The sequence below is a fragment of the Adiantum capillus-veneris genome, chromosome 29, assembly GCF_014529385.1.
Source record: "Adiantum capillus-veneris isolate H3 chromosome 29, ASM1452938v2, whole genome shotgun sequence".
Classification (NCBI taxonomy): Eukaryota; Viridiplantae; Streptophyta; class Polypodiopsida; order Polypodiales; family Pteridaceae; genus Adiantum; species Adiantum capillus-veneris.
In genome coordinates, this window is record NC_140959.1 from 122,621,817 (window position 1) to 122,765,995 (window position 144,179).

General features: G+C 45.2%; 1 protein-coding gene across 2 annotated transcripts; it reads left to right on the plus strand.

Moving 5' to 3' along the window:
- Positions 1 to 8,029: 8,029 nt before the first annotated feature.
- Positions 8,030 to 110,177, plus strand: FOLT1 (folate transporter 1). 2 transcript variants are annotated; one of them, XM_086505935.1, is made up of 11 exons: positions 8,030 to 8,208; positions 31,762 to 31,838; positions 31,932 to 32,008; positions 32,132 to 32,225; positions 75,929 to 76,025; positions 76,805 to 76,878; positions 108,625 to 108,732; positions 108,806 to 108,877; positions 108,970 to 108,990; positions 109,785 to 109,852; positions 109,933 to 110,177. In XM_086505935.1, the coding sequence occupies exons 1-11, from the start codon at positions 8,109 to 8,111 to the stop codon at positions 110,045 to 110,047; spliced, it is 903 nt and encodes a 300-aa protein (XP_086362061.1). In that variant the 5' UTR covers positions 8,030 to 8,108; the 3' UTR covers positions 110,048 to 110,177. The 2 variants fall into 2 exon arrangements, with proteins under 2 accessions (XP_086362061.1, XP_086362062.1); XM_086505936.1 differs by lacking the exon at positions 31,762 to 31,838 and having other exon boundaries at positions 8,038 to 8,208.
- The last annotated feature ends 34,002 nt before the right edge of the window (positions 110,178 to 144,179 follow it).

Sequence of the window (144,179 nt, forward strand, 5' to 3'; positions counted from 1 at the left end):
GGCGTGGCCAGAGTGTAGATCCGTCAACACCTCAGTGTGGAGGTCATATGTCCAATGATCATTAATGAACAATCCTTCTAGAGTCGACGTGTTAACGATTTCTTGTGAGGTAGAAGCAATGTTGCTCCCCGTGGTTTTACTTGTCAGCAACGGTACTCTAGAGGGAACTTTTGAAGGAGGTAGCTCAACAGGGCCTTCTTGGTAAGAAGTTGGCAGGATATCCACATGGACACTCTTTGGGGGTGTGGGGTCCACGTGCGATGTGAAAGGAGAGTCCACTTCCCCACCCCCTTCGTGTGCTTCATTTGCATCAGGTTCCGAGCAAGTAGCTCTACCTAATGTTTCCATGAAACGGCTAAACATACTAGTACTAGGTTGTGGAGCTTCGGGAGGTGCATGGCCTTCTCTCTCAGTATTTTGGGTAGGGTATGCTTCCATGATTTCTGAGTCGGAGGAGGAATCACTAGCGGCTATTTTAGGGTCTTGGGTGGTGCTACCTTGTGTCCCCGCTGAGGGTCTAGAGCCTATCGTGGATGGGTAATAGGTGTTCGTATGAACAGAGGCACCCTCAATATACTCGTGTTCTAGCACCCGCCCAGAGCGTAAGTGCATGTGCTTTTGATACCCTAAGGTGTCAAAAAGCTGCTCTAGGAGGCCTTGTGACTAGTTTTTTGCGTGTTTTTTGTTTGTTTTTTTGCTAGATTTTTTAGAGCGTGTCGTGGAATGGGCCGTGTGATAGCTCGAAACGAGCGTATCGCTAGGAGGGACGCGCTGTGCTTTACAACCCACCGTTTGGTTCTATTTTGCTCCAGAAAAGCCCGAAACAGTCTTTTCCTAGCTGGGGAACTAGGCTCCAAATAGCAAGTCTAAGGGTGCAAGTGGGAAGAGAAGGGAGGAGAGTGGAGGACTTGTCCCACATGCTCTCATTCCCTCTTGAGGGAGTAGGGTATATATATAAGAGTGAGTCTAGCATATAAGGCCTGGGCCTGGGCTTGGGCAAATGATCCCGATCCCGATCTAACTTTTATACAAACCAACCCGCCCGTTTTTATAACTCACGTTTTTTATTTTCGAAAATCTAACCTCCCCCTAGCTCACGTAACTTTTATACAAACCAACCCGTCCGTTTTTATAACTCACGTTTTTTATTTTCGAAAATCTAACCTCCCCCTCGCTCACGTTTTTATTTTTCGATTTTTTTTTTCAAAAACAAATTTTTTTTTCTTTTTTTTTTGAGATATTACTTGGTACGCGTTTTGGTGCGCGTTGACCTCACCTAACTATTTACTGTCCCACCTACCTACTGACCTGCTAATCAGTGGTTCACCTAATTACTAACCTGCTTAATTAACTAACTGTGCGCCTAACTGTGCACAAACCAGAAAACACAGAAAACACAGAAAATGCAGAAAATGCAAAAACGCAAGAAATGCTAACTGTGTAAGCTGAAATCTGAACTTAATAGAACTAGCAAAACAAACCTTAACAGAACACAGAAAACTTGAATGCAGACAACAATAATCAAACTTAAGCCGAGCCTTTCCTGCATAAAAAATAGCTTCAATACAATTTACAGGTCGCCATTGGAGCTTCACGCGCAGCAGCTCCCCGGCAGCGGCGCCAAAAATGTCAAGGCTAGGGACTTGCTACGCGCCGTGTGCGAGCCACAAAGGCTCCTAGCACACAGTCATACAACAGACAAGCTCACAAGGAAGAACGGTGTGTCACTCACCTTCCTGCGTAGTTGCGAATGAAGGATTCCCGCGCCGCGAAGAAGAGGGAGACGCCGCTACGCCGCGCTCAACCGCCTCGCCGCCGTCGTGCCGCCGCAAAGCTCGATCGCACACACACTCTCACACTCTCTCTCTCTCTCACACACACGCACACACACAAGGAGATGGTGAAGGAGAAGGTGGAGATGGAGCAAGAGCAGCTTCTATTGCACAATGAGAGAATGAGTAAAAATTAGGTTTAGTGGCTTTTATATAAGCTCACCCCATTCACACTTGGGTGCCCATTCTTAGCCAACTAACTCCTTGAATATTCCAGTTAGAGTGCGCCTGTCATCGGCGATCACCCTTACCCTGTTCCTATTGGTCCGACAAGCCCGGTACCTGACTCTACCAAATACATAATACGGTTACGGTGTCCGTCGTAGGCAATAGGGTGTCCGTGAGCCACGAGGGTTAACACCAAGCTACTTGCCATCTCTTATTGGGTCCAGTATTACCTCTATGTGTTTGACATATGTTTCTTCTAGAAACTTGCCCAATGGGCTATCTTACCGATAATAGTTTCGTTTGATATGTCGTTATTATGAGTAATTTTTTGTTTGTGACCATCCAGAGTTAGAGGCTATACCTCTTTAGAAATTTTAAGTGCCGCGTATCGACTTAAGTAGTTTGGAAATTTCAAACTAGCTACTGCTACAAAAATATTGATGCTTATAAAGGATTTTCTCGGTAGCCTCTTTTTAAATTGTTCAAAGCTTGTCATTATTTTTAGCCTTTAAATACCCTAAAAATGCCTTACTTCTTGAACACCTATATTGCGTGTATTCTTAGTAACCGTTTGCAATACTTCTCTTTCATCGGCTTGGTTGCACGCTACCCTCTACATGCATATAGTGTGTTCACAAATGCGCGGCTGCAGTGCTTATGACTCGACACTTGCTATTCTTGACCGGATCTTGTGCTAAAAGAAATCCCAGTAAACAGGGTCTTTAAGGGCGACTCGATTAGGGGAATGCATGGCAAATTCTGGGTCCTTTCTGCTACGGCGGGGCATCATCATCTATAAAACCTTCACTGATTTACATCAGGTGAGTACTATACTCACTTAGCATCTTTGTTTTGTGATTACACCTTGTGCGTTCAAAACTTATAAGCTGTTGTGACTTCAACATGCCTAAAAGTATGGAGAAAATTATGGTGGAGTCGTCATCCTCTCCAAGTCTATAGGTTATTTATTTGTTTGGCACTCATGTAGCCTTTAAGAAAATTGGGCTGGACTGGTTTGGCTAAAATGAATGTGCTTAAATTGAGTAAATAGTAATCTTTGTCTGTTTAAACTTTGGCTAATTGGACAGATTTTTGATTAAATATGATGCTCTGATTCGAAGAAGTTTTTTTCGTTGAAATCTCTTAAGAAATTGAGAAAATTCACTATTGTATAAACTCTGGTTACTGAGGTGCTGCCAGGTCTCTAAAAAATTAAGAAGATTCACTGTCATAACTTTTGGTTACTGAGGTGTTGCCAGTTATTGAATAGATTCGTAGAGGATGTTGAGCATCACATACCCGAATCATGTAGTGTTTTTTATGTTGTTTAAGCTTGAATACTTTTTGCCTTCTTACATCACTTACCCGCTTGATCACCACTTGCAGTTTGTATATACTGCTGATATATGGGTACTGGATACATCTTGCCTGTTATGGTTTGGGTCACCGGCTTTAAAATAACCTAAGCCTTGCTCCTTTAAAACTTACCCTTATTTGCTCTCATTATATCAGTGCATAGGAGGATGATTGCATACCTGCATGATGCTGTGAAGAAGAATATAAAAATGAGTATCTCCAACTAGTGTGTAGATATCTATAAAGGGCTGATGGTATATTTGGTACTCTCTATGGTCTTTGACTAAGCCTGTGATGGTCTCTAGCCTTTTTTGTTCTGGTTTTGGCTGAATGCCTTTTTCCAGGGGATTAGACCTTCCCTGCTGGTCTTGGTGTGATATTATAGAAACATATTAGACATTTAACATGGGGTAATGATATTATGGATACTTTCTGGTGAGTGAGAGGATGACTTTGGAAAAATACTTCCGCTGATCTCTGGTTTTTTACTATATCTCTGGCTTTTATTGTTTGGGCCTTTTCTCGCTTGATGCTATGACCTGCCCAGCTGTGCAGGTTGTGTTTCAAAGAATGGCACTTTGGCCTGCACTATAAAAACATACTTTCTAATTTTTCCGCTCTTTTTTCCATAATGAGAAGAACAAATCTGCAATTTCTTTATAATATTGGGTAAACAGCTGATGGGATTGATTTTAATATGTACTTGGTTAGCAAGGATAAAAAAAGAAATTTGTTACTGGCTTTATGGAAGATTATGTTGGCTATGACATAGGAAGAGAATCGGCTGTTTATAATGATGGCATTTGAAAAGATTAAATTGGTTCTTAATTAATCTAGTAGTGGTATAGTGTGAAAAAATCCAAACATATGTTTCAGACTCCTCTGGTTGGTCTGTTGGTCCTGTACCTTACTGTGTCGTTCTGATGTGTGTTGGTTTGGCTTTCGCTAATATACTATAGAGGCCTTTTAGGCTTTGTGAATGAAATAAAATCAAGCTCTAACTTTGTTCATACATAACCAAGCTGTCCTTTATTTCTTCAAGAGGTGTTTTAGCCATTAAAAAACTGATATCTAGTGTAGAATTATATGTCTCAAGCTAACTTTTGCTTGCTCCTATGGGGTAAAAGTCTCCCCGATCTGGTTAAAGAATGAGTTTGGGATTTTTTTTAAAAAAATTAGTTTTTTTATAATCTCTTTAAAGCTCTTGAAACTAAGGTTAGGCATCAGAAAATTTTATAAAATAAATTTGGAACTAACTTGATATATAATAGCTTTGTGGGAATCTCACTCTCCGGGATAGATTAGCTAAAAACCAAGGACTCTTATTCTGTTTTCAAAAAAAACAAAATACATGTAGAGAACTGTTTGTTTTTTCATTGCGACATGGATAACAATTGGGATGCCCAGCATCACCTGCGTATAGTCACGTGCTAACAAATTGTTTTTTTATGGCTATGGGTGTAGGTGAGGGCTACCTTCTTTCATAAAAACATTATGTTCTATGTGGTTGACGACTTGTGGCGTATCTCTTACCTTGAAGCAGCATCACCCCAGAATTTGGGATTACTTTCTCCCATGTTGTACTTTGTTATCTTCATTACCTTGTACAAAATTTATTCTCAACTGCAAATAAATTATCATATAAATCCATTGTATTTGCCTCGAAATATTGGTCTGTGAACATGTAGTGTTCGTTTGCGTGTATGTATCAATTTAGAACTGCTACACACACACACACACACACACACACACACACACACACACACACACACACACACACACACACACACACACACACACACACACACACACAATTTAATTGTGTACTAGGTTTAGCCGGCGAGGCCTCAACTTGCCACTAGCCAAGCATGGTGAGAACTCTTTGCTATGGTATGGGAGGGCTTGAGTTTCAAGCTACAATTGCGGGCACTCTCCAACACAGTTCAATTGTCTTGTAGAGACCTCTCAAGCATCAAGCTTGTCCTGGTCAGCCCTCAACGCTAGGTGTACCACAAAACCTTACCTAATTTGCTATTCAATGGCATGTAGTAGGACCTTGTAGTTGTTGAGATCATACCCAACACTTCTTGAGGCCTTGCATAGTTGCCGATGGCCAAGTTAGTCAAGGATAGCAAGCTCACAATTCCATGCATTGCATGGGGACTCTCACTATAGAAGAAATCCATTGTGCCAACTACCACAAATACGGAGGCATCTCCTAGTATCACCTGCAATAGCCAATGAAATCCATTAAAAATTACTCAATTGTCTATTCTATTTAATCATTTTTATTTCTATTGATCTTCATAAATTGGCCTCAGGCCCTCAACTTGTTGTGGAGTTTGCCACATGATGCTCAACGGATGCCATGAGTACTTAAATGTAGTTGGCAAGATTCGAGCATTGACACATAGGCCATGCCTAGCAATGAGATAACGATGCCAACCGCCATTTGTTGTAGCGGTCACAAACCTCTTTTTTTCTTGTCACACAGTGGGCAACCGATACCACCATCATGGGATACACCAGCGTCATTACAAAAATGCTCCTGGTATTCAACACATTCATCGCTATTGGAGGGATGCTGAAGCCACCCACCTTGGTGTCCATGGCAATCGATTGCTCCACAAACAACATGGTGCCTTGTGAGAAGATGGTTGCAAAGGGGATGGCCATCACAAATATGGGTAGGATCTGCCAAAGCCGCTTCACCTCCTTCACATAGTCTCCATTCATGAGCTCTCCCACCTTCCTTATCTTGTTCATCCTTTGTTGCTGCCTTGTCCAAGCACCTGTCAAGAAACCACCATGGATTTTATTTATTTTGACATCAAGTTTTTCTTATCTTTTGAGGAGAATCCCAAATCAACTAGATACAAATTACACCAAGGTTTGTCTGGCTTACGAAAATCATGTATATGAACGACGTATAAAAATATCCATTTCATAGCTTTATAAAAAAGTCTAACTAGCTCGGTCTCCTACCCTTTGCTTGTCCGTCTGCTACAATAGCCCATCATTGACATACGCCATACTCCTTCACACCACCTAGACACCGATGTTGTCATCTTCCATGTGAAACCTCAAAGACACTACATGCCTCTTTCGTGTTGCAGCTGCGACTCTTAACAAACCCTAGTTACCCAATGCCCGTTGAGTTCTCATGCTCCCTGTAGAGCTATCTCTAAATGCTTGGGACAAGCCCCCCTGCTCCCATGAAACCTTGTCTCTTTGCCCGAAGCTTTTTTTTTACAACTCCATAGCATATATTTGGAATCCTTGAACGTACCTACCTTCTAGTGTTGTCACATACATAGCTAGAGTAGGCCTAGCGGGGGGGGGAGAGAGAGAGAGAGAGAGAGAGAGAGAGAGAGAGAGAGAGAGAGAGAGAGAGAGAGAGAGAGAGAGAGAGAGAGAGAGAGAGAGAGAGAGAGAGACCATGTCTCGTCACCTTCAACATAACAATAAAAATAAAAATAAAAATATGTATTGTAAAGCACATTCAATACAGGACACAAATCCATCCTCCTAGCACATCTTCAACAATGTGGTGTGACAGGGAGCTCTGGCATGCAGAGATCTCTAGATGGTGGTGTAATGAGTGAGAGGGTGGACAACCTGCTCAAGCCTGTAGAGGGTGGGGTTTATCATGAAGGTGGGGAGCTTCAACTAGCGGTGGCAATGGTGTTTGTGGGAATTGGGATGGTTGAACAGGAGCTTGGGGGAGGTGTGCCCTGTAGAGGCCAAGGTGGAGAGCTACCGTCTACAACTGGGTGCTCACTGCTGCTAACCGGGCAGCAAGCTGGATAGAGAGAGAGAGAGAGAGAGAGAGAGAGAGAGAGAGAGAGAGAGAGAGAGAGAGAGAGAGAGAGAGAGAGAGAGAGAGAGAGAGAGAGAGAGAGAGAGAGAGAGTGACACAGCAACCATCCCTATTGTGCTAACGATAGCGAGTGAACACTGCACATTGGCACGATGCCATTGAATAAACCCTCGTGCCATGTCTTGAGAGTGGCCCTTGCATTGAAATGACAGCCCCATGCAGGGAGTGGTACGGAGAGCTCTTGTCATGCTTTTATCATATTATGATGATATAACTCAAGATCATGAGCTCTTCTCCTAAATATATTCACTCGTCTTTTCAATGAGTATCTCTATCTCTTTCAACCAATCAAAATTTGCGTATTTTAAAAAAAATAACCTCCCCTTTTTCATTAGCAAAAAGAGGAGGCATCACTAAGGCTGGTTCAGAAGGTGCGGCGAGACAGGGAGGAGATGAGTGCACAAGCCTATGAGAGGCTGTCGGCTGGCACATGCTGTTCACAAGGTGCGATGATAGCACACCTGCAGGGTGCCACATCATGGTAGAGATGCTGTTGTTTTTCTTTCGACCCCCCCCCCCGCCAACCAACTAACTGCTCTTCTACCCTCCACGTCAGATGAAGCTACTTGTGTGGCTTCCTTTTCCTGGTTTTCGCTTTTATTGAAACTCATTATATGAATAAAATATATTATTTTCTCCTGCCACTTGTGCTGGATGTTGCCGCCTTGTGTGAACAGGAGCAAAGGGTCCTTCATGCACCTTCCACTTGGAAATGCAAGAAGAGTGAGCCTTCTTTCGTCTGAACTGGGCCTAACGGCTTTTAGCCCTTTGGGCAGGCCAAAAAGTGCTTTATACTTGGCCGACTGCGCATTGGCCAACGACTCAAAACCAAAGGAGTCGAAGAACAGCAAACTTTCAAAATAGTTTTCGCTATGAGATGGCAGGTCGAGAATGCAGTTGCGGGATCCATAGCTGGCTTCACTACCGTAGCTGTCCTTCATCCTCTCGATGTTGTCCGCACTCGCTTTCAAGGTAGACATGCAGCTGTCTCTGAGAATTTGAGAGAGAGAGAGAGAGAGAGAGAGAGAGAGAGAGAGAGAGAGAGAGAGACCTTCTGTAGAAGACCAGATTGAGGCTGACTTAGAGAGAGAGAGAGACCTTCTGTAAAAGACCAGATTGAGGCTGAAGTCAGCTAGCCTTTAGGACAAATCAAGTACAGCTGATTTGGGTATCATGCCATGAAAGCATAAATAAAAGAAAAGAACTCTTACTAGCTTTTGGGAACTTCTTTGACTCATAAGAGAGATACAATTAAACAAAATGGCATGCTTTTCCCCCTCTGTATACTGCCCATTTTGGGCCCCTTTGACTTTGGTCAGCTCGGTGGCTTTATTTTTTAATTGTAATGGGAGTGGATTGGTTCAGACATGTAGGTCTTGCGACGAACAACCTCACAAGGGTGCCAGTATAGGATCCCCTAGGATTCATGGGCCTAAGGGTTGGGGCTCTGGGCATTGTAGCCAGGGTTGTCGACATCTACAGATGCACCCTTGTGTCCGACTCGTCTATTCCCATACGGATGTTCGAACCATAGTAACCATGGAGTTTTAAAATGGGAATTGTTGAATCGAGTTTCTGAGGTTTCGGGCCATGCTTGAAAAGCCATCCGAGAGGTTTCGTAAAAAACTTAATGATAAACGTTGACATATTCACGTGGACACTAAATGATCATGCTATTGCACAATATGCTAAAGTAAGACATGAATTAGGCGTATTATGTGTCAGAGTAGGCGGCAGAAGATGCAAGGAAGAAAAAATCTGGCCTCTGATCTGATGGACACCTTGACTCCGATCTGGCTCTACTTTGATAAGATATGCAATGCCACATGAATGAACAAGGCAATTGTGGAGATGAGAGATCACTGAGGCAGGAAGAGATTGGAGAGAGAGAGAGAGAGAGAGAGAGAGAGAGAGAGAGAGAGAGAGAGAGAGAGAGAGAGAGAGAGAGAGAGAGAGAGAGAGAGAGAGAATGAAATGAAATGTTATATTAACGTCTTCAAAAGGCCAGAATGACCTATGAGACCAATCTGTTACAAAATGGTGAATTTAATACCATATCTGGGTACAAAAGAACTAGATACTACTACTAAAATCCATCCTCATCTGCACTCTGGATATCGACTCTCGAGAGAATATGGCTTGAATCCTCTGCTGTAGTTTCCGTCGATGTTGTGTAGCCCCTCTCCTCAATCGTGGCCATCCAAATCTCCGTAGCTCCAGTGCTCGGTTGATCAGAGTGCCGATAGTGGTCGAATGAGTGTGGGCCGAGCTTTGCAATGATGATGACTCCTATGGCTGTCCCATATCTAGTGAAAAGAAATCTATAATTTGTCTCTGGGACTGTCTCTCTCTATCTCTCCCCAGTAAAGTGTCTCTATATTTGTGTATCTCAAGTAGATATAGCCCAAGACATCTCTGATCCTCATAACTCATGACCCTAGAGAAAGGACCGAAACCCTCTCTGAATAAGCAGTGGAAACGGCCCCGTATCTCATAGTACACTGTGCAATGACATATGTAATGTAGCTCTGTCTTTGGCTCTAACTGGCAGAAGCGGCATATCCTGCTGTCTGCTGGTATCCCTCTAAATCTACCAGTCTCAATCTCTAGCTGATGTGAGGATGTGCGTATCTGAGCAATGGCAGACCGCAAACCATAAGACATATGTGTGTCCATGTAGCTGGGTCGAATCACAAACCCATCTCCTGTGAGGTGGAGAAGATGCTCTCTATAGAAAGCCATCTTCGTGCCCAACTCCTGTGGGGGCTCTATCCATGTCCTCTTGGTAACCAGCTGGATCAGGTCCTAACAAATGAGTCTAGTAATCTCCACCCGTGTAAGAGACATCGAAGGTGCTTGAAGAGAGTACTGGAAAGGGGGCAGCCTGTCCATGGTGAAACCATGCGTCTGAAACCATGATGTCATCTGTGCATACCAACATGAAGTGTCCCCCTGAAGAGCTAACTGTTTGGAAGACTCAAGGGCGAGTCTAGCATATTTGTCTCTAGTAGTATCCCACAAGCTGTGCACAAAGGAGACTGATCTGGTAAGCGCCTCAATCTCCATAGGAGGGGCAACTAGCTCTGCTCGAATGATAGCGTGGGGTACAAAGGCCTTGGCTCTGATCAGTCGAGAGATCATAGATACTAAGGGCCTCTCCATACGTCTCCAACTATCCTGGCCTACAGAAGGTCCCCATGTCTGCACCCCATACAACATAGCTGAGGCTACTAAGGTATCAAAGAGCCATAAGTTTGTCCGAGGTTCTTGGAATTGAACCTGCGAACACATCCTCTCCAATCCTCCCAAGGCCGCAAAAGCTCTAGTCAGTCTAGTCTCTGCTGCTCTCCCCAAAGAAAACCTCGGCCCAGTGAAGACAACCCCAAGGTAAGTGTATGCATATGTATACTCTACAATCTCTTGACCATATGTGAAAGTCGGTGCTGATCTCCTGATCCACTGTGGTGTGGTGTTAAACACCATAACCTTGGTTTTACTAAGGTTTACAGACAATTCACTATCCTCTGCAAATTTGTGTAATGCATCCAACTGTCGCTGCATACCCTTTGGTGAGTCAGAGATCAACACAATATCATCAGCATATAACAACAATGGGATCCACGTCCGTGCCAGCTGGGCACCTCTATCACCCTCTCTGTCAATGTAATCAGACACCTCATCAACATACATACCAAATAGAGTAGGAGACAATGGGCAACCGTGTTTCACCCCAATGGAGTGAACTAAATCAGATATCCCTTCCGGAGTGCGTACATGTCCCATCACTGATCTGTATAGAGCCATAATCGTCCAAATCAACACTATGGGCACCCCCATCTCCTACAATCTGTGTATCAATCGAGCTCTCGGTGCCATGTCAAATGCTTTGCGGAAATCCACAAAGTTACAATAAATCCATCTCCCATGTGACCTGCCCTCCTCAACGATGGTTCTGAGTGTCAAAATATGATAAAGAGTGGAGAAACTTCTCCTGAAATGGGCCTGGCCCTTTGAAGAATAGTACTCCTCTCCTTCCTCTGCTCTTCAATTTTGTTTCTCCATTCTCTCATTTTCTTCTCTATTGCCGACATCCTTTTCCCTGTCCGCATGAAAGAGGCTTTGTGGGCGGCTGGTGAGGGATGCGTCTTCTTACACGTGGGGGAAGCCGTTGGCACTTCTTCGACGCTTCCCGAGAGACCTAGAGAGAGAGAGAGAGAGAGAGAGAGAGAGAGAGAGAGAGAGAGAGAGAGAGAGAGAGAGAGAGAGAGAGAGAGAGAGAGAGAGAGAGAGAGAGAGAGAGATTTTTAACGTCTATGTCAGGCCGAAATCGGCCTATGAGACAAATCAAATGTACATGGTGTGTATGTCATCCGTCTATCGGAAAGACAAAGAAACAAAACTGATACAAAACTGAACTGAATGTAGGTAGTGGAGTATCTGAGGAGGGATGGAGCTCTATCTCTAGGGGTATATGCATGTCTATATGCTCAAGGTAGTACAATCATGAGAAAGCATCAAGCTCTCTAGCTCCATCCTGTACTAATGGGGGGATGTAAGATGTGGTACATGGGCGGGGCTGGTGCCAAGGCTACCCGGATGAAAGTTGTCGGGTCGGCCCTCATCTGAGCTACTCGCTCCTCAGTGGCACGGCGCTCCCGGGCTCGGATCTCCTCGATCTGTCGGTGGTGGGAGCTCGCGCCCCTGTAGCCTGTGACTCGTGGTCGTCGTCTAGCTCGGCTCACCTCCGCCTGTGGGAGTGTCACTCCCCTCTGAGTGTCTGGTGAGGGAGGGGCGGCAATCCTCTGAAAGAAGTCTGTGAGCTGCGACTGTCTCCCCTCTGTCTGTGTAGCTGTGTGTGGCTGTAGTAGTGTGTCCCGATGGCTCTATATCTCTAGTAAGAAACGTCCGAGCTGTCTCTGATCTCGAGAGTCCATGATCTCTCGGAGAGTGGGCTGTCCTCTGAATAAGGCCTCATACCTGCCTCTGATCTCAGTGTATGCTCTGCATCTACATACAAAGTGCTCCTCACTCTCCACCTCCTCTGTGCAGGCTCTGCAGACTCGCTCCTCCCTGGGAACACCAGCATGTCTCCCGATCTCAATCTCTAACCTGTGTGAAGCCACTCTCAGCTGACCAATCGCCACCCGTGAGCTATGTGGCATATATGTGTCCATATAGCGTGGTCTCTGTATGAACCCCCCAGACAATATGGTGAGAAACTGGTCTCTGTAATCTGACATCCTCGTCCCCAAGCCAGGTGACTCCCAGACTCTCCTAGTGTATAGCTGCCACAGATCTTGTCTCAATACCAAGTTCCTCTCACTGCGAGAGAGGTGAACATATGGTGAGTGGGGGTCGTACTGGAATGGTGGTAGGCTCTCCATGTCAAGACCGTGTCCCTCAAACCATGCTCTGACCTGTGAGTACCATGCTCTCTCATGCCCACTCTGTGATAGCTGTATAGCTGCCTCAAATGCTCTACGAGTAAGTCTGTCAGGAGGTAGCTCTCTCATCCTCTGGATGAAGCAGACTGTCTGGAATAGTGCCTCTACAACCATAGGTGGTGTGGCGAGCTCGGCTCTAATAATGTCATGTGGCACTGTCTTCTTGCTGCGGAGCAAGCGTGAGATCATACATACCTGTGGCCTCTCAAGCTGTGTCCACTGGTCAGCTGTCAATCCTGGTGCCCATACTGCCGCCGAGTACATCAGGGCCGGGGTGACTAAGGTGTCGAAAAGCCACCCCTTCGTGCGGGGCTCCTGAAAGTGTGCTTGGTGGCATCTCCGCTCTAGCATGGTCAGAGCTGCATATCCTCGGGTGAGCCTGTCAGCAGCAGCCTGCCTCATAGTGAAGGGTCCTGGTAGGCTGGTGAATGTGATGCCAAGGTAGACATAGGAGGTGACTACATCAACCTGTCCTCCTGCTGCTGTGAAGGTGGCAGCGCTCCTCACTGCACTGGATGTGTGAAAGATCATAACCTTGGTTTTGCCAAGGTTCACAGTCAACCCCCTGTGTGTGCTGAATTCGTCCAAGGCCTCAAGATGGCGTTGCAAGCCCTCGGGTGACTCTGAAATCAACACAATATCATCAGCATATAACATGATGGGGACCGGAGTACCTGCCAAGTCGCTCCCCTCTCCCCCTGCTCGCAGTATGTAGTCGGAGATCTCGTCGATGTAGAGCCCAAAGAGTGTCGGGGAGAGTGGGCATCCTTGCTTAACACCAATGGTGCTAGCAATGGTCTCTGAAAAACCGCCTGGGCAACGAACTCGACCCGTCACCCTCTCGTAGAGAGCATATATGGCCCAAATCATCTCTGTTGGTACCCCAATGCTGTGAAGGCGCTGGAAGAGTCTCTCGCGTGGGACTGTGTCAAAGGCCTTGCGGAAATCCACAAAGCAGCAGTAAAGCCTCTTCTTCCGCGCCTTTGCCCCATCAATGAGGCAGCGCAGAACGAAGATGTGATCAGTGGTGGAGAAAGCTTGTTTGAAACCTGCCTGGCCTGGAGCTCGTAAACCCTCGGTCTCTGCGTAGCAGTTGAGCTGTGCCTCAAGTACTGCTCCATATAGCTTGGCCATCGTGTGGCCAATCATGATAGTCCTGTAGTTCCCTGGGTCCAGGGTGTCGCCAGATTTGTGGATAGGCACTATGGTGTGCTGTGTCCACTCCTCTGGGAAGCCCTCCCCTATAGCCCGGTTGAAGACATGTGCAATCAACGGGGCTATAGTGAAGGCCGCATAAATGATGTGCTCACTCTGTAATCCAGTATCGTCAGCTGATCGTCTGTGCTGCATGCGGCGTATGGCCCTCTCTACCATCTCTGCTGTAAAGAAGGAGGAGCACGTGGGGCGTGGCTCGTGTGGCTGTGGGATAGGAGGCTGCCCTGGCACCTCATAAAGTCGCTCTGCATAATCATGCCATATCTGTGGATCCTCAATAGCTGTAGTCGGACGTGGCTCGCGCAGGGTGTGCCATGCCGTCGCGCTATCCATGCTCATGAATAGGCGGTATAGCTCAAGCTCCTGTGCCTCTTCGAATGCTCGCCGCTTTTGGCGTGTCAGCGTCTTCATATGCCGTCTGGCCTCTCTCTCTGTGATCTCTCCTAAGGCTCGCCGTGCACGGAGGCGTCGGTATAGCTCTCTCCACTCATCATCATACCAACGGTTCTGAGGCATAGTCCCGGGGGGGGGGAGTGCGTCCTGTGTGAGTGGTGTGTGGAAAAGAGCTAATAGCTGAAGTGTGGAGAACGGAAGAGATATGTGATGTGAGAACTGAGAGTGGTGTGGATGGGTGGAGGAGGCATAGGCCATGCTCGACCTCGGCCGAGTAAAGAGAGGCTAGCTCATGTGTGAAATGGATGGTGGTGTGTGGAGTGTGTGCTGTGGAGCTGTGTGGGATGGTATCTCCGGTGATGGAGAAAGAGAGGTATGTGTGGTCGGCTCCGATGGGTATGGGTGGAATGGTGAAGGATGTGATAAGGTGTGTAGCCTCCCTGGGTCCCAGAATATAGTCGACTGTACTCCCCCCTCCCTCTGTAACTCCATGTGGCATACAAGTCAGGCCCCCTGAGGTGGGCCACTGGGCCATCCTGTTATAAATAACGAGACGATGCTGGGAGCCAAGTCGAAGTAGATGTCATCCGTAGGCTGTGACTGGAGCTCTGTCTGCTGTATCTCTCATAGTAGCCTCCTCATCTAGAGTGTGTAGTGCCTCTGGGTCCTCGTGGTCATATGCCTCACACTGCTCACTGCGCGTACGAGCATTGAAGTCTCCCATAAGGAAGACTTCACCCAGTGTGGAGTACTCCATAATCTCCTCCGTGAGGCATGCGTACGGTGACTCCTGCTCAATAGGGGCGAATCTGGAGCCTGTGGGAGCAAAGTAGCAAAGGGCAATGTAGACGATCCTGTCTCGTGAGAGCTCGAGGCGAATCCACATGTAGCGGGCCTGTGGGTCCCGGGCAACAATCTGTAGTCTGCTGTGAAGCCCCTGTCTAAAGAGTATGGCCACTCCTCCTGAACCGCGAGTGGTGTGCTGGCGCATACATCCCCGATGTAGAGACTCCCACTGGAATCCATGTATCCGTGGTAACCCTCTCTCTGGGCTCTCGTGTGTCTCTGTAAGTAGAATGATGTCTCGACCTCTCATCACCTCCTCAAGTCTCTCTGGGTGTGTCCATAGGTCTCCATTGCAATTCCAAACCGTGACATGAATCTCCTCGTGTGTCCCACAGGCCGCGAGTCCCTATGCGATGGTCTTGCCATCAATGATAACCCTACCATCTCGATATACTGCCTTCTTCCCTTCTTTGCGGGCTTGGTGGACTCTAGGCATGCACGCGCGACGGTGATCTTGTTGCATCTTTGTGAGGTCATCATCAAGATAAATCGGGGGGCCTTCTAGCCCTCTCAAGATGACCCTCTTTCGGAGGAAAGAAGTTCGAGACTCCTCGGAGGCGAATTGGAGGATGAGAGCTCTCTTCTTTGGATCTTTGCCGGCTCTCCAAACTTTGGAGAAAGGGATCTCTTCTTCCTTGTATCCCACTTTCTTGCATAAAGCTTTCCCATCGCTCTCGGGTGTAGACCCTTCTTCTTCTTTGATGCCGGTCACTCGCACATTGAGACGGCGAGCTTGTCGCATCTTCTCCTCCTCGATGGTTGTGTGTACGATGAGTACCTCATCTTTTTGGGCTTCCTCTCTTGCTACCTTCTTGATATTCTTTTTGACCACTTCGACCCATCCTTCTTTGGTGGCCTCTAATTTGTCCTCAATGCTTGCGGTGAGGGCTTTGGTGATCTCCTCCTTGAGGGCTTCCTTAGCCTCCTCTTTAATCTCTCCTTCCTCGGGGGTGAGGGATGTGATGGAAGCATGAAGGAGATCGATTTGTGCCTTCATCTCTTCTTGCTCTTTCCTCCATCTCTCCCTCTCCTTCTCGTTCTCTCGTTCCCTTCTCTCCTTCTCCTCTTTGAGGTTTTGGATTTCCGCTCTGATGTCCTCCTTCTCTTCGTTCCATAGCTTGATGAAGGTGGCTTTCTCCTCCCTCCATATCTCTCTCTCCATCCACCATTCTTTCATGTCCTTCTCCAATTGTGCAAGCCTCTTGTTCGTGAGCATGAAGGTTGTCTTCATTGTCGATGTCGGTGTCTTGATGATGGGGGAAGACATGGTTGTCTTCAAAGCTACCCTCTCTTCATATTGTGAAGAAGAGGGGAGAAGGGGAAGAGAGGGAGTACGTGTGTGTATGCGTGTATGTGTGTAGTGTGTGTGTGGGTATGTATCCGTGTGTGTGTGTGTGTGTGTGAGAGAGAGAGAGAGAGAGAGAGAGAGAGAGAGAGAGAGAGAGAGAGAGATGGCTGCGTGATGGGGAGCGAGGAGGGGCTGCGTGAGGGGAAGAGAGGGAGTACGTGTGTAGCAAGGAGAGGCAGTTCAGCAGCAACAGCAGGTTGGTATAACAGCGGCAGCAACAGGCGGGTACTGGGGGTGCTGCGCAGTTGGGGTGGGCGCGCTGAGCAGTTGGGGTGACACAGCAGCGCGCAGTACAGCAGTAGTGTGCCTGGAGCAGCACAGCAGCAGGTACGCGAGAGAGAGAGAGAGAGAGAGAGAGAGAGAGAGTTAAAAAAAAAGAAACCCTAAAAAACAGCAAGAAACGCTTGTGAAACCTAAAAAAACAGCAAAGCCCAGATTTGAAACCCTAAAAAACAGTGGTGAAACCCTAAAAAACAGCAAAAAAACAGTTTCAAACCCTACAAACAGCAAAAAAACAGTGACGAAGCCCAAAAAACAGCCAAAAGGCAATTTTGAAACCCTAAAAACAGCAAAGAAGAAGTGGCGAACCCCTAAAAACAATGAGAGACCCATGAGAGAGAGAGAGAGAGAGAGAGAGAGAGAGAGAGAGAGAGAGAGAGAGAGAGAGAGTCTAAAACAACAAAAAATCTAAGAACCCTAAAAATAGCAAGAAACGCTTGTGAAACCTTAAACAACAAAACATAGATTTTAAACCCTAAAAACCAGAAAAAAAATTGGCAAAACCCTAAAAATCAGCAATAAACGGTGACGAAACCCTAGTAAATAGCAAAAAACAGTGACAAAACCCTAAAAAACAGCAAAAAATAGAGTTTCGAAACCCTATGATCAACAAAAAAAGGCTATTTCGAAACCCTGAAAACAACCAAAAGGCTATTTCAAAACCCTAAAAACAGCAAAGAAGAAGTGGTGAAACCCTAAAAACAGTGAGAGACTCATGACAGAGAGAGAGAGAGAGAGAGAGAGAGAGAGAGAGAGAGAGAGAGAGAGAGAGAGAGAGAGAGAGAGCAGTTGCCGAGATCTCTCTGCACACCTTGCACCCTCCCCTGCCTTTCCTCCACGCTCACTACTGTCGTGCTCCTGCGCCCCTCTCTTATAAACGCAACGATGCCGCCCACTGCCTTGCTCGTGGAGAGAGAGAGAGAGAGAGAGAGAGAGAGAGAGAGAGATCTGGGAAAGGCTCTCCATGTTGATAACAAATGCTCATACAAGTGACCAAGGGTGGTCCGGCATATATCTGACATGCCTCAATGGATAGACTCGAGGTACACGCACAACTGCTATTGCTATTGCTACTGCCATCTGCTCCTACGCATGAGACCACTGACTTGGCCACAACATTGGCTAGCACTGAGCACCTCAAGAAGCTTTGGGAACATAAGCAACCTGCAACTCCTCTTGGGTGGAAGGCAGCAGATCTGAATGGAGGGAGAGTGTTATGTCCCGCTCATAGGAGAGGGGATCTAGCCCAGACGCCGTCGGGATGGGCGTCCAGTGTTCGGGCGGACGTAGTTTGAATACGGCCAGTGTGGCCGGCCATTATTATAAAAGGGAGGCCAAGGCCTCATTTGCAGTTATCGACCCCCACTGGCAGAGAGCCAGTGGTTAGCCCGCGAGGCTAGGAGTGCGCGAGGTCACCTCGAGGAGGTGAGGCCGGGTGGTATGGGACGCCGGGTCTTACAGGTGCACACCAACGTCCTGAGACGTTGGCCGCAGCGCGGGGGAGCTGCCGGATGGTGGCTATGGTCGGGTGGTTCGTCTGACGCGTGTTTGTAGGCGGTTCATGTAGTCGGGAGATCCACTCCGTGTGTTCGTTTCATGGTATTAGAGCCGGCTTGGCTGCACGAGGGACCGTGTGCACACCTACAAATCGGTTCGAGTCGGGGAACCTTGAGTTCGCGTTTTTTTAGTAATCAACCGCTGAAATTGTGCGTTTTTCTTCTCATAAGCTTGTGTGCAGGTGATGAGTTGCTGATTTTTTACCGACTTGCCAATGGAAATCAGATTTTCATTTACAGTTGCTGATTTTTGACTTAGAAACAACAATTTCCATTGGTCCAATTGCTGAATTTTACTGCTTTTGCATAGGAATCAGAGAATTGATTACTTTGCATATGATATTTTTACTTGCTTTATCAAAATTTGTGTTGCAGTGAACTTCGGCAGACCATGCTCTCTCTGTCGGAGCAAAGACAGTGAGTATCTCAGCAGCGCCAAGAGAGAGTTTCTCAGTAGGCGCAGAGAGAGAGAGAGAGAGAGAGAGAGAGAGAGAGAGAGAGAGAGAGAGAGAGAGAGAGAGAGAGAGAGAGAGTTACTTCTCTTGGTTGGCTTGAAGAAAGCTTGTGCTGATGCATAACAGAAGAAACATTGGTTGATTTTCCAACGTGGGCAGCCCTGTATGCGCTGGCATCTGAGATGGGTAGTCCTTCGTGTGTTGGGCACGGGAAGGCACAAGCCTAGGGAGCGAGTTTCTCTTCTCCACACGTCTCCAGATGTCCACGCTTCGCTGGATTTTTTTTCCACGCTGCCTCAGCCCTTAGTGTCGAGTTTTTTTAAAAAAAACTCTATAGCTGCCCTTTGGTATTGTGGCCAAAGACTTATTGGGATTTTTTTAAAAACAAGTATGAAACTTGCAGTTATTAACTCACTTACAGAGAGTGAGTTTCTTTTACAGAGAATTCATTTTTCAAGCTCTCTACTTTTGTCCCGAGCCTTCCCTCTCTCAACCACTCACACTCCCGCGCTCCCGCCATCACTTGCTTGTCTTCGGACGCGTACGCCGACGCGTAGCGCTCTTCGGAATTCAACTTTTCGCGATCGAAAAGTGCAGAAAAGGTCCAGTTTCGCGTGAAACTTCCAGTTTCTCACGCACTTTGTTATGGATTCCTCCAGCTCGGATGTGCAGCGTGACGACGCGCCAGGTAATGTTCAAATTCCGTTCACGCATGCTCTATACACATGGATTACAAGTACCTTCTAGAGCTTCGATCAACGTGTTACCGCTCTGGAAAACGCGAACGTTTAGACGAACATTCGCTTGGCCTCTCTCGAAGGGGTCATACAAGGGCTTAGTTACCGGCTTTCTGCTCTAGAAAATACGGCTCAGTCGACGACTGCGTATATTTCCGAGGGCGAAATCCATCTCCAGCAATTGCGACGCGGATTGTTGCTTTTGGGCGTTCACAGGGTGGTCCGACTGCCACGATTCCTTACAAAACTACAAATTTCTCAGGGGAGGAGAAGTAATGTACAGAACTGGTCGTAAATAACTGGCTACATCAGTGGATCACGTATTTTGACCTCCATGGGGAGCATGATGAACAGAAGATTCAGACGATTCCTCTCTATTTGCACAGTAAGGCCCTTACCTGGTGGCGCGACATGACAGAGAAACCTACGACGTGGGCTTACTTCTGTGTGAAATTTAAGAGGGATTTTGCCAAAATGGATCCTTTGAAAGCTTACGCCAAATTGCAGAGTCTTTTGATGAAAGCTCTATCTTTTGATAAGTATACAACAGCTTTCAAAGAGGCGCTCACCTTCTGCAAGGTGGATTCTATGCATGCTGTGCACATGTGCCTGCTAGGTTTACATGAAGATTACCGTTGGGCCTTAATCAAGGACAAAGCCCCGACTGGCGTCGAGGATGCAGTGGCAAAGGCCAAGACGTTCCATTTGATAGATGGAGCGAATTATGAGAAGAAAAGAACTGTAGACCATCAATCCGGTGAGGGCGCTTCGAGGAAGCGACCCCGATTCCAGCATAAGTCCAAATCACCACCGAGATCTTCTCAAGAGAAGAAGAAAGCCAAAAATGCTTCAATTGTTGATGCTGTGAAGAAAGGGGCTTGCTTCGGATGTGGCCATACAGGTCACCAAATCAAGGATTGCCCCAAGAAGAAGACAAAGAAACCGCAAGGTTGTCCTTCGGTTCAGATTCACGAGATCTCAGGTAACTCTGATGTCATTCAAGTTTAAATCCATCATTTAGCGCAGAGTTCATACACTAATTGTACTTTTAGCACTAAAGTGTTTGGTAAGCACGATCTTTTCCGTTTCCCCGGGAAGATCAATGGTCACGACGTGACCATACTCCTTGATAATGGAAGCTCACACAATTTTGTGGATGCAAAATTGGTGTAGAAACTGAGCTTGCGGACGCGGGACAGTGACCATGAGTATTATGTGACGATGGCTCGTGGCGAGGATATGGATGTATGGAATTGGATGGTTCCAAATTTGTGGCTCGAGCTGGCTGACTACAAAGAGAACTTGGATTTCCACATCATGCGCCTGAAAAGAGCAGATGTTATTTTAGGAATTCCATGGTTTTATGATAAACAAGACTCATTGTATATAGACTATGTACATCACTCTCTTGTTTTTGTTAAGCAGGACATGCCTCATGTATCTGTGTCGCTTTGTAATCAGATTTCTGTAAATAATGGTTTTGCAATGCCAGTTGTTACTGATTTGGAAATGTATAAAGAAACAAAGTCTTCTGATGTTGACCTTTATCAATGTGTACCATCTACTTGGTTTGATTCATTAGTGCTTGGTACTTTTGTTACTGAATTTCGTAAAAATGTTTCATGTTCTTCTGTTGAACTTAGGGATTCCAACGAATCCAACCTTATCCGAGAAATCATGACTGATTTCAAGGATGTTTTTCTTGATGATCTACCTTCTGGCTTGCCGCCTTCTAGAGGAGTAGATCATGGCATTGAGTTGGTGGCTGATAGTCAGCCCTTCTCAAAGCAACCCTATCGGTTTAGTAAAACCGAGGAGGACGAGATTCAGCGGCAGTTGAAAGATTATCTTGACAGGGGTTTTGTTTGGCCAAGTAAATCCCCGCGGGGAGCTGCCAGTGCTACTTTCTCGAAAGAAGGATAACATTATGCGCTTTTGCGTGGATTACAAAGGGTTGAATAAGCTCATTGTTAAGAACAAGTATCCGCTCCTGCGTATGGACGATCTGATAGATCGGCTCCATGGAGTGTTGTATTTTACGAAGATAGACCTGCGATCAGGCTATCACCAAATACGGATCAAACTGGAAGATATTTCCAAGACAGGTTTCCATACGTGCTATGGTCACTATGAGTTTTTGGTCTTGCCTGTTGGTTTGATCAATGCTCTAGCTATGTTTCAGCAGATGATGAATGATCTGTTGAGACCATTTTTAGGTAGCTTCGTTGTATTTCTCAATGATATCTTGATCTACAACCGAATTTTGTCCGAGCACCTATGGCTGAAATCTTGACGGATTCTCTCTCTCCGAGGGCTATGTCGTTTCGATGGCCATTTTGGCAAGATATGGAACGAGGTCAAAGCGGGGCATGACTCGCGTACATGCTTCGATGATCCAGAGACCCAAGTGAGTCGTGGTGGAGAGACGAGATAGTGACAATATTCCATTAGAGGTGGACTATTGTTCATAAATGGAAAAGTCTGCGTGTCGGAAATCGATGAGGTTCGACAAAGGATTTTGTGCGAATGCCACGATGTTCCTAGCGCTGGGCACCCAGGCATCCAAAGAACTTTGGCTTTGGTCAAGCGATGTTTCTATTGGCCAAGAATGCGTTCTTACATAGAGAGTTATGTGAAGAGATGCACTCAATGTTAGGTCAATAAGGCAGAGCCTTAGGAAAACTGACATGCTACATCCATTGGAAATCCCAGATGCAAAGTGGCAGAGTATTTCCATGGACTTCATCGTTGTTTGCCAAATACTAGTCGGGGCAATGAGGCTATTTGGGTTGTGGTTGGGTTGTGGTCGATAGACTCACAAAAATGGCGAAGTTTATACCAATGAAGTCGAAAGTAAAAAGCCATGAGTTGGCGGTTTTATTTGTCGATCAGCTTTATAAGCTGTATGGTCTGCCAGAGGATATCGTCAGTGATCGAGATACTAAGTTCACTGGCCGATTTTGAGCCTATGTCTCTCACAGGCAACCTGATTGGGAAAGGTATCTTCCACAATTAGAGTTTGCCTATAATAGTAGCAAGCATTCTGCTACTGGATTTAGCCCGTTCATGTTGATGTATGGAATTCCCAATTGCTGTTGGCTTAGAGAAAGTCAAGGAACGCCAAGCTCGTGATTTCCTGTATGACATGCAAGAAATGCTCGAATTGGCTAAGGATAGTATAAGAACGGCTCGTGATTGAGTCACTACTTATGCTAATCAAAAGAGATCTCCAAGGACTCTAGATGTGGACAATGGGTCTATCTGAAGATACCCAAGGATTCCAAGACTATGCGAACGGGAAAGCATTATAAGCTTTCAGCTAGATATTGTGGTCCATTCTTGATCACAAAGAAAATTGGCCAGGTTGCCTATAAACTGGCTCTTCCTTCGGATGTTAGTGTATATCCAGTGTTTCATGTCAGCCGCCTTAAAGTAAAATTGGGTGAAGCCGGCATTGTTGTGCCTATCGAGGAAATTGTATGGCAAGATATGCAAACTGAGTATATTCCTCGAGAATCAGAGGCAATTTTAGATCATCGTACCCGTCATTCCCGCCAAAAGGCTTATGACGAGTACTTAATCAAATGGAAGGGTCAATCTGAAAGGTTTGCTACTTGGGAACCAGTTAGAGCTTGAAGGCTCAGTATCCCCACTTCATTGATGAGGACATCAATGGTTCTTAAGGGGGGAAGTATGTTATGCTTCGCTCACAAGAGAGGGGATCTAGCCCAGACGTCGTCGGGATGGGCGTCCAGTGTGTGGGCGGATGTAGTGTGAACACGGCCAGTGTGGCCGGCCATTATTATAAAGGGAGGCCAAGGCCTCATTTGCAGTTATCGACCCCCACTGGCAGAGAGCCAGCGGTTAGCCTGCGAGGCTAGGAGTGCGCGAGGTCACCTCGAGGAGGTGAGGCCGGGTGGTATGGGACGCCGGGTCTTACAAGTGCACACCTACGTCCTCGGGTGTTGGCCCTAGCACGGGGGAGCTACCCGATGGTGGCTATGGTCGGGTGGTTCGTCTGACGCGTGTCTGTAGGCGGTCCGTGTAGCCGGGAGATCCACTCCCTGTGTTCGTTTCAGAGAGAGACGGGCCTCAAGGCTATAACAAGAACATGGCTGCCCTCTAGGGAATCTTGGATCACTCCTCTCCATGCCCTCCACAAGCTTCCTTGAAGAAAAACGCTTGGAGTGAAGTTATCTATACTGACCATCAGAAGGTGTGGGAAGGATCACTGCCGGTGGAGATTTGCAACATTTCCTAGGTTTCCCAAAAACGCTAGAGAGGTTGTCACAAACTGCTGACCTATCAAGTCACTAAAGAGCAGAGCCAACCTTCAGATCACGGCCGAGGGCCCTAAACCCTAAGAAGAACAAGCAACAACAGAAGAAGAAGTCCTACCAACTTATGGGACCCCGTTCGATGGGGCCCAAGTGACATAAAGGAATTAAAATAAACCTGGACCCTCACACACACAACGTAGAATGTGATGACGTGGTAGCTGTACGGAAAACCTTGATTTTCTGCTGATTGATGACGTGGCAGACTATACGGATTTCCACGTTTTACGCTGACTACTGACGTGGCAGTTGTACAGATTTTCGTGATGTACGCTAGCAGCTTTTGGGCATTACTTTTGGACTAGATGCTTTTGGGTTTGAAGGTTTTTCATATAAACTGCTTTTGGGCCTAGGGCCTTTAAATATGAGGCCATGGGCTCATAATCTGGCATGCTTCCTCGAGAAGGTGCAGAGCCTGGAGTACCGTCGGCACCACGTGCCAATAGAGAAGAACAGACTGAACAGACTTTTAGCACTTCAATAACAACTGAACTGAGAGAGAGAGAGAGACGACCCGCGACACGGAGTGGTGGAATTCCACCCCAGAGAGTATTGACCCCAAACCTTGGCGCCCCTTTCGGTGTTTCTTTATATTGCATCAACATAGTACAAGCCAGTACTCCAGATTCTGCACCTTCTCCAGGAAGCATGCCAGAGAATGAGCCCTAACCTCATATTTAAAGGCCCTAGGCCCCAAAAGCAGTTTAATGTAAAAAGCCTTCAAACTCAAAAGCATTTGGTCCAAAAGCAAAGCCAAAAAGCTGCCAGCGCAATTTATGGAAATCCGTACAGCTTGGAGAATCCCATGAGCACGAAGCTGCCGTTGCACTTCACTTTGGAGGGATGGATTGCCCATGGCTTGTTGAAGCCTAGAAACAAGATAGTTAACAAGCATCGGGGCATCATTAGTAGCTTTCTCATTAGCAAAATCAAAGTTATCAACATTAATTTCACTCTCTTTACTATTGTCAGCCATTCTAACAACTTTTAGGTGTAAACTTTTTAGCTGTACTTTGGCACTTCAAGCCCTAGTTGCTACTCCTCTTTACCCCTTTAGAAAAAGCACTCAAGTTACTGTACCTGTCACAAACGGGAGCGCATAACAATATAAAATACATTTGGATAAATAGGATTTATCACTTATTACTGAAGCCAGAGATATAGAGAGAAATAAATAGAGAGAGAGATAGAGAGTGAGAAGATCGATACAGTACTGGGGACCAGAAGATGGGTTGGTCCCCCCCCGTAATAGTATCTTCATTACTGAGGAGAAGTCTATACAAGCACTTGAACCGAACGTATTACCACGTTCGTTCTAGAATGAGACTTGATGGTTCCCAGAAGCCTCAGCTTCCGATTCCTAGGGCAAAACCCTATTCCAAGGAACTTCCGTTCCTTATTCCAATTCCTCGAGAATCAAGGTTCTCGCCTCTGGATCTCACCTTCCAGACTCAGGTCATGGCATCCCTGCAACTCTTTTCCAACTCTCTTTCCAGAGTCCTCTTTGCAAAACAACTCTGCTTTCCCGGACACGAAGTCCTTACTTGGGAATCCCAACTTCCAGATCGCAACTTGAGAGACTACCTCTCTCCGATCCGTGGATCTACTTCCCAAACTCGGGTACGAAACCCTTGGGCTGATCCGGCTCTAGTTCCTCAGAGCGCTTTTCTCCTGCAGAGGCTCATGCCTTCCTCTGCTCCTACTCCCTCACGAAGAGGAAGTACACCTGCAATCAAATACTCAAAGATCATAACATGAAAATCGTTACCTTCAAAGTCTCGACGCTCGAAACGCAACTCCGTTCTCGAAAATCAATTCGCCGGAAGAGATCTTTACATAGAAAATCCTCTCTTCCAATCCTACACACAAAAGAGGTGTGTTCTTGGGTTCCTTCTCGTAAATCAGCCCCGTCTACGACGTTTATGGGCTGAAACAGAGAAAACAGCAACTTGTCGCGATGGAAACACGCTTCATAGGCACTTCTTCGCGAGGGAACTCGCGCACTGGGTCTTGGCGACATCTGGTACACTTGGGGCAGCCATGGGCATCACCGGCAACGTCTTCTTTACGGCTGAAATCTGCAGCAACATCTCCTCCTTGCAAAGATTGGTCCTCCCCTTTGAGTGAGGGCATGTGATGCTTTTATAGCTCCTAGCACGGGCACGAATAGCTGCTCGCGTAGAGATCGCGGCCGATTTGTTGCCTTATTTATCAGATGGCTGCCCACTTATTAAGTGGCGTATTTTAAAAATAGTCTGAACCTGCCCAAAAAATCAATAAAACCTTATAAGTTAAAAACAATACTTTCACAGCACTTCCCAGGCGTCCCTGGATGCAATCACATGCACAGTTGCAATGCAGACATAGACTTCCTCGGGGGAGAGCATTTGCTTTCCCGAAAAGCAATTCCGCTTTCTCAAAAAGCATCCGTTTTTCCTCAAAGTTTGCTCTTAACCCATCTTCATTCAAGTGCTTGCTTTTTCCTTGTGCACAATTCCAACACAGTTCGGAATTTCCTCTTGACTATGGATATCCCCTTTCCGATGCACCGTCACCCACCTTGTGACGCATCAGGAATACCCATTACCTAGTCCTTTCCTACCGAACTTACGGTACAATTTCCTTCACGATGCTCTATGTCACCCATCCTATGACGCATCAGAGATGTCCATTCCCGGATGGTCAGATACTTCTTTCCGATGCTCCCTGTCACCCATCCAATGTGACGCATCAGAAGTACCCGTTCCTGGTGGCCTTACAGATATTCCCGTTCTCAGTGCTCCCGTCATTACTTTGAATGACGTACTAGGAATACTCTGTACTCGGATGTCTCCAGTGAGAAAAACCCTCTCACTTAAAATTCCAATAATTCATTTAGAATTATTTTTCCTTGGTGTTCCAAGCGAGAAAACCCTCTCACTTATAAATCCAATAATTAATTTAGAATTATTTTTCTATAAGATAAAGCCAATTTAGCAACAGTACCCGTGGCTTGAATACCATTAATTGCAAGGAATAGAAGAGAGGGTCGTTCAACACCGAAACAACACCGGCTCCTGTCAAGCTTCTAATAGCTCAATAGTGGTTAAGCCGTAGGCAAACTCCGTAGGACCCCACTATGAAGACCATAGCTCTCGACAGTGATGCCCCGTTAACTGCACAAAGGCAGGCGCACTGCAAGGCTGAAAAATCCCTATTCTACTTACTCACATGCAATTAATAGTACCAACCATTTATAGCTAGCTTGAGGACCTCCCTTCTTGAGCAAGAAAAGAGAAACGTTGTGCTTTGATACCAATGTAACATTAATGGCCTAGTAACTTGTGTGTAGCGGAAAATAGCATGAACATAGTGAGCATTTCATTAGAATAGATTCCTAATGAGATTAACAAGAGTGCTTGGGCGGAGAGAGCAACAAGAAGCATAACACCTAGTTAGATAGCATGAACAATACTTCAAAAGAGAGAGAAATTAAGCAATTGACAACAGTTGAGGACCGGATTTGCATGGAGCCGGTCCCCCCTCCAAAAGGCTTTGTATTATGGTTTCTCCCATCAAGAGAGACATTTTACAATACAATTTCTTGTGTTCCTTCAATACTAGCTAGTGCAATGAAGATGGAAACTTCATGCACTACGCAAAACACTTATCAAACACAACATCAATTCCCTCACGGTCTCAGACCCAAGACCTCACACGCCTTCGAAGATGGTGAGAGCTAGCAGGGTATGAGAGTAGATTGAGAGGAAGGAGTATTCTTAGGAGAAAGATGTACATCTCCTCACATAATTCACTCATATCAACATAGCTTAGCTTAGTAATTAGCATGGTAGAGGAGATTAGCTAGCTTAGTAATTAGCATGGTAGAGGAGATGAGCATGCATTGAAGCTTGGCTCTTGGTTGGATTTGCATCACAAAGCCAAGAGTTGTTGGTGTAGGCCTCCCTCCTCACAAGCTTGGAGTAGGTGATAAGCTTTCCATTAAAGCTTGAGAAGGAGAGAGAGTCTTCTTTACTTCACACATCAGCTAGTGTGAGTGTGTAGGTGATAATGCCTTTGAAAAATCAGCCCCCTCTCTCTCTTTGTCGACCCCTCTTTCTATTTGCTCTTGCTAGCATCCTAGTGGACCTCCCCAGGCTTAGCCAATGGTAATTAAGCAGCATAAGTGATAGCCTTCTGACATGTGTCCCCCTTTCCCCTTTTGTGAGATCTTTAGGTAATTATTTAATTCAACTGAACTCTCATTGGACCCCTTTGCCTCCTGGCCAATAGGAATCAGGCAAGCCATTGGGCTGTTGAATGCTCATTGGTCCCCTTGGGATATTGTCCAACAGTCTTCTAGAGAGCTTAATTCTTATTGGTTCTTTTATTAAGTGTTTTTAAGTTAATTAAACTAGATTTACTCTAGCCTAATTCTCATTGGTCCACCTCCAAGGCCATCCAATAGGAATTGGGTACACCTTGTGGGCATCTGGGCTAGGGAGCTGACATGTGTCCCTCATTCCCTTTGTGTAAAGGGAGCTTGTGTGTGTGTGTGTGTGTGTGTGTGTGTGTGTGTGTGTGTGTGTGAGTCTCTCTCTCATCCCCTACTTGCAAGGCTCGCCCCCTCCTATGTAGGGATTGCCAAAGACTTTTGGGACACACACAAAGCATCCAATTCCCCCAATGTTTGACCTTTGGACACAACCTTTGAAACCTTAGCATTTTGGAAGTCTTAATGGGTTGAACCTTAGGGTCTTTTAAGCCCATTGTTGCACATGGCTCTTTTACAGATGGCCCCCCCTTTGGATCCCTATTTTCCCTCCTTTGGATCCCTACTGTGGCCGGTCTGCTAGCTTAACCAATATTCTACCTTTTTCTCCCTTGGCATATCAGTTTAACATGAGAAAATCATTTAGGATAATTAGATATTGATTATTATGACAGAGAATTACCTTGCATTGGCAGTATAATGGCCAGGTACTATTTGACCTCGAAGTCCTGCAGCAGATATCCTCGTCTACAAAACCCTCTCTATAGAGTTGCAGATTGCTTACTCCAACTGCCAAGTCCGTCTTTCTTTCTAGGAGCTAAGAGGGGGTGTTAAGAGGTATGGCATCTCTCTAGATTTGTCCCGTCAGTCCTAGTTCCTCCTAACAGGTGTTAGGGAGCGAGGGCTGTTTTGTTGCCGCGCTCGATCCAACCAGTACTCTCGAAAGACGTTTGGGAAGTAAAATGTTGTCAGCTAAAAGTAGAATCTCCTCGACTCAATTGATTCACTAGTTGCACAACTAACATCTGCAGAAGCAACTGCTGTTGACCGCTCCAAGAGAATGCATCAAAACTGAGGGTAAAGGCATAAGCTATTGGTATCCGGATTATTTCCCAACTCTCAAATGCTCCACCCTCGAGGAAAGAGTCGGAAACCTGCACCTCCAGTCACTACGAAGAACCAAAGAACTTCACCAACCACCATATAGAATGATGAATTAAAACTTGTATGTCAAGGAATTGCATTGGAAGTGAGTGAAAATTGTTACTGATCTTCGTTCTGGAACAAATCACGAGAGAGTATCAACCCATTCTTAGAGTGAATCGGGAGCATACATCCAACAGAAAGGAACACATATCCACTGCAACTAATACAGCAAGATCAAGAGACCCTGCACCCAAGCTCTGCAAGAAAAGAACAAGGAGCCTACACGGCCATGGAACCAAGCCAAAACCCTAAGCTAAACATGGCTAGACACATCCCGACATGAGAGAACTACCTCGCACAGGCCGGGCACCACCACAAAACAACCCTCACTCCCTAACACCTCTCCTTGGGAGAAACTGGGACTGACTGGACGAATCCAGAGAGATGCCATAACTCTAACATTATGTGGTAGTTCTTCATATGCAAGAAATAACTAACATTATGTTGGTGGTGCAAGAAATGCAAATGGTCCAAGAAATGTGAGTTTCAAAAGCGTGAGGTTTAAAAAATATTTCTTTAAGAACTTTTCTGGAAGAAACGGGTTTCTTGGCACTATGGTCCGAACTAGTACATTCGACATCCGATTAGACCGTTGTTTTGGGCAAAGTTTGGTCCTTCAGACAAGCATTGTCATGGGCCAAGGCCCAAGGCTCAAGGATGTGGGGCCAAAGTTCAAGCCTCATGTGCTTCAAAGATGCCATTTGGGCCTTTCAACTTTGGAAATTGGTATCCTAAGCTCTTTTCTAGACTCTCTTTCTTTCATCGTACGTGTTGTACTAGCTTTGGCTTCGTCCATTTCGTATACAAAGATCGGATTGTACTAGCATCAGACGCTCGGATGTGTCAACCTTGATAGTGGCATGTCTACATGGCACATTGAGCTCATGTGCGTGGGATAAATTGGCTCCTCTGACAGGCGTAGGGGTTTTGGTCCCTGAGATAGTGGTCCTAACTTGACTCCAAGTCAGCAAGACTTCTTTTCAATTTTGACTCCTAGTGAGAGCAAGACTCCTTTCCAGGTCTGCATTTGTTTTTCTCACTCTATAGGCATCTACGATCCCTCCATCCCTAGGTTGTTGATGTTTTTTGTATAGCCTGTCTTCAATTTTTATAAAAAAACATAATGTGGGGCATAGTTGGAATTATACTTGTCTGGTTTCCCATGCCATAGACTCTCTCTCTCTCTCTCTCTCTCTCTCTCTCTCTCTCTCTCTCTCTCTCTCTACCAGGATCAGAGATGCCTCGGATTATACTTACTGGAGATTCGCAAACACAGAGAGGACCTCTGGCACAATGAGAGAGATCCAGCGACAGTGGAAGAATATAGATTTCTTTCAGTCACAGACATAGGAGTTCGAGAAGCCCCCACAGCGTAACAACACCAGAGGCATACTGCTTGATCAGGCGATAGAGTTGGGGCGTTCCCATCGCCCACGGATGAGGGCCCTCGACGTAGATTGCGACAGAGGATCCATACCATATTGGCGCGACATAGGAGCCGTCCTGGATACTGATGTATATGTATATGATGCCTTGACTGTCAGAGAGCTCCATCGCATTGTATCAGCCCACCCTTTGTACTTCCTATTTCCTTTGTATCAGCTTTCACCCCACCCCTACCCACTATTTTCTTTTCAATTCTTTGTACTTTTTGTACCCAGACCTGGTATTAGATTCACCACATGTAACCTTTTGGTCTCATAGGTCATTTTGGCCTTTTGAATACATTAATATTACATTACATTTCATTTCTCTCTCTCTCTCTCTCTCTCTCTCTCTCTCTCTCTCTCTCTCATACACGCAGAAAAGCACGCACGCACTCATATATACATGCATTATTATATTCTTCATACATGTATACATACCTATTTGTTGCAAGTATTTTCAAATAATTGGGATGAAATACCTTGAAGAGGGGCATCATTGGATATCGTGTTAAGTCTTTCCATCTTCATTGGTGCATAGGCCCTATCTACTACACCCACCACCTGTTGGGTACCGACGACATGAGTGGGGATGCCATAGTATTTACTCAATACTATGCATGATACAGCTGATGTTATACTATCTTGTGGATAACTACCATGATTCTATACCGTGCACTTTCATTTTGAAGGTGCATCTGGGCTTATCTTGGCTTCACCTAGGTATATCATTAGATATGTGGAAGTAGAGGTTGCTAAACTTTTGTCCAATATGATAATGTGATTGGTTATGCTCTATTTATATTCCTTTAGCAATAAAATATGTTTACTTCAATTTTGGTTTCTCTATTAAAACTGTAGAATTAAGAGACTAGGGGATGTGATGTAGATCATGTTCACAATTTCATGTATTTTAATCAAATCAGACTGATTTTTATGAACGAACGCTGTTGGTATTTAATTTTAAAAAAGTTGATTTAGTTTATACTTTGCCAAGTTGCACTTCTCAATATAAATCCTTTGTTTTATCTAGTGTATGATGGGCGTGACGCTAGTGTACCCAAGTATAAAAGTACTATCAATGCCTTGTTAACGATCGCACGGTCTGAGGTAGTATTCATTGAAGTGTCGATTCTGGTTTACCAGTTTAAGAAGAAATTTAGGAGGATGTGATGTCTGATTGTATGATCCGTCACTTTCTAGGGTTTAAAAGGACTGTACGCAGGATTTTTTCCGGCTGTGCTAGGATCAAGCATATCTTGGGGAATGTACTTCTATTTGTGAGTGCCAAATCTGTATCATAATTGATGTTAACAGCTGTTTGAAACTTAAAAGGCATGTTGGATGTGCTGGTTTACTTTGTGATACTGGGATTTTTGTTATATGGCTTTGTATTTATACAGTTATAACACTGCAAAGTCTTGGAATGTGCGCTGGACAGGCAAAGAACTTGGTGCTGGACTGCACTTGATATCAGCTGCAGAAGCTGGGGCACTTGTATGAGACACATCATACTCTACATTATGTTAGAACAACTGTGGTGAGCATAGCATAGCCATTTATAGGGAGTCTGGACCTGATTGCTTTTCAGAAGTGGGTGACTTTCTTACTTCTGTGTGATAGCGTTTTGAAAGTAGGCAACTTTCTGGTTCTTCCTTGTTTTACATGCCATGAGTGCAAGTTTTCTTTTATAGTGCTAAAGCAGTATCTAATTGTGACATGCAAAGAAAGGGAGTTCGAGGACTCGGAAATTATGTTATTTGATGTAATGTGCAGCGGAAGTGATTGATGGTGAATGCTCAGGATGAGTGCTCAGTGCGTACTCAAGGTTCCTTGTACTTCATGAGAGAGTTCCTTTTACTTCATGAGAAATGTGCAAAGACTAGAGAGAAAAGAGAGAATGATATTGTGAATGAAGAGAGAGAGAGAGAGAGAGAGAGAGAGAGAGAGAGAGAGAGAGAGAGAGATTTTATTATCGTCCTCGAAGGTCAAATATGACCTATGGGACCAAAGTTACATGTGATGTAGTATGTGTATGGCTGATGAGTGACTCTCGATGCTCCAAACTTGTGGTGATGAGAGTTGCAATGGAGAGCCCACACTGTGGCTGGGAGAGGAAAATGTGTAGGTTTTAAGTCATGGCTGAAAATGTGAGAGAAGCAAGTTAGGATGTGACCAAAAGCTGAGCACTCTAGTAGTGTGTGATACTCAAATTCTCGAACTTGCATTGAGCATAATGTGCATGACTCTTCTCCATTGCCCCAACGCCCTGTCTCGCATCGAAGGGAATGGGAGCTAAGCCGAATGGCTGCGATAGTGTGTATCGCCGACAAGGGGATAGGCTCAAGCATGTAAGTGTGAGTACGGTTTCCTCTTTCAATGAAGAACATGGTTTTGCAGTTGGGGGCAATATGGGTGGTGTAATGTATGAAGCGTGACCCACCGGATTTCTCCCAAGCCGTAATACATTGGCGTTTGTAGCAGGGCTACAGTGTCACTGACACAGGACAAGCAGTTAGTTGCAGTTGGAGTGGAGTTCACACTGGACGGACTCTCGCATGGGCAGTGACACGTGGCAAGTGATACGTATGGTGGTCCAGTGGACACCATGGCCAGATCACCACCACTTCAGTTTGGAGATAGGCTTAAGTGGATTGGGATATCTGCTAGCCGTTGGTGGTCCTTTAGGAGATAGATATGTGTGGCTGGTTCTAGTCGGACGTGATCAACATCATCTACTCTGTGTGATCAGTAGTCTAGAGTCTATCATCTTGAGTTACACACAGCATGTCTGCACCATCCCGACACATCTGAGCCTCGACACCCCATTGTACCTATGGGTTTTGCCATGCCAGAGTCTGTACGGGTTTCTTTGAGTTAGTCGAGTCCCATACGTTCAGGTTTTACTGTTGATGTCTCTGTGTTGTTGCTCTATTGTTTCTTGCTTTCTGTGTTGTCATTTTGTTGGAGTGAGATGTCACGCACATTGCACTGAGGAGCACCCATTGTAGAAGCACGACACATTATCTCCGCTACAGGTGCTCTCATTTTGGCACGCCCAGTGGGACCTCAACTGAAGTCTCACTCCATCGAGAGTCGAATCGAGGCGTCTGTGTTATTTACTCGTTTTGAGTGGTCTGGTCCAGCTTCAGCTTCGTCTCGCCGTAGACCAGCTTCTTCGCCCTAGACCAGCTTCGCCCTAGGCCAGCTTGGTCTAGACCAACTTCACTCTAGACCAGCTTCGCCCTAGATCAGCTTCGCCTCGTCCAACTTGGTCTAGCTGGTTTTGAGAGAGGAAAGGGTTTATGGTTATGTTTCCCAAGAGTACAAAACTCACAAATTCTCATCTGTGAATGAGCTTTAAGATCCATGCCATGAATAAGATCAAGACGCTGAAGATCAAGGAGTTTTGAGAAATTAGCATGAACAAATTGGTGATGCCATACTTTGCAATCATGATCACCTGGAGCAATGACAACATTTGCTACAACATCATTGAGAGAGTTCAAACAAATTACCATTTCGAGGAGAAATGGCTATAGTTTGTCCATCTTTCTCAATTCGGCATTTGGTATGATCAAATCCAATAAAGAGACCAATATCAACAAGTCTAGCAACTGAAAGTAGATTACGTTGAAGATCTGGTATATATAATACTCCTCGCAAAATTCTCGACGCCCAGAGCTTGTTGGGTGGGTTGATGCTACTGCATGACACATACAAGGCTGTCTAAAGATTGACAAAGCTTACTACTGAGCCCTCTGAAGTACTACCACAGAAACGTCAACTTTCGTGCCAAGTAGAAGTCCACCAGCCCCGTTACCCCTACCCTCCTACGCAGCTCCCTCCATTCCCTCAACCAGCTCTTCACCTCCGAGGTCACCTTCCCCAATACAGTTCTCAACCATTGTGTTACAATGACCTCTTGAGCAGCAGGCTCAGGAGCAGATAGCCATGGAAGAGCTGACAAGCGTTCTGGCTGAGGTGAACATCAAGTTCCGACTTTCAAAGGTCTCTCCACAAAGGATGTCGATGACCCTGCTCGGAGATTTGTATCCCTCTGCAGGGGTCGTGGCCTCAACAGAGAAGACACCTACTTAGTACTCTTCCCATCCACCTTGGATGGCTTAACAAACAAATGGTACAGTCAGTTTGTAGAGAACCACTTTATGATTTGGGCCACATTACAACGACAGTTTTGTGAAGCTTTCAGGCCAGGGATTTCCAAGAGAAGGTTCTGGATGAGTTGGCCAACTCGATGCTCCAGCCAAATGAGACTTTTGCAGAACTCATGACCAGAACCAAGTCTCTGGTCTCTAAGCTTCCTTAGCAACCAGGTATGAGTACGGTTTCCTCTTTCAACGAAGAACATGGTTTTGCAGTTGGGGGCAATATGGGTGGTGTAATGTATGAAGCGTGACCCACCGGATTTCTCCCAAGCCGTAATACATTGGCGTTTGTAGCAGGGCTACAGTGTCACTGACACAGGACAAGCAGTTAGTTACAGTTGGGCTAGAGTTCACACTGGACAGACTCTCGCATTGGCAGTGACACGTGGCAAGTGATACGGATGGTGGTTCAGTGAACACCGTGGCCAGATCACCACCACCTCAGTTTGGAGATAGGCTTAGCTGGATTGGGATATTTGCCAGCCGTTGGTGGCCCTTTAGGAGATACGTATGTGTGGTTGGTTCTAGTCGGACGCGATCGACATCATCTACTTTGTGTGGTCAGTAGTCTAGAGTCTATCATCTTGAGTTATACACAGTTGGATCCGATCGACATCATCTACTTTGTGTGGTGAGTAGTCTAGAGTCTTATCATCTTGAGTTATACACAGCATGTCTGCACCATCCTGACACATCTGAGTCTCGATACCCCATTGTACCTATGAGTTCTTGGCTGGAGCTGAGTGTGTTGCCATGCCAGTGTCTGTACGGGTTTCTTTTAGCTAGTCGAGTCCCATATGTTCAGGTTCTACTGTTGATGTCTCTGTGTTGTTGCTCTGTTGTTTCCTGTTTTCTGTGTTCTCATCCTGTTGGAGTGAGATGTCACACACATTGCACTAAGGAGCACCCATTGTAGAGAGCACAACACGTTATCTCCGCTATAGCGTTGTAGAAAAGCTTCATTCACTTGGGAGTCAATCGAAGCATCATGTAGCAAGTGTAATGCATCCCATCTCCCAAACCACTTCTTTATGTCTTGCATCCATCCCATGCTCAAGATCGTGCTTTTATGCGTCTTTTGAACTTTTTTGCTTGCTTCCCATGCAATTTTTTATAATCTGGTGATGTCGTAGAGCCACCCGGACACTCACACAGCTGTACATATTCCTGCGATACACGCTGACTGATGACGTGGCAACGTACGGACATGCTAACGTGGCACTGTACGGACGCCCGCTTTTCGTGTTGACAGGATGACGTGGCAATAATACGGAATCCTGTAACTAACTCTGACTTGTTGACGTGGCAGAGCGTACAATTTGCGTTGACAGCTTTTTATGGCAGTTTTTAGACTAGTTGATTTTAGAACGAATTGCTTTTGATTTTAAAAGTTTTTGGGGCTCTATTTTTAACATCCCTTGTAACTCTTTATAAGGACCCTAGGGGCTCACTCTGCAGGGCATCTGGACACAGAGCAGAGTATGAGACGCGGGTCGGTTGTACTTTGCTCAAAGATTAATATAAAAATAAATACCAAAAGAGGTGCCCGTCTTTGGGGCCAATATCTCTTGGCACGAAATTACGTCGGGTCGTGTCGACTCTCTTTTGATCTATGAAGTATTTTGACGTGAATCTCTGCTGTGTCGCTGTAACAGACTTAGACACTCCAAGTCGAGAATCTACCGCGACACCACAATAAATCACTTCAAAACAGTTCATAGTTCACAATTGATTCGACACTGGCCCAACGGAGTTCCGTGCCTAGAGATGTTGGCCCCAAAGACTGGCCCCCCTGTCGATATTTCTTTTTGTATTAATCTGTTGCATAGTACAAGCGAGTGGGAGGCTCTCACTCTGAGTCTCTGCGTCTAGATGCTCTGCATGTAAGGTGCAGCGGAAGTGAATGTTGAACTTTGCTCAAGATGAGTGCTCCGAACTGTGCTCAAGGGTCCCTTTTACTTACGGAAGGGAGAGCCTTCCGTTCCTTTAGTGAGAGAGTGCAATGGACAAACAAAGTGGATGAACAATGTGAATGAAGGTGCATGAGACTGAGAGATAGAGAGAGAAGAGAATACGACACCGGGAAGTTGAAACCCTCCTCCAAAGGCCCCACTCTCGATGGCGAGAGTGGTCTACTATTGATTGCACAAACCGGTACAATGGCTGATGCAATGAGTCTAAATGTCGAGGTCGACGGTGTGGACGACGAGGACGAGTCTAAAGTTGAAAACTGAGTGCTTTGAATCGGTAACTGTTGCACCAAGACGGGGGCTGATCTGCTAACTTGATGGCTGAGAAAAATGCCGTTCCTTAGGCTGAAAAAACGTTGTTTTCTTATGGCTGAAATCGCTGGACAGCAGGCTTCAAAAACGCTGGGAGTGCTGAGGTTTAAAAACGCTGATGTTGTCCTACCAAAAACGCTGGTTCATGCTTGTAAAAACGCTGGTCTGCTAGTCGTTTAAACGTTGTTTTGCTGCTGCAGAATCACCAATGCAGGGGCTGGAAAAAACGCGAAGTGCAGGGCTGAATGACGCGGGAATCCTTTGCTGAAAACGCTAAGGGCACCAGGGTGAAAACGCTGATGGGTCTAGGCTGAAAACGCTGGTGTGTTTAGGTTAAAACGCCAGGTTCCAGGTTGGGGGAAGTCTTGCTTGAGAAGGTTCTCCAGAGGCCTGCTGCACTGAGTGCCTGTTGCTCTCCTTCTTCTTCTGCTTGATAGTGCTAGCTCTAGGTTGCTTATATATTTACTTAGTCAAATTGCCCTACCTAGTTCCCAACAAAAGTCACTTAATAAATAAGTGAAAAATGTCAAAAATAGGGAAAATAGGTTTAATGCACTAGAAAATTCCCCTGATGGATTCTGATGGTAATGCTGATGATCATGCTGTGTGCTACCGGAGGATATGCATCTAATCTAAGTGTCTGGACATGCACGTCCTGCGAACAGACTCACAAAAGTGCCAGATCACTTCCTATTCTAGACTGACTTGACTGAACTGAACCCTGGTCATGCTGTAGCTTGTCCACGGACACATAGGGTTGGATGTGTCACGTGACACTGCAGAGTGGGAGGCGTGCCCACTTATTTAAAGAGTTTACAAGGGATGCCGAAAGCAGAGCCCTAAAAGTTGAAAATCAAAAGCCTTGCCAAAGATAAAGCAAAAGCTTTTTGTCTCTCTCTCACAAGCTCTCTCTCTCTCTCTCTCTCTCTCTCTCTCTCTCTCTCTCTTTGGTCTATGCATCGATCAATTGGAACAAATGGTACTTGACTTTATGCAAGAAGAAGGCATTGAAGAGGTCACTATTTGCAATGCGGTAATCATGCTTTTGTTGTATGCGGATGATGTAGTGCTTCTAGCACACACTTTAGAAGATGCACAAAAGCTTATGGTTGTCCTTGAGAACTTTTCCTTGCATAGTGGGCCGATTGTAAATGAATCCAAAACAAAGGTTATGCTTGTGAAAACCAACCATAAGGAGAAGCCATGCATTGTGTACAACAACGAGACACTTGAAGTTGTTGAGAGCTTTAAGTACCTTGGCCTTGAGGTTCCATCCAATCACAAGTGGCATGAATGTGCTATGCGTCGTTTGGAAGCGGGAAAGAGAGCATATTATGCATTTGAGAACATGTGTAATGCGGGAAACATCAAGTGTTGGGTTCTCAAGAAGTATCTTTTTGATGCATTGGTGACACCGGTTCTTCTTTATGGAGTTGAAGTGTGGGGTGGGAGCATCTCAAAGTCTACTTGGAAAGAGTTTGAAAATGTCCAAAAGCGTTTTCTTACAAACTTTCTCCAAGTTAAGACACAAACACCATATATGCTCCTACTTCTTGAGTCGGGATCTCTTCCAATTGAGGTTATGGGCATGGAAAGGGTTGTGGAGTACATGATAAAGATGCGTCAAAACCCCTCACATCGACTTCCTACAATTGCATGGGAAGCAAGCAAAAAAGTTCAAAAGACGCATAAAAGCAAGATCTTGAGCACGGGATGGATGCAAGACATAAAGAAGTGGTTTGGGAGATGGGATGCATTACACTTGCTACATGATGCTTCAATTGACTCTCAAGTGAATGAAGCTTTTCTACAACGCCAATGTATTACGGCTTGGGAGAAATCCGGTGGGTTACGCTTCATACATTACACCACCTATATTGCCCCCAACTACAAAACCATGTTCTTCGCTGAGAGAGGAAACCGTACTCACACTTACATGCTTGAGCCTATTCCCTTGTCCGCGATACGCACTATCGCAGCAATTCGGCTTAGCTCCCATTTCCTTCGATGCGAGATAGGGCGTTGGGGCAATGGAGAAGAGTCAAATCGATTGTGCACATTATGCTCACTGCAAGTTCGAGAGTCTGAGTACCACACACTACTAGAGTGCTCAGCTTTTGATCACATCCGAACTTGCTTCTCTCACATTTTCAGCCATAACTTAGACCTACACACTTTCCTCTCCCAGCCAAAGTGTGGGCTCTCCATTGCGACTCTCATCACTACAATTTTGGAGCATCGAGAGTCACTCATCAGCCGTACACATACTACACATGTAACTTTGGTCCCATAGGTCATATTTGACCTCCGAGGACGATAATAAAATCTCTCTCTCTCTCTCTCTCTCTCTCTCTCTCTCTCTCTCTCTAATTGCATAACCAAAAGCTGATAAAAGCTACCGTAAAATCGGCATTTCCGTACAATTGCTGCCACGTGTCATCTCTGCGTTTTGCGGGCTTGTTCGTACGGTGCAGCCACGTCAATCCAACGGAATTTCCGGTTTTCTGTAGCTAGCCAGCCAGGGAGTGTATTGCATATACTTTGGCTCTGTTGCTCCCCATGTCCAGGGCTATGCTTGACACATCACCCGGGGTGTGTGTGTGTGGTTTCTCCTGACCAAATGGTTGCCACGTCATTGATTTGTGACACCCCCCCCTCTTGAAAGCATTGTAATCGCCCTCGATTACACCTACAAAACAGACAGAGGCCATAAACTGTCTTAGCAGACACTGATTGTTAGTACCGACGCACTAGGAACACACATCTAGCACATGTGCCAATCGACAGTCACATCACACGACATCACAGGACATCACTTGACATCACAGGACATCACATGACAAATCACATTGAACATTCATTCGGATCTCAGACCATGATTTATCGGCAATGTAATTAGCAATCGCATCTAGATCTGCTCAGGACCTCATAGATGCCCGATTGACTAACCCCTATTGCAACCATGTCTATCGAGATCATTCATACTAAAATGTTGCAATCATTTCGTCTATCAGTTCTTGCACTCAAACAAGTCAAGAACAAATCAGTTTCATATTTTTCTGGAATTCCATTTCATAAAGTCATACAGCAGAATACTGTCAGCTCTCAGTATCCCTGAAGCTCAAAGAGATATCAGTGACTTTAGTATTCAAAGATCGAGGCATCTGTTGACAAAGGAGCGGAGTAACTCCCCTCTTGTGCATACCCATTGCACTAGATCTCCGGCCAAGCTGAATTTGGGGTTCCATTTGGAATAGACTATGCTAAACCGAAAGCTTCAAGGTAAAGATTCACATTCCGAGGAGTATCTGCGAGGTCCTCCTCCTCTATTCGCTTCGCATCCAGTAGGTCTTGAATTTAACCAAGAATCGTCATTCGCTTTACCTTCTTTCTTTTTGTGCCAATTCGTTTTCGTCCATGTCGTGTTGTTCATCATCAGGCACATCACCTTCAAAAGACTTCAAGAGGCTCACATGAAAAACATTGTGAATCCTTCAAGTATTCTGGCAGCTTCGGTCCAAAGGAGGCATCATTTATCTTCTCGGAAAAATCTGGAAAGGTCCACACTATCTCATGCTAAGCTTTCAAATAAGCCGCTCCTTTCCCTTTTTTTCTTTCTCGGGCATGCCTTCCCAAAATGTAAGAGCACCCAATAGTTCTCCTTCGATTACAAATAACGACGAAGTCGATCTGCTGCCTGTTTTTGAGATTTCTCGAAAGCCTTCCGGACCAAGTCCCTCGTGAACTGGTCTGCTTCAAAGAAAAATCTTATCTTTCGTGCTAAGGAAGGGTAGAACCTTCGTAGCAAATTCAATAATCTCGAATGGCATCTTCCCCATTAAAGAGTTAATGGTGTTTCTGTAGGCATATTCCACCAAAGGTAAAAAACCTTTCCCATTAGTCTTCTGATCCAACGAAGAAGACTTCAACAAATACAGTACCACTGAAATAGCAATCTTTGATTGCTCGTCAGTCTGCGGGTGGAACGATGACGAGAACTGCAACCGCGTGCCTATGTTCTCCCAAATAGCCGTCCAAAACAAACTCATGAATCTGGGGTCCCTGTTGGAGACAGTCGTCTCAGGCATGCCATGTATTCTGAAGATCTGGGCAATAAACCATCGTGCCCACGCTGTGTTCTCAGGAGATGAAATCTATTGCAATACTTTCCCAGGGCCGGGTGGGTATGGGTAAAGGCTGTAACAATCCCTGTGCTTTATGCCTGTCAAACTTGACCTTTTGGCATACCAAGCAATTGCGCACAAACTCGTCCACATCCTTCTTGAGTCTTGGCCAAAAGAAGTATCTCTCTACCCCTTTCAAGGTGTTAGCAATGCCGTGGTGACCCGTAAAAGGCGGACAATGGCATTCGGTTAGAACCTTTTCCCTCAATGGTTGTGTAACGCACAACATGGTTTTCTTCATCAAGTAGCCATCCTGAATGGAATAGTCCGCTACTATCTCTTCTTTCTGTATTCAACTGAATACATCTGCAAAATTTGTAGCTGTGGCGTATTGACCGATCATATCCTCGAAGTTTCTATGATGTGTCGCGGAAATAGCCAGAAGCAACGGCTTTCGGAACAAAGTATTTGCCACCAATTTCTTCTTTCCCTGAACGTGGACAATCTGGAAGTAAATTGTGACAAGATGTTTGCCTACCGCATCTGCTTTTCTGATAGCTGCTTCTGTGACAAGAAGTAGCGTAAACTCCCATCATCTGTGAAAATTATAAAATCGGCTCCGAGTAGGTAATGTCGCCACTGAATAAGAGCATGGATAGCCGCCAAAAGCTCTTTCTCACATATCTGTACTGTCAATTCCGGCCTGAAAACAGTCGACTCTCATAGGCAATGACATTGGCCTTCTTGCTTTAAGACTGCATCCAGAGTACGACCACAAGTATCACAATATACTTCAAACGACTTCTGCAAATCAGGCAAAGTCAAAAACTGGTCCTGTAGTAAAATTCTGTTTCAATTCCTGAGAGGCAGACACTTCTCTGGATCCCCACGAGAAAAGGACTCCTTTCCATGTCGACAAATGCAAAGGAGTAAACAACCTCTGCAAACTTTCTGATGAACCGCCGGTAGGAAGAACATAAGCCCAAGAAGCTTTCAACTTCATGGACATTCTCCACATCGGGCCAATCACGGATAATCTCTATCTTGCCTGGGTCAATCTGCGCTCGTGCTGTTGAGACAATGTGTCCTGAACAGGTGTATCTCTGGGCTCGGCTCACACGGTAAGGTGGCCGGTTCGGTGGTGTGATTCCAAGTATTAGATCAATGGTATGATCCTTAGGACGAGCTGGTGGCAACTCGCCTGGCAGGCCCTCTGAAAAGCAATCGGCCTAAGTGCAGAGAAAAATCTTGGCGATCTTTGTTTAGGTCAAACCATATTCGACGTTCATTCATCGTTTAGTTCTCTCCCAAAAAAAGTGAGAAAAGAAACTGAAGTTCATCAAGTACAATATCTGAGCCCTTCTTTTGTGAAAGTCGCTTTCTCGGCCCGGTAGTCAACCACATCGTTGTTCTTGTGGTACCAAGGGATTTCGAGTAGGACGTCACAATCTCCCAAGGACATCACGTAGAAATCCTCGTGCCCTAAACAACCCTGTCATTGCAAACCAAGTTTGCCAATGATCAATGTAATGGCAACATCCCGTCCGGGTGCCACTCGAACTACCTCCGCTTGTGGCCTTAGCCTGTCGGGCGTAATTCCAAATTGAGCCGTTAATCCAAGTGAAAAGAAGTTGGCCTTGGCTCCTTCATCAAAGAAAAAGAGGGCTTCCTGATTCTTCAATTTGCCCTAAAAGCGGCAAAGTTTGTACTTTCATTCATTTGATTCGGTTCAGGCCCCACGGAATGTGGTACTAGTTCTGCTTTTTATCTGCCTTTTCTACCACGTCCCTCAGCTGCTTTGGAACTTTCTGGCGTTTCTTCATCTTGTTCATTCGGTGCCTTGTTAGGGCACTTCGCGGAGATATGCCCAGTTTCCGCGCATTCAAAACACTTCCCCTCTTTGATATAGCTGATCCTCTCTCAACGAGTGAGTTGGGGTCGTGCATCCTTTTCTTTCGTTACCGGGGTGCTCTTCTTCTTTCTACTTTCATTTCCCAGGGTCTGTTCAGTTCTTTGCGTCATGATCTTATCTGTGGGGTAGGTCAAATCGCTTGAGTAAATGGCAAAACCCCGTTTCGCATGACTTATGAGCTCCTGAATGAAAGCTGACTTTTGTTCTAAGCAGTGATCTCGAATCTCTGTAGGAAGACCCAAGGTAAACCGCTCAATCTATTCTTTGAACGAGATCTTCTTAAATGAAGAGGCTGGTAGAAAAGAGCTCTAGATTCTCTCGCAATAAGCGTCCATTGTATCCTTCTTGGTCATCAGAAGATGGTTTCAAGCAGTTCGTATGTCGCGTTCATACTCTCTAGTCAGCCAAGAAGAAATAAAAAGCCTTTTAAATTTCAGCCATTTAATTGGCGCTGTCTTGTTCAATAGAAGCGTGGACCACCAAGTGCGAGCATTTCCTTGGAGGTAAGAAGCAGCCCTTCGGATCTTGAAGTGCTCTGAGTAACACCCTCCAGAGAAAGCTATGTCAAATTGTTGTATGAAAGCCAAAGCCTTCGAAGCATCTCGATATCCAGAAAACATGTCAAATTTAATTGACTGTCCACCTGCTTTTAACTCTCGGACTTTCTTACTTTTATCTTCCAGAAAGTCATACTGGTTGGCTTTATAAAAATTCTTCTTCTTTGCGTAAAAGCTGCTGTCGTCAGAGTCCGAACTATCTGAAGACGAGTCCTCATTAGAACTGTCAACCACAGGGCAAGATTTAGGCTTCTTTGCCTTTTTCTTGCCCTTTCCGAAGCTTTGCTTTTTGCTTCGCTTTTTGCCTTTTCTGTCTTCTTCGCTCGAGTCAGAGGAGCTAGAAGAACTGTCAGAAGAAGAAGAAGAAGAAGAAGAACTGGGTACTCCTTCAAATCGAACACGCTTCCTCTGCTTTCTTGCCGATTCTAATGTAGACTGACGACCCAAATAATTTGGGAAGTCAGTTTCTTTCTTCTGCTTTTTGTCGTGCTTTTCTGCTTTGTTTTGCGCGTCAAAAAGCCGAGTAATTCGTGCATCAACCATCTCTTCTAATTCTTGCTCTGTGTACATCCTTGGAGTAGAAGGTTTCTTCAGAGCCGGTTTGAGGGGTGACTCTGTGGTCTGCCGCCACTATGCATGGACCTCGTCGAAGGAGGTCTGGCTCATAAATTTTGTAAATTTTGGGTCCTTCGCAAAATTTAGCATCATCTTTGTTGCATCGCCGATCAATCGTCGACGCTCCATCTCTTCGATCTCCGCCTGAGTAGGCCGAGGCGGGCCGTACTCCTCGCGTGAATCTTCGTTGTGATCTCCTCCCGCATCTCCGGATGCAGAGGAAGTCAGCTGATCTCTGTCTGAAGCCATAAGTGCCGCGTAAAAAGGATTGGATTTCCCAGTAGAAAAGAAATCGGCCGTGCTCTGATACCACTGTAACAGACTTGGACACTCCAAGTCGAGAATCTACCGCGACACCTCAATAAATCACTTCAAAACAATTCACAGTTCACAATTGATTCAACACTGGCCCGGCGGAGTTCCGTGCCTAGAGATGTTGGCCCCAAAGACTGGCGCCCCTTTCGGCATTTCTTTTTGTATTATTTAGTTGCAAAGTATAAGCCAGTGGGAGGCTCTCACTCTCAGTCTCTGCGTCCAGATGCTCTGCAGAGTGGGAGGCCTGCCCACTTATTTAGAGAGTTTACGAGGGATGCCAAAAGGAGAGCCCCAAAAGCTGAAAATCAAAACCCTTGCCAAAAATAAAGCAAATGCTATTTGTCTCTCTCTCTCTCTCTCTCTCTCTCTCTCTCTCTCTCTCTCTCTCTCTTTTGAGAGTAATAAAGCAAAAGCTCTTTCTTTCTCTAATTGCGTAGCCAAAAGCTGATAAAAGCTGCCGTAAAATCCGCATTCTGTACAGCTACTGCCACGTGTCATCTCTGCGTTTTGCAGGCATGTCCGTACGGTGCAACCACGTCATCATCCAACGGAATTTCCGGTTTTCTGCAGCCACCCAACCAAGGAGTGTATTGCATATGCTTTGGCTCTGCTGCTCCTCATGTCCAGGGCCATGCCTGACACATCACCCGGGGTGTGTGTGTTTGTTTCTTACTGCCCAAATGGCTGCCACGTCACTGATTTATGACAGTCGCGGTAGAATCTTGACTTGGGGTGTCCATTGTCCAAGTTTGTTACAGTGATATCAGAGCACGAGCGATTTCTCTTCTAACGGAAAATCCGATCCCTTTTCTCGCGACACTCATGGATTTTGACAAGAATCATTCGAGTTCTTTTGCAACCGTTGAGGCGGGAAGAGACCACACAGAAGATTTAAACAAATTAACAGAAGAAGAGTAGGGGCCACCCCGGCCTACAGAGTATGAACTTCAAGAGATGCAACGTCGATAGCAGGTTGACGAGTGCACAAAGCATATGATTTAGTTTGCGAAAGATCCTCAGTTTGCAAAATTTTTGTCTCAGCAATCCATCGCTGAAGTGCACACTCAGTGGCAGAAAGCCACTGAAGTTCGAACCACCAATCAAACCGGCAATCAAGAAACCTCCTTCTCCGAGGATGTTTACAGAACAAGAACTTCAAGAGGTGGTTCAGACTCAAATCAGTCAGCTTTTGGACACAAAGAATCAATCCAAAAAGAAGGGGACTGACTACCTTGGTTATTTGGGCTGTCAATCTTCTTTTGCATTTGCAAGAAAGCAGAAGAAGCGTGTACGCTTTGAAGGACTACCCAGTTCTTCTTCTTCCTCTTCTTCTGACAGATCTTGTAGCTCTTCCGACTCGAGCGAGGAGGACAGAAAGGGCAAAAGCGAAGCAAAAAGTAGAGCTGCAGAAAGAGCAACAAAAAGACAAAGAAACTCAGATTTCGACGAGTTTCTGATAGCTCTACGGAGGAGTCATCCTTAGACAATTTGGACTCGGATGACCACATGTTTTATGCGAAGAAGAAGCAGTTCTATAGAGCCAACCAATATGACTTCCTCAAAGATAAGAGCAAGAAAACGAAGGAATTTAAAGGAGGTGGACAGTCAATAAATTTTGAATCTTTCTAGATTTTGAGATGCTCCGAGGGCTTTGGCCTTCATCCAGCAGTTTGACATAACCTTCTTTGGAGAGCATTACTCAGAGCACTCCAAGATTAGGAGGGCTGCATCTTTTCTCAAAGGAAATGCTCGAACATGGTGGTCCACTCTTCTTCTGAGGAAAGAAGCTCCAGTCAAGTGGTTGAAATTCAAAAGGCTCTTTATTTCTTCTTGGCTGATTCGGGAGTATGAACGGGATGTACAAACAACTTGGAACCATCTTCGGATGACCAAGGGAGATTCTTTGGGCGCTTATTGCGAGAGGTTTTGGGACTCTTTTCTACCAACCTCTTCATTTAAGGTCACCTTTAAGGAACAGATTGACCGGTTTTGCTGCAGACTCCCTACAGAGATCCGAGATTACTGCCTTGAACAAAAGTCAAATTCTATTCAAGAATTAATGGGTCATGCGAAACGGGGTTTCTCGATACATTCGGGGAATTTGACTTACCCTACTGATGAGATCTTGACTCAGAGGACCAGATAGACCTCCATCAATGAAAGTAGAAAGAAAAAGAGTTCCCAAGAAAAGAAGGATACATGCCCCTGACTGACTCTTCGAGAAAGGGCTAACTATCTCAAAGAGGGGAAGTGTTTTGGTTGCGGGGAACAAGGGCACATCTCCGCAAAGTGCCCCAAAAAGGCACAGCAAGGACAGACTGAACTTGGCTGCTGTTGCTCGCACCACCCCCCCCCTCTCCCCCCCTTTGCCACTTGCACCCTCGCCCTCTCATCCTCGCGCTGCCCACCCTGCCCGCCGCCATCGCGCTCAGCCACGCCCGCTGCCACTCTCGCTACCCAGCCTGCCACTGCCTCCCCCCACTGCCCCTCACGCCGCTGCCCCTCACGTTGCCCCCGCCGCTGCCCTCTTCCCAGCCCACAGCCAGCTGCCCGCTGTCCATCCCCGCCCGTCCATCCCTCCCTGCTGTCCGCCCCGCACCTACACTCTGCCTTTAGCCCTCTCTCGCTCCCTTCTTGCTTGACGGGCTTCGCCAGCACCATCGACGTGCTCGGTCTAGCAGGAGTCTCCCCTTTCATCGGCGCTCCTTCGCTTCTTCTCCATAGCAGGAGACACAGATGAAGGCTCATGCTCCACTGCAGAGGGACTCCAATGAAGCCCCCTCGCCCGACCGCGCTGAGCCCACCATTCGACTTGCTCTCTGAACGACAAAGCAAGCGAGCTTAGCCGCAGAGGTAGAACGCCTGCAGGCGACTTCCGTCATCTGCAAGATTTTCGGCACCAGACCTAGCAGAGGAAAGTTGCGTGATCTTCTCCATGCCCGGCCTTCTCGTAGAGGTGGGCAAGATCTTGGACGTTTAGTTCCTCGGACGAGGCTACTATCAAATCGAGTTTGAGACCTCCGAGACGGCGTCCAAGGTCATATCCATGAGTCCCTTGACCATCTGAGCAGTTCAAGCCCACTTTTGAGAGTGGAGACACGGTTTTGATCCAGCTTCAGATGTTCTAGTAGGGGAGGCAGACTTGCCCATCTTCGTTTGCTTTCCTGGTTTGAGGAGGGAGTACCTACCACTTTTGTCTAGGATAGGCTCATCGATTGGGATTGTCCTGGAGACACCTCGCACGGCAGCCTCAGTAGCTGTCAAGGCGGCCGGCATTCCCTCGGTATGCGTTCTGGTTAGGGACACCCACACTCTCCCGAAGGTCAACTTACTTCCTCGGGTGAGTGGGGGTTGTTCCGACAGAGCGTGGAGTATTCGGGCCTCCTGAATCAGTGTTTCATTTGTCGACAGATGGGCCATCTCGCAAAGGCCTATCTACGGAGGAGACCTACACCACAAGCCCCAGCCCTCAAAGGCTGGTCAGCAGCAGTAGGCAGAGCCACATAGTACACAGGCAGAGCCACCCTGCTAGCCTGGGGCTCAAGCAGAGGAGGGCTGGCAGCAGGTTCGTGGTCGACGTTGGTAGGGACCACCGCGCCAGCCTGGCACTCAGAGTGGTCCTCAAGCTCCTGCCCAGCAGCAGTGGGTTCCCACGGGGAACCGATTTGACCTCTTCTGCAGGACGAGGTCCCTGCTCCAGCCTCCACCTCAGCCTCACCCTCGATAGCCCCCCCTCCTCCCCCCGAGTTCCCCCCTGCTTTCGTTCCCCCCCCTCCCCCTTCTCCCTCTGCCGATCCCCCTCGCCCCCTTCTCCCCTTGCTCTCCCACCTCCTCCCGCTCCAGTCCCACAGCCGTCCCAGGGGGCAGTGCCTTCTTCAGCTGCTAGGAGATCTCTTGGCAGCGCCTTTTCCAGGAGTCGTTTGGCGAGAGAGGGACAGCCTTTCTTGCGACCTCCTCTTCAGGTGCAGACGTCTCCTTTTGCAGCAGTTCCTCGTGGTCCGACGAGCTTCGACATTACACGGTTTCTCGGCGACCCCTCACCAGACCTTGAGGCAGCCTGCTTCAGAGTTCATGTACTCTTCCTTGCAACTAGGGGGATAGAGGCCTTGGACTCGGCGGTGGGCTTCTCTTTTCCCCTCTGCGGCACGGACCAGGCTGAGTGGACTTCAGACTTAGTGTTGGAGTGGCTGCAGATACAGGCCCTAGAGTTCTCTCATCACATGGGAGACCTAGGAGTTACAGGCTTGCTTCAGACTCTGTGGCCATTGGCCAAGTTTCTTGTGACACCTCCAGACGCAGCAGGATGTAGACACATTGTGGTTCACTTTTTTGTTGACACGCAAAGCCCGCCATGCTAGGTACACATACATGAGGACTCCTGGACAGAGGAGGTTGCTTGGGCTGAACACTCTTTGCAGTCACGCCTATCTCGAGGACGCTCCGATGCGGATTACTCCCCATCCAAGCCTGCCTCGAAGATAGCACGGTCATAGAAACAGGGGACCCGGGGACGTGGCCCTTTTTGGTAGGGATGGGACGGGGGGACGCGGGATGGGACGGGGGGACGCAACGGGGACGGGCCCCTCACATGGGACGCAGAGGGGACGTGGGTCCCCGGTGACACTTGCAAGCTGGACGCGGACAGGGGACCCCACACCCTTTTTTTAGGATTTTCAGAGTCGGGCCCTGTCCCCATGTGACTATGAGCACGGTTAGTTGCTGTGGCAACATCAATTATTTCTCGCTCCCCATGAGGATCATCTCATGGAATGTGTAGGGACTAGGTGGGCCCCAGTTTCAGCGTTAGAGGGGCTGACTGCGTCAAGAGCTTCAGCGATGCCTTGTGGGAGGAGTGTCACAAAACGGGAGCGTACACGAGCACTTAGAAATTTGAAAAAATATAATACTTTGCAAACATGAGAGAAGGGATAAGATCGACACAGTATTGGGGACCAGAAGATGGGCTGGTCCCCCCCCCATTAAGAGTATTCTTTATTCAGGGAGAATTCTTATACAAGCACGAGAACCCGAGGAAACCCCTCCGTTCTGTAATCTTAGACCCGAAAGGTCGTGCTTTCTTGTAAAGGGCTTGGGCACAAGGCCGCTCCTTCCCGTAAGGGACTTAGGCACGAAGCCGTACTTTCTCGTAAGGGACTTAGGCGTGAAGCCGTACTTCCCGTGAGGGGCTTTCCCGTAAGACGGGAGATTCCTGCAAAACAAACCACACAAAGCAACAATTCTCAATGCGTATCAACACCTTATACCTGTCGCTCCTTGCTCGGAAAAGCGACCTCCGTACTCAGTCGTCACACGAACACTTGCAATTTCCGTCGCCAACCTCTGTTCCAGAATCCTAGCGCTAGCTTCCTCTGCTGCTTCCGGCGTGTTAAAACTGGAACGCTGGCTACTACTTTATAGGGCCTGGCACCCGGCGGGAATAGAGTAGAAAAGCAAGACCCTGGCGCCCCCCTAGAGAGAGGAGAGAGAGAGATCGCAGATTCAGCCCCGTGTGTAGCTTTTTAGCGCTGGCTTATTTTTAAGAAGAGCCTTGCTTTATTTTATTAATAAAAGGGCTGGTCACTTAAAAGTGACCGGCCACTTTATAAAATAAAGTGTGAACCTGTTCAAACTTTAAAAACTCACTCAGTTAGTGAAAATAATGCTATACGAACACATTCCAGGCGTCCCCGGGTGCAGAACACGGCACAGATGCAATGCAGGCATAGACTCCTCGCGGGAAAGCATCTGCCCTCCGGCGACTGTTCCTGCTTTTCATAAAAAGCTTCATTGAACCCATCTTTATTCTTGTGCTTGCGTTCTTACGCGTATTTTCTTACTCAGTTCGGATTTCCTCCTTAGCCTACGGGATGCCCCCTTATTGATGCACCCGTCACCCATCATGTGACGCATCACGGGCACTCGTAACCTGGCCCTTTCCACCGAACTTACGGAAACTCCTTCGCGATGTTTACCGTCACCCATCAAATGACACATCAGAGTTTGTCCGTTCTTGATGGCAGTTCCTGTAGCTACAATCTTTTAACAGTTCTTAGTGCACATAATAAAATATCCTAAAAAGAGATTAATCATTAAAAATAAGAAAATAGTCCAATTAGCAACAAGGAGAGATTGACCTTCTTATGTTACAGGAGCATCACCTGTGTGAGAGCCAGATCAGACGTTGTGGTTAGCTTTTGCGTGGACGGTATGAGACTTTTTGGTCAGCTGCTTTTGGACTTCGAGGCATCCAGGGCGGGGTGTGTATGCCTATTGCAGATTCTTTGCAGCAGGCCAATGTGGACAGAGGGATTATTGTGCCAGGCAGGGCTCAGTGGATCACTATGCAGGTTTAGGGTTGTCTTGTGGGCTTCCTGAACATCTATGTGCCCAATGTGGCGAGTGCACGTGCAGAGTTTTGGTCTCAGATTGTTGAGTCTTTGCCGTAGGCAGAGCAATGGTGCATAGGGGGTGACTTCAACATGTTGGAGGAACCCTCAGATAGGATTAGTGGGAGCCATACTACTGTACATGGTGTTGAGTTGGCAGCTTGGGAGAGGTTTTGTATGACTCTGCGGGTTATAGATGTATGGCAGCATTCTAGTTTTGTGAGGCCCCCAGACAGCCTGGCCTTCTCTCGTTCGGCCCACAGAGTGGGACTCGTGAATCTATCTCGGATAGATTGCTTCTACACTAGTGACCACTTTTGTGACTTGGATGGGACAGTTGTCATGCTAGCAGGGACTTCCTTTTCGGACCATGCTCCAGTGATCCTTACAGTGACTGATAGACAGAGGAAGGGGAGCACGATGCTCCGCATCCCAGAGAGGGTCTTGCTAGACTCGGCGCTTAGAGAGCGAGTGGAGGCTCTTTGGACAGAGAGCTTAGACATGCAGAAGTCTCTTGCTGACAGAGTGGCCTCAGGACTTGCTTAGCTTAGTCGACTCTTTCGCCAGGAGTCTTCGGCTCGCTTGGCTATAGCGAGAGAGGAGCAGCGTCTCCGATGGGGCGTTGCTTCCTTAGAGAGGATGCAGGAGCAGCATCCAGACAATCCTTGATTCGAGGAGCAGTTACAGCAGGCTCGCCAGGAGCTCGTCAGCACAGAGGAGAGGCGCCATGAGTTTGCCTTCCATTGACAGGCATCTCAGTGGACCCAAGTGGGTGAGAGAGTGACAAGCGCTTTCTTTGAGGCAGTGGGACCTAGGCATTCGCATGCCAAGGTCAGTCAATTGAGGAGGCCCGACGAGTCAGTTGCTTCCGAGCCAGAGGACATGCGGGCAGTTGCCACTGATTTCTACCGTGATCTACTATCTGCAGAGCCTCAGTCAGAGTGTCAAGCGCTTTCTTTGAGGCAAGTGGGTGAGTCAGTGGACCCAAGTGGGTGAGAGAGTGACAAGCGCTTTCTTTGAGGCAGTGGGACCTAGGCATTCGCATGCCAAGGTCAGTCAATTGAGGAGGCCCGACGAGTCAGTTGCTTCCGAGCCAGAGGACATGCGGGCAGTTGCCACTGATTTCTACCGTGATCTACTATCTGCAGAGCCTCAGTCAGAGTGTCAGGATGCATGCAGAGCAGGTGTGGGCACAGATGCCTTTTCTTGTGACTGAGGAGATATGCCAGAGGCTTGAGCTGCCTCTTCAGTTAGAGGAGCTATACACGGCTCTTAGCGCACTCCCCCATGGTAGTTGTCCAGGTGAGGATGGCTTGACTCCTAGTTTTTTCTTGGAGTACTGGGACTTGCTTGGCTCAGATCTCTGTAGTGCTTTCCAGTACATCCTGCACACACGAGAGATGCCTGACAGCATGAGCGAGGGCCTGATCGACCTCATTCTCAAGGAGGGTGGCTCCTTGGATGAGATTCGACAGTGGCGCCCCATCACCATCCTCAACTCAGCCTACAAAATTCTTTCCAAGGCTCCGAGTTTGAGGATTCAGCCACTTTTAGAGAGCATTATACAGCATTATACGTGGGACTCAGACAGTTTTTGTCAAGAAGCGTAGTATCCTTGACAACATCTCTACTTTTTGGGAGGCTTCTGCCCTAGCGTGGCTCCGTGGTGAGGATCTGGTGATTCTTCTTCTCGATTTTGAGAAGGCCTACGATAGAGTTGACTGGGACTTTCTGGAGGGCACTCTACGCAGGATGGGCTTCTTAGATGCTTGGATTAGAGGGGTGTTAGCTTTGTACAGACGGGCACACAGTCAAGTACTTTTGTCAGGAGGTAGAGGTGATCGTTTCATGCTTACACGCTCGGTCAGACAGGGCTGTCCTCTTGCCCTCTTCCTCTTTCTGTTCTATGCTGAGGAGCAGGTTTTTGGTTTCATAGCAGGTTGGTTTACGTGACTTGGCACTTCCTATTCGGGGAGATGAGCTACTAGACGCTGAGTTTGCAGACGACCCAGCCTTGTACTTGGATGGCCAGGAGGCCAACCTTCACATGTGTGAGCAGACTCTTGAGACTTTCTGTTGTGCATCTAGCGCATTGATCAGCTGGAGAAAGACAGTGGCTTTCTCGGTTGGTACTGCTTCTATGCCCGATTGGATGCCAGGTGAGGGTTTCAGGTGGATTCCCCCAGGGACTGCAGTTCGTTACTTGGGTTGTCAAGTTGGTTTGGACTTGTCTCCCGAGCAACAGATTGCTCCCCTCCTCCTGTCTTTCAGGAGGAAGTTGCTACATTGGAGCTCCGCACGACTTTCTCTGGCATGCAGAGTTGTAGCGGCCAACCAAGTGTTGTTGGCTACTATGTGGTACATCACTTCTTGCTGGATCTTCTGGAGTTCTTGTATCAGCCAGGTAGAGAGACTGATCAGGAACTTCCTTTGGTCACGGCGTGACACTCAGATAGCCCGAGCCGGAAGTTGCATGGCAGGCCATCACTCTTCCTTGTTCTCAGAGAGGGCTAGGGATCATAGACCCAACACAGCAAAGCAGAGCCCTTCTTGGGAAGTTCATCGCGAGAGGACTTCTTCCAGGTGAGGAGTCCTGGAAGGAGTTCTTGCTTAATCGGCTTAGTGCTAGGGTGCCTCAGGCGGGAGGCCCTTGGCGACCCTCGACTAGATGGATTTTCACGGAGGTGCGCAGAGTTGGCTTGAGCAGGAGAATGGAGGACCGCTTCGCTGTGAGTTTGCTCCGATCTTGGGAGCGACTGCGGCGAGGCCTGGAGCAGCGTCAACCTACTTGCTTGGAGGAGCGCCTGAGACAGCCCCTTGTATGGAACCCCATGGTTAGCACTCAGAGAGGCCACTTGGTTGGTAGTCGGCCTCATGTTTCCTAGGGTCCCATGACAGAGGGTCCAGCACGCTCTCTATGTGATTGGTTACAGTTTTCAGGCTTGTCAGAGGAGCTCCAGGGCTTTCAGCTACTACAGGCCATGAGAGGGGTGCAGAGCATGTGTTAGGACACCTCAGAGGCAGTCCTAGCTGAGTGTCTCACACCTCTCGAGTCAGCAGCACCCGGATGGATGGGAGCCTTCACGCGACTGGAGGTTCTTATCTTAGTTCGGGCTTGCTCAGAGACTGTACTCCCTGTTTTTCGAGTTATAGGGTGAGGGACGCTTACACCGAGTTGCAGTAGAGGCCCGGCAGGTGGCCGAGTGCTGTTTTCAGAGGATCCGAGTGGTGGGCATGTGTGGGAGAACTTGTGTCATAGATCCCGACCTAGCAGCTCTTGAGTCTGGCCACTGGAGACTGTGGGCTTGGGAGAGCTGTCCACTAGCACGAGTACAGTGGGATCCTGGAGAGTGGCTCTGGAGGGACCCTTTCTCCTCTGCAAACCACCCAGGTGTCCCTTTCTTTCAGTACACTGTTCGGCTGGGACGTCACATACTGGCAGCACAGAGAGAGGCTCGTCCTGCTGCAGCACCTTGGCAGGAGGAGGGTCTCACAATTGAGTTCTTGGCAGCTTTTTGGGAGAGGTTGTGGGACTCCAGATAGACGAGACGAATCACTTTGTTCCAGTGGCTGGTTGCACACAGAGCTACAGCAGTTGGGAGATGGCTTGTACATAGTGGTCTCTCGGCCGCATGTGTAGCTTGTGACCATCTTGTGGAGAGTCAGCGTCATTGTCTTTGGGACTGTCCGTTGGCACAACAGGTGTGGCTTCGTGTTCTTCAACTGATGCCAGCTCTGTCCACTGCTCGATAGTACACTTGGGGGCGAGCTGCTTGGTCCACTCTCACGGGCCTGGCACTTCAGTTTGAGCTATCTTCCACCAGCAAGATGATAGTGATGCAAGGGGGTGGACCTACACTCTAGCCTGCCACAGAGCTTACTCCACATCAGTGGTGAAGTGAGAGAGAGGAGTGCTGGAAGCTCATCAGTGGCCTGCCAATCTGGTTCATTTGGCGAGCCCACCGCTTCCGCATCTTCGAGGCTCGCCCTGTACCACCAGTAGAGACTGTTCGCGATCTTTGGCTAGAGCTGATCCATACTCTCAGAGGACAGCTAGAGAGACTCTAGGGCAGCTCCGACCGCATGCGGGAGTGCAGAGAGGCTTTCCTTTGACTCTGGCGTCCTGGGCCTTTTTTCACCATGGTCCAGGGTGTACTCAGATGGCATTACCGTCCACCTTTGTGGCTTTTCCCTCCTCCCATTTCTTGATTTAGCTTCATTGTACATATGCTGTTTTTTCATTGGGAGAGTGTCCCCATCATGATTGTTGTAGCCCTCTCTTGTAGAGGTGGTTGTAGCCCCATGGGCAGTTTCATTAACTAAAAGAAGGATCTTTTTTTCGGAAAAAAAAATGGACAGACTGAACTTCCCTTATCACTGAAGACATGCCAGAGAGTTCTAGTGCAGCAGAGGAACATGGCAGAAAAGGCAAGATGAACGCAAGACAGGTACCAAATTGCATGGGTACTAACCCAAGCCAGATAGATGAAAGTACGGAACTTTGCCGAGCTTGGGGCAAAGCGAAAGATAAGAAGCCCTTATTTTCTTTGATGGAGGAGCCAAGACCCGTTAGGACGGGACATAGCCATTACACCTGTCATTGGCAAACTTGGTTTGCATTGTCAGGGGTATTTAGGGCACGAGGACTTTTATATCGTGCCTTTGGAAGGGTGTGACGTCCTCCTAGGAGTCCCTTGGTACCATAAGAACAACGCCGTGGTCGACTATCGAGCCAAGAAAGCAACCTTGACAAATGAAAAGAGCCGAAACAGTGTACTAGATGTAAAATTGAAGGGCGAGTCCGTCCCTATTGTATCGGCTTCGGCCATTTCCAAATTAGTAAAATCCAGTCTCTTTGTTTACTCTATCTATTTGAAAGAGTTGAATGATGAACACAGAACAAACATGTCTGAACTTGACGAAGAACGCCAAGGTTTTCTCCAAACACATGCTGATTGTTTCTCTGAAGGCCTGCCAGGCGAGTTTCCCCCATCTCGTCCTGAGGATCATACTATTGATCTGATTCCTGGAAGTACACCACCGAACCGGCCACCTTACCGTGCAGCGTCACCATGAAACGCGTTTCGACAGGTCGAGGGAGGTGAAACGTTTCGGGCCTTGAAACGTTTCACTCACCAAGTGAAACACGAGCCATTTCACTAACAACAATTTACCATAGTTTTAGTTTCAAAGTCTCTAAACTCACGTTTTGGCCTCACGTTTCACTGTGCTCTAATTTTAAATTGAAACGTTTCGTAGTGAAATGCCACGTTTCAAGGTGAAACGTTTCGCGGTTGCGCTGTTACCGTGTTAGTCGAGCCCAGAATGAAGAGATCATGAACCAAGTAAAAGAACTTCTTGAAAAGGGTATTATCCAGCCGAGTACTTCACCTTCCTGCTCTCCGGTTTTATTGGTATTAAAGAAAGATGGATCATGGAGAATGTGCATTGATTACAAAGCTCTCAATAAAATCACTATTAAAAACAGATTTCCGATTCCAAGGATCGATGATATTCTTGACCGACTTCAGGGATCCTCTTGTTTCAGTAGGATTGATTTGAAAAGCGGATATCATCAGATTAGAATCGCTCCGGGAGATGTCTATAAGACAACCTTTCGGACAAGTTTCGGTTTGTATAAATTTTTGGTGATGCCTTTTCGCCTTACGAATGCCCCAGCGACTTTCAACCGAATGAGGGATAGGATTTTCCGAGAGTATCAATCTTTTGTCGGCACTTTCTTTGATGACATTATAGTAGAACATCGACACCATCTGCTACAGGTCTTTCAGGCATTGCGTGATCACAAATTTGTTATCAATGCCAAAAAGAGTAAATTTTTCTTGCCGGAGATGCACTTTTTGGGACACATCATCTCAGCAGTAGGAGTACAGATGGACCCGGTCAAGATTGAGACTAAACGTGACTAGCCAGATTTGAAGAATGTTCATGAAGTTAGAAGCTTCTTGGGCTTGTGTTCTTACTACCTGCGGTTCGTTCGAAAGTTTGCAGAGGTAGCTTCCCCTTTGCACATATTGATTCAGAAAGGAGTCCCTTTCTCGTGGGGATCGATAAAGGTGACTGCCTTTCAGACACTTAAAGAAAAACTGACTACTGGACTAGTGTTAGACTTTGCCGGACTTGCAAAAGTCATTCCAAGTATTTTGTGATGCTTGCAATCATAGTCTGGGAGCGGTCTTAATGCAAGAAGGCCATGTGATTGTTTTCAAGGCCAGAATTGACAACACAAATTTATGAGAAAGAGCTATTGGCAGTGATCCATGCTCATACTCAGTGGCGACATCACCTACTCGGAGCCAATTTCACGGTCTCTAATGATTATCAGAGTTTACGCTACTTCTTGTCATAGAAGCAGCTTTTGGAAAAGCAGATGCGGTGGGCTAACATCTTGTCACAGTTTCACTTCCAGATTGTCCATGTTTAGGGACAGAAAAGCTTGGTGGCAGATGCATTGTCTCAGAAGCCCCTAGTCTTGGCTATTTCCGCGATTCATAGCACGGCATCGACACCACCTTGAAAGGTGTGGAGCGTTACTTCTTTTGGCCGAGACTCAAGAAGGATGTGGATGACTTTGTTCGTAGTTGTTTAGTATGCCTAAAGGTCAAGTTTGACAGGCATAAGGCACAGGGATCACTACAACCTTTATCCATTCCCACCTGCCCTTGGGAAAGTATTGCAATGGATTTCATTTTTGATCTCCCAAAGACACAGCGTGGGCATGATGCCATTTGGACTGTCATTGACAGATTTAGCAAGCAAGCTCACTTCATTGCAGTGAAGAAAACAGTCAAGCCGGATCATTTAGTGAGACTCTTCATTGCACAGATTTTTCGACTACATGGCATGCCTGCGACAATCGTCTCGGACAGAGATCCCTGATTCACGAGTTTGTTTTGGAGGGCAATTTGGGAGAACATTGGCACACGGTTGCTTTCTCGTCATCATTCCACCCGTCGATAGATGTTCAATCTGAGAGTGCAAATTCAGTTGTTATGGATTTATTGAAGTCTTCCATCTCTGATTAGAAGACTCAATGGGAATTTTTTTTGCCTTTGGTGGAACTTGCCTACAATAACACGATTCACTCTTCGACGGGGTAGGCGCCATTTGAGATCATTGAAGGTGCTCCGAAGGTTCCACCCTTCCTTAGCACTAAAGATAAGGTTTTTGAAGCCGACTAGTTTATGAGGGACTTGGACATTGCTTTTGCCAAGGTTCGGGAGGCTTTATCAAAATCTCAAGAACGACATAAGAAGGCAGTAGATCCACATTGACGAGATTTGAAATTAAAGGAAGACGATTGGGTGCTCTCATGTTTTGAGAAGGCACGCCTAAGAAAATGAAAAGGAAAGGAGCGGCTTTTTCTAAAGCTTAGCAATGAGCATGAGGTATTATGGCCCTTTCTAGATAAAAGAAAAGATAAATGATGTCTCCTTTAGATTCAAGCTGCTCGATATTTGGAAGATTCACAATGCATTCCATGTGAGTCTATTGAAGTCTTTTAAAGGCGATGTGCCAGTTGATGGGGAGCGTGATGAGCAACTCAAAGTGGAGGAAAGCGAGGAGATACTCGTTCCAGAACAGATTTTGGCACACAAGGATAGAAAGGTAAAAGGTAAAGTGATTAGGCGGTTCTTGGTTAAATTCACCTTGAAGCATTTGGTTTAGCATAGTCTACTCCGATAGAACCCCGAATTCAGCAGGGTGAATCTAGTGCAGCGGGTTTGCACAAGAGGGGAGTCACTCCGCTCCTTTGTCAACAAATTACCCTGATTTTTGAATAAGGTCACTGATGTCTCCTTTGGGTTTCAGGGATACTAATGGGCTGACCAGTATTCTGTTGTATGACGTTATGACATGGAATTCTTGAAATTGAATATGATTGATTTGTACTCTCTCATTTTATTTGTTTGATTGCAGGAACTGAAAGACGAAATGATTGCAACATTTCGGTCTCATAAATCTCTATAGACATGATTTGTCACGTGCACATCTAACCCTATGTGTACGTGGACAAGCTACTTCATGACATGGGTTCAGGAATCAGTTCAGTTCAGTCAGCCTAGTTTAGGAAGTGATCTGGCACTTTTGTGAGTCTGTTTGCAGACCGTGCATGTCCAGACACTTAGATTAGATGCATATCCTCTGGTTGCACACAACATGGTCATTAGATTTCCATAAGAACCCATCAGAAGCATTTTTACAGTGCATAGACCTATTTTCCCTATTTTTGACATTTTTCACTTATTGTTTTTAAGTGACTTTTGTTGGGAACTAGGTAGGGAAAGTTTGCTAAGTTTGTATATATAGAAACCTAGCGCTAGCACTTTTTGGCAGAAGAGGCAGCAAAAACCGCGTGTTCAACAGGCACCTTCTTAGCAGGACTCCCACAGGACACCTAGCGTTTTTGGAGCAGGACACCTAGCGTTTTCTGCATTGTAGACAAGCCCATCGTTTTTTGCATTTGCAGCAACCTGGCAACAACAGATCACAGATCAGCCCTAGCGTTAGCAGTTTGCACCAGTAGATCAATAGCGTTTTTGCAGATCAAGACAAAATCAGCCCTAGCGTTTTTGATTTGCAGATCAGCCTCGGCATTTTGTAGATCTACCGCAATGGAACCTCAAGATAGGCCAGTGTTTTCAGTTTTCAGCATCAAGACTCCGCAGTAGAACTTCCGAACCTCGCAGATCTCACCTTCCCGCAGCAGATCCTTGCCGCACGGTCAGGTCCATCGAAGTTTGCAGATTCAGCCCGGAAAACACAGATTTCAGCATTTGCGTTTTCAGCACGTCGTCGTCGCATCATCGCCACCGACATCGTCACCGACATAGAGTCAGAATTCAGCAGATAAAGATTTGCAGATTTCAGCCCTTAGCATTTTCAGATTTCAGCCCGTCTCATCGTCGTCCTCATCATCGGCAAGTCCAAAGCATTGTAGAGATTTGTGCAATCAATAGTAGACCACTCTCGCCATAGAGAGTGGGGCCTTCGGAGGAGGGTTTGACAACATGCTAGTGTCGTATTCTTCTCTCTCTATCTCTCAGTCTCAACACCTTCACTCACAGTGTTTCCCGCTTGTTTGTGATCATTTGTACTCTCTCACTAAAGGAACGGAAGGCTCTCTCTTCCGTAAGTAAAAGGAACCCTTGAGCACAGTTCGGAGCACTCATCTTGAGCAAAAGTTCAACATTCACTTCCGCTGCACCGTACATGATTGCAATAAGGATTAGTTAATCGGGCATCAGTGAGGTCCAAAATGGATCTAGATGCGATTACTAAATACGTTGCCAATGGGCATGGTCTGGGATTTGGAATTAATTTTTTTGAGATTTGTCATGTGATGTCCTGCGATGTTGAGTGATGTCCTGTAATGTGATTGCCGTTTTGTACAAGTGCTAGATGTGTCGTGTCTAGTGTGTTGGTACTAACAGTCAGTGTCTACTAAGACAGTTTATGGCCTCTGTCTGTTTTTGTAGGCGTAATCGAGGGCGATTACAATTCTTTCAAGAGGGGGGTATGTCACAAATTGGTGACGTGGCAGAGCCACCCGGACACTCACAGAACTGTACGAAATTCCGCGATACGTGCTGATTTACTGACGTGGCATTGTACGGACGCTCACTTTCCGTGTTGACAGGCTGACGTGGCAGCAATACGGAATTTCGTAACTTACGTTGACTTGCTGACGTGGCAGAGCGTACGAATTTCCGCAGATTATGCTGACAGCTTTTTATGACAGTTTTTAGACGAGTTAAGTTGCTTTTGGGGCTTTGTTTTTAACATCCCTTGTAACTCTTTATAAGGACCCTAGGGGCTCACTCTGCAGGGCATCTGGATGCAGAGTGTGAGAGCGAGGACCCGCGGGTCGGTTGTACTTTGCTCAAAGATTAATATAAGAATAAATACCGAAAGGGGCGCTAGTCTTTGGGGCCAATATCTGTTGGCACGGAACCTCTTTCCAAGTAGACTTTGAGATGCTCCCACCCCACACTTCAACTCCATAAAGAGGAACCGGTGTCACCAATGCATCAAAAAGGTACTTCTTGAGAACCCAACACTCGATGTTTCCCGCATTACACATGTTCTCAAATGCATAATATGCTCTCTTACCCGCTTCCAAATGAGGCATAGCACATTCATGCCACTTGTGATTGGACGGAACCTCAAGGCCAAGGTCCTTAAAGCTCTCAACAACCTTAAGTGTCTCATTGTTGTACACAATGCATGGCTTCTCCTTATGGTCGGTTTTCACAAGCATATTTTTTGTTTTGAATCGGCCCACTATGCAAACAAAAGTTCTCAAGGACAACCATAAGCTTTTGTGCATCTTCTAAAGTGTGTGCTAGAAGCACTACATCATCCGCATACAACAAAAGCATGATTACCGCATTGCAAATAGTGACCTCTTCAATGCCTTCTTTTGGCATAAAGTCAAGTACCACTTGTTCCAATTGATCGATGCATTGACCAAAGAGAGTTGGTGACAACGGACATCCTTGCTTAACAAACATAATTTTTCCCAAGCATAATTTTTGTTTTGAATTCATTCACAATCAGCCCACTATGCAAACAAAAGTTCTCAAGGACAACCATAAGCTTTTGTGCATCTTCTAAAGTTTGTGCTAGAAGAACTACCTCATCCGCATACAACAAAAGCATGATTACTGCATTGCAAATAGTGATCTCGTCCATACCTTCTTCTTGCATAAAGTCAAGTACCACTTGTTCCAATTGATTGATGCATTGACCAAAGAGAGTTGGTGACAACGGACATCCTTGCTTAACTCGAATAGTGCTGACAATTTTTTTTTGAAATTCCTCCTCCCATGCCAATTGACAGATCACTTTCTCATGGATTCGAGAAACTGCAAGCATAAACTCATTGGCACTTGGAGGTCTTCCATCCTTCTCCACAAATTGTTACGTGGAATCATATCAAAGGCTTTCTTAAAGTCGACTAAACAACAATACAATCGCTTGCCTTTCAACCGACTTTCCTCCATGAGAACACGAAGAGTGACAAGATGATCAATGGTGCTATGGCATCGACGAAAACCCGCTTGTCATTCTCTTCAGCCCAATCACTCAATTTCATCTCCATTATGCACCCAAATAACTTTGCCATAAGAGATCCAATCATCACACACACACACACACACACACACACACACACACACACACACACAGAGAGAGAGAGAGAGAGAGAGAGAGAGAGAGAGAGAGAGAGAGAGAGAGAGAGAGAGAGAGAAATGAAATGAAATGAAATGTTATATTAACGTCTTCAAAAGGCCAAAATGACCTATGAGACCAATCAGTTACAAAATAGTGAATCTAATACCATGTCTGGGTACAAAAGAACTAGAAAAGAACTAGAAGTGGAACAAAATACTACTACTACTACTACAATCTAAAACTACGTGGGTGTAGCAGCTGATACAATAGGTACCCGGTAAACTGGATGTAACAGTGTGTGAAACAAAGATGGAAGAAATGGTGAGGATCCATCCTCATCTGCACTCTGGATGTCGAGAGAGTATGGCTCGAATCTTCTGTTGTAGTCTCCGTCGATGCTGTGTAGCTCCTCTCCTCAGTCGCGGTCGTCTGTATCTCTGTAGCTCCAATGCTCGGTCGATGAGAGTGCCAGTAGTGGTCGAATGAGTGTGGGACGAGCTCTGCAGTGGTGGCTGCTCCTCTGGCTGTCCCATATCTAGTGAAAAGAAATCTGTAATGTGTCTCTGGGACTGCCTCTCTCTAGCTCTCCCGAGTAAAGTGTCTCTATACCTGTGTAACTCAAGTAGATATAGTCCAAGACATCTCTGATCCTCATAACTCATGACCCTAGATAGAGGACCAAAACCCTCTCTGAATAAGCAGTGGAAACGCCCCCGTATCTCATAGAACACTGTGCAATGACATATGTAGTGCAACTCTGTCTCTGGCTCTCTCTGGCATAATCGGCATATCCTGCTGTCTGCTGGTATCCCTCTGAATCTACCGGTCTCAATCTCGAGCTGATGTGAGGATGTGCGTATCTGACCAATGGCACAACGCAAACCATGAGACATATGTGTGTCCATGTAGCTGGGTCGAATCACAAACCCATCTCCTGTGAGGTGGAGAAGATGCTCTCTATAGAAAGCCATCTTTGTGCTCAACTCCTGAGGCGGCTCTATCCATGTCCTCCTGGTGTCGAGCTGGATCAGGTCCTGACGAATGAGTCTAGTGATCTCCACCCGTGTAAGAGACAGTGAGGGTGCCTGAAGAGAATACTGGAAAGGGGGCAACCTGTCCATGGTGAAGCCATGCGTCTGAAACCATGAAGTCATCTGTGCATACCAGCATGAAGTGTCCCCCTGTAGAGCTAACTGTCTGGAAGACTCAAGGGCCAATCTAGCATATCTGTCTCTAGTAGTATCCCATAGGCTGTGCACAAAGGACACTGATCTGGTAAGCGCCTCAATCTCCATGGGGGGGGCAGCTAGCTCTGCTCGAATGATCGCGTGAGGTACGGAGGCCTTGGCTCTAATCAATCGGGAGATCATAGATACCAAGGGCCTCTCCATACCTCTCCAACCATCCTGGCCTACAGAAGGTCCCCATACCTGTACCCCATACATCATAGCTGAGGCTACTAAAGTATCAAAGAGCCATAACTTTGTCCGAGGTTCCTGGAATTGAACCTGCGAACACATCCTCTCCAAGCCTCCCAAGGCCGCATAAGCTCTGGTCAGTCTAGTCTTTGCTGCTCTCCCCAAAGAAAACCTCGGCCCAGTGAAGACTATCCCAAGGTAAGTGTATGCATCTGTATACTCCACAATCTCTTGACCATACGTGAAGGTCGGTGCCGATCTCCTGATCCACTGCGGTGTGGTGTTAAACACCATGACCTTAGTTTTACCAAGGTTTACAGACAATCCACTATCCTCTGCAAAACTGTGTAATGCATCCAACTGTCGCTGCATACCCTCTGGTGAGTCAGAGATCAAGACAATATCATCAGCATATAACAACAATGGGATCCACGTCCCTGCCAGCTGGGCACCTCTATCACCCTCTCTGTTAATGTAATCAGACACCTCATCAACATACATACCAAATAGAGTAGGAGACAATGGGCAACCCTGTTTCACCCCGATAGTGGAGTGAACTAAGTCAGATATCCCCTCTGGGGTGCGTACATGTCCCATCACTGATCTGTATAAAGCCATAATCCCCCAAATCAACACTGTGGGCACCCCCATCTCCTGCAGTCTGCGCATCAGTCGAGCTCTCGGTACCATGTCAAATGCTTTGCGGAAATCCACAAAGCTACAATAAATCCGTCTCCCATGTGACCTGCCCTCCTCAATGATAGCTCTGAGTGTCAGAATATGGTCAAGAGTGGAGAAACCCCTCCTGAAACCTGCCTGTCCCTTTGCCCGTACACCCTCACCCTCTGCCCAGTTACTCAACTGCTGCTCAATAATGGATGCATACAATCGTGCCAGTGTGTGTCCAACCATAATAGTGCGGTAATTTCCAGGCTCTGTAGGATCACCTGCCTTGAATATAGGCACAATAGTAGACAACCTCCAAGTCTCAGGTAATCCCTCACACATGGCACGATTGAACAACACTGCAAGAACCTCCATCAGCATATCCCTAGCATGTATAAAGTGCTCCGCTACTAGACCGTCATGATCGTAAGCCCTCCTGGTCCTCATCCTATCAATGGCTCTCTTTACCATCTCAGTGGTAAAGAAGGTGCTCGTAGGTGGACATGGCTCTGTAGGATCTGGAAGGGGATCCTGCCCAGGAACCGTATATAACGATGTCGCATACTGGCCCCACACATCAGGAGAAGTAATCACTGGGGGAGGGGAGTGCTCATGGAAGAGTCGCCATGCCTCGCCTGAGTCTCTACTCAAGAACAACTGATACAAGTCTCGCTCCATCTGGGCCAGGTAAGCTCGTTTCTTCTTTCGCACAAGGCGCCGGAAAGCAATCCGCGACTGTCTGTAGGTGATGACTCCTAAATGAAGATCCCTCTGAAGCTGGGCTCTCATCTCTCTGCACTCCTCATCATACCAACTATTCTGGGGCATGCTCCCAGAATGTCGCCTCCGATCCGGTTGAGTGTGTGGGTATGCCTCTGATGCTGCATCATGTAGTGTCTCAGTCAATAAAGTAGTGCACTCCTCTACTGAGAGGCCTGGAGCAACTGTGCATAGACGATCCCAGATCGCCTCTGTATAAACCGAGTCAGTCTCTGGTGTAAATGTATAACGGGTGTGTGACCTGCCTCCTGATTTCTGGGCTGTACTAAACTGAAAAGATACGGACAGTGTCAAGAGAGCATGATCCACTGCTACGCCCACTGGTCTGGCTCCCACCGTGAAATCCTGAATACAAGGAATAAAGCTCGGCTGTGTCATAACATAGTCCACTGTACTGGCCCCATGTCTGTGTGGAAAGCATGTGAAGCCTGCTGCTCCAGGAAACCGCTGTAAGCCATTAAGTATGGCTAGCCCATGTGTAGTCGTCATCTCCGTGAGGTATCTCCCATACTCAGTCTGCTCTCTGTCATGTGAGCATCTGTCAAACCCCAACTCACCCACATCCAACTCTCTAAGCATCTCATCTGAGGTGTCGTAGAAGACTGTCTGAAGTTGCCCGTTCGAGCATTGAAGTCTCCTAGGAGGATGATATCACCATCCCTAGAGAGAGAGAGAGAGAGAGAGAGAGAGAGAGAGAGAGAGAGAGAGAGAGAGAGAGAGAGAGAGAGAGAGAGAGAGAGAGAGAGAGAGAGACCCTCCAAGGGTCCCCCTCTCTATCGCCAGAGAGGTATTTACTTTTAGATAGCACAAATGCTGATACAATGGTCCTAGATGCTCATGGGATCTTGCCACTGATGCTTTGATTTGAGAGGCTAAGGGTTCGAAATGCAAAACACTATGGATTCTGATTGGGATCTGCAATCTCGAGGAGGCTATGGGCTGATTTGCTATGGCCGACGTTGAGGATGGGCTGAAAAATGAAAGACGCTAGCTGATCTGAGGGCTGAATCTGAAAACACTGGCTGATCTGCTGTCTTGGGCTGAAAACTGAAAACGCTGGTACTGATGGTTGGATCTGCGATGGTACTGCGAGGTTATGGCTGAAATCTCAAAACTCTGGTGCTGGTTGATCTAGTGCAAAAACGCTAGAGGAGGTGCTGAGGTATTGCGGGTACGTGGGCTGGTACTGAGGGTAGTGACTTCTTGCTTGAGAACTGACCCGTAGGGTCACTTATATATGGGATTAAAGGTGGGTCAGGCAATGCCAATAAAATTCCCACGATTTCTAATAAAAACGTCACTTCTTAATGAGTTAATAAACTCACTTATAAGAGTGCTTCACATGCATATGAATATGTCACAAGACAGACGGGAACCACTTGCCAATAGAAAAGAACAGATTGAACAGGCTTTTAGCACTTCAATAACAACTGAATTGAAAGAGAGGGAGATGACACGCGACACGCAATGGCGAAATTCCACCCCAGAGAGTATTGGCCCCAAACCTTGGCGCCCCTTTCGGTATTTCTTTATATTGCATCATCAAAGTACAAGCGGTACTTCAGACTTTGCACCTTCTCCAGGAAGCATGAGCCCTAACCTCATATTTAAAGGCCCTAGGCCCCAAAAGCAGTTTACAGTAAAAAGCCTTTAAACACAAAAGCATCTGGTCCAAAAGCAAAGCCAAAAAGCTGCCAGCGTAAATCATGGAAATCCGTACAGCCTGCCATGTCATCAGCCAGCGCAGAAAGCGGAAATCTGTACAGCTTGCCACGTCATCATGCCAGTGCAATTTTCGAAATCTGCCACGTCATCAGTTTTTGCGTGTGTGTGTGCAGGTCCTGCTTTGTTTTAATCCTTTGTCACTTGGGGCCCCATCGAACGGGGTCCCCATAAGTCTGTAGGACTTCTTCTTTTGTTACTTGTTCTTCTTAGGGTTTAGGCCCCTCGGCCAGCATCTGCAAGTTTGCTCCATTCTTTAGGCTTTGACACGTCAGCAGTTTGTTATAGAATACCTAGACGGAGTACTAATGCAATTGTATGGGAACACTCCCTAGTGCCTACATGTAGCAGACAATGGCTATGCTCATGTGCAATCAAAGGGTATGCAACTACTCTAGAGTGTCTAGGCATGTACGTCCTACGTACAACCCCATGAGGGTGCCAAGACACTTCCTAGGTTGTCCTAAACCCTAGAAATAGGAGTTAGCTTGTCCACATGCACATAGGTGACATTTGAAACATGTTGCAAGGAATCAACTATGTGCTCGAAAAGATTGTGTCTTGAGTGTTGTGAAATTGTTCTCTCTCGTTATCTTTTCTGGCTGAACTTGCCTGGCCTTTTACACTCTTTGATAACCCATAACATAAAAGAAAAAGAAAGAGCGTACCAATATCAATGTTGCTGTAATAGACTTGGACACCCCAAGCCGAGAATTCGAGAGGAACTGAAAATGACTTACAGACTTGAACCAAATTGATTATTAATGCTTGGCAAAATACAGTGTCCGAGGGTCCTCTTCTCTCTGCAGTGCTCCCAAGACAATCTGAGGAGAAAGAGGCCCTAGCAATTCTTTTAGAGGCCCATGGCCTTCTAAAAGCAGTTACATGAAAAAAAAAAGTCCAAAATCATCTCGTCCCAATGCAACATACCTTCTAAAATGCAACACACGTGAGAGAAACTGAAAATGACTTACAGACTTGAACCAAATTGATTATTAATGCTTGGCAAAATACAATGTTCGAGGGTCCTCTTCTCTCCGTAGTGCCCAAGACAATTTGAGGGAGAAAGAGGCCCTAGCAATTCTTTTAGAGGCCGATGGCCTGCTAAAAGCTGCTAAAAGCAGTTACATGAAAAAAAACAAGTCCAAAAGCATCTGGTCTCAATTTCCTAACGCCAAAAGCTGCCAGCACAAATTGCGGAAATCCGTACAGATGCCGCGTCAGTACCCAGAGCAATCCGTGGGGATGTCCGTAGAGCGCTGCCACGTAAGCATGTCAACGTAAATAGAACCCCATGAGTTGGAACAACTTATAATATTGAATCTGTCAGTTTCACTAGGGTTGTCCAATCGGACATGCCACGTCATCCATTTGTGACATATCCCCCTCTTGAAAGAATTGTAATCACCCTCCATTACGTCTGCAAAACTGACACAAGCTAGAAACTAGTTCAGTAGACACTGACGCTAAGTACTGACGCACTAGACAACACATATCCAACAGATCCAACACTTGCACAATGACGACTGCCTTTGAAAATTCAAATCACATTCACATCACTACCCCATTGAGATCTTGGATGAGAATCATGATCTGTTGAAACATATTTGGCTCTGACGCTAAGTACTGACGCACTAGACAACACATATCCAACACTCGCACAAAGATGACTGTCTTTGAAAATTCAAAGCACATTTCCGTTGAGATCTTGGATGAGAATCATGATCTGTTGAAACATATTTGACAATCATATCCAGATCTCACTGATCTTACGCAGATGTCTTGATTGACGAAATATTGTTACTATCATGTCCATCTCATCTCTCCGGAGAACAAGACCGAAATGTTGAAGTCATTTCGTCTTTCAAATAGAACTCAAACACTACTCACATGAGAGAGCACATATAACAGATTCATTTCAAGATTTTACATTTCGAAGCACCTCTTTCATAAAGTCATACAACAGAATACTGTCAGTCCATCAGTATCCCTTAAATCACAAAAGAAGTAGTGACTTTATTCCATCTAGGTAATCTGTGTAACGGGGACGAGCACCACGTGCCAACGGAAAAGAAATGATTGAACAACTTTAAGCACTTCAAATAACAACTGAAGTAAAAGAGATAGAGAGTGCACGACACACGAGACGGGGAGTGGCGGAGTTCCACCCCAAGAGAGCATTGGTCTGAAACCTTGGCGCCCCTTTCGCTATTTCTTTATATTGCTTAAACTTAGTACAAGCGGGTACTCCACGCTCTGCACCTTCACCCGTGTCATAAAAATCTAATATTTAACAAACCCAAAATGATTTTCTCATAATAAACTGATCATTTAATGTGGGAGAATAGACGGGAACAAGGGTTAGAATATAGACATGTGCTTTTTGTCTATCTCGACATGTGGCCAATGGTAAAGGGGTCCAAATGAGAGATGATCTGTCGAACAGCAAGGTTAGCCAATGGAGCTTAAAAAACCTTAGGGTTAGCTTCATTAAAGACCTTCAAAGGTTTGTGTTAAAAGTCCTTTAACCTTAGGTAAGCTAGGGCTGAGCTTGAGGTGGGAACCCGGCCCAAGCTTGAGGTGCTTGTCGTGCTTGATGACTAAGGTGCTTGAGGTACTCGTCGTGCTTGCTGACAAAGATCCTTGAGGTGCTTCTTGTGCTTTCCGACTAGGGAGCTTGAGGTGCTTGTGGAAACATTACCCAAGCTTGAGGTGCTTTGTCATCCTTGGTGACTAAGGTGCTTGATAGTAAGGTGTTTAAAAAGTCCAATCCCATTCCTACAAAAGAGGGGGTGAGCCCTAAAGCTAGGGGGATGAGAGAGCACACACACCCCCTCACACAAGGCAAGATTGGTACAAAGAAAGCACATAGGACACTCGTCAAGCTCCTCCTCATGTTGCTCTCATGGTGTGCCTAAAGCCTATTGGTTGGCCTCCCAAGGTGTCCAATGATAAATTAGTTGATTTAATTAACTGTTTTTGCATTTATCAAGCACTCTCTCTCAAAGGGGAAAGGGGGACACTTGTCCCAAGACTACTGTGTTGCTTGTTATGCATCCTGCATGTGATTGACCAGGCTTGCAGGGGTCCAATGAGCTTCAAGCATGAGCTACAAGGGGGGGTCGACCAAAGCAAGAAGGGGGCTAGCTTGGGGGGTATCCTCTCCCACACACTCTCATGGTGTGAAGTGCAAAGTGCAAGAGCTCCATCTCGTTCTCCAAGCTAGTAGAGAAGTTGAGAGCCTACACCAACACTCTTGGCTATGGAATGCAAATACAACCAAAAGCCATGCTTCAATGCTTAAGCTTGCCATCTTCTCCATCTTCATTACTATGCTATTATGTATGCTAGCAAGAAGAGTGATGATAAGTGAGGAAGTACTTCTTTCTCCTATGGAATTTTTCTTCTTCCTCTTCCCTACCCTCATTCCTCGCTAGCTCTCTCCACCTTCGAAGGTGTTTGAGGCCTTGGGATAGTTAATGCTTTTTGCAAAGTGTATGTTATGCTTGTGATGCATGAAGCTTTCCATCTTCATTGCATCACCTAGGTCACAAGGAACACAAAGATTGTATTGTACCAAGTCTCTCTTGATGGAAGAATCTATAATACAAATGCTTATTGGAGGGGGGATCGGCTTTACATAAATCCGGTTCTCAACTATTGTCATGTTCTCTAAACTGTCTCTCTTGCAAAAGTATTGTTCATGCCAAGTTAATTAAGTACTATGTTTATGTTGCTACCATCAATTAAGTTCACCCTCTATGCTCTCAAAGTAATCTCACAAAAATGCTTTTTCTAAGTTTCCTAATTTCGCTACTCTCAAAATTCATAGGCCATTTCTATTACAACCCGGAAGTGTACCAGAGAATGAGTCCATGATAGGCTCTTAACCTCTTAAAAAGAAGCTTACATGAAAAGCTATAAACTTAAAAGCAATTGGTCCAAAAGCTGCTAGCCCAAAACAAGGGATTCTGTACACTGCCACGCCATCACTTGTCTGCGCAAAACGCGGAAATCTGTACTGCTGCCACGTTCTCATGTCAATAGCAAAATCCAGAGGTGCCGTACAGTTGCCTTGTCATCAGTCCATTAGCGCAACGATTTTCTGCGCGTGTGTGTGTGTGTGAGAGTGTGAGCTGCTTTATTTCATTATTATGTCTCTAGGCACCTGGGCCCCATCGGTTGGTGGGAACTTCTTCTTCTGCTGCTGCCCTTGCTTCTTAGGGTTTAGGCCCCTCAGCCGACGGGATGTGCAGGTTGGCGCCGTTCGTCAGTGGCTTGACACCATCAGTGTGACATCCCTCCTTCTTGAAAGAAAGTATCGTCCGCGATTACATCATATCTGCAAAACAACTCAAGTTAACTCAAAAATTTTCGAGGGTCATTCCGAGGGACAATCAATTTTCTCATTCCAGATTGGAGCTCTTGATTTTTTGGGTCGTTGGCTTCCAAGAAAAATCTCATCCAATAAGGAGTTTCATTCTAGGTTGAAGCTGTTGATATCTTGGGTCGTTGGTTTCCCAGAAAAATTTCATCATAAGGAGTATTCAGTGGTTGGCACATCACAATGCAACACAAATGCTCACGTATGCATGTTACAAAACATAGAAACATAAAGTCGCCGATGAACACTTCCCCCGCAAAAAACCATCCACGTCCGGGCCATGAGCTGCTCAACGACTTCCTCATCACTCCTCCCACATAACCTAAAAAGGTCCGATTCAGGAGAGATAGAGGCCTTTATAACCAAACAACCCCCAGACTGCTTGCATCGTTTGGAGGTTCAAGCATACAACCAAGCACTCCTTAGACATCTTGTCTGCATCGTTCAGAGCTTTCCAACATACAACGAAACGCTTCCCAGACATCTCGTCTGCATCGTTCCGAGGTTCAGACAATATCAAAACAACATTTCTGACTACTCCATCCGGGAGTAAATCACCAAGCATTGAAACCAATATTAAAATCAGAGTCAAACAGTTCAAATCGGCACCAAGACAGGTTTAAAATAGCTACCATCCATTTCAAACAAATTTCCAAACAGGATCACCAAACAAGTTCTCAAACGGATTCAAAAAACTTCTAATTCAAATTGAAAAAGCATTCTCGACATCAGTCAAGCTCGGAAGTCGACTTGCTTTCCATTCTGAAACCTGCACCAAAATCAGGTTTAAATTTCTTCCCATAATGTTGTCGCCGGCCGCAGCATGGTCCATAAACTCTTGAATAGTCGAAATAAGCCTCTACAAGCAATGTTCCTATGGCGGTGATGGTAGCCCGAAGATATAGCAATCACACTAGGTCTCCAAGGTTATCGGCTTGGGAAGAGAGACCTGATGAGAGATGTCGAGAAATTTCAAGTTGTAATTTTCCGTGGCAAGCATTTCAGGATACCCCACTTTGCCAGAAGTTGTACTTTGAAGGAAGATGCCAAAAAGCATGTAACTTTGGGCAAAAATTTTCTTGAAAGATTGTGAAGTCCTTGGAGTATGCGGCTTGGTAGCTATAGACATTCACCACTGCATGACATTGCCTCTGAGAAAAACAGCGGATCGAAAAAAATATTTGATCCTTTTCTTGCAAGTGATCTTTATGGCATATGCCTTGTAATCCGTACTGTTGCCATGTCCTCACGTCAGTAGAAAAATTTGGAGGTGCCGTACAGTTGCCACGTCATCAATCTAGTAGCGCAATGATTTTGTGTGTGTGTGAGTTACTTTATTTTATTATTATGTCCCTAGGAACTTGGGCCCCATCGGACGGGGTCCCATAAGTTGGTGGGAACTTCTTCTGCTTCTTCCTCTTCTTCTACCCTTGCTTCTTAGGGTTTCGGCCCCTCGGCCAAGATGTGCAGGTTGGCTCCGTTCTTCGGCTTGTTGTTGACCCTGCATCTCCATTCATGCATACTCTATGGGGTGAAGTGGCCAGTACTCTCCTTTTGAGTCAATAGAAGGTGGTCGCCGTCCATTGGAATCTTCCGTGTTTTCACCCGAACCCGAGTGGTCTGGTGCAATAGTTTCCTCGTGACGAGATTCGTCAACTGATCCCATGTGTGTCGCGATAAAAGGGATTGGATTCTCTATAGAAGGAAGAATCGACTCCGCTTTGATACTACTGCAATAGACTTGGACACCCCAAGCTGAGAATCTGATGCAACACACGTGAGAGAAATTGAAAACGACTTACAGATTTGAACCAAACTAAGAGAGACGACACGGCACGGTGAAGTTCCTTGCCCAGAGAGATTGGCTCCAAAGTCTGGTGCCCCTTTCGGTATTTCTTTTTATATCAATGCTTGGAAAAATACAATGTCTGAGGGTCCTCTTCTCTCCACAATGCTCCCAAGACAATTTGAGGGAGAAAGAGGCCCTGGAAATTCTTTTAAAGGCCCATGGCCTTCTAAAAGCAGTTACATGAAAAGCAATAAGTCCAAAAGCATCTGGTCCCAATTTCCTAACGCCAAAAAGTTGCCAGCAAAAATCGCAAAATCCGTACAAATGCTGTCAGCAACCATCACAATTTGGGGGTATGTTTGTATAGGGGTGCCACGTCAACATGTCAATGCAAATTGGATCCTTGCTTTATTTTAACTCCAGTTCCCTGGGCCCCATCGGACAGGACACCCATAAGTTGGAATAACTTATAATATTGAATATGTCACTTTCACGCCGGTACTCAGGTCGAACATGCCACGTCATCCGTTTGTGACATATCCCCCTCTTGAAAGAATTGTAATCGCCCTCGATTACGCCTGCAAAACCGACTTAAGCTAGAAACTAGTTCAGTAGACACTAACGCTAAGTACGGACGCACTAGACAACACATATCCAACACTTGCACAAAGACGACAATCATTGAAAATTCAAATCACATTCATATGACTACCCCCGTTGAGATCTTGGATGAGAATCATGATCTGCTGTAACGTATTTGGAAATCACCTCTAGATCTCACTGATCTCTCGTAGTTGTCTTGATTGACTAAATATTGTTACTATCATGTCCATCTCATCTCTCCGGACAACAAGACCGTAATGTTGCAGTCATTTCGTCTTTCAAATAGCACTCAAACACTACTCACATGAGAGAGCACATATAACAGATTCATTTCAGGATTTCCCATTTCGAAGTACCTCTTTTATTAAGTCATACAATAGAATACTGTCAATCCATCAGTATCCCTGAAATCACAAAGGAAGTTTGTGACTTTATTCCATCTAGGTAATCTGTGTAACGGGGACGAGCACCACGTGCCAACGGAAAAGAATAGATTGAACAACTGTAAGCACTTCAAATAACAACTGAAGTAAAAGAGATGGAGAGTGCACGATACACGAGACAGGGAGTGGCGGAGTTCCACTCCAAGAGAGCACTGGTCCCAAACCTTGGCGCCCCTTTCGCTATTTCTTTATATTGCTTAAACTTGGTACAAGCCGGTACTCCACGTTAGCAGCCAACGCAATTTGCGGGGATGTCCGTACAGTGCTGCCACGTTAGCATGTCCACGCAAATTGGGTCCTTGCTTTATTTTTATTCCTAGTGTTCCTTGGGCCCCATCGGACGGGACCCCATGAGTTGAAACAACTTATAATATTGAATCTGTCTGTTTCACTAGGGTTTGTCCAGTCGAACATGCCAGGTCGTCCGTTTGTGGCATAGCTGCTACGGTACGAGATGAGACGTTTAATACGTGGTGTACAATACGCGTACTAGACGTATTTTTGAGAATCAAAAATAAAGTACGTCAACTTTTTTAGCTATGATACTTTAATAAGAACAAATGAAGCGGTTCATGGACCTCCTCAGTGACTCTTCAATATTTAACCATAGTATACATAAACAAGCACCATGAAGCTCTAAAACACAATTGATCAACTAGAAAAAGACATACGTTTTGAGCAAAAAAACGTTAGAATAGAAACGTTATGAGACATATTGTAGGTTTCAATACGGGACGTCGTGTATTCTAAATAAAATACGCGTATTTTAGCGGCTATGGTTTGTGGCAGTTGCCAATCACAGTACAACGTTCCCCTATATAGGCACAATAATGAGGAAGGATATTGAACATCATGGTTCTTGATCAATGTTTGTCTTACAGCTTGCATGGCATGTGTCTAGAGGAGTTACACCTTCTGTAGAGTGGTGGCTCCACTGTCTTGTATCTCCTAGGAGCAGTTTAGGGAGTTAGGGCCATTGTGTGGTTGTGCCCGGTGGTAGGTAGACATACCTTGTCGGTGGTATTGTGCCCACGCGGTAGGCTGGCATGAGGCAGGACCTCTGTTCCTAGGGTTTCCAGGGTCAAAGTCTCTCTTATCTGCAGTTTCCCAACGTGTGTTTGCATATGTGGAACCTCTAGATTGGAATTAACTTAAGGCGATAGGGATCACCGACGTCACATGTAGGTTGGAGAGCTGGATCCTCACCCACGTATATCTGGCATCCTCATCACTACTCGCTACATATTAATCCTATCTTGAAGCTCCCTCTGAAATAATAGTGATCCTGCCCAAGCCTCTAAAAATTGGAGTTTGGGTGTGTGTATGTGTGTGTTTGGGGGGGCGGGGGGTGAGCAGATTATATTCTGGTCTGAGTCTCACTTCAAATCTTTTCTTTTCCCTTCTTTGTATTTGAATATGTGATTCTTATTCAAGATTTAGTATTTTGGTAGTGCTGTGCGCCCTCCAGGGGGCAAGCAGATTATGTGATTCTTATTCAAGATTTAGCATTTTGGTAGTGCTGTGCGCCCTCCTTTCTGCAACTTGATGTGTGTGGGTATGCTTCTTTCTGTGTTCCCACCTTTTGGGAGAGGCACAGCCTATTAGCCGCTTTAAAAAGTTGTCGGTAGTATACTTTCGTGTGAAAAATAGAAAGGGGCTGTGTCACATTTGGCAGCAGCATAGTATCTTCTCTATAAATGTAACTGCCAGGGTAAGAGTTGTACGGTTCAAAATTTGCTCTCTTTCTTTTTTTTCCCAGAAAAGAAGTATTTTTGTAAAGCATGAAAGACCAAAAGTCAGAGTTTTTTTTGTGACTCTGCATTTTGGCTGACCATTCAGGTGTGTCTCGCAACAAACCCATTTTGGCTAGTGAAGACACGGCTGCAACTTCAAAGTCCAGGTCATGGTGTGCATAAGCCATATGCAGGTTTTACAGGTATGCTTGCTAACCTGATAAAATTTTATGAACCTTGCATGTTTAAAGACCTTTATCCAGTATTTTGTTCTCAAAGTGGAGCTGCATCTGTCTTTGCTGACATTCTAATGATGCCCCTGAAATTTGTGGAAATTCCCAAAATACCCCTCAAATCTCAAAAATTTGCAGAATACCCATTGTCTTTGGCAAATTCCCAGAATACCCATCATCTTTGGCAAATTTTGACAAAAATTCTCAAAATGCCCCTTCTCAATCTCAGAATCAACTTGCAAGTCATTATGTTTTACAACTCATGATAGGACGATTGGCTCTCCATCCTTAAGAGGATAGAACTAGGAATTTTGATGGTATTGTGGGCTTTCAGTATGGAATAATGCATTATGTTTAGACACGAATGCCACTATTTGTGAGCTTATTGGTGAAATTTCTTTGTCCAAGACACTAACAGATAGACCTCTATGATAAAAAAAGTTAAACTCTGTGAAGATTGGAGCAATTCATTGAAAGTTGGTACAAGGATATTCTAGGAATTTTTAAAATTTGAGGGGTATTTTGGGAAATTACTACAAAATACAGGGGTATTTTGGTAATTTTTGCCTAATTGTTTCTCTGTGTTTGGCTGATCATGTGGACAATTTATGTTTTTGAATCGACAAAATGATCATTTAAATCTGCCAAGTGCAACATAATGTAGAATGCCCGGTTATGGGTTGGTTGTCTTATTCTTAAAGATAAAACGTTTTGCAAGCTAGTAATGCGCTGAAAATATGATTGAACAGATGCGATGCAGAGTATAGTAAAAGATGAGGGTTGGTGGGCACTCTACAAAGGACTCGGTCCAAGTCTCCTACTTGTGAGTGCTAAGCTCTTAGAGAACAGTAGGCGATGAAATTATGTCATGTAATTTTTTGGGTTGATCTGCTATCTATTAGTAACAAGCTCGAGGATTTCTTGCATGTGTTTGAAGTGGCCAAAGGGTTTTTTTAAAGGAGTCCATGTAGGCTACTGTTTCTCATAGGAGTCTAAAAATGTTCAAATTATAATTGATAATGCTCTCGAATTTCAGCGTCTTATAGATATTGATTTTGTGATCTTTTGAATTGTATCAAACTTCTTTGATAGGGTTTGTAAGGGAAGTTGCTTACCAAGTTTATTTATATTCAAATGGTCTAACGACAGAACATAGACATCTAAAATATCAATGGAATTTCAGCATTTTTAAATCCAAAGGGGACCTCCAGTAACTTTGCCTTTATCTAGTGGATTGATACATCCAAGCGATGCTGACCATTTTGAGAGAGATATAGTAGAACTGGTCTTGGCCATGGCTTCAAAACAACATGCAATCCCATGAAACATGTGATTATCTGGTCTGAAAGTGTTCTCACGATCCACTATGAGGGCTAGGGTAAAGGGGCCAAGGCACCTGTAGCCAAGCTCAATTTTCGGCTATGGAAAGGGGTGTAATCCTGCCATTCTAAAATGAGTACTGCTATGTTAACCACCTTTCTGCAAGAAACACTACTCTGAAAAATTGTTACACATGGTCAGGCTAAACAAGTAGGTAGCATTTGCTCAGCTGAAATGTGAGATCTAAGAATGTAGACCCAACTTCATAGAGGCAGCCGTTGCAATAACCTTAGGGAGGATAACAGGTTTATTCAACCTCAGAACTAAAGGTGCACTTCAGAACAAAGAGAATTGTAGAGCATAGAAATGTGAGAATCACAGAGCCTTACAAACAGACAGGCAGTGGATATTCCTAAGGGAACTAATTGGACAAAACGCTCAAGTTAAAAATGCTTCTTATTGCTACATTCTTTTAGCAACCCGTGGATATCCTGGACATGTTTTAACCCATGTGTTTATGTTATATTATATTGTGAATTGCAATCTTTCTTTTTACAAGTGCTCCAAAAGCATGAAAATCATTTGATATCTTTACCTCATGCACAAAAGCATCCAAAAGTCTTTTGCTCTGATTAATTGGTGCCCAAAAGCACTTCCAATCATAAAGTCAACAAAATCCTGCTGCCCACGGTTTGTGGCGCATTTTGTGGGCAGCAGTGCTCAGACCTTGGTGTCAATTTCTGTTCCGATCCTGCTTCTACTCTGTCGATTCAAGTTCGGTGATGCCACTTCACTTTGTGACACATTCTGTTACTTTGATGAGACAGTGATGTGTACCACTATCCAGATTTTTTCATTTTTTGCGTCATTCTTGTATTTTTAGTAGTACAACACTTCACGATAATGGAGACCCAGTTTTGAATCTTGTGATGTTTTGTATCTTTAAGCATTTCAGTGTGAAATTTCTTGCAGTAAATGATATGTCTTGCCAGTGTAGATGATACGTGTATGTGTCCATTGTTCATACTTCATTTTTACTGGTTGTTACGTAATTTGCTCGATAATTCAATACTAGAATTGTGTAATTGGGTTAGGTAATTTGTTGGGAAAATTGTGTGGTGTTTTGTTTTGTTGCATGCTTATTGAATAAGGATTGCAAACTTATCACGTTGCTTAAAATCTTGTATAATTTATATTCTCAACAAATAATACAAATTTTGGCGTGCCTTAAAACACGTACTCTTTAGTGTTGCGTACTTTAGGTACCTTACCGCCTTGCTGATCAGGCATTGTGAAACTCCTGTCTCAATCTACCATGATAACAAATAAGTGAGGCCCTCCAAGCCCCTAAACAGTCGATGAGACAATCCTCTTGGAGGAGCTGAAAAGATAGAAGCTGCTACTACATAGAACTGTGCAATCTTTGCAAGCACCTTGGAATATGTGTAATCCGCCTTGTCATCATGATGCACACTAAGCCTTTGCTTTTGGCCAAGAATCCTCATTAATCGGGGGGGACTGAGTGTCCACAATCAAGAATGGCAATATTTCGGCAACTTGTGCCAGCTGCTTCTCAGACTAAGAATCTTGCTAAGGCCAAAAGGTCTTTAGCAGATTTGTCACGCCAAGAAATGACGAGAAATCTCGACAGCATGTGTCTTCAAACAATCACTGTCGCACGCTATAGTCCACTCCTGCTGGCTCTCGTAGTAACATATGAGACTGACATTTTGCTACTGCAACACCTTATAAAGGTGTTGTGCTAGTGGAAATTGAAGAAATCGGGCATAAGAGATACATGAACTTGGAATCGTGTGGGCTCAGCTCCTGAGGTTGAGTCTCCAGGGTGTCGCATGTAACTGTCAGAAAAGCTCTCCCCCCTACCGCGAACATCGAAAGTGACTAATCCTGTAGGCACCGTCAAGAGGGGAGAGATCATGAGCTAGAGCCAAGGCGGTGGAGTGTCTTGTATAATAGAGGGCCTACAAAGTGCTTCACTAAAAAATCAGTGTACCAAAGGAGTAGAGTGTGCCGCATCCAAAGGGTGGGAAAAGGGGCTTTTAGGGATATTGGGGAAATTCTTTCTATTGCATCTCTTCAGTCGATAGAAACTGAGCACACATGGCTTTGTGTGCCACGTGGACATGTTTCATTGACTTCCAGAGCCAATTGTGTACCTATCCCTAGATAGGAGTGTCTAGAATTCTAGGAGGATTAGTACCGGCAATTTTGTGAGCCTGTTCGCAGGACCTTCATGCCCGGACGAGTCCATTATATTAGGTTTTGTAGTTTTGGAACCCTCTTGCATAAATGGTTTGTACAAGCGTTTTGACAGATGTTATTACACTTCGGTGGGCATCTGACATAACGAGCATGTAGGTCCAGGTTAGAGGAATGTGTCGGTCCAATCGATTCGTCAAATTGGTCACATAATAGTGAGTTATCGTTAGAGAACTCATGCTCATTTTTCCCCGACCTGTCCTGAAATTCTTGACCTAAATTCCTTATAAAAGCAGCAGTAGAACGATCATTTTGCATGAGATGAGCCAACGCTAGCACCCACTCCCAGCGTTTTTGGAGATCAGACCCAACGTTTTGCAAATCAGCCCTCTTGCGTTTTGGCTCACCCTCCCGAGCGCATTCTTGCCAGATCAGCAATTCAGCCCAGCGTTTTCAGTTTTCAGCCCGTTTCCTCGTCGGAACGCCATGGATTTGCTAACGCTCATCTCTCCGTTGTAGCCCGGTACTTCGACAGCCCATTGAGCCTCTTCTTGACCATTCCCTCTCTGCATTAAGTGCTTCCATCGCTGTTCATCATCGGCTCCATCATCATCTGCGTTATCAACCCTGCTTTGTGCGACAAATCGGCTATGTTTTTGCAGCCAACTTTCAGCCCTTGATTCCTCACATCGGGAGTGCACCCTTGGTGGCCATCAGCAACCCCTCCTCCAAATGGATCCAAAGGTGCATCAAATCAATCCCATCGAGTGCTCCCATCGTTGTTCATCATCGGCTTCATCGTCATCAAATCAATCCGCATTGAGTGTCCCATCGCTGTTCGTCATCGGCTCCATCATCATCAAATCAATCTGTATCGAGTGCTCGCATCGCTGTTCATCATCGGCTCCATCATCATCTGTGTTTTCAACCCTGCTTTGTGCGACATATCGGCTGTGTTTTTGCAACCAACTTTCAACCCTTGATTCCTCTCACTTTACGAAATCAAAAGCAAATACGACGTCGGCAATGGTGTGGGGGGCCTTTGAGAGGGTTGGTTCGGTGTCAATCTTCTCTCTCTCTCTCTCGCCCATGGGTTTGGACTCTCACTATTTTTAGGGTTTCATCACCTCGTTTTTGTTGTTTTTAGGGTTTTGTCATTGTTTTTTTGCCCGGTTTTAGGGTTTCAAATTTGGTTTTTTAGGGTTTGGCCACTGTTTTTTGCTGTTTTTTAGGGTTTCAAAACTGTATCTTTACCATTTTTTAGGGTTTCAATTATGTGTTTTGTTGTTTTTCAAAGTTTCGAAGCTGATTTTCTCTGTTTTAAAGGGTTTCACAAGCGTTTCTTGCTATTTTTTGGAGTTTCTTGTATGTTTTTGGTTGTTTTAGTCTCTCTCTCTCTCTCTCTCTCATGGTGTCCCGCCATTGGGCTACCCATTGACCCCCTTTCACATGGCCTCTCCAGTGGCTATAGCCCGCCTCCCTCTCAACATGAAGTTCTCGATTACCAAGCAGTAGATACCAACACTTGAAGTTGAAGTGAAGGAGTGGAAGAAAGAGATAGAGGCAACCTTTCTTCAAAAGATGGAGGAATGGAAAGAGGAGAAGAAAAACCTATGCGAAAGGATTGTTGGTTTCAAGCCCTCGTTCGATTGATGGTGTCAGCCCGTGGGATACTCCCTTAGAACATGCAGATAAGACTCAGTTTCCTTTTTAGTGTGCATGGCGAGTTGGCTTTATATATTGTAATTTTGTTTACACAAAAATATCATATCAAGAATAGCGTGTTGTTTTTGCTTCTGTGTCGAATCTCTCTCTCGTTTCTCTGCTCGCATAGCTCCTCGCCATGGCTGCAAGGCACCATCCACCATGGGCCTGCAACACATCACCTGGTATTAGAGCTTGGCATCAGCCTTGGCTCAACTCGACTCGCGGGAGCAGCCCCTTACAGAGGGAGGAAGCAACGCGCTGACTTGCACAGATCCGAGCATAATCACCCTCAATAGGGTCGCCCTGGCTTGCTGGTTATGACTCTTGAGCACCTCCAAATTCGGTACTCTATAGCCTGCTGCGAGCCATAAGATCCTCCTCGCTGTCGTTTGTGTGCCATTTCTGCAATACAGAGCTCGATTTTACTTTGTTTATTTCACTTTTTTGATTCCAGTGGTCATCCAATTTGGTCTTGAGGCCTTATGCAAGCAGGTATGCACACTTTCGATCCTTCCAGCAGGGTATTCACATCCTCTACTCGGTGATCGGATATCATATTAGTATTACAATGTCCTTTTTGGATCATTCTGTAAAAAATACCAAGGAAAAATTATAATGAATTTCTACCCACTTACATAGTGTGTGACTTGCCCCATGGGTATACTACACAAGAAAAACACTACAAAGTTGTTTTGAGAATCACTATTTGACTTCAAAAAGGGTCTTCAATACCATGCCTACAAAAGTGTGTGTGGATTCTAGTATGTGGTGCATAAATCATATAAAAAAAATTTTGTTGGCTGTGATTTACATGAATATGTGGTGTTTGTAAGTATATAGAGTGACACAAAGTATTGCGACAAACAAAATTCATCTGACCTAGGAAAAAAATCATTGAGACAAAAGTAGGCAAAAAACAGGGGACACTAATGTGTCCATTTAAATTGTATATAAAAAATGGTTTTTTCTTGCATATTTAAGTTTTCTCCATTGGTAGCTTTCCCAAAAAAATCCATTTGACATTGTTTGGGTCATAGAAATGACTTGTGATTTTTTTCCAAGTTTTAGGACATTATAATGTCCACAGGACATTTTAGTGTCCGAATGTCACATGCACATGTGCCATGTGGACATGTTTCATCGACTTCCAGAGCCAATTCTCTACCTATCCCTAGATAGGAGTGTCTAGAATCCGAGGAGGATTACTACCGGCAATTTTGTGAGCGTGTTCGTAGGACCTGCATGTCTGGATTAGTCCATAAGATTAGGTTTTCCAGTTTTGGAACCCTCTTACATAAATGGTTTGTATAAGTGTTTTGACAAATGTTATTACACTTCGGTGGGCATCTGACACGACGAGCATGTAGGTCTAGGTTATAGGAACGTGTCGGTTGTCACAAGACGAGCACCACGTGCCTATAGAAAAGAACAGACTGAACATACTTTTAGCATTTCAATAACAATTGAACTAAAAGAGAGAGACGACACGCGACACGGAGTGGCGGAATTCCACCCCAGAGAGTATTGGCCCCAAACCTTGGTGCCCCTTTCGGTATTTCTTTATATTGCATCAACTCAGTACAAGCCGGTACTCCAGACTCTGCACCTTCTCTAGGAAGCATGCTTGAGAATGAGCCCTTTGCACATATTTAAAGGCCCTTGGCCTATGAAAAGCAGTTTACATGAAAAGCCTTCGAACTTAAACGCTTTTGGTCCAAAAGGAATGCCAAAAAATTGCCAGCGTAATTTACGAAAATCTGTACAGCCTTCCACGTTAGCATGTCAACGCAAAACGCAGAAATCCGCACGGTCTGCCACGTCAGCACTGTCAGCGTAATTTCTAGAGCGTACATACTACTGCCAAGTCATTAGCTGCGTGCGTGCGTGTGGGTGGGTTCTGCATTATTTAAATTCTTTTATGTCACTAGGCCCCATCGGACGGGGTTCCCATGAGTTGGTAGGACTTCTTCTTCTATTACTTGTTCTTCTTAGGGTTTGAGTCCCTCGGCCAGGATCTGCAAGTTGGCTCCATTCTTCAGGGCGTTGACACGTCAGTAGTTTGTGACATCCCCCCTTCTTGAAAGAAAGTAATCGTCCGCGATTACATCATATTTGCAAAACAAATTAAGTTAGCTCAAAAATTTTCCGAGGGACGATCCGAGGGACAATCAATTTGCTCTTTTCGTTTGTTAAGGAGTTGGCTTCTCCTTTCATCCATATCGAAACTCTTGATATTTCGGCGTAGTAAAATTAGCCATCACACCCAGACCGCACCGATCTTCCACGGGTGTCTTGATGCACTAAAATTACATACCTAGGCAATCTTATCCAATTAGGAATATACAGTGGTTGGCACATCACAATGCAACACAAATGCTCACATATGCATGTTACAAGACATAGAAACATAAAGACGCCAATGAGCACTCCTCTCGCATAACCTAACAAGGTTCGGGCCGGGAGATATTCAACGACTCCCTCATCAGTCCTCACGCATAACCTAAAAAGGTCCGGGCCGGGAGGTCTTTTACAACCAAACAGCCCCCAGACCGCAGCCTGCGTCGTTTGGAGATGTTGAGAGTAACCACTGCTTAGACTTCTTAATACTCCTCCTGCATAACCATCCAGGTCCGGGCCGGAAGTAACAACAATAATATTTTTCAAGCATACAACTAAATGCTCCCCAGACATCCCGTCTGCGTCGTTTGGAGGTTCAAACAATACCAAAACAGCATTTCTCACTACTCCACCCAGGAGTAAAATCACCAATCATTGAAATCAGTATTAAAACCAGAGTCAAACATTTCAAATCGGCACCAAAACAGGTTCAAAACAGATACCATCCATTTCAAACAAATTCCAAACAGGATCACCAAACAGATTTCAAAAGCAATCTCGACATTAGTCGAGCTCGAAAAGTCGACTGACTTTCCATCCTAAAACCCGCCACGAATCTGCTAACGCTTATCTTTCCGTTGCAGCATGGTACTTCGATAGCCCATTGAGCCTCTTCTTGGCCATTCCCTCACTGCATCGAGTGCTCCCATTGCTGTTCATCATCGGCTTCATCATCATCTGCATTTTCAGCCTTGCTTTGCGCGACGAATCAGCTGCGTTTTTGGAGCCAGCTTTCTGTCAAAGTGGCAGCGGAAGATGCAATGGTACCTCGACTCCGATCTAGAACACCTGCAATGCCAAACACATGAACAACGCACACCTGTGGAGAAGAGAGATCACTGAGGTAGAGAAAGACAGGACATCTGTGTGTGAGAGAGAGAGAGAGAGAGAGAGAGAGAGAGAGAGAGAGAGAGAGAGAGAGAGAGAGAGAGAGAGAGAGAGAGAGAGCTGCATCTCACTTGTCGAACCCTAATTTTGGGTGTGCTGTACCTGCGCGAACCCTAATTTCGGGCCTTTTGTACCTGCGCGAACCCTAATCTAGGGCCTGCTGTACCTTTGCGAACCCTACCTCTTGGTCTGTTGTACCTTTTCGAAATCACTGGGCCTGCTGTACCTGCGCGAACCCTAATCTAGGGCCTGTTGTATAGCCTGTGCTGCCAATTGAAGAGGACAACATGAAGGTGGGAGCTCCACTGGTCGTGCTTGATAACAGGAGCTGGCTCAGGGATTGGTTCAGGTCATGTTGAAAGCAAGCAAAGAGGGAACCGTGTTGAATGTTGCCTCTGCTGCTGGATTGTATCCTTCCTTTGATGAACCGGCATACTCATCATCCAAAGGGTTTTAGTGTTCACGCTTGATCATCTGTGTGAGCAAGGTACTACCCACCTGCGTCACATCGTTGTGGCAGACTCTCGTTACCTTGTCCTTCTCGGAACGTTTGCTCCGCTCGCAGAAGTACCTCTTTCTTCCTTCTTTGGAGTATTCCTCGCTGAGAGCAGCTAGTCCCCCTGCCCTGTTTTCTCAGCACCTTGCAATTACTCCATCGACTCTTCTTCCTCGATGTGCCTCCCTCCTGCCCTTCAACCTCGGCCTCCATCTTTCCATTGCCCTTGTCCAAGCTACACTTTGGGTCTTGTTTTTTAGCATTTGCTTGTCTCGCCCATTCTTCATGGCGGCTATGCCGGTCTCGAGTGCTCCTCATGGGGCTCCATCACCACTTGCCTGTCGCGTGGACTGCACTGGCGACCTGTTGTCACGCATTGACTCCAAAGTACAACACTTGGCTCAGCATGCCTTAGTTGGCCGGATGATTGGCCAGTCTCCACCCCGATCTTCTATACGTGATTGGTGACAGACTGCATTGGGCACTACTCAGGGACGAATCTCGTAGCTTACACTCCTTGGCAGAGGCATATTCATGGTACGTCTTTCAGATCCCGCCACCGCCTCAGCTCTCCTGGCTCGCTCTCCGATACTCTCTGATCGCAGGATGATATACTTGATGAGGTGGTATCCCGAATTTTCCACCGAGGAGTTTGACAGTCGACACCTTATTCCCAGATTCCCTCTGACGCTCTCCTTCCCGGATATGCCTCTCGATTTTATCGATGATCATCTCCTCCAGATGATTGCTGCTCATTTTGGCACGGTAGTTCCACGATCCTGCATCTTCTCGTCTGGCCCACCTCGCATTCAGGTCTTGGTGTTTGGGGATACTTCATTACCAGATAGAGTTACTGTGGTTGTGCGCGATCGAGACTACTCTCTCCGGATGGTAGTCACTGGCCGCCCAGGACAGTGCTTACGTTGTCACGAGATGGGACACTTGGCGCGAGATTGCCCCACCCAGCCACGACATCGGCGACAGCAACAGCCGGCCCACGGCAGTCATGCTCAGCCACGTGGTCAGCTTCAACAGCCAGTTCCTCCTTCTCACCCATCTACTACTCAAGCACCTCAGCAGTCTACAGGCGCTCCTCGAGCTCCAGCCCCTCCTGCTCCTCCCTCCGCTTCAGCTCACAGTGAGGCAGCATGGCAGACAGTGGGTCGTAATCATTCCTTCCGTTCTTGTCAGCAACCAATAGCGCAGCTAGCTCCCAGTGTTACCTCTCCAGCTCCCTCTCAGGTTTCCACCACCCCCTTACCCCCTGCATCTCCTCACCATTCTTCTTCTTCGCGGCAGGACCACTTGCCTCTGTTAGCAGCTCCTCCTTCACCTGCAGTTCCTCCGCCCGCTCCTTCCCCTCTTCCCGAGGTCCCTGTTCCTATGCAGATGGATCATCCACCGCTACTTCATCTCCCTCCTCCTCCTCTTCCTCTCGCCCCTACTCTCCCCCCTCCGCCTCCTGGTCCTCCTCCTCCCTCAGCAGCTCATACATACGTCTCACGCAGTTTTCTCAGTTATTGCCCTCTTTCTTGGGACACTCATCGGGCTGAGATGTGCGGTGACTCGGAAGGACCATTGCGGGCGCATCTCTATCTTCTGCATCACAAGACAGGTTGTGTTCCCTCTTTAGTAGGCAGTCGCTCTCAGCCTACCCATTCCTTTTTCCTTCCATTCCACGTTGCTCAGGAATGGTTCGAGGATCGGGTTCTACATTTTGTGCACTCACAGACTATGTCTCAGCTTCATTTATGGTTGTCTCCTTCCGCTCCTGATGTTTTGTCTCCTCACTACCCTTCATGTATTGGTGCTATGGAGTGGAGTGATGTTTATGCTTGCTATTCATTGCCTATGGTCATTCATGTATCCTCAGATGTTGTGCTTTCTATGTCTATGCGCATTTGGGGTGTCAAAGCTGCAGCATCGGTAATGCAATGTAAACAAGCTGAGGTCCGCAGTTGGTGCAATGAGACACCATATCTTAGAGAGGGCTGGCGGGTAGCTTTCCTACCGCCTGAAGCCCACCCCTTGGATGGCCCAACTGCCTCCAAGAAGATGCGCAGTTAGTCAGATGCTATTCACACTCTTTCATGCAGTCTATGGATTTACATGTAGTTTCTTGGAATGCTAATGGTTTACAGACTTCTTGAGTAAAAGGTTCCCGTAAGCTTTTACTTCGCAGAGATTTACACTCTCATGTAGTGGGCACTGTGGATATATTGCTAGTACAGGAGCATAAGATTGCCACTCCCTTTGACAATCTCATGTCCTCGGGCGCCCGCACTTTTTGGGAGCCTTCTCTAGGCCTTCATGGACAGAGTTGCGGTCTATGTATCTCAGTGGGACCACGTTACTTGGCCTCAGTTCAGCAGCATGGCACCCTTGTCGCTGGCAGAGTAGTTTATGCTTCTATTCGGATTCAGGAATCTATCATTGGTTTTATGTCAGTCTACGCACCCACTACTCCTCGGGAGAGGGCTACATTTTGGTCCTCTTTGGCTGCTGTTCTACCTGCTGTAGACTCTTGGGTTGTTGGAGGCGACTTCAACAACATCGAGAGCGATTCTGATTGGCGAGTCACCACACCTCCAGTTTTATCATCCATCTCTCCTGATGAGCAGCCAGCTTGGGATCGATTTCTTCTAGCTATTCAAGGCGTTGACGCTTGGCATATACCCTTTTTTGGTCACCACCCTGCTACACTTCATTACTCTTGGGGGTTTTAGAGACAGCAAGGGAGATTATTAGAGCGTCTTGATCGTTTTTACATTGGCCCTTGGGCAGCAGCTCTAGGCGGATTCACTACTATATGGAGAGGGACCAGCCTCTCAGATCATTTACCCATCTCATTGTTTATCTCCTTCACTAGATCCTCTGCACAGAGGAGAGGCTGCCGCATCCCTGACAGTGTTCTCACCACTTCGGTATTGCAGTAGCAGATTCATGACTTATGGTCCACGGATGCTTCTTATTTTGGACCCCCTGGAGAGTTTCTTGCTCATTGCATTACTCAGTCTAGTATTTACTGCCGTGCTCAGACTGCTATTATTCATCGTCAGTTGAGGGTACGCGAGTCTGATCTTCACATCCCTCTTGGTTCCACTCAGCGCTTACTCGAGGAGTGGCCTCGGGATGCTTATCTTTCTGGTAGACAGACAGAGCTCACAGAGGAGATTCGTCGCGTACAGGAGGCTAGGTCTGAGTTCACTCATCATGCTTCAGTATCTCATTGGATAGCTAAAGCTGATCGAATGAATAAAGACTTCCTTGCTGCGCATAAAGAGCGCCCCCTCCTTGCACCACCCTTCGGACTTTGTGCGATGCTCAGGGGACACTACATATGCATCCTGATGTTATACTTGATATGACTGCAGATTATTTTGAGACATTGTTCATTGCTGATGTATGCACTACTGAGGTTTTACATGGACGTGAGCAGATCTGGCATCACACGCGACACCGTTGTACAGACACTATGGCAGAGATCTTGTTGGCACCCTTCACACTTGCAGAGCTCCATGCTGCTATAGAGAGTCTTGATCCATCCTCCTGTCCAGGAGAGGATGGCCTCACTAGAGCTTTCTTTTTGACATATTGGGATGTATTGCATATACCACTGCTCCGCGGTTGTCAGGACATCTTTGCATTAGGATATATGCATCCGGATCTTTGTTCAGGTCTCATATCTCTTATTCCGAAGGGGGTGACACCACTCATCTCCGACAGTGGAGACCTATTATCCTACTCCCTTCGGTTTATAAGATATTAGCGTTGATGATCAGCCATCGCTTGCGGCCGTTCTTACCCGATATTATTCATACTTCTCAGACAGGCTTTGTCATGGATCGATGCATCCTGGATGATATCTTCACTTTTTATGAGGCAGTGGAGTGGGCCAGATCATCTTCTGAGCCTCTCGCTTTTTTCATCCTTGACTTCGAGAAAGCCTACGATCGTGTTGATGGGACTTTCTCGAAGGAACATTAGCTAGGATGTGTTTCCCTTCGAGATGGATCTCAGGCATTTCCGCTCTCTTCAGGACTGCTAGCAGTGCTATTACTATTGGTGGTCGTGTCAGTCGCAGTTTTGAGGTTTCTCGCTCTATCCGCCAGGGATGTCCTCTAGCATCACATCTGTATCTGTTTGTAGGAGAGACTATTTCCGACTTTCTTCGTGCTCAGAGTCATGCATTTTGTGGCTTGACCATGCCAGTACCTACAGCTCCAGACCTTATCGATCAGGAGTTTGCTGATGATACTATGCTCATGTTACGCTATTTGCTAGCTGCTCTTTATGCCATGCGGGAGGCCCTAGAGGTTTTTTGCATTGCCAGTGGTGCACGCATTAACTGGCATAAATCCTATGGGTTACTGGTTGGCAGTGATGACATACCTATTTGGGGGGTAGTTGATGGTTTCACATGGCTGCGACCGGGTCAGACATGCAGATATCTGGGCTTTCAGGTTGGATTAGATGTTACCTTACAGCAGCAGTTTGCACCCGTGCTACAGTCTATTCGAAGGAAGCTATGCCATTGGTCTTCACGTCATTTTTCGTTGGCTGGCCGTGCATTGGTCGCCAACCAGGTCATTCTGGCTACAGTATGGTATACGGCTTCTTGTTGGATGTTACATTCTGGTGTGATGGCTCCGCTCTGCTGCGTAGTGCGGAACTTTTTATGGAGTGGCACAGACGGGACTATTGATACCCGTGCTCGAGTCCGCTGACCCACGATCATTCGTCCTAGGTCAGAGGGAGGCCTTGGCATTATTGATCCAGAGTTATAGAGCCACGCCCTTCTTACCAAGCTTATTGTTCGGGGTCTTTTTCTCGGACAAGAACCCTGGAAGATGCTTCTTCAGGTCGCTCTTTGTGTAGTGACTCCACGATTCGGCACTAGAGATGGTCATACTTGGCAGACAGGGTATCGTTTTCTCTTTACTGATGCCCCCTTGTCCACCACCTCCCTTTCCCCCTTCATCCGATCACTCGTTCAGATTTGGGTTTCCATGCGACGGGCTATCATACGCTCACCTCCCTCATGTCGTGAGGAGATTGAGCGCAAGCCTCCCATTTGGAAAGCTGTAGTTCTTGATTCTTCGGTTGATCCACCCCGTCAGCTTGGAGAGTGGACTCACATTGATTGGGCTGCCTGGGATGCTGGCCCTGCTGCCTCTATGCGGTTGTTTCATGAGACACGGATGCTAGATGCTGATTTTGTGGCAGAGCATTATGACATAGGTCGCAGGGTGGCAGACAGATTGCTTGAGATTGATACCGCCCTTCCTTCACAGTGGGATGCATTCATGAGAGGCACGGTTTAGATGCCTCCCTATTGTGGCTGGGAAGGCCTCTTTGCTCAGAGCACTCTCTTATTAGTTCGTTTAGATACCATGCTGTTCACAATTGATACTGACCAGTCTGAGGGGATTCATGCTAGATTGACATATGAGGCCACCTTTCCACACCCTATCCTTCCCAGAGCTCGATGGGAGGCCATCAGAGTAGTTGGCTCCCGCGGGAAGCGTCGTTGTGTTGACCCACGTTTCGCTACCGCTGATGCTGCACTTTGGAGGCTTTGGGTGTGGGAGGGTCATGCCCTATCTCAGCTATATTGGGACCCAGGAGAGTGGCATTGGCCTCACTCTGACCCTACATGTGCACTTGTATCCTTCTTTGAGTACACTGTCAGGATTGGACTGTTAGCATTGATGAGACAGCAGCCAGAGCAACCCACTCGTATGCGTTTCTGGTTACATTCAGGTCTCTCTCATGCCTATCTGCAACAGTTTTGGTCCGCCATCTGGGATTTACATGCGGCTCGTCGTATTTCTTTTTTCATGTGGATGATTGCGCATGCGGGACTTCCAGTTGGGACTTGGCTAGCTACTATGGATCATGATCCGTTATGTACTCGCTGTCCTTTGCGACTCCCTAAGTCACCTGCACACTGTCTTTGGTCATGCTCAGCTTCCCATGTAGTGTGGCTTGCAGTTTGCTTTCTACTTAGCAGAGCAGGTGTTCAGCATGGATTTCTTACTTGGGGATCTGTCTCATGGTTGATGCGGATGCCCGGGCCCCATCTTTTTTACGAGGGCTCAGACACAGATCCAGCCTTTATGCTTACCTCGGCTGGTTATCAGCGAGGGACTTTGGCTATGCTACCACAGATTGCTTGGCAGGGGGATTCTCAGACACGTGATGAGGTTTTTCAGTCATCACTAGTATTACACTATGGAATGTTTGGAGAGCTCGTTGTCTCCACATTCTCAGTGCGGCTCCATAGCTCCTTCAGGATACCCTCACTGCCATTTGGCTGGATATCATTCACACCCTGATTTGGCAGTGGGATTCTTCCTGAGGCGCATCTCGAGCAGCCGAGGCTCGCCGTTTTGCCTTCCTTCGGCGTTGGGCACGATCCCCACTCTTTTTCACACTTACAGGTGGACAGATTACGTGGCATTATGCCCCTCCTCGGTGGTTTCTCCTCCACTCGTCACACCGACCACCATGAGATTGTTTTAGTCGAGTTGTCATTATAGTGGCTCTCCTCCTTACATTCAGCTTGTACACCCAACGCGATAGGCTATTTTGGCATCCGTTGGGGATTATATTGTACTCAGTAATATACAGCCCTGACTTTTTCCAAAAAAGAGAGAGAGAGAGAGAGAGAGAGAGAGAGAGAGAGAGAGAGAGAGAGAGAGAGAGAGAGAGAGAGAGAGAGAGAGAGAGAGAGAAGAAGAGCATGTTAACGTCGTGGGAAACTATCCCAAGAGACCTTAAAGATCTATCCGGCGAGGAGAGTTGAACTCAAGACTTGTTATTCAAGAGCGAGATCTGGGAAAGGCTCTCCATGCTGATAACGATTTGCTTATAAAGTGAGCAAGGGTGGTCTGGCATAGAACTGACATGCCCAATGGATAGACCCGAGGATACACAACTGCGATTGCTACTGACACTGCCAACTGCTCCTGCACGCGAGACCACTGACACGGTCTTGTCATGGGCTGCCCTAGCCTCCTGTGGAACCAAGGCTCTGACAGGATCTCCTCCTTGCAGGAAGGATGATTTGAAGGGAGAAGGAACCGGATCGGGGCTGCGCTATGGTGTGGCTGCCCCAAGACAAACATGGATCTGCTCCTCATATGCCTGCACCATGATGGAGGTGCTCTGCATCTGCCAGGTCATATTGCCTCCATGCATCTGCACATAGAAGGAAAAACGCTAGGCATGCTATGGAAAACGCTAGCATGATCCCCAACTGTCCATGAGGAAAAATGCTAGGCTGATGTGGAAAACGCTAGGGCTGAACTGCCCCACCTGCCCTCCGCATCATCTAGGGCTGGCCTGTGCTCCTCACACCCGAACTTCAATCCCTGGAATCCATCCTCGTGTCCATAGCATGTCACATGCGTAACAAAAGCATGTGTCTGTCTTGAACCCCGTGCCTCGAGATGTCTAGCTCCAACTCACATGCATTAGCCCCTGGCCTAAGCATATCCATGAATGACTGAATCACGACTGAATCCTCAGTGCTCAAGACATCCATATCCGTCATCGTATCCACGAATGACAAGCCCTGCTGCGCAATTGTCTGCACAACTGGCTCAACATGCTCACTAATGGGAGCATCATGCAGCCTATCCGCAAAGGAGAGCCTCATCTCTCCGCATGGCTGCGTACTCACGAAGAGTGTGCCGTCTCGAATGTGACGTACTCGCATGGCATGAATTGTGCCAACATTGGCACCTCTTGCTATGACTACCTGTCCACGATGCAATCTGAAACAGTGCTCGTCCAACACTACCTGGCATTCCCTGTCTCGTAACTGACTTACAGAGATCAAGCTTTGTGTCAAACTTGGCACATGGCATACATCTCGCAACACATATGATGCACCACTCGGCAATGTTAGCGTGGCAATGATAGCGTGACATCTCTTGCACCGACTATGTCATGCACTGCACCATTAGTTAGACACACACGTCCAAGCATACCACTAGCATATGTGCTAAACCACTCACGACTTGACGTGACATGAAGCCTAGCACTCGCATCTAGTATCCAATGCGAAGGTAATGTGTCGTCAAAAACTGACATGAGAAAGTCAAGAGTAAACATGGAAGCAAACTTGACATCTCCGTCATGTGTAGCCTCATACGCTACCTCTGCTCCCACATCAGTGAAAGTGATAGCATCGCCCCTGTGCTGTTTCATCCGCCGAAAACGGCGCCTACGTACATGTCTTGTATGACAACAATGCCAACACACACCATTTCTATGTCTGCGAGATCATCCTCTGACTATAGGCATCTCTCTAGACTCATCTATGCTTGTCATTGAGTGCAAACCATAAATGCATAAAGCAAGAGAACAACCAAGCTCGATCCGAGATCTTTGGATGTAGCAAATCTACTCCGAAAGCACTTTAAATCACCATAATACGTATACATGTTCTTCATATCAATATGCAAGTGTATGCTTGTGTATGCGTATATATATACACACATACCAACAAACTCCCGCAATGCAAAGGACCTGTATGGAGAACTTGCAAAAGTAGATGACCTTGCTGTCTGAAGTAGATATCTCCCAAATTGTGCGGAATTTGCAAAATTTTCTTCTGCAAAGTTGTGGAGCATGCAAAAGCGGTCAGGATCCTTGAATTGATTTGAAATGCTGATTCTAACCAAGAGAAATCTAATTTGCAAAATCTGCAACCTGTTCTACACGACCTATAGGTAGTTTGAGCGACATATCTCAAAATTGGTGAGGATTCTGAGAAAACTTTCTTTTGCGAAGTCGGGCAGGAGTCGCGAGAATAGGCCTAAATGGACACCTTTTGACATACGAAAATAGATATGCTAAAATGTGCTTCCTTGCCAAGCTCCAATCTTCCTGCTTCCCGCGTGCTTCCTTGCCAAGCTCCAATGATGTTCTACAATCTTCAAGCTGTGATACCAATTGAAGTGCACGAGCGAGAGCGTGTGTGTGTGTGTGTGTGTGTGTGTGCGTGCGCGCGCAACAATGGAGAAGAGAGAAGAAGAGGAGACCCGTGTTTGCAGGGGTTAAAACTCACTATGAATGTGTGAGCCCCTTTATTATATTTTGTACATAAAAAAATAAGTGTGGTGGACTGCCGTCTGGCCTAACTGGCCACATGGGGCTTTACCCCAACACCTTGCCCGTAGTCTAGTTGTTATGTCCAAGCAAACACATACAAATGGACATTTGGATGCAGATGACAAACCTGGATGACTTGTTGACAAATTAGAGTTTTATTCATTCCTTCGTAGACGCTTATGCTTCCAATTTGTGCACCTTGTGAGGATTAAAATAAAACAGGACCCACACACATGCGTAGCAGTTAATAACGTGGCAGTTTTTGGATTTTTGCTCGCAGTGTTGACGTGGCAGATTTCCGCAAAATGTGCTGACACTGCTGACGTGGCAGTTGTATGGAATTCCGTTATTTACGCTGGCAGCTTTTTTGCATTGCTTTTGGGCCAGAAGCTTTTGAGTTTGAAGGCTTTTCATGTAAATTGCTTTTCATAGGCCAAGGGCCTTTAGATATGCGCTAAGGGCTCATTCTCTGGCATGCTTCCTGGAGAAGGTACACACTCTGGAGTACCAGCTTGTACTGAGTTGATGCAATATAAAGAAATACCAAAAGGGGCACCAAGGTTTGGGGCCAACACTCTCTAGGGTGGAATTCCGCCACTCCGTGTAGCATGTTATCTCTCTTTCAGTTCAATTGTTATTGAAGTGCTAAAAGTCTGTTCAGTCTGTTCTTTTCTATTGGCACGTGTTGCCCGTCTTGTGACACAGCCCCTTGTTTGGAACCTCATGGTTAGCATTCAGAGAGGCCACTTGGTTGGTAGTAGGCCTCATGTTTCTTGGAGTCCCATGGCAGAGGGTCGTGCACGCACTTTAGGTGACTGGCTAGAGTTCTGTCACGTGACTCATCCAACCCTATGTGTCCGTGGACAAGCTAGAGCATGACCAGGGTTCAATTTAGTCAAGTCAGTCTAGAATAGGAAGTGATCTGGCACTTTTGTGAGTCTGTTCGCAGACCGTGCATGTCCAGACACTTAGATTAGATGCATATCCTCTGGTTGCACACATCATGATCATCAGATTTCCATCAGAACCCATTAGGAAAAATTTTCCAGTGCATAAACCTATTTTCCCTATTTTTGACATTTTTCACATATTATTTTTAAGTGACTTTTGTTGGGAACTAGGTAGGGCAATTTTGCTAAGTTTGTATATATAGAAACCTAGCGGTAGCACTTTCTGGCAGAAGAGGCAGCAGGAACCTTGTGTTCATCAGGCACCTTCTCAGCAAGACCCCCCCTCGGCAGGAGACTCTGCGTTTTTAGCCAAGAACAGCCAGAGTTTTCTCCATTGCAGATCAGCCCCAGCGTTTGCATTCCAGATCAGCTCAGCGACAGCAAGACACACAGCATGGGAGTGGCGAAGAAGAGTTTTCCCCACCAGGAGGTTTTTCCGACCCTCCCCCTTCCCCATCTACGCCAAGGATTGCACTAAATCCTATGGAGGCTTTCGACAAGATGATGATGGACAGGAAGTTAGAAAGCGAAGAAAGAATAGCAGCCATAGAGCGCAAATATGAAGAAAGAATGGCAGCCATAGCGCGTGAGCACGAGCAAGCACGCTTGGAAGCCAAAGTAAGAAAAGCCAAATTGGATCGTGAGCGTGAAGAAAGACAAGATCGCGAGAACAAAGAAAGAGAAGCAGAATTTGATCGCGAGAACAAAGAAAGACAAGCAGACTTTGATCGCGGGAACAAAGCAAGAAAAGATATGAGCGACCAACACATGAAAGAGTTGTTGCGAGTTTTTTCTATTGTGCAAGCGCAATTTGAACAGAATCAGGAGAAGGAGACTCTCTCAGTCTCGTCTTCTTCAAAGCATGACACATATGATTTGGATGATAATGACAAGCATGATGAATTGCATGATAATGATTTGCATGATCAAGGTGTGATTATTCACGAGCATGATGATTTGCATGACAAAGATGTGATTGTTCACAAAGATGATGGTTTAGTTGATACTTTTTCTAGTGAAGCTAACCTCATTGCAGATTCGATCGATCACGAAGGACCGATCTTGGCTCTCGAGTTGAGGTCCAAAGAACTCCCACAGGAGTATTATGTGTTCGAATGATTAGTCAGCACGCATTGTTCGAGTGTTTCATTCATGATGCTTTCCTGTATTTTAGTCACCGTCCTTTTGTGATCCCTTTCCCTAGGCATGACATATTGTACGTTGAGCGCGATTCTCTCATGAATGAGCATGTACATATGCGGATGATTCATGAAAAGATGAAATGTTTGCATTCAAGGAATTTACATTCCATGTCTCTTCCTTGGCATGACACAATACTGGAGAGAGCACAAGAAGCATTGAGCATCAAGCTTCGGCATTTCCATTGTATTTTGCCACAGTTGATTGATTTAGATCCGAGAGTTGAGATTCGACCCCATTGTTTGCGTGTGTTTGATGAACGATTTGGCACTCGGTCACTTTGTTCATCTACATTGCATGTACAGTCTTTAGAGAAGACTAGTATTTTTCCAGTCACTTTACATGGAATAGGTATGTTCATGTTTTTGTGTTGGAAGTGGTTTCAGGAATTTTTAGCCTCGGAGATTCTTGAAGAAGGTAGACACATGACTATCGACAAAGTTGAAGCATCGAAGGATCCTCAGAAGATTTTGTCGCTTTCGATGCGGCCCAAAGAAGGAAGCGTTGCAGACCTTTATGAAGTTCAAGTATCGCACGACCCACGCATCAGAGTGGGCCGGCGAAGAGTCCTTCCCAAGATTCTTCCAGATGCTGTTAGCGATCTCTCTCGACGCCACATGCTGGTACCTCACTTTGAAAAGGAGGGGATGTCACGTGACACATCCAACCCCTTGTGTTCGTGGACAAGCTACAACATGACCAGGGTTTAGTTCAGTCAAGTCAGTCTAGAATAGGAAGTGATCTGGCACTTTTGTGAGTCTGTACGCAGACAGTGCATGCCCAAACACTCAGATTAGATGCATATCCTTTGGTTGCACACATGGTTGCACACATCATGATCATCAGATTTTCATCAAAACCCATCAGGAGCATTTTTACAGTGCATAGACCTATTTTTCCTATTTTTGACATTTTTCACTTATTATTTTTAAGTGACTTTTGTTGGGAACTAGGTAGGGCAATTTTGCTAAGTTTGTATATATAGAAACCTAGCGCTAGCACTTTCTGGCAGAAGAGGCAGCATGAACCTTGTGTTCATCAGGCACCTTCTCAGCAGGAGACTCGGCGTTTTCAGCCAAGGACAGCCAGCTTTTTCTCCATTGCAGATCAGCCCGGCGACAGCAAGACATAGTAGATCAGCCCTAGCGTTAGCAGATTCCACAGCAGCACAACAGAGTAGCCCTAGAGTGAGCAGATTTTCACCGCAAGACAATTTTCAGCCCTAGCGTAGTTTGCAGATTCAGCCCGGAAAACGCAGATTTCAACATTTGCGTTTCAGCGCGTCGTCGTCGCATCGTCGCCATTGACATCGTCACCGACATAGAGTCAACATTTAGCAGATAAAGATTTGCAGATTTCAGCCATTAGCATTTTCAGATTTCAGCCCGTCTGGTCGTCGACATCGTCGGTAATTCCAAAGCATTGTAGAGATTTGTGCAATCATAAGTAGACTACTCTCGCCATAGAGAGTGGGGCCTTCGGAGGAGGGTTTGACAACATTCTGGTGTCGTATTCTTCTCTCTCTATCTCTCAGTCTCAGTACCTTCATTCACAGTGTTCATCACTTTGTTTGTGTCCTTTGCACTCTCTCACTAAAGGAACGGAAGGCTCTCCCTTCCGTAAGTAAAAGGGACCCTTGAGCACAGTTCGGAGCACTCATCTTGAGCAAAGCTCAACATTTACTTCCGCTGCACTTTACAAGTTCTCAGGCTTGTCAGAGGAGTTTCAAAGCGTCCAGCTACAGGGCATGAGAGGGGTGCAAAGCATGTGTTAGGACATCACAGAGGTAGTACCAGCTCAGTGGCTCACACCTCTCGAGTTAGCAGCGCCCAGCTGGATGGGGGCTTTCACGAGACTGGAGGTCCTCATTGCAGTTCGGGCTTGCTTAGAGACTATACCCTGCCTGTTTTTTGAGCTATAGGGTGAGGGTCGTTTACACCGAGTTTCAGTAGAGGCCCTGCAAGTGGGAGAGTGTTGTTTTCAGAGGATCCGAGTTGTGAGCATCTGTGGGAGGACTTGTGTCATAGATTTTGACCCATCAGCTCTTGAGATTGGCCACTGGAGGCTGTGGGCTTGGGAGAGTTGTCTACTGACACAAGTACAGTGCAATCCTAGAGAGTGGTTTTGGAGAGACCCTTTCGCCTCAGCTGACCATCCAGGTGTCCCTTTCTTTCAGTACACTGTTCGATTGAGACGTAACATACTAGCAGCACGGAGAGGCTTGTCTTGCTGCAGCACCTCATTGGCAGGAGGAGGGTCTCACAGCTGAGTTCTTGTCAGCTTTTTGGGCGAGGTTGTGGGACGTAGACGATCGCGGCGAGTCACTTTGTTTCAGTGCCTGGTTGCATATAGAGCTACAAAAGTGGAGAGCTGGCTTGTACATAGTGGTCTCTCGGTAGCATGCGCAGCTTGTGACCATCCCGTGGAGAGGCAGCGCCATTCTTTGTGGGACTGTCCCATGGCATAGCACGCTTGGCTTCATGTCCTTCGGCTGATGCATACTCTTTCCACAACACGGCAGTACACTTGGGGGGCAGCTGCTTGGTTCACTCTCACGGGCGCGACACTATAGTTTGGGCTATCCTCCACGAGGAGGATGATAGTGATGCAGGGGGGTCGACCTACACTCCAGCCTTCTACAGAGCTTACTCCACAGGAGTGGTGTAGTGAGAGAGAGGAGTGTTGGGAGCTCGTTTGCGGCCTGACACTCTGGTTCATCTGAGGGGTCCGCTGCTTCAGCATGTATGAGGCTCGCCTTGTACCACCAGCAGAGATAGTTTGAGATCTTTGGCTAGAGCTGATCCTTACTCTGAGGGAACAATTCGAGAGACTCCAAGGCAGCTCCGACCGCATGCGAGAACGTAGAGGGGCTTTCCTTCGACTCTGGCGCCCTGGGTCTTTCTTCACCATGGTCCAGGGTGTGCTTAGATGGCACTACCGTCCACTTGTGTGGCTTTTTGTAGCAGGCTACAGTGTCACTTTCACAGGACACAGTACAGTTGGTCTGGTCTGATTCACATTGGACGGACTCTCTAGGCTGGGCAATGACACGTGGCAAGGATATAGACGGTGGTCTAGTGGACATCGTGGCCAGGTCACCACCACCACTCAGTTTGGGGATAGACTTAAATGGCTGACATTTATGAGCCGTTGGTGGCTCTTTATGGTTGTACATGTGAGTAGTAGCTGTGGGGTCATGATTATCATCTTCTTTATATATGATCCAGCGTCGTCGTCTAGAGTAGCGAGTCTATACACACAGCACGTCTGCACCATCTCTGCACATCTGAGCCTCGACACCCCCATTGTACTCGTGAGTTCTGGCCTGGAGCTGAGTGTGCTACCACGCCAGAGTTTGTATCGGTTCTTTAATATAGTCGAGTCCATATGTTCTGGTCTGCTGTTGTGTCTTTGTGTTGATCAACTGTTATCTATTGTTTCCTTTGTTTTCATTTTGTTTTGAGTGAGATATCACGTACATTGCACTGAGGAGCACCCACGGTAGAGAGCACGACACACTATCTGCGCTACAGGTGCTCTTATTTTTGGCACGCCCGGTGGGACCTCAACTGAAGTCTCACTCTCTGTTGAGGTACAAATCGAGGAGCTAGCTGGGTTTTACCTAGCCTCGCCTAGTTCGCCTCACCCAGTGCAGCCTGCTGGTCTGGTCCAGTTTTACCCTAGACATCTTACTCTAGCTGACTTAGTCTCTCGCCCTACTGGTTTGGTCCTCTCTCGCCCTCGTCCAACCAAGCTCTCGTCCTGGTCTAGTCCTTCCTCGTACTTGGTCCAGCCAAGTGGTCTAGTCACTTGCCCTGGTCTAGTAGAGTCTAGACTTGTGTTCAGCCAGTTAAAGGTCTTTTTGCTCAAAGCTTGGTTGGGTTTGTGGTCATTGCATGACACATACAAGGTGGTCATTAGAGCGTCAAAGCGCACTAATGAATCCTCTGAAGTACTACAACAGAAGACGTCAACCCTTGGTACCTAGTAGAAGTCCACCAACCTCATCACCCATACCTCCACATACGGCATCATCCATTCCTCCATCCGGTTCTACATCTTCCAGGTCACCTTCCCCAGTAAAGCTCTCTCCCACTTTGTTACAGCAAGCTATTGAGCAACGGGCTCCTGAGCAAGAGGCCATGGAGGCGTTGACCAGTGTTTTGGCCAAGGTAAACATCAAGTTTCCTACTTTCAAGGAACTCTCCTCAGAAGATGCAGACGACCATGCAAGGAGGTTTGTATCTCTCTGTAGAGGTCATGGTCTTAATAGAGAAGATGCTTATTTGGTACTCTTTCCATCTACCTTGGATGGCTTAGTAGACAAGTGGTACAGTCAGGTTGCAGAGAACCATTTTGCAACTTGGGCAGCTTTAAGACAACAGTTTTGTGCAGCATTCAGGCCAGATGACTTCTTGGAAAAGTTTTTGGATGAGTTGGCCAACAGGGTGCTTCAGCCAGAGGAGATTTTTGCAGAACTCATGACCAAAACCAAGTCTCTGGTTGCCAAGCTTCCTCAACAGCCAAGTGAATTTATGGTCAAGAAGTGGATAGAGAAAGCTCTTCCAAAGACGTCTCAACAGAAACTACGCGAAAGTCTTCGACCTGATGCATCTCTGGAGGAGTTTATAGCGGCCACTACCAAGATAGAAGGAGCAAGGAGGCTATTCAAGGACCCCCTTCAGGTGGAGACTGCCTCAGCGCTCATGGAAAATCTCTCTGACCTCTTGCTGTCTTTACATAGGGAGTTAGAAGCATTGAAGTTACAAAGAGCACTTCAAGAGGAGAGGTCCTTCTCTCTTAGACCGGAAAAATCTCCACAGCAAGTGGCTTTAGAACAAATCAAGCGGGAGCTAGAAGAGCTTCGGGCACAACAAGACACTAAGCCGCCAATGGTGTGGTGTTCCTCCTATCGCTCTCCAAAGCATCCACCTCAGGCTGCCTACTTCGAGCTTACTACCATTTTCTGCTAGAAACCTGGCCATGACGACAAAGAGTGCTATTATCTGAAGGGAATGCAGCAACTACAACAGAGCCTGGCCCCCAACCTTCCACAAGGGTTGACACTTGCATCCAACATGGTTTCACCCTATGGCCATCAAAACCCGATGCCACCTCTGCTGACAACACCTCCTATGCAAGGTATACACAACTTTGCATCCCCCAGCTTTTATCATGCTAATACTCCTTCAGTGCCCCAAAGCTTCTACACATCAGCATCCGTCTCCATGCAGCAAGGGCCGAGACCACCTCGCCCCTCCAATAAGCCAATTTTGTGCTACAGGTGCGGGGAGTATGGACATTATCAGAGCAAATGTCCGTTGCCAGAAGGGTCCCCTCCTTGCTGACACTGCCCTGAAGGTAAGGATCACTATAGGAAGGACTGCCCAAAACAATGCGCATCCACATCTGCAAGCACAAGCCAGAACCAACAAGAGTTTAGATTTCCAAAGATTAACCTAATCACAGTAAGCACCATTCCACAGGCCTGCCTTCCACTCTTGTAGTTGCCTCTCAAAATGGGTTGAAACAGGTGGAAGAGCCTACCTGTGTGCTCACACTGGCACAGAGAGCTGCTCTTGGTCTCAGCCTCCCCGACGGTCCAACTTTTTCATCTCCAGTCACACAAATGAGTCAAACTCCCCTAGTAGCTGACAAACCAGCAGGTAGTGCCAAGAGCCAACCTACCTCTCTTTCTCTCAAATATTGATGGTGCTTTCATGGAAGCAGTAAAGGACTTGCAGAAGCTCAAGATACCAGAGCAAGCACTGATCAAAAGATAAAAGCCTACAACAGAGACTATCTTGAAAAACACCTTTCAGCAAATGTCATTGTACGACATGCTTCGACTTGATGCAAATTTTCGAAGTGACGCCCTTTCCATTATTCAATCTCTGTATCGTGGTGCAGGGCCTAGTGGCGGGCACCTACCAGTGCAGCCGAGTCCTACATGATTTCATTTCCCACTGCTCCGCTCATTGATTACAGAAGTCCTTGTCTCACCGCGTCTATTCTAGGGCGCGACTTCTCCAGTGTCATAGTGGATGGTGGGTCGGGTATCAACTTAATGCTGAAATTCACTATGATGGCATTGGGTCTCCAGCCTACCCGGTCCGCTCCCTTTACAGTGACTTTGGTAGACCAGAGAACTGTCTACCCTGTGGGAATAGTAGCAAGGTCCCTCTGCAAGTACAAGACTTTACATTCAACCTAGATTTTGTTGTGGTTCGCCTCCCTCAGATTGAAGGCGGATTTCCGTTACTCATTGGAAGACCATGGTTTCGACACACGAAGGCATTACATGATTGGGGAACTGATTCAATGTGGATACATAGCCTGAGCTATCCAATGAAACCTATTCGCCTTGAAGGGGGAATGGATCCGGTGGTGAATGATAGTTCTCTATCAATGGAGTCAACTCCCCAACTGAACGAGCCTACTCCACCGGATGGACAAGAAGAAATCCTGTTGGACTGGTTGGAGGTTACCCACTCTATGTCTTGCTATGTGGTCTCCATTCAAGCCGTGCCAGAGACACACAGGTGAGGCCGATACTAGGGTTGATGATGACTTTCCGGATAGTCATCTCTTTAAGGTCGACACGACCCCGGAATGGTATGGAGATGTGTTACATCTGCTCTCTACTGGCCTATATCGTGAGAATGCTTCTCCCTTGCAAAAAAGAAGACTCTTGCTGATGTCTAGACCCTTCTCTTTGATTGGCGGACAGCTCTACAAATCTGGGGCAGATGGTGTGCTGCGCAGGTGCGTCTCCTCTCATGAAGTAGACCACATTCTGGAAGATGCACACAGTGGTCCTACAGGTGGCCATTACCCTGGTCACATCATCGCGCAAAAAATCTTACAGACACGCTTATGGTGGCCCCTATCTATTCAGAGATGCTATTGCTCATGTCAAGATTTGTGACGTCTGTCAGTGACGTGCGCCCAAGCCTAGCAAGCAATCCAATCGCTCTCTGCAGGTATCTATGGCGTGGTTGCCCTTTGAGCGATGGGGCTTGGACTTTGTTGGTGCAATTGCTCCACCTGCTCAACCCGGCAATCGTAAGTATCTCCTTGGAGTGACGGATTATGCAACAAAGTGGCCGAGGTCGTGGCTACCATCGATTGTACAACCGCCACTATCGCAAAATTTTTGTATGAAAATATGTTTTGTAGGTTTGGGTGCCCTCTAGAAATCACCAATGATCGAGGTACTCATTTCGTCAATGACCTGATCTTCACACTCCTCACGAACTACAAGATTTTTCATCGCAAATCTTGCTCTTACTATCTCAAAGCAAGTGGGCAAGCCGAGAGCACTAACAAAGTGCTAATTGCACTTCTCAGGAAAGCTTGTCACCTGCATCCAACTTCTTGGGCTCAAGCTATCCTCGGCACAGTCTGGGCTTATCGCACCTCCTTCAAAGCAACCACTAACCACACCCCATTCCAGCTAGCTTTCGGTCTAGAAGCACTTGCACCATATGAGTTCAACTCAGGCTCAACAAGATTGGGAAGCGTTCGCGTCACAGTGGGGACTGCTTCTGCAAACCTCTCTCGTCTCTCGAAGTTAGAAGAAAGTAGGATGTTAGCTTCACATGCTCTGCAAGCCGAGCAACTTCGTCGCAAAGCGTGGCAGCCATCTCAGAAAGCCGAAAATAAACAAGGAACACTGGTGCTACTCTATCAGGCTAAATATTTAAAAAAACCTAAGAAGTTGGTCCCAGCTTGGCAAGGGCCATTCATGGTACAAGAGATTTTGCCACAGGGGGCTGTCTAGTTAGTCAGTCTGGAAGGTGTTCCATTGCCACTGGTAAATGGATCTAGAATCAGGTGCTATCACTCGCCTTGACTCTGTAGAAATCTGGTGATATTATCCCTCCCACCATCAACCGTATGACTGTCCCCTCCTCAGCTCTCTCCGGCTTTCCATTTTTCCCTCTTCTCAAGTCTTCCTCATGACAGTTCTCATCTCAGTTGTAATCAATGTTATCTTTTAAATTCTCCTTGTTTTACTACGTGCATCCATTTTTCTCTCATCTCATTGATATAATTAAGTTTTTGGAGTTCCACTATGATCCAGCTTGTTCTTATTTGAATTCACTCATGGATTGGTTTGTCATCTTCCTGTTTTTGTCTTTGTGTCTATCTGTATCCCTATGTATCTGTATCTCTGTGTCTTTACTGCTCTGTTTCTACTGCCTTTCTGTCCTTGTGGATTTGTTCAATGTCCGAGGTTCAACTCTTGTCGGATAGATCTTTGATTTTTTTTGGTATTGTTTCTCAGACGTTAAAACCTACTCTGCTGCATCTCCCTCCCCCTCTCTCTCTTATCGTGCGCTCTCTCACGCACACACATCTATTTCTTTGCCTTTCTTGTGCGATCTCTTTTGTAACTCTCTTTCAACATGCTTCCCTCTTGATGCTCTCCTCCTTTCATTGATTCCACTTCCCCCTCTCTCTCACACACACACAAGTTTGCTCTAATTGTGCGTGTTTGCTCTAACTATTCTGATCGCCACATTCTAGTTGAAAGGAGAAGCATGTACAATTTTCCTATTGTGACAACACAATACAACTGTTCTCTCTCTCTCTCTCTCTCTCTCTCTCTCTCTCTCTCTCTCTCTCTCTCCCCCCTTCTCCTTTCTCTCTCTCGCACACTGTGCTCCCTTGCCCCCTATCCGTCCATCACCTCTTCTGAAAACCCCCTCTCTCCCGTCCCCCTGCCGCTCAACCTCGTCCCCTACCCACCCTTCTGGCTCACCCTAGACCCCCTGGACATGCTAGTCCAAGGGGACGTGGGGTTTCAGCAGCAACCTCAAGCTACCATGAAATATGGGTGGGTTCGTCCCGCTAGATTAGTACAGACGTCCATGGGATATGGAGAGTACAGTCATCGACTGTTTGGGGAAGGTGCTTCATCACGTCAGCAGTTTGACTACTACCCTCAGGGATTTCAGTAGCCTGGCACCTTTGGCTCCTTACTACATGTGTCATCCTCACAGACGGCTCCTTGTGACGGCTTTGTAGGCGCACATCGACATGGGTGTGCGAGTTGGCGGCCTCAATACACTTCAGGCCAGGTACTCCCATCCGCCGAGCAGCAGGTGGCTGCTCCTTTCGTTGAGAGCCGGTTTGTGGAGAGAACTCATAGAGTCCAGAGTTTTTCCATCGATTTGATGGCTCCACCTCTAGAGTCTGATACTTTGGGTGCAACAGTGGCCACAACTCTATCTCTTGGATGACAGATTCAGGAGCTCACCATTTTACATATGCAGTACCTAGTGGTTTTCTTTCACAATTTTTCAATATTCCTCTCACCGAGACGGTGAGCGGTTTTGTGGCTGGCAACCTGTAGTAGGCTACAACGTCACTTTCACAAGACACACAGTTAGTACAGTTGGTCTGGTCTGGTTCACACTGGACGGACTCTTTGGGCTGGGCAATGACACGTGGCAGGGATACTGATGGTGGTCATCGTGGCCAGGTCACCACCACCACTTAGTTTGGGGATAGACTTAGATGGCTGACATTTATAAGCCGTTGGTGGCTCTTTATGGTTGTACATGTGAGTAGTAGCTGTGGGGTCATGATTATCATCTTCTTCATATATGGTCCAGCGTCGTCGTCTAGAGTAACGAGTCTATACACACAACACGTCTGCACCATCCCTGCACATCTGAGCCTTGACACCCCCATTGTACCCGTGAGTTTTGGGCTGGAGCTGAGTGTGCTGCCACGCCAGATTCTGTATCGGTTCTTTGAGATAGTTGAGTTCATATGTTCTGGTCTGCTACTGTGTCTCTGTGTTGGTCAGCTGTTATCTATTGTTTCGTTTGTTTTCATTTTGTTTTGAGTGAGATGTCACACATTGCACTGAGGAGCACCCACGGTAGAGAGCTTGACACACTATCCGCGCTACACTTTTCTCTCCTCCCATCTTTAGCATATGCTATTTTTTCATTGGGAGAGTCTCCCCTTATGATTGTTGTAGCCCTCTCTAGTAGAGGTGGTTGTAGCCCTATGGGGAGTTTCATTAACTAATCGAAGGATCTTTTTCTCAGAAAGAAAAAAACTTGGGCTGAAAACATTATTGCATGTAGCTTGTTGTGAATGTTCATAATGTGTACCATGGCACACATGACATTTCTTCCCAATCATGAACGTCTTTATACGATCTCTTCACAACATCTTCTACATTAGCAATCATACATGTCGCAATTTGTGACACATGCGCGATCATTTCATTTCAATCACAAAGCCCGCAAGCTACAAAAACAACCATGATCCATGACACGTAAAACCCTACATTGGTATATTGAACAACTCAAGTTCCTACGGTTGATACTGTTTTGAAGAGTTAGGGTTTCTGTAATCTCGATCCCTCTTGCTTGGGTCCTTGTGTTCATCATCGACATCATCACCAACATATCCATTGTATCGATTCCAATAATGATCACGCTCTCTGTGATCCCTTCTATCACAATCCTTGTGGTTTCGATCCACTCTATTAGGTTCATTCGCTCTGTGAAAGGTTGTGGAACTACACAATAAAGACATCACTCTTCTTGGTTTTGGGACAGGTTTTTCTCAAATTTTAGTGGCCGCATGCTTGAACCTTGGAAACTTTATCCTTGAGGTAATTAAGGTTCTATGTAACTTTGTCATCTGTAGTGAGCCATGTTTGGAAAGTTGATGCGTCTATCTAACTATGGATTTCATGCCCAAGAAAAAGCGAGTTGTAATGGCCGAGGGTCCAATAAACCAATATGCAAGTAGGAAGCACTATAAGAAGCCCTCCGGAATGGAATTTAAGCTTGTCTCAATGCTCTATCCAATCCCCTTAGCTCCGACCGTACCACCTTTGCTTGTGCAGACCTTCGAAATGTAGGACAAAGTCCCCTAAAGCTATTAGCCCATCATCGCGCTTTTGCATGCCGAAAACGCGACGCTAGAGAGCTGTGAGAAGCGAACGCAGGCGATGAGAAAAGATGCCGTCCAAAGTCAACGCAGGCGATGAGTTCTCTTCCGTTGCATCAATTAATATTCGATGGTTGGGAAAGAGCCAAGCGGCTCAATCTCTTGGCCTTGTTTGAAATAAGCACTTTAGGTTTACTAAGTAAAGAAAGGTTATGAATCTGATAGTAACAAGATTTAGTAGATCAAGACATACGTGGTGAAACGGTCAGCGCGGTCTATATGTGATACCTTAATAGGTTACAATGATCATGATTTGTATCTGAGACCCTCGACAAAAATGTGATTGATCAGTGACTGATGTCTTTGTAGAAGTGCTGGACTGGTGGAGTCTGGTGCATGGGTACATAGAGTCAGTGTCTATTGAAGAAAGTTTCTGTCCTTTGACTGTTTTGCAAGCGTAATCGAGGGCGATTACAATTCTTTCAAGAGGGGGGAAATGTCACAAAGTGATGACATGGCGTGCCCAACTGGAAGAGAAATGGCCGGTTGGACAAGAGTAATTGGAACCCGAAAAATTGAACCGAGCAAGTGTGGCCTAGGTTCCTAAACTGAAGGGGTTAGGGTTTTTAAATAAACCTAACCCTACCTAACTTATGGAACACCTGCTGAGGGACCTAAAACCCTAAAACTCAAAAGCATGAAGGTTGACTGTAGATTTCCGCGATTTGCTTTGACATGCAACGTGACTATTGTACGGATTTTTGCAATTTATGCTGGTAGATTTTGGCAGTTATAAGAATTTTTGGCGCTAGCTTTTGAACACAGATTGTTTTGGGGTTTAGTGCTTTTGAGTGAAGTGCTTTTGGGTATCCCTGTAAGTCTGAAGAACCCAAAGGGCCACTCTTCCTATAGAGCATCCGGACGCAGAGTGTTGAAGAGAGTTGGACCCTCGGGAGTTGTACTTTGCGAAGAGCAATAATAAAGAAATACCGAAAAGGGGTGCCAGTCTTTGAGGCCAATGCATCTTGGCTCGGAACTCCGTTGTGCCGTGGTGACTCTCCTCTCTCCCTATTTAAGTTTAGTGAATTTGCAGTTTCTGTTCTTGTGTTGCTATTGATTTCTCGCTTGGAGTGTTCAAGCCTGTAACATACAGTCACAAAAAATCAACACTCTGAACTTTGTGCTGATGTATTCTCAGGGGATTGTGTGTGTGTGTTTCACAAGTGGTCATGTGTGTGTGCAAAAACTTCTTTGGTACATGGATGCTTTCATTTTGCATGCTCAACTTAAAACTCATTCACCAACAGCATCTGAAACTGACTTTGGATGGTGTGCTTTTTTGAAGGTTACTCATGGATCGCTACAATTTATGGCCTATGAAGAAGGTCGAAAGTTGGCAATCGAGCTTCGCTCTTCTCGTTGCTCAGATGGCAAGGATGGAGACGCTTGCTTGGTATGCCTTTTGTTTGGGGCAAAAAAGGAAAAACTTGACCTTGTATTATTCAATTTTAGTCTGTATTTGACAGAGGCCTATGGATTTTGCAATTTTGGGCGGGGTATCGAAGGTGTTTGCTACACTTGCCACCTATCCATATCAGGTTTGCAGTCAAATCTAATCATTCCTTAAGGCCAGGTGGGTTTCCTGATCTTATGTTTGGTGATCTGAAGTAGAAGTTTGTTGTGTGTTTAGGTGATTCGAGCTCGGATTCAGGTATTTTCCCACATTTGCCTAACGAGTGGCATACGGTTGTACAATTGTTGGCCACTTCTGGCATTCAGATCCTTTGATTATTTATATGATTGCATCCCATAATAGGTGCTCTAATGATAGTCCCAGAACAAATTAAAGACCAATTTTTTGACACAATTTCAAGACCACTAGACAGTGGTTAGGGATGCCTTGTCTTATTGAAGCTATGAGCAGCATATTAAGCGTTTGATAGGATGAGTTGGACGTCTTGTGTCCTTGACGAGCTTATAAGATACTTTCTTAAGAGTGTAATGTCAAACTTGGAGAGTCCACATATTATCAAAGGATCAAGGTTAATGATTCATTATTATAGGAGTGCGTTTGAAGCAACAGTTACATCGCATAATATTAACTCATAAGAGTATGCAGAGCTGCTTTGTATGGCTGGAAGACCATAGTTAAAAGCACCAACGCTATTTATGAGGTTTGGTTTCAATGTGCCTCGTATTGCCTAATTGAGCCTTAGATATTCCTGTGCAGCCACTTCTCATGGTTGCCCTTGGGTGCAAGACTGCACCATCCCAAGTTAGTAATTAGGGGCTCCTTCAATGCTTTACTCGAGCATCTATGCATTCATGGGTGATGCTATCATCTGAAAGGAGAAGTGGATTGAAAAGAAATTGGCTGAGCCTATAAGGGGAGTTAGAAGCCAAATTTGACCACATCAGCATGTTCAGGAGGGTAGTTTATCCTTGAAGGTGACCGTTTTCCGTGCATTTGCAAGAAAACTTGTTATCTTGTTGATGGTTTTGCAGCAAAGACCCAACATTGATGGACGGGCAAAATACTCGGGCATTGGGCGCACTTTTACAGAAATTTTGAAGTAATATCCACATAACATTTTTTTGCCGTATTAGCTTGTTGGGATTTCAAGTTATAGCTGAAGTGTGTGTTGTTGTGCAGATATGAAGGGGTGACTGGACTTTACAAAGGCATTGTTCCTAACTTTTTGAAAAATGTACCTGCCTCATCTATAACATTTTTAGTCTATGAGACAGTTTTGAAAGCACTTAAGTAGAAAGAGGTAACTTGGCTTTCCCCAATTTTGCATGGTTTCTGGGGTTGATGTCTCCCCCTTGACAAATAGAGAAGGTGGTGGCCAATATTATTCATTTGTAACATAAAGGGTAGTTTTTCTTCTTCTACAAGGTACGTCGATCACATGCGTGGTTTTACGTAAAGTTCATCTTGTGGATCCTATTTATATGCACCACCTAGGGGTCCACTTGCAATGGCTACATCCCCACTAGAAATGAAGTGAATACGGACCTTGCCCAATTCTCTTCTTCCTTTCTAGCCTGCCTTCACCGTGTGCTAGGCACATCATATGTGTATCACTTAATCCAGCATGACTTTGTCATTGTTTGCATTCATTGTTAGCTTGTAAATATCTGGCTAGTATTTCACTGCCTTTTTTGTTTCCGAAAGTTCGTTGCCTGTGTATATATCTATGCAGCTACTTTTTGTACTGCAAATCGATTATCTACTATATTTTGTGAATTTACAATAAAGTGAATCATAGCAAGGTACACAAAACACTGGTATTTACTTTGTTTTTTCTTGCCAAAAAAGAAAAAGCCCGAGTAGAAATTTCCAAGTTCAACACAAAATGGGAGTTCCCTCCTACTAAGAACTTGCATGAGGTAGGTCACCACAGTTGTTGAAAAATAAAAGGCGTTTCAAAACGTCTAAATTGTAAAGGGAAGAGTGATAGTGTAGAGATGAAAAGCCCTAAGAGATTGGAGAGTAAAGTCATTGTACTCTCTGTGCAAAGAGCATGGGTGCAATGTGTGTATCTTTTTACATCTCATTTCTCTTTTTGTTAGCTCTCTCTTCTCCTCATTTTTGGCATGCCCTAAGGGCAAAGACCATCGAGATAGCTCCTCTTTTTTCTCGGCTAAAAATACGGTTTATTTATTTTTTGGTTGTCCATGAGTGAAAGTGATGGGTTTTTGAATGGAATGCTCATGAATCGGCAAGTGGTGGGTAGGTGCAAAAGTTGCGGTGGACAGTGACTGGACATGCCAAGGGGTTTAGTGGAGGGTAGAGTTTCAAGGAAGAAATTGTCTTGCTCCTGCCGTTTCTGGTTCTGATTCTCACTTTCTTTCTCTAGGGTTTTCAACAAGGTAGTGCAGCATCAGGCTTCCTCTTGCCTCAATCTCTGTGTTTTGATGCCTTCCCAAATTTTTATCGTGGTGGTTGCTTGCACGAGGAAGTGATTGCAACAGAGCAAGAGGGAGTGAAAATTGTTGAATGCTCTAGCAGGTCACCAGTGTGTGACCAAGCCTCGTGTTTGAAGCTGGCAGTGGTGACACATGCGTACTAGCCTTCTCGCTGCTCTCCCACCACACCCTGACCATCTGCCAGCTTGCCACAGCTTTTTCACGGCAGCAGCGGTTACCCCGGTGCAGTGAAATGCATGCCACGTCTTCCTATGCGCTGGGATTGCAATCTTTAATGAGTAAGAATGATCGTAGCAGGAGTAAGAGGCACAATCTGGTGATGGCGAATGTATTAGGTTTGATACAGATGATCGTGAACGCCTGAGGCCGTGACGGTGATCAGTCTAATCACCCACACCATGCCTGTGGAGGCCTGTGGAGGCCGTTCCTGCAAGTACTCTATCAGGGATTGCAGAGATTGGGATATAGGCAATACCTTAGTAGAAAGAGTGACTGACAAAGATTATGAAGGAGAACAAGAAAGGGAGGCTAAGCAACAAATGTGCAAAGAGTGCTCCCATACTAGTAACAAGGAAGATCTCGAGACATCAATTGAGATTATAGGTAATGCGGATCTCTGTGCAATTGTTTAAGAAAAAGAAAATTAAACTTCTTTGCTTATCTAAAACATTGTCAAAACACAGGTCCGCATTCCTCTGCATGGGTTTAGTCTCTTTGGATTTTCTTGCAGGTCTGTAGGCTTAGCTTTCCCAGCCATGATGCACAGTGTCTACAGGGAACACACCGCAGCAAGTGTCAAAATGAGTGCACTAGCTATATCACCTTATATGTCAACTTGACATGGGCGCTGGATGAGGCGACAAAGCATGACACATGATTGTGCATCACGATGATCTTTAGTCCATGCGTGCACTTTCCGTCATGCTGCCTGTTGCTCAGGAGCATAGGCTTTCTGATCTATGGCATATTTGCAAGATTTATTATTTTGTGCATGTTTATGTAAAGTCAGCGTTGTCTTCTAAAAATTTTCGCTGCGAATTAATTGCACCGCTTGATGCCTTTGATGACTGGTTGACTAATGCAAATTTCATGTCTGCATTTTATTGAATGGGCCTGTGCTGATGCTTGTTATCTTGAACCCCAATTATGTAGAGGTACCAAGCTTTTAGAAACTGCATCTGCAAAGAAGGCATATCAGCTTTGCACCATTTCTAGCATTCTTCTCCATATCAGAGATACCTTTTTCCAGTTTTTGTAGGGAGCTTGAATGAGGATGGTTGATCTATAGAAAATTGGTGATGATATGGACAATACGATCCATGGCGATGTTGCTCCATGTGTCAAATACTTCATTGCTTAACTTTGTGATGGGAAAGGAATGCCTCACGATCTGCTTCCCGCTTGCTTTCCCAACCTAGCGCCAAGAGCCCTAATTCTCCTTGCACAGTGTAGCTGCCAGCTCGTCTCGGATGCCGGTCTCCTTTGTGCCTCTCTATCCTTTCTAGCCCCTCCCATGCCATTATGTTACATTACTCCTTTGCACGAAGCAAACTCTCAAGCCTCCACCTTCACCTCTGCGCTCTTGGTTCCAAGACTTCTCTCCAAAGCACCCAAAATTGCTCAAACAATGCAGTGAGGCTCCTTATAACTGAGGCTCGTGCACCCAGCCTCGGCAACACCTCCTTCAATGACCCCTTCTCTCCTTCACCACTTTGTGCGACTGCAATGCAATACACTGTTGGTTGCTAACATTTTGCTATTAGATGTGAGACACGTCACATTGAGAGGTGGCAATTGGAGGTTACTACTGCAGGAAAGAAATCTTAGCTTCAAGAATTGGAATTTATGTCATGTTATGACATTGATTCTCTATTTGGGTAGTGGCTTCACCAGAATGGTGACCAACAGCAAGAAAAATGCTACTATAGAGACAATTTTGGTTTTAGTGCAGACTCAAGTCACCACTTTCATTCTACCACGAAGCAAATTGAAGTTTTTTTTTTGGACATAGCAGAGGGCCCACAGGGGGAGGTGCTTATCACTTCCGAATATTAGCCATGAAACATGGTTGGGCAAGAGCCACGCGTACCATCAGGCAAGAGCCATGGGTAGGCATCACCATGGCCACCTACCTAATTGATGCACCACGTGCTAGGAATGACAGAGAGGACTAGTAGCAAATTGAAGTATTAGCTTTATTAGTCCAACTAGAAAATCCAAAATGTACTTTATATAAGTTAGGGGGTTGTAGTGATGGGTAAGAGTGTTCTTCGAGATGGAAGTTTTCTTGCCAGCATATTTACAATTTTTGCAATATTTCTTGATTGTAATTTTTGCTTGCTTTCTCTTTCTATTAGTAAATAATCGATGTAGAACCAGTCATGTCTGCATTTTATTGAATGGGCCTGTGCTGATGCTTGTTATCTTGAACCCCAATTATGTAGAGGTACCAAGCTTTTAGAAACTGCATCTGCAAAGAAGGCATATCAGCTTTGCACCATTTCTAGCATTCTTCTCCATATCAGAGATACCTTTTTCCAGTTTTTGTAGGGAGCTTGAATGAGGATGGTTGATCTATAGAAAATTGGTGATGATATGGACAATACGATCCATGGCGATGTTGCTCCATGTGTCAAATACTTCATTGCTTAACTTTGTGATGGGAAAGGAATGCCTCACGATCTGCTTCCCGCTTGCTTTCCCAACCTAGCGCCAAGAGCCCTAATTCTCCTTGCACAGTGTAGCTGCCAGCTCGTCTCGGATGCCGGTCTCCTTTGTGCCTCTCTATCCTTTCTAGCCCCTCCCATGCCATTATGTTACATTACTCCTTTGCACGAAGCAAACTCTCAAGCCTCCACCTTCACCTCTGCGCTCTTGGTTCCAAGACTTCTCTCCAAAGCACCCAAAATTGCTCAAACAATGCAGTGAGGCTCCTTATAACTGAGGCTCGTGCACCCAGCCTCGGCAACACCTCCTTCAATGACCCCTTCTCTCCTTCACCACTTTGTGCGACTGCAATGCAATACACTGTTGGTTGCTAACATTTTGCTATTAGATGTGAGACACGTCACATTGAGAGGTGGCAATTGGAGGTTACTACTGCAGGAAAGAAATCTTAGCTTCAAGAATTGGAATTTATGTCATGTTATGACATTGATTCTCTATTTGGGTAGTGGCTTCACCAGAATGGTGACCAACAGCAAGAAAAATGCTACTATAGAGACAATTTTGGTTTTAGTGCAGACTCAAGTCACCACTTTCATTCTACCACGAAGCAAATTGAAGTTTTTTTTTTGGACATAGCAGAGGGCCCACAGGGGGAGGTGCTTATCACTTCCGAATATTAGCCATGAAACATGGTTGGGCAAGAGCCACGCGTACCATCAGGCAAGAGCCATGGGTAGGCATCACCATGGCCACCTACCTAATTGATGCACCACGTGCTAGGAATGACAGAGAGGACTAGTAGCAAATTGAAGTATTAGCTTTATTAGTCCAACTAGAAAATCCAAAATGTACTTTATATAAGTTAGGGGGTTGTAGTGATGGGTAAGAGTGTTCTTCGAGATGGAAGTTTTCTTGCCAGCATATTTACAATTTTTGCAATATTTCTTGATTGTAATTTTTGCTTGCTTTCTCTTTCTATTAGTAAATAATCGATGTAGAACCAGTCATTGCACACTTCTCTAGTTGGGTTTGTCAAGATTTTAAGGGATTTATTACATGTCTTTTTCCCGATAAAAAATTGCAAGTGTATGGAAGTAGCTATCTTGTGTTAGTTTCATCTTTTTTTGTGGATAAAGACTTGTCTTCAGGGACTTAAATAGAAGAATAGATTGTCAATCCATCCGTCAAAACATCACATTGCCATATGGCAAGCCTCGTGATTTCATCACTTGTTTCTTGACACTATGGATATGATTAATTTATTAGGACAAATGATTTATTTGGCCATTATTTCATAGGCCTTTCATGTTTTTTAAACATTTTTTCTTGTGTATATATCATGCGACTCCTTTTTGTACTTGAAATCACTATCTACTATGTTTAGTGAGTTTACCATAAAGCAAATCATAACAATATACACAAAATGTAGCAATTCCCTTTGTTTCTCCTTGCCAAAAATAAGACACCCAAGTAGAACTTTTAAATAAAACTCAAAATGAGAGTCCGGTCCTACGAAGGACTAGCTTGATGTAGAGGAAGGACTAGCATAGATAAACGTGTAAGCTAAGAGTCGGCCTCCAATAGTATCCCCTTCACAACATAAGTGTGGGGATGGGATATTAGTTGCTCGAGGAGGGAGGGGAAAGGAGAAGAGATGAAATGAACATTTATTCTCTATATGGAGTCTATTAATAACTTATATCTACATTGTGTCAAGGGATGTTGGCCTAGTGATAAAGGTGAGGGTTTTTGAGCACGATCCTTGTGGTTCAACCCTTGAGACATGCGGGGGTGGGGGTGTGGTTGCAATCTTGTAAAACTAGCTCATGCGAAACATGATATGGCCAAAAAGAAAAACTTATATCTCCATTGACATAGATAAAGAGTTTGATGATTACATCAAATGCCAACAATATTAGTAAAATAATTGCAATTCCCATCTAATTTCAACTTAAAGTCAACTATTGATATTACAAGCACTAGAAAAGAGCTTTAAGAATTGTGACGGTCTTTAAAATAGCAGGTGTTGCATAGGCAATGCCTACAAATTGTTAGGTGTGGCATATAGGATGCCTGCAAAATGTAAAAAAGAATTTCACGGGGGGTCATTTCTGCTTCGTGAAAACACACACACACACACACACACACACACATACACTCTCTCTCAGGTTTGTTAGGTTGGTCCTCCAATGGCAAGCTTTTCTATTACACACACACACATATATATATATATATATATATATATATATATATATATATATATATATATATATATATATGTGTGTGTGTGTAATAGAAAAGCTTGCCATTGGAGGACCAACCTAACAAACCTCTCTAATCATAAGCGCCCCCCCCCCCCCCCCCCCCCCCCCCCCCCCCCCCCCCAAACACACACACACACATTCTCACTCTCTCTTTGGCGCGTGAGCAAGTAGTAGTAGTAGGCAATATTGAGCGTGAGCATGTAGCTGTGAGCGATGTATATTAGAAAGTTCTCCCCCACCCCCCCCCCCCCCCCCCCCCCCCCCCCCCCCCCCCCCCCCCCCCCACCCCTCACACACACTCCCACACACACACACACACACAAACACACAAAAGCATACACATGCACACAAACATGCATTCAATCATTCACACACACACACACACACACACACACACACACACACACACACACAGAGAGAGAGAGAGAGAGAGAGAGAGAGAGAGAGAGAGAGGCCTATGAGAGTGTTAACCCATGAACGGATGTAAACCTTATGACCTACATCATTTCGAGTCATGGTCCGGATTTGTCGATTCCAGATATAGGTAGCAGGTGATTGGGTGATCATTGATCACCGATTGTATATGAAAGGTTCACCAACTCCAACAGATAAGGTTCAATGCTGGTCGCCCAAGTGTGGATGCTCGTGTATGAAATGGTTGGCCCATATATAAGCCATCATAAAACTACAACTCTCTCATTCTCTGAAGTGCTGATGCAAGTGCTCCCACTCCTACTCTCCTTCTCCACCTGCGTGTGTGCATCCAAGTGCGTGCAAAAGACAAAAGTGTGTGTGTGTGTGTGTGTGTGTGTGCGTATGCATTGAAGTGTGTGTGAGAGACAGAGTGTGTGTGTGTGTGTGTGTGTATGTGCCAGAGCATTGATAGCGGCACCGACAATGGCAAAGTGATCGAGGTTCTTCTCTGCGGCGTGAAGATCCCTCATCCATGGTAGAACAGAGAGGAGTGACACACCTTTTGTAGTCTATTTTGCTTATCAACACTCTGGATGTGTGCTTGCAGCTTCTGTGGCTCGCACACGACACAAGGAAAATTTCCTAGCTCCGATAATTACACTTAGAGCATACATTTTTGGCACCGTTGCTGGGAAACTTGTTGTGCGGTAAGCTCTAGTTGCACTTTGTGTTGGTGTTTGAGGTTTTGTTCACTATGTACCGGAAAGGGTGGGAAGGGTGCATATATTGTTGTCGATTATGGTGTCTTCCTGCACAGATCTGGGCTTCGGGATTAATCTGTGCGTTTGTTGAGGTCAACCATAAAACACATGGAATTTTAGATCTCTTAAGTTCATTTACTGTCATTTTAATTTATTGTCACAACACACAATCGGCTTGTGATTGTTAACTCACTCGCAACACCACATAGTTAAGTCACAATTGTTGAAGCGATAAGGTTGAATCATGTTTTTTCATTAAATACAATTTGAGATTTTTCCATATGGCGAAAACTTCAAGACATCGGGGGTTCCCAAATTGGCTAAAGTCTCAAACTCTTTAATATTGTCTTGCCATGTTTTTCCATTAAAAAACAACGCAAACACAAGACCACCTGAGGGAAAGGAAAGAAATTCTTTTTGAAAAAGAAAAATTGAATTGAAAAAAAGGGCCCATTTGGTCCCAGTCTCGATCTTTGACATATGTATACTATATACAGGGTCCCTCCCCCTCCCTGGCCCATCTGCTCTTGGTCTCGCGCTTTGATATATGTTTACTATATATAGTGTCCTATCGGGCCATGTGCCAACAAATCCTTAGTTCGGTGCCTTCGGACAACGTTCTCTACACACACACACACACACACACACACACACACACACACACACACACAGAGAGAGAGAGAGAGAGAGAGAGAGAGAGAGAGAGAGAGAGAGAGAGAGAGAGAGAGAGAGAGAGCCGATGGCGGCACCTACCAACTAGTATATATAATATAGAGACTAGCATCTTCCATCGGCTTCTTCTTGATAAGAGCAAGAGTAAGGGACAATATATATATAAATATAAATATAAAAAATAAAATAAATAAATAAATAAATATATAGCTTAGTTGTGCCAAGGGTGCAGAGGGCATGTGGGATGAAGGAGAGACCTTCCGCTCTTAAAGCATTCTTTAAATTTGCAATTTTACCCACATGATTAAGTAGAAATTGCTTGTTTTGGGGGCCCCGGGCACTTTGGTTGTTCAAATGATGTGTTGTAAAGTGCACCAAGATCTCCCAAACAATACGCTCATTTTGAGCTATTGCATGTCCTAGTCCACATTGCAAGCATCAAACAAAGGAAAAAGGCAAGAAAACCGCAAACAAAACAAAGAAATAAATCACACAGAAAAAGGAAGGAAAACATTTTAGGGTGCCTGCCAACACTTATAAGACACCAAAGTCACATGTATTTACACTCTAAATCGGTGCTCAATCCTGAGAAAATGTGAGTGCTTCAATTTACAGAAACACAAACTATTTACCTACGTTAGGTTCCAGACCTTTTGTCGGAACCCATGGTAGCGTAAAAACCGACCCTTAGTGGCAAGCAACTCTTTATCCTTGTGGAGGGATACCCTACACCAAACCCTGAGAATTCAAATCAAAACATGCCTGTCTTGGTCCCACAACTCAGTGCTAGCGTGCTTAGTTGCTTAATGGAGACATTTCATAGAACCACTCATTTGGAACCCATCGCTAGTGAAGGTAGGAAGGTAGAAGTAAGGGGTGGGAAGGTAGACTCCTCGTACACATCACAAGAGTAAGGGCCAAATAAGGTTATTCCACCTACTAGAATAGCTAAGGGTCCTACCGATTTACCACCCTCGAAAGTCCTATTGCCTTATAGCAGAAGTCTTGCAGAAGCTCAAGAAGTAGAACGGTATATCCAAGTGACTAGAGACAAATAAATAGACAACTTGCACAAGCCAGAACCCCGTCGAGAAATTCAAAGAAAGGCCACAATAGCGGAGGCTGGAATTGTTGAGAAATCTGGTCACTTTGAATTGGTGGAAACAAAAAGTCTAGCAATAGGTAGTGACATTGTGTCTACTTCGAAAGACACCTCTAATGGACCAAACTTTGATGTGTTATTTCTCAAAGGCACAATAGCATATGATTTGTGATGTCATCCATAGGATTGTCCAAAATGAGAGGCATAATAGAGAGATAAATATACCTTCAACACATCTATAAAATTATTTGATACTACCAAGGCAACACACCAACACTGTCACAAATGGAGCCCCCTCTATGAATCCAATAGACCCATCATACATTGTTTCTCTTGGCGTTTCGGCACAGTTTGAGAGCACAAGAAACAACTTTACTTTTCTAAATCTAGCTCACTTTCTCTCGGAGACACTACGACTACCATGCTTACTCCATAAAGTGCATCCCTAACATCTGTGGTGAATGCTGCACCAAAACCTGCTTATCTTATGCCTAGAACAATGCCCACAATGTTGGGAGATATGGTAGCGAAAGCGTCTTCCTAATCACCAATGGTTAGTGTTGCGCTATGGTGGATGGAGCCTTAGCTTCACCATGGTGTTAGAATTAGGGTTAGGGAGATGGAGATTAGGGTTTAGGCTATGGAAATAGCAATAGCATTAGGGTGAGAGCACAGACACAATGATAGAGTCAAAGTGGAAAGATTAATTAGAAAATAGCCTCTAATATAGGATTGGTAGTTTACATCCATTGGCTAGAGAGGTTGCATCCTTTTCCTATTGGACCAAGTCATCATTCATCCATTCTAGTAGACTAGGGATCTTTGCCATGTGGTGCCACTAGCATGGGCTTACCCTAACAATCACCCCCTTAAGACAATGCTTGGTGCAAAAATACAAAGATGCAATAATCTTCATGTCATAGTGTACTCCTAGGTTCTACTAATACATCTAGGCGTAGTACATGATTCATCATGGCGGTTCTTATAACGGATTCATCATCCATGGTTCAATAGTACTCATCCTAGGCTCACAAGGTAGACCTATGGTAATACAAAATTATATTCATGTCATAAAGTATCGATTCATTATAGAAGAGAGGTTGTCGTTATCTCCTGTTGTCGTTGTCGTCATTGTTGTTTGTTTCATTTTCATGTTGTGTTCGGTGGCCCGTTTTGTCAAGGATGCAGCTTTCATGGCCAATATCATAAAGTACACATACATATCATTTACAATGCTTGTGTCTGTGCTCATAATGATGGGTGGTCTTACCACGAAGGACTCCTTCGGGCACTTTCTAGAACCCACGTGTGATGTTCTTTTGTACATGAGTGTCACATATATATCAAGGCGATCTTTGGAGAGAGAGAGAGTTCTTCCCTAGTCAAAGTGAAGCACCTCTTCACCGGGGTGAAGTTACTCTTCATAACGTTGTCGAAGTGCGCGTCTCTCCAGGGTCGATCGGGAAAGCGTCGGGCTTCTGGTTGTAGATGGAAAAGTAGTCGAGGTGTAAACCAAGTGAAACTAGTGCGGTTAGCAACGATTTAGTGTTGATAAGACAATATAGAGATGCTTAGAGAGAGTTGCAAGAGAATATCACATGTTGGAATAGAGTTAATGGCTAAAACCCAACTTAGAAAAGATATTAACACTTAATTGAGGTTGGCAATCAGAAGATGTTTCCATTAAACAGATATCTCGAACCCTTGATACAAATAGGTTACATACGCCAATGTCGGTATGCCTGTTGATTTGAAATCTCCTATTCAAATAACCCAAACCTGATAGAAGAAATTTGTAATTGCCAAACAAAACACCCACCCTGTACTGTTCCTTTGCTATTGAATCCCATGCTAGACGCTTCTTGAATGAGAATCTTGCTGATCAAATTCGCCTTTTTCCGTTGCCTTCTCCATCCGAGAGAGTATGAGAGAAATATGGAGCCAAGCTCCCGTCCATTGATTCCCCACGACCTCCTCCTTTGTTGCTTCAAGATCCCGAGAGAGAGAGAGAGAGAGAGAGAGAGAGAGAGAGAGAGAGAGAGAGAGAGAGAGAGAGAGAGAGAGAGAGAGAGAGAGAGAGAGAGAGAGAGAGAGACCTTCCCTTCTCCTCTTCTTCACACTTGCCCCTTCCTCCTCTTTTTTGACTCCTCACGCTCTCCAAACAAAACCTCCCAATGCCCAAAACAAACGCCTCTTGGGGCCTGTGCACCCTTGCTTTTTTCTATTTTTGTTGAATACCCCCCCTATTTTTGACCTCTTGACTGCATGTGAAGGTAGCCTCTTTTAGTGCCTTCCTTGAGCTTCACACCACACATGTTCAGTCCCTTAAGTGAGAGGCATCGACGGCGACGTCGGTGCCCTCTCCCTTTACTCTCAAAAGAGTTGGGTGCCGGAACGGGCCACGCAGCTTGCTACATCATCACATGTATACGCCCGACGGACGGCACTATCGCCAATGACCCACAACATCACGACCACTAGCGCCGCCCTTGACATCTGAAAACCGCCGCCAGTGATTGGCTTCCCGCTTTTATAGTCTACTTTCCTTAATGTAGGAGCCTCTTGTAACAACTTCTTCACTTTACAAATAGCCTTCAAGTGTTCTTCTTTCAAAACAAATTTTTGTTCCTTTCTGAGCAATTGGTATAACACCTCTGCAACATGTGAAAAATGGGGTAACCATACCAAGTTAAAAATGCATGCACCTAAAAATCTTTTAACTTCTATAATTGAATTGCATGTCTCTTTCATATTTTGAATACATCCACTTTCACAGGGCTGAGTCTGTTAGGAAATAAGACGTAACTAAATAGATAATTGAGTAGATTACTTAATGGAGAGAGACAGATTTACATACACGAGATTATAGAGAGAGAGAGAGAGAGAGAGAGAGAGAGAGAGAGAGAGAGAGAGAGAGAGAGAGAGAGAGAGAGAGAGAGAGAGAGAGAGTACACACGATATACGTGGTTCACCCAATGTGGGCTACGTCCACGGGAAAGCAGCCACTCAATGGCTTTAGTACTTCAAAACAAGATGTAGTTTACAAAGGGATTATACCCTTAATGGAGCTCCCGCCTTGCTTCACTCTCACCACCTCACACTCACCTTGTTGCATCAACTTCACACTATGAAATGTGTGTAGAAATGGACTCCTTTTATAGGCCAAAAAGGCTGCCCTCTCTCATGAGAGGCAGCCATGTGTAGCCGCCCTTGTGTAGATAAGTCCAAATCGGACCCTCCAATCCGCCTATGTGTGGCCGCCCTTGAGAAGACAAGTCCGCTTTTGAATTCGGCCACCGACCAACCGACGGTTGTTTTTCGACCACTTTTCGGCCGCCGTCCAGCCATAATATTCCGGCAAGGGAAAAAAAAGTGTCGGGGGCTTCCGCCCCCGAGGCCCCTAAAGTTGCCCCTGATTTTTGGCCGTGAAAATTTTGGGTTCCGGCGAGTGATTTTCCTTCACGCACGATGGCTTCTCCACATAATGGGGGCCTTACAAATGTGCGCTTTTACGACAAAAAATTACAAGGGTAAATTAGGCTCCATACTTAACAGAGTCTTCTACCAGATGGTCCACATAAGTGTCCCACAATCAAGACTTCTTTTACCCAAACATAGATTTTTGGTATGAGAGTGTAAGGTTGACCTCTTCAAGCCTTGACAATATCCTGTCACAATCAATAATATGGTTAGCCACAAACTGTCTGCACCCCCTCTTATCTTTGGATTCATATTTTTTATCCTCTTCACACCCTTTTGCCAGCACGTTGCCAATAAAAGGCATGGTAACCTGAGGAATAAATCCCGCAACACTTTATTCATCCCATTCATCATGTGAGCAACTGAATTGGCTGCACCCTATGGCAAAGTACACATTCTTACTAATCCTAAAGGAGTACACATGGTTGTCATATCCCTACTTTCCATAGCCAGTTGAAACTAATCATAGCCTGAATACAAGTCTCCATGGAATAGATGGCTCTTCCTACAAAAGCCTCTGCAAAATCATCAACCACTGGACCTATTCTCACATTTCTGATAGTTACCTTGTTTATGAGCTGCATATCCTATATGAACCTCAATGTACCATTCTTCTTGGGAACCGTAAACCACCTGTTAGAGTAAGGAGCACAAGAGGGCTCCAAAATGCCCATCTTAATCTTCTCATTCAGCAAATCAACCAACTTAGGAAGATGAGCCTTTGGAACAGAAATAGGCCATAAATTCCAAGGCAAGTGCGGAACAATAAATATCACCATGGGAGGTACAACACTAGGATCAACACAACCGATCTCACATGGTTGAAAAGCAAAAACCTTCCCATGCTTCTTTAACATTTCTCGAAAACATTATATCTCTTCTTGATTTAAAAAATCCGCATCACCAATCTTTAATTCCTGTAGAGTTTCTTCAGTAAATGAGTGCCCAATTTTACCTGGATCTCGAAAGATAGGTTATTGAGATGCTTTCTCCAAAATTGTATCACTCTCTTTTGGCAACGGAATGGCCACTGGTCTGACCTTCTTTGCCACTGTTTTGTATTTCATATTCACTTGTACCTCTTCTGCATCTAACTCTTCTTTGAATTGCAAAATAACATCATACATGTTAAGAGAGTTTACCTTAACCATATTTATCCCAACTTGATCATTTCATTGTATGACTATATCAAAATTCCCCATTGTATACAGAAACGCATATTCATAAAAAATACCTGAAATTGCTTCATCTGGGTCCAGTATTTCACATCCTTGAAGTATGTCTTGGACATTGCAAACATGTTTCCTCTCCCATTTTCACAAATCATTGAATTTTTTGTAAGATACCAAACCCTCTGAAGCCAATCCTAGAAATCCTGAAGAAAAAGTCTCTTTGTAGACATCTGCTGTCAGCGAGAACTTCTCCTTCAAAGCACCATCGTAGTCCCGCTTTACAATGACACTTGGAAAAATTCTTGAAAAATCCTGTTGTCTTTGAGTTCTTTCGTCAACCTTGGCAATGGATGATCTCGTAAGGTATCCTTCTTCTTGGCATGGTCCACACAAATAATTAGAAATTGTATTACTCTCTTACCATCACGAGTTCTGATCCTAGCATACACAGATCCATCATCCAAAACCTTGGTTTCCATCCGCACTGCCGTAATGTAAGGATTCCCTAAGATGACTGGATATGTAGAGTGATCTTGTACAAAAAAAAATTTGTTCATTGCTTACACCCCCTATGGTTATTTTAACATTAGGGCATGCACCATACAAATCCCCTGATTGTGCATTGGCAGCTCAGATACGCCACCCATGTTCCACATCAGTATGCCACTTTCCTTTCAAGAATAAGCCCTTTGACATAAGGTCTACTTCTGCATGATCTACCAATGCAACAACCAGATCTTCCGAATCACCCACCTTTACCAAAGTCTCAGTAGTAGCCCTAGCCCAATGATTTCATGTAAAATGACTACGAGGTACATCTTCTCCATACTCATCCTCATGAAATCTAACGTGCTTTACCCGTCTTGGAAGCTCATTGCTGTCTACTATGATTCCCCGTTCATTTTCACCTAATTCTTCTTCATTAACAGTGCTCAAAATAGCTTCAATCTGTTCATAAAATACTCTACACCCCCTGTGACCTGGTTGGGTCATTTTCATTCCCGTACAATATTTGGTGCTTTCTCTTCATGAGATCAATGATATTGTCATGGAATTCCCGTTTCACAATACATAGGATCTCGCCTAGGGTGAACTCCACCCTACTATTCAGAATGCGCTCCTCAAGAACGTTCCTCACATCAGTAGCATGTTTAATATCAGATCTCAGCTTATATGAAGGACCTCATGCTTTTCCTGCCTTTTTCTCCTTCTCAACCATTGAGACATTGGACGGGGTAGGAGGCACTCCTGAGCTAGACTATTTTCCCTTTGGTACCTCTGATCTCGTCGTTCTCTTTGAATTTCCTACCAAATCCTCTTCCCTCTTTCGCTTTTCTTCTACAGAAGCCTCATTGTTTTGAGATTTAGCTACGTATGTATATAATGATAGGGAATCTATAGGGTCTTCCCACCCAATAGTCTTTCTAATACAATTTCCCACTTGACACAACTATTGATAACTTTTCGTTTTTTTGTTGTTGTCATAGCATACGGCCAAAAGGCCCCATTCCTACTAAAACCTTTAACTGGTTTTTAATGTATTTTATCCTCAATCTGCACACCATAAGTCAGTGCTTCAGCTACACTCACATGGTGTTCTTGCAGCATCTCTTCCATGCTTTTCTTCATACCACCTCTTCCATATTTGGTCTTTAGAGGCAACCCTATTTCTCGCAAGTGTATCAGTCAATCCTTCCAAAAACCCACATCTTTACCCTTGGCTTACTCCTTGCACTCATTCCTGACATGACCAAGACTGTCACACCACATACAGTTTTGACTCTCACTTTATTTTTGCGCCTTGTCTCGATCGAGAAGTTGAACCTTCTCTTCAAGCTTTGCAGCTTTCAAATTAATGTTCAATTCTTGGATCCCCTTCGCAAGATCATCCATGAACGACTCCTCTAGCTTCAGAATCTTCTCCGTTATTGGCACAAGAACCTCTTCTTCCTTTTCTCCCACATCTGCATTCATCCCAACCAACTTATCCAGTCTTTTTTGCCATTTCACCACCATATTGACTGCTTCAATCAATTCCTTACAAACTGACTTCAACCCCAACTCCCCTGTGGGATCCTCGAGGAGATCCACTAAGCTTTTTTGCAATTTTAGATCTGCAGCCTGCATAAAAAGTTCTACTTTCTCCAAATTAAGAGTAGCCCATTTGGTTGCAGACAATTGGACAAATCTCTTTTCAAATTCCATTAACAATTCAAGAGCAGATAGCCCCTTATTATGCTGCTGCACCCACTTAAAAAAACTCTTCTTTGTAACGTGCTCCTTATCTTCAAGAAAATATTCATCTTTGAGAGTTTGATTAAACGTTGTCCACGTAGAACTGTAGCAGGCTACAGTGTCACTTTCACAGGACACATAGTTAGTACAGTTGGTCTGGTCTGGTTCACACTGGACGGGGACTCTCTAGGCTGATAGTGACACATGGCAGGGATACGGATGGTGGTCTAGTGGACATCATGTCCAAGTCACCACCACCACTCAAGTTTGGAGATAGACTTAGGTGGCTGACATTTATGAGCCGATGGTGGATCTTCTTCATATATGGTCCAGCGTTGTCATCTAGAGGAGCGAGTCTTTACACATAGCACATCTTCACCATCCCTGCACATCTGAGCCTTGACACCCCCCTTGTACCTGTGAGTCTGGGCTAGAGTTGAGTGTGCTGCCACGCCAGAGTGTGTATCGGTTCTTTGAGATAGTCGAGTCCTATGTTCTGGTCTACTGTTGTGTCTCTGTGTGATGAGTTGTTATCTTTTTTCCCTTTGTTTTCAGTTGTTTGAGTGAGATTGTCACACACATAGCACTGAGGATCACCCATTGTAGAGAGCACGACACACTATCTGTGCTAGAGGTGCTCTCATTTTTGGTGACCACGATGGGATCTCAATTTGCACCTCGCATTCTAGCTAAGGTGAATATTAAGTTTCCGACTTCCAAGGGTCTCTCCTCAGAGGATGCTGACGACCATGCCCGAAGGTTTTTTCCTCTCTGTAGAGGTCGTGGCCTCAACTGAGAAGATGCCTACTTAGTACTCTTCCCATCTACCTTGGATGGTTTAGCAGACAAGTGGTACAATCAATTTGCAGAGAACCACTTTGCGACTTTAACCACTTTATGATAGCACTTATGTGCAGCATTCAGGCCAGGCGACTACCAAGAAAAGGTTTTGGACGAGTTGGCCAACATGGTGCTCCAGCAAGAGGGGACTTTTGCAGAACTCATGACTAAAACCAAGTCTCTTGCTGCCAAGCTTTCTCAGCAACCAGGGGAATTTTGGTTAAGAAGTGGGTGGAGAAGGCTCTTCCCAAAACTTCCCAGCAAAAACTCTGAGAGAGTCTCCGACCTGACGCAACTTTGGAGGAGTTTATCGTGGTTGCTACTAGGATAGAGGGAGCTAGGAAGCTGTTCACCAACTCCCCTCAGGTAGAGACCACCTCAGTGTTTTTGGAAAGTCCTTCTGATCCGTTAACTTCTTTACGCAGGGAACTAGAAGCCCTAAAGTTACAGCGAGCTCTTCAAGAAGAGAAATCAATCTCCCTCAAACAGGAGAAGTCCCCACATCACGACGCTTTGGATCAAATCAAGAGAGAGCTAGAAGAGCTTAGGTCTCAATAGGAGACTAAGGCTATGGTATGGTGCAGCTTGTGTCGCTCTCTAGAACACCCTCCACAGGATTGTCCCCTTCGGGTTTACTGCCATTTCTATGAAAAATTTGGTCATGAGGGCAAGGATTGCTACTACCTCAAGGGATTGCAACAAATAAAACAAAGTCTTGGTCATACTCTTCAACAAGGGGCAGCACTGGCATCCAATATGGTTTCTCCTTGTGGCCATCCACACCACATTCCACCTTTATTGACAGCCCCTCCTATGCAAGGTATGCAAAGTACTTTTCCCTCTCAGAGCTTTCATCATAACCATGCTCCCTCATCACCTCAAAGCTTCTATGCTTCCACCTCCAACTCCATGCACCAGGAGCAAAGACCACCTTGCCCTTCGACTCGCCCATTGAATCGGCCCATTTTGTGCTACAGATGCGGGGAATATGGGCATTACCAAAGCAAATGCCCCCTGCCAGAAGGGTCCCCTCCCTGCCGTCATTGCCCTGAAACAAAGGATCACTACAATAAGGATTGCCCTAAACTTCATGCATCCACGGCCTTGAACCCAAGTCAAAGACAAAATTAGTTTACCTTTCCCAAGCTCAATGTGATAGCAGTTAGCACCGTTCCTCAGCCGCCCCCTGTTACCACGTGGTTACCCCTCAAGATAAGCTGCAGTTGGTAGAGGATCCATCGGGTGTCCTCACTCAGGCCCAGAGAGCTGCCCTAGGTCTTAGTATTTCAACACGTTCAACTCCCCCACACATTCTCCCAACAGTGGATACCCTGCCTTCAGCTACTGACAAGCCATCACCGAATGGCAAGCAAGAATCCAAATCTTTGCTCTCTAATCTTGATGAAGCTTTCTTGGAAGCTGTTTCCGATCTACAAAAGATCAAGGTACCAGAGAAACAACAAGTAGAAAAAGAGAACCTTACAACGGAGACAATATTGAAGAACACCTTCCAACAAGTGTCCCTCTATGACATGCTGCGACTAGATGCGAGTTTCAGAAGTTACACCCTTGTTGTTATTCGGTCACTTTACCCCGGAGTAGGTCCTAGTGGTGGGAACCTCCCAGTGTTACCATCAAAGTCCTATATGATATCCAATCCCGTTGCTCCACTCACTAATTATAGAAGCCCTCACCTGACAGTGTCCGTTTTGGGTCGGCAATTCTCAGGAGTGATAGTGGATGGTGGATCTAACATCAACCTGATGCCGGAGTTCACTATGCTCTAGGTCTACAACCTACTCGCCGTGATCCCTTCACAGTTATATTGGCTGACCAGCGGAAGGTCTACCCAGTGGGCATAGTGGACAATGTGCCTCTGCAGGTACAAGACTTTACTTTTAACTTGGATTTTGTTGTGGTTCGTCTTCCCCAAGTTGAGGGTGGATTTCCCTTGCTCATTGGAAGACCATGGCCACGACACACTAAAGCACTTCATGATTGGGGAAATGATGCCATGTGGATACATACTCCTGGCTCCCTGATGCAATCCATTCGCCTAGAAGGAGGCATGGATCCCCTCGTGCAACATAGTTCTTTGTCTCTAAGAACCAACCTTGAATTGGAACAGCCTACTCCACCTGACGGGTCAGACGAAGTTCTGTTGGAGTGGTTGGAGGCTACCAAATCTATGCCCTACTATGGAGTCTCTATTCTCTCTTTGCCTGAAGGTACACCCTCTTCCAATGTTTCCACGGGAACTATACCTAGTGAGCCACCTGAGCCAGCTCAAAGGTTGAAGGTCATAGAAGCTACTCCTAATGTGCCCTGTGAATTTAGTGCACCTATGAAGAATCATAGAAGCGTGAAGAAATCTCTCCGACAGGAGTTCACTCCCCCCATCATCACCCCCATTGGTGTCTGCCTCTCGGACCATAACAAAGCTCTCCTTTGTGTCTAGCAAACTCCCTTCACAAAGCTTCCTCAATACGGACACAAAAGAAACAATGTTGATTTCAAGCTTGATGAATTATCTGATCATGATATCTATATGCTGGATGGCCATCTCCCCTCATTACCCCCTCCTTGCCTCCTCGCCCTTACTCACCCCCTCTCGCCCCACCCTGCCCACCCCTAGACCCCCTATCTACCCCTCACCCCTACCCACCCCTCGCCCCTACCCACCCCTAGATCCCCTACCAACCCCTCGTCCCCCCTATCCACCCCTAGGACCCCTATCTACCCTCGTCCCCTACCCATCCCCTAGCTAGGGCTCCCCCCCCACCCCCAAGCCACCCCTCGCCCCCCTAGCCACCCCCTACCCAGGCCTTGCTCCTACCCACCCCCTCTCTAGCCCCCCCTCGCCCCTATCTATCCCTCAACCCTCCTACCCACCCCTCGCCACTACCCACCCTTTCCACTCTGCTCAGCCCCACGGCTGCTAGCTTTGGAGTTTCTGAAGCAGGTCTTTTGGTGTTTCACAGCAGACGAGCAAGATGAAGATCCTTTTAGCTATTGAAGCGGTCCGGGGCGGGCAACAAGAAGAGCAACCTCTATACACCCTTCAAGTCTCCCGTGCTGCTCAATGGGGCTGGGGCACAACACAACACAAACCAAAACAACAAACCCACAACCAAATCCCAACTACACAAGGGGCACCACCTAGTTTAAGAGCGAACTAGGACGCAAAAGAGGAGAATCGTTAGAGCAACCCACAAACAAGCAAGGAATTTACACTAACCCTAACACCAATGGAACACTCTCACACACTAAAACACGAGAGAGAGAGAGAGAGAGAGAGAGAGAGAGAGAGAGAGAGAGAGAGAGAGAGAGAGAGATGGTGCTCGGGCTGCTTTGAAGTGTATCGTTAATGATCAAGCAAACATAAATATATATATGTAAGAAAGAGAGAGAAGGGGGAAGGGGGTGCTTGTTGCACTAATGCCTTCTTACAAATCTGTCATGACCAATCAAAGTGAGATTAGTATTTGTTCAACATAGCCTGAGTAAATTACACCACAACATATCACAAGAAAAAAGCCACCCCAATCACTGTCTTAAGGCCAGGGGAGTCCTCTCCACCCTGTCGCCCTCTTACAGCATGTGGGATTTATGGCTAAATTGATAACAATACCCGGAGACAAGCTATCAAGAACTTAAATAAAACACCAAGACACTTACACATCATTATTGTCCATGACTTCACGTTGGAAGGGAGACAAGGTATCCATGCTTAGTCCAAATTCACCCTCCTTGATTCAGCAAATGTTGGGCTTACTCTGGTAGGAGAAATGATAGATTTCCTACTCTCAATTTAATGATCACTCTCTCTTACAATGGCATAGAGTTCCCTTGCTAATCACCCCTAATACAACACATACATATGCCTAATGCCAATGAGATTCCACTCAAGAGATCCTTCTCAAGAGGTTGAGCTTGGCTTCTCAAGCTATAGCATAGTGCTCTTTCTTTTCCCCCCTTTTTTGTGCTAGCTACACCCTCCTTTTATAGAAATTTTGAAGGCTAGGGTTACTCCTCTAACCATGGTTGGGTTAGATTTTCAGCAATTTATCTAATTTCTTTTGCTTAGAATTATCAAGAAGTTGGTGGGGAAAGAGAGAGGAGAGAAATGGAGGTGATAGGACTTTTCATAGTGGGTTAGTGTTAGTAGAGTTAGTATTAATTTACAAATGGAATTGGATATTTACAATGGGAGTATCCATGTAGGATACAAATAAGGAAGAAAAACTCTTAAGAGGTAAGAAAAGGTGGATTTCTTACAAGGTTGATGCTCCAAGTGTCTTGAGTAGGGCCAATTTTGACGCTTGTTGACGGTCCACTAGCTTTGACGTTACATTTTTTCTCCACTCTTGACCTTCCTTGAGAGACAAGGTAATTGAAGCTGAGTAATCAACCACCATGATGCTGTCTTTTAAGAGAAGAGGCTGAATTTTGTGGTTTTTTTGATAGATATGGGTAATTTGGAGGAGGAAAAATGAGACTAGGCGGTCAATTTTGGAATGGAATTGTGTGTGGGAGGTATGAGTTCACCATGGTTTCTCTTATTCTTCAAGGTTGAGGAGAAGGTGAGTAGGGTGCAGAGAGGAGTGGTGAGAGAGGTGGGGATGATGAGTGGAGAAGTGTGTGTGAAAGAGGAAAATGATAAAGTGGAAGAGAGAGTGTGGCTGCATAGCATGGGAAAACTGGGGTCCACTAATAAAATCATAGCTCACAGCTCGTATCTCAAAAAAATATGAAAAAATTTGGGGCAAAAGTTCAGCCCACGAGCTACAACTTTTGTTTGTATCACCTTTTCAAATTCGGAGAGCAAGTGAACTTTAAAAATTCAGCAAAACCGACCGTTTTTTTCCACTGCACAAGGTCCTTGTGGGGTCCTTCTTTGGATGATTCTTTTGAATACCTCCAAGAGTGAGCCCTCCATAGTGCATGTATGCATGCCACCTACCCTTGACCTTATTTGGTAGGTCTATAATTGAAGATATTGTTGAGATCATGATATAAGTGAATAGTACAACTAAGAAAATCAAATATTGAGGGGTCTAAAAAAATATGTACATGTCAAATATAAATAATATAAGTGGAAAAAATATAAAGGGGTCAAAATAAATCTCTCTCATTATGAGGCTACCATAAAAAGATAAATATTTTTGGTGTTCTAATTTTTTAGAAAAAAAACAAAATAGATGTAGGAAGGGAAAATCACAATAGTGAAAAAATATACACATAAATAAAACTAGTTTTTTTGGATTTTTGTTGGGGTGGAGTTACACCAAATATAAGAGAAGCTTACATGAAAATATTTCTATATGGAATAAAGAGTATGAAAAATGGTAAGAAAAATTGTGGTAATGGTGAGGCAATGTACAGAGCATAAATAACACACACCTAGGTAGAAATATTTAAATAAATACCAAAATAATTATGAAAAAATATTTTATTTAGGCCCTATATACAAAGAAATATTTACATACGCATGGGCCATAATATACTTATATTATTTATTTTTTTGGCTCAACTAGCCCAATGACTAGCTAATTGAGGGTTTTTTATTTCAGTAAGGAGATATGGCAAAAGTCCCCTAACTCACACGCACCTATATACAGTGAAAGGGTGAGGGTAACCACAGTGTTTGAGTGATTTGATAGGGGGGGATAACTCACTATGGCAATCACAGAGAGCCGAAAAACGGCTATCATTAGCCCTCCCCCAGGATGATGGTATATTCATGTACGATCATAAAGAATCTTTTCCAAAGAGAGTGCTTCAGAGTCCTTGACAAGATCTTCATTGTTTGGCCCCTTGGAATTTTGGTTTGTGTTACAGTCATGCTTCATGGAACAATACTTGCATGGGATAGTTGCATTTTGCTCTGGTAGATCTTTTGGTAGAAGGCGACTCAAGTAAGGCTTCAAGCGATAGCCGTTTACCTTTCTGGAGTGCTTTGTCCCATTCAAGTCCATAAGTTGATAGTAACTTGAATTGAAAGCCTTCTTGACTATGTATGGCCCCTGCCATCTTGTTTCAAATTTGGCATCAAAACGATTATCGAGTCGATTGTCATACCTTAGCACAAGATCTCCTTCATTGATGCCTTTGTCCTTCAGTTTCTTGTCAAGCTTCTCCTTTGTCTGTGTGGCTTTCCTCCTATAGCACTCGTATGCTGCTTCTCTTTTCCACTCAAGCTCAGCTAAGGTAAGAAGTCGATCCATCCATGCTTCTTGATCATCTTGTGGTGATTTTCCATGAAGTCGCATTGTTGTAATGTTTAGCTCAATTGGCTGTAAAGCCTCTTGACCATAGACCAAGTGAAATGGTGTGAACTCCGTGGCTTCCCTATATGTGGTTCGATACGCCCACAAGGCACCATTCAAGAAGTCATCCCACAACTTTGTCTTGTTTTTCACCATCTTTCTAATGATGCCTGCAATGACACCATTAGCTTTTTCTACCAAACCATTTGATTGGGGATAGTAGGGTGTACTGTGACGATGTAGAATGTGAAGTTCTTCATAGACTTGTGTGAGCAATCCCTTTCTAAACCCTGGACCATTATCAGAAGCAATCTCCAAAGGTGTGCCAAATCTACAACAAATGTGAGTGTAGACGAATTTGCTCACTGTCCTCTCATTTACCTTTGCCACACTTTGTGCTTCCACCCACCTAGTCATATAGTCTACAGCCACTAGAATGTAGAGTTTACCATTTTTTGTCCTAGGCAGAGGACCCATAGCATCAATGCCCCACTTTTCAAAGGGTCCATTTGCAAGCACAATTTGCCTTGGACCATAAATCAATCTTCTATTCCCATTTACCTGACAATTGTGACAACTTTTACACCAATGTTGGACATCCACATCCAGACTTGGCCAAACATACCCCGCAAGAAAAATCTTCTTCAAAGTTAATTCTTGGGAAAAATGACCACCACATGCCTCTTCATGCAAACCTTTTAGAATGGCTAGAATTTCCGCGATAGTTGGTACTCTTCTGCACACTTTATCCTTCCCTCTTTGATAGAGGGAGCCTTCTAGGAAGAGATACATGCTTGCCTTCTTCATGAGTCTCCTCTTCTGAGCTTTTGTGAAGTCTGGTGGAAACTCACCCTCCAAAATGTAGCCAATGATGGGAGCCAATGACTCCAATTCCTGGTACCTCGGTTGCTTCACAGCAGCCGCCACCATGATGACCTGCACTTCTTTCTTTACACATGCAACGGATTGTTGTGCAAGTAAATCATCATCTTCATTTTGTTTCCTAGGAATATGATATAATTGCACCTCCTCAAATTGATTAAATAGCCTACGGATGGTATAAACTTTGGCCCTTAGTCTTTTTTGCATGCCCAAATGCCTAAAATCTGCTTCACAATGAGAAGTGCATCCCCTTTTACCATGAGACGTTGTATACCATGGCCAATGCATATTTTTAAACCATGAAGTAGTGTGTCATATTCTGCTTCATTGTTGCTAGCTGAATTTGGTAGATTGAACTTCTCTTTCATGACCACCTCTCCACTTGGGTTGAGCAACACTAGCCCTCCCCCTGCTTTTCCTATGGCTCGACGAAAAGCTCCATCAAAGAACAAGGTAAAAGCATTAGGAATACTTTTTGGTGGTGGCAATGGTAGGGTCTTTACTTCAGGCACCTTAATCTCCTTTTCATGCACCCTATAAGTGAGAATCCCTGCCAATTGTGCACGCACACTATCTTCTACCTTGAAAGAGTATTGAAACTCTTGCAACTCCATAATCCACTTTGAGATCCTAGTACTAAGATTCATTTGAGATGACACCCAAGGGAACAAATTCTCTGCGGTGAGGATTACAAAAGGTTTTGGGAGCAAGTAGGATCTAAACTTCCTTATCGCAAACATGAGAGAAAGAATCATGAGTTCTGCCTCCGTGTAGCCTCTCTCTAAAGCATTCATGACTCTACTAGCAAAGTAGATGGGCCGCATCCTGGTACTATAGGGATCTTGTTGTAACAAAACTGCACCAATTGTTTCTTTCCCAGCACTAGAGCTAACAAAGAATGTGTACTCCCAACAAGGAGACATGAGTGTTGGTAGCTCTGACAAAATGGCTTTAATGTTATAAAAGTACTCTTCAAGCTCATCAGACCATGCAAATTCTACTTGTTGTGTCAACTTTTGCAAAGGGTGAAGTAACTCCGAGGCTAAGTGAATGAAGCGTGACATATACTTCACCTTTTGAATGAATGAGATGACCTCCTTAAGACTCTTGGGTGATGGTAGCTCAATAAGAGCCTTTGCCTTTGAAGGATCCACTTCAATGCCTTTGTAAGAAACTTTATGACCAAGCAAGATTACTTCATCCTCACCTATATGGCACTTGTCGGGGTTGAGTTGACCTCCCATGTCGTAGAGCTTATTTAAACCTTCTTCTACCCTTTGTAGATGCAATGATTTTGAGCTATAAATACAGAAATCATCAATGAACACCCTAATTGACTTTCCAAAGAATGCTTGAAACACCATATTCATGAAACGTTGGAATGTTGCAGGAGCATTTGTCAGACCAAATGGCATGACTCTAAAAGCATAACAACCCCAAGGAGTGATAAAGGTTGTTTTCAATTGATCCTCCAATGCAATCCCTATTTGAAAGTAACCTGAGTAACCATCGCACACAGTGTACTTCTCATGACCAGCTACCTCATTTAGTATCTCATCCTGGAATGGGAGGGGAAAGTGATCTCTTTTTGTTGCCTCATTGAGGGGACGGTAATCCACACACACCCTCCACTTGCCATTTTTCTTAGGAGTGACAACAACAGGAGAGACCCACTCTGAATTCTCCACTGGATAAATGAAACCTGCTGCTAGAAGCTTTCTTACCTCCTTGAGTAGAGCCTGTTCCTTTATAACTCCTAGCCTTCGTAGCTTCTGAGCTTTAGGTGTGGCCTCAGGCTTTAACTCAATCTTGTGTTGAACAACATCTACCCCACGCACGTCGGTGTAGTCTTTAGCAAAAAGCCTAGGAAACTTCCTTAGCACACATTTGAACTCCTCTCTTTCATCCTTTGTAAGTGTTGTTGATAGCATACCTTCCAGCATCCCTTCATCTTGAACACCTTCGTTCTCTTGAGGACCTACCTCCTCCAAGCCTTGACAAGAGGTCTCTTGGTTGCTTGGCTTAAACCTTACCCCCATGACTTCGATGGAAGACTCCTCTTCAGTAATGCTGTCGCTACTTTCTTCTTCTGAAGTGCTATCGGTCCAACCTTCTTCCGTCCCACTTTGAGATGATTCTTCATGGAGCTCCTCTTGGCGTTGCTCCTTCATGTCAAAGACAACCTTCTTATGATTGTCATTCCTGCAAATTAATTTCCCACTCTCCCAATCCTGCAAAGCTCACATTTTCATTAGCCATGGTCTTCCTAGGATAAATGGATAACCACATCCCTTGGTCGACATAACATAAAAATCCACCGATTTCTTAATGCCAAAGGCCTCTACAAAGACATTTTTACAAATGCCTACACACCTAGCCTTGCTATTGTTTGCCATCTTGACTTTGATTTCAGGTGTCTCATGGATGTGCATGCCTAGTCTTTGCATGAGTCCCTCTATCATGATGCAAATTTGTGCACCCCCATCCACTAGACCTTTCCTAACCAATCTTCCTTTGATGTAACAGTCTAGCACCGGTGTAATGTCCTCATTCATTTCAGCTTGTTCTTTTTTTACAACAGGCACACTCTCTTTTACCTTTCTCCTAGTGCTAATTGCCCTTGTTAAATCCCTCCTAACTTGTGGACATAATGCAAGAAATTGAGGCCATGAAATATCAGGACCCTTACCTCTCATGTCTTCCAACAAGTTGTACGGAGCCATACCATGTCCAAGAGGGAAGTCTTGGAGGTTGATACGACGTCGAGTCCTATTGGTTTCCTTGGTCTCCTTTGCCTTTTTGCCTTGTCCATGGTCACTCTGTGATGTGACTCCTTATTTCTCTTTACCTTTCCCTCGGCCACGCTTAATGCCATTGGCTTCCATGTCAACTTCATTTGAATTTGTCACCTCTACCACATGCACATTTGGATCTGGCAAAGGTGGAACTCCTTCTACCCCTTGTGGAGGTGGTCTTGGTCCATTTGGCCTTTGTAGAAGCCTTGGTTGTTGACCAGCTCCTTCTCCTGCATTCATCACTGGGTAATTCAAGTTAGGTCTCCCTGGCTCTCCACGGGGCCAAGGACAATTATACATCCCATGTCTAGACTCTCCACAATTCCAACATTGCAAGACTCTCCTAGTTCGTGGCTCTCTCTCTTCTGACTTCTTTGCTTGTCCCTTTGGACCTACAGCTTGTGCAAGGTGAATTGACAGGCTGCTTAAAGATTCATTTAACTTCTCAATCACTTCAGCCGTTACCTCAGGAAGCTCCCTAGATGTTGATGCTTGTGACTTACCTTTGGGTCTAAGATCTTCTATTGGAACCTCTCCCCTTAAGCACTTGAGTTTCCTATACTTCTCAGCAGCCCTAGTTTCAACTGCATCAAAAGTAGCAGGTGCACCTGCCTCAACTTTTACCTTAAGGTCAGGAAAGAGTCCGGCTATGAACCTCTCCTTCTTTAAAAATTTTGCACCATCACCAGGGTTAGCAACATTTCGTATCCATAGAGCCCAAAGACGTAGAAACTCTTGCTTGTACAAGAAGTAGTCATCTAAGTCTTTTTGCTTATGAGAAACAATGTCTTGCCATAGTTTTTGAGTGTTTTGGGGATCAAAGAAGTATCTCTTAAAACTATTCAAAACTTCTGTGTAATTCCCCTTAACTTCCTCAGGCAAAGAGTCAAATCAAGTACTAGCATCTTTCCTAAGGACCACCTCAAACATTTCTACACGTTCTTGATCGGTTACTATCCTCTTGATACGGCAAGACATCTTGAAATTTGCTAAAAATAATTCTGCATCCTCTCCAGGCTCTCCAAAGAAAAGAGGATATCCAGACATTTGGCGTTGGCTCTCCATTATTATGAAAGATTACAACACGAGTTACAATAAGGGATACAATAGAGATTTAGAACCACTCGCCTGCAAATGAAGAAGTAAGAAAATACCACTCTAGGTTTTCTTCTTCAGCTATCCAAGCTTCAATGAGGTATCGATTTTTTTGATCAAAACAAAAAGGTAGACTATTGATGAGCTCTAAGAAGGGTTGAAATTCTTCAAAGCTAAGGCGATAAACAGAAATCTCTAGAACTTCATTTTCTGGATCCAAAAGAGCAACCACGTCCCAAGTGATAAATTGCACTTGCTCTACAATTCCCAACGCACAAGCGGTTTGTATAAAAACTAGATCTTCATGCTCGTCGAAGGCCGTGAGAAAGTAGCAATTGACTAGGAGCTCCTTTCCTTCGAGTTCCACACAGTCGGAGTGAGGCAACCTTCTCACAATTTCATAAAGAACATCCTCATCAAGTCCAATCAAGTTTGCAAGATTTAAAGACTCCACTTGTGCTACAAAATTCCTGGACAAAAACTCCTTAGGATTATGGTTAAATCATTCAAAAGCATAAAGAGATTTACAATGTCTCTATGAACAAAGTGTCATAGAAAGTAGAGAAGGATGAGAATTTATACAAATTTTCAATCTTCTCTATGCTCTCTTTATTAAGACAAGCTCTGAATAGCTCCCTATCTCCTTTGTTGAAAGCAAAAGGAAGACTATTAATAAGACGCAAATGAGGGAAAAATTCACCAAATGTGAGTCTATGAAGCATGAACTCTGGCCGCAAGTTTCCTGAAGAGTCTTCCTCAATGGTGAAATGCACTCGCCAAACACTAAATTTCACTCTATTTACCAATCTTAGGGCACACACTAGTTGGATGAATGCGCGGTCTTCCTTAGTGCCCAAAAACAAGAGGAAAATGGAATCCACGCGTAGGACCTTTCGTCTTAACTTCACCACCCTCTTGTTATGAGGGTGACGCCTTACTACTTGCTCCTGCAACTCAATTGGTAATAGAGCTAGATCTCTAAGGAATGAACTTTCACTGCACACACATTCCCTGTTAGAAAAAATGATCTTTTTTTGTTTCTTGTAACAACTTGGACAAAGAAAAAACAAACATACACACTATTTTGCCGAGCTGCACTTCATTTTAAAATAAAATGAACACATGTACATCAAAAGAAGTGTGGTAGTTGATGAGAGGTAGAATGACAGGGTTTGGTGATGCAAGAATTTCTCCTACTCTTTGGGCACCAAACATGAACACCATTCGTTGTTGAAAATGGATCTTTCTACTAATTGCAACGTTTATTCTAGTGTGTGGAGTAAAATGAAAGGGAAAAACCTCTATTCCTGGGCCATTATCCATGGCCTATGCATGTCCTAATGCTTAAAATAACACAAAAATATAGACGTCCAAGCTAATATCGTACTTAATGAGAGGCAAAATAAAAGGATTTACCGAAGTGTTTATCTCGGCTAACCTAACAGGACCTAAAATCCTACGAATTATCCGTTGAAATTGCAACTTAGTATTAACAATTATGTGTATCTTTTGCCTTGAAATGGGAATGAAAGGATCATACAAACTCTCGTGATTCATGTAAACTACTTGACTATGCTAAAAGTTGATCCTACACAAAAACATACACGAGTTGTTTTCCTCAGTGGGGGCACCAATTTGAAGCGGTCTGGGGTGGGCAACAATAAGAGCAACCTCTAGACACCCTTCAAGGCTCCCGTGCTGCTCAATGGGGCTGGGGCACAACACAACACAAACCAAAACAACAAACCCACAGCCAAATCCCAACTACACAAGGGGCACCACCTAGTTTAAGAGCGAACTAGGATGCAAAAGAGGAGAATCGTTAGAGCAACCCACAAACAAGCAAGGAATTTAGACTAACCCTAACACCAATGGAACACTAAGAGAGAGAGAGAGAGAGAGAGAGAGAGAGAGAGAGAGAGAGAGAGAGAGAGAGAGAGAGAGAGAGAGAGAGAGAGAGATGGTGCTCGGGCTGCTTTGAAGTGTATCGTTAATGATCAAGCAAACATAAATATATATATGTAAGAAAGAGAGAGAAGGGGGAAGGGGGTGCTTGTTGCACTAATGCCTTCTTACAAATCTGTCATGACCAATCAAAGTGAGATTAGTATTTGTTCAACATAGCCTGAGTAAATTACACCACAACATATCACAAGAAAAAAGCCACCCCAATCACTGTCTTAAGGCCAGGGGAGTCCTCTCCACCCTGTCGCCCTCTTACAGCATGTGGGATTTATGGCTAAATTGATAACAATACCCGGAGACAAGCTATCAAGAACTTAAATAAAACACCAAGACACTTACACATCATTATTGTCCATGACTTCACGTTGGAAGGGAGACAAGGTATCCATGCTTAGTCCAAATTCACCCTCCTTGATTCAGCAAATGTTGGGCTTACTCTGGTAGGAGAAATGATAGATTTCCTACTCTCAATTTAATGATCACTCTCTCTTACAATGGCATAGAGTTCCCTTGCTAATCACCCCTAATACAACACATACATATGCCTAATGCCAATGAGATTCCACTCAAGAGATCCTTCTCAAGAGGTTGAGCTTGGCTTCTCAAGCTATAGCATAGTGCTCTTTCTTTTCCCCCCCTTTTTTGTGCTAGCTACACCCTCCTTTTATAGAAATTTTGAAGGCTAGGGTTACTCCTCTAACCATGGTTGGGTTAGATTTTCAGCAATTTATCTAATTTCTTTTGCTTAGAATTATCAAGAAGTTGGTGGGGAAAGAGAGAGGAGAGAAATGGAGGTGATAGGACTTTTCATAGTGGGTTAGTGTTAGTAGAGTTAGTATTAATTTACAAATGGAATTGGATATTTACAATGGGAGTATCCATGTAGGATACAAATAAGGAAGAAAAACTCTTAAGAGGTAAGAAAAGGTGGATTTCTTACAAGGTTGATGCTCCAAGTGTCTTGAGTAGGGCCAATTTTGACGCTTGTTGACGGTCCACTAGCTTTGACGGTACATTTTTTCTCCACTCTTGACCTTCCTTGAGAGACAAGGTAATTGAAGCTGAGTAATCAACCACCATGATGCTGTCTTTTAAGAGAAGAGGCTGAATTTTGTGGTTTTTTTGATAGATATGGGTAATTTGGAGGAGGAAAAATGAGACTAGGCGGTCAATTTTGGAATGGAATTGTGTGTGGGAGGTATGAGTTCACCATGGTTTCTCTTATTCTTCAAGGTTGAGGAGAAGGTGAGTAGGGTGCAGAGAGGAGTGGTGAGAGAGGTGGGGATGATGAGTGGAGAAGTGTGTGTGAAAGAGGAAAATGATAAAGTGGAAGAGAGAGTGTGGCTGCATAGCATGGGAAAACTGGGGTCCACTAATAAAATCATAGCTCACAGCTCGTAGCTCAAAAAAATATGAAAAAATTTGAGGCGAAAGTTCAGCCCACGAGCTACAAATTTTGTTTGTATCATCTTTTCAAATTCGGAGAGCAAGTGAACTTTAAAAATTCAGCAAAACCGATCGTTTTTTTCCACTGCACAAGGTCCTTGTGGGGTCCTTCTTTGGATGATTCTTTTGAATACCTCCAAGAGTGAGCCCTCCATAGTGCATGTATGCATGCCACCTACCCTTGACCTTATTTGATAGGTCTATAATTGAAGATATTGTTGAGATCATGATATAAGTGAATAGTACAACTAAGAAAATCAAATATTGAGGGGTCTAAAAAAATATGTACATGTCAAATATAAATAATATAAGTGGAAATAATATAAAGGGGTCAAAAGAAATCTCTCTCATTATGAGGCTACCATAAAAAGATAAATAGTTTTGGTGTTCTAATTTTTTAGGAAAAAAACAAAATAGATGTAGGAAGGGAAAAATCACAATAGTGAAAAAATATACACATAAATAGAACTAGTTTTTTTGGATTTTTGTTGGGGTGGAGTTACACCAAATATAAGAGAAGCTTACATGAAAATATTTCTATATGGAATAAAGAGTATGAAAAATGGTAAGAAAAATTGTGGTAATGGTGAGGCAATGTACAGAGCATAAATAACACACACCTAGGTAGAAATATTTAAATAAATACCAAAATAATTATGAAAAAATCTTTTATTTAGGCCCTATATACAAAGAAATATTTACATATGCATGGGCCATAATATACTTATATTATTTATTTTTTTGGCTCAACTAGCCCAATGACTAGCTAATTGAGGGTTTTTTATTTCAGTAAGGAGATATGGCAAAAGTCCCCTAACTCACATGCACCTATATACAGTGAAAGGGTGAGGGTAACCACAGTGTTTGAGTGATTTGATAGGGGGGGATAACTCACTATGGCAATCACAGGGAGCCGAAAAACGGCTATCACTATTTCCTTGTGGCTTTCAAGCATTCACCTGGTTGCCATTCCGTTGCTGTAAATGCTTTTTGTTCTGCCATCACGATGGCACTTAACCTCATTTGCGGTGTTACTTGAGCTTCTGGTCATCCCTCTTTTCGAGAAGAGTGTTGTTGCAGAAGGCGTTGCAAAGATCATCTGCAAGCATGGACCAGGTCATTTTCCTCTCACTATGGGTATGGAGGATAAAGATGTGCTGGATCCAAACCGAGCATATCTCTTTGCTGCGTAGCCTCATTCTATGTTTCCAATTGGGATTCTTGGACTATGCAATCATACTAGGTTCTTGCCTATTCAAAAGGCTTAAGGCGTTTGCAAGCAGTGCAGTGTTTTTAACTCCACTTTTGAGACATGTAAGGTCATGGTTGGGCCTAGCACCGACTTCAAGAAAGACGTACAGATGCGGTACCTACTGGTTTTCTTTCATAGTTTTTCAGTATTCCCTCTCACTGAGACAGTGAGCGGTCTTGTGGCGGGAAACCTATAGCAGGCTACAGTGTCACTTTCACAGGATACACAGTTAGTACAGTTGGTCTGGTCTGGCTCACACTGGATGAGGACTCTCTAGGCTGGTAGTGACACGTGGCAGGGATACGGATGGTGGTCTAGTGGACATCGTGGCCAAGTCATCACCACCACTCAAGTTTGGAGATAGACTTAGGTGGCTGACATTTATGAGCCTTTGGTGGATCTTATTCATATATGGTCTAGCGTCGTCGTCTAGAGGAGTGAGTCTTTACACACAAAACATCTTCACCATCCCTGCACATCTGAGCTTTGACACCCCCATTGTACCTGTGAGTCTGGGCTAGAGTTGAGTGTGCTGCCATGCCAGAGTTTGTATTGATTCTTTGAGATAGTCGAGTCCTATGTTTTGATTTGCTATTGTGTCTCTGTGTGATCAGTTGTTATGTTTTGTCCCTTTGTTTTCAGTTTTTTGAGTGAAATTGTCACGCACATAGCACAGAGGAGCACCCACTATAGAAAGCATGACACACTATCCGCGCTACAAGCACCATGTCCAGTTCTTAGTTCCTCAATCCGTGCATGTAATTTTGAGCATGACAACAAGTACAAAATTATCCAATGTAGCATGCTCCTCTACTCCCTTGTCTTCCATAACCTATTCATAAACTTTGCAAAATTTGGAAATATCACGTCCTTCAAATCGCCCCAATTTATCTGTCATTGCTTGTCTAGCTTCACAAATTTGAGCTTCCATTTCCCTTTTTGAACTTTGAGTCATCATATGCTGATGGTGCAGATGATGTTGATGCATAAATGCATCAAATTGTTGCATACCATTATGTTGGCCTGTCGATATCTCTACTTGTGTCTACCTCGGTCTTGTTTTCGCATTGGGTTCACCAAATTGTTGGAGTGCCCGTCTCTCCAGGGTCGACCAAGAAAGCACCGGGCTTTTAGTTCTATAGACGCAGAAGCAGTCGAGGTGTAAACCAAGCAAAACCAGTGCGGTTAAGGCCGATTTGTGTTAATAAGACGATATAGAGATGCTTAGAGAGAATTGCACGAGAATATCATAGATTGGAACAGAGTTAATGGCAAAAACCCAACTTAGAAAAGATATTAACACTTAATTGAGGTTGGCAATCAGAAGATGCTTCCATTAAAGAGATATCTGGAACCCTTGATACAAATCGATTGCATATGCCAACGTCGGTATACCTCTTTATTTGAAATCCCCCATTCAGATAACCCAAACCCGATAAAGGCAATTCATAATTGCCAAGCAAAACACCCACCCTGTACTGTTCCTTTGCTCTTGAATCCTATGCTAGACGCTTCCCGAAGGAGAAGCTTGCTGATCAAATTATTCTCGTGGTTGCTTTTCTTCTTTTCATTTTGATTTTGCGTTATGATCCATGACGTGGTTGTCTGTCTCACTTTTTTTGTTTTCAAGATCACAATTTTCATTATCTTCCTTCA

What these genes read in the sequence shown, in the direction of transcription:
- FOLT1 (XM_086505935.1), top strand. Translation starts at nt 8,109, where the DNA reads ATGAGATGGCAGGTCGAGAATGCAGTTGCGGGATCCATAGCTGGCTTC. An exon ending in TAACGATCGCACGGTCTGAG is followed by an intron (nt 31,839 to 31,931) that starts GTAGTATTCATT and finishes GTCACTTTCTAG; the next exon opens with GGTTTAAAAGGACTGTACGC. An exon ending in TCGGTCCAAGTCTCCTACTT is followed by an intron (nt 76,879 to 108,624) that starts GTGAGTGCTAAG and finishes GCTTTTTTGAAG; the next exon opens with GTTACTCATGGATCGCTACA.